The sequence below is a fragment of the Poecile atricapillus genome, chromosome 6 (genome assembly GCF_030490865.1).
Source record: "Poecile atricapillus isolate bPoeAtr1 chromosome 6, bPoeAtr1.hap1, whole genome shotgun sequence".
Taxonomy (NCBI): Eukaryota; Metazoa; Chordata; class Aves; order Passeriformes; family Paridae; genus Poecile; species Poecile atricapillus.
In genome coordinates this window covers 14124660-14256025 of record NC_081254.1, presented here as the reverse complement: position 1 = coordinate 14256025, position 131366 = coordinate 14124660, and the positions used below count along the sequence as shown (strand labels likewise).

The 131366-nt window shown below is 40.3% G+C and overlaps 1 protein-coding gene across 2 annotated transcripts; it reads right to left on the bottom strand.

Annotated features, from left to right (window-relative positions):
• Positions 1 to 9745: 9745 nt before the first annotated feature.
• On the bottom strand, positions 9746 to 116820 carry ZCCHC24 (zinc finger CCHC-type containing 24). 2 transcript variants are annotated; one of them, XM_058840848.1, is made up of 4 exons: positions 116282 to 116811; positions 100106 to 100306; positions 24825 to 24989; positions 9746 to 16219 (listed from the first exon to the last, which is right to left on the bottom strand). In XM_058840848.1, the coding sequence occupies exons 1-4, from the start codon at positions 116519 to 116521 to the stop codon at positions 16106 to 16108; spliced, it is 720 nt and encodes a 239-aa protein (XP_058696831.1). In that variant the 5' UTR covers positions 116522 to 116811; the 3' UTR covers positions 9746 to 16105. The 2 variants fall into 2 exon arrangements, with proteins under 2 accessions (XP_058696831.1, XP_058696832.1); XM_058840849.1 differs by lacking the exons at positions 9746 to 16219; positions 24825 to 24989 and adding an exon at positions 99042 to 99450 and having other exon boundaries at positions 116282 to 116820.
• Between the last annotated feature and the right edge of the window lie 14546 nt (positions 116821 to 131366).

Here is a 131366-nt window from a genome sequence, read left to right as displayed (position 1 = left end):
GTCAGCTTTTTTACCTTCTCTGAGTAGTTTTCTCTTCCTTCATAAAGTTTTCCATGGATTTATACATTTCATTTATAGAATATTACTTGCAAACTCACAAACTTCGGTACATTTGGAAATTCTCATGGAGAAATATAAGAAAAAGGAGTGTGTTGTCCAGCTGTCTCTGGGGCAGCACGCCCTTCCCACCTTCTCTAGCTCTGGGAACTTCACACCACGTGCACTCTTCATCAGGGCCCCACAAAAGAGGCAGGGCTTTGGCAATTAGTAACAAAACTAAAACACAGCCATTCAAAAAACACATTACTAAAACCACACATACAGACTAAAAGCACTTTTCCAGTGATGAGTTCAAGATGGATAAAAACCTTTACATGTCACAGAGTTCCAAACAAGGAAGAATTTGAGGAGTCATTTCCTATCTTTCAAGTGCTGTGTTTTACTATCTAATGGCTTATTGCTGTCAACTCTTGATTGTCTGGTGCAGCAAAGGATCGGGATGACCAAGACAAAGTAAAAACAAAGATAATACAAAGCATATGGCAATTAAATGGTAGCAAAGTAAAATAAGACCAGTGTGGAAGACTGAGTAGCACTGACCTGGGCAAGGCTTGATGTGGAGAACCATGTGATGGAAAAAGGGTGCAGCTGATCCAAGCCCTTTTGTAACTCACTTTGGGTTCCCTCTGTTCCCAGAATGATTAATGCCCAGCTTTGTAAATCTGCCCGTGAGTGGTTGAGGACTGTTTTATTTATTTTTCCTACGTGGTCACATCACTCCAATCAAGTGTTTTACCCTCTGTGTGTTACTGGTGAATGTTCAAAGCAAGGTCAGCACAGGGGAATAGCGAGCAGTTTGCACTGTCAGCCACCCCTGCAGGTCCCTGCAGGAGGAGCTGGCCATCCTGGCCAGTGGTGATGCCCTCCCAGCCCTGGTCCTGGCTAGGCACTGCAGGCTGGCTTTCCTCAGCAAACCGGCTGCAAATGGAGTTCAACACAGGTGTGTGCAGGGAAGTGATTCAGGAATCGTTCACAGATGTTGTAAAATGTCTCCAGCTCCCAGCCAAGCTGCTGGGGGCTTTCAAAACAGCTTACCACTGGCTGGAAAATGTTTATAGAGAGAACCAAAAGGCCAGAACATTCATTCATGTTTGATTGCTCAGTGTGAGACTGAATCCTGTCCTTGGGCTCGGGCTGTTTGGGCAGGTAGGCTGCAAGGAGGATGTGCAAAGCCTTATCAGGCAGCTCATTCAGGAGAGCTTATGACTTTCACAGAAGTACTTTCTGGCCGGCTTTTTTCCAAAGTAACTATCCTCGCTCTCTCCCTCTGGCACCGTGACCCTGGAACAAGCGTATCACAATTTTGGCGTGTGTGGAACATGCTACCACAGTACAGCAATATTATATGGCAAGCACAACATATGTTTTGGAAGAGAGTGCAGTTTATTTTAGCTGCTCCAAATTTACTTGACCTGTTTAATCCAGCTTTCACACTACATCATTTCGATGACTGGGGACTGCTTTTAGGTCATGCCCCACAGAACATGTGCAGCCAGTTGGCCTTTCATCTGTATGCTTAATTGTCAAAAATTATTTCCATGTGATTAATATAAACCCCCAATATCCATGATAGGCCAGGCCACTCCATTATCCACGTTATGTTTGGCAGGTGCAGGGTCTGTCCCACTGAGAAAGGAATAGTGTGAACATGGTGTGCTGGGGAGTCCAGACAGCTCCCTAGCTGGGATTTATCCGATTGCTCCCTGTCTAGGCTGGGGGTGAGTTAATATTGACTCAGGCACCTACAGGACACAGGTGAGGGGCAAAGCTCGTGGCACGGACAGCCCCATCCTGCTCTGGATGCTGAGCCATGGCTGTGCTTGGCTCTTTGCTGCTCTGCATGTGGAAACAGCAGCTCAGGCTCGTTCTGGTGTGGGGGCTGCTGCCATCCCCAGTGATACCCAGACACACCTCTTGGGAGCCGCCCCTCCGAGCCCCCAGCCCAGCGCTGCGGCTGCCAGAGCTGCTGAGGTCCTGGGGCTGAGGTGAAGGTGCAGGGCCAGGTGAGTCCCAGCACTGCTGCAGGTGGTCTCTGGCACAGGCTACCCTGGATGATGGGACAGCAGAGAGTGTCCTGCTCATGGATCACACCACAGGTGTCATCAAGGGATGAACAGTGGCTACACCTCACACACAGCCTGATGCACCAGTGCTGCAGCTGGAGATGTGTCCTGTGTCTTGCAGGGACTTGTGTGCAGTACCCTGAACGGGGTCCATGCCCCGTGCAAAATGAGGTGGTTGCCGTGGCATCATTTCTTTACAAGAGAGCTGTTCTTTCCCCTCTTCTACCCTCTGACTTTTCCTGTCAATTGCAACAACCCTCACCCCTGCCTGGCAGCCACTCCCTCACCAGCCAGCTGAATCATCCTGGAGACAGGAGGCTTTTCTGGGTGCTAAAACTTTATAAGCAACGACTTACAGAATACACCCATATGCCCTGCCTGGAAACTGGCTCCCAGCTCCGCGGAAAAAGCCAGACAGTCTCAATTAGGCATTCGTGGAAAGTGGGGACAAGCTGGGGCTGGAGCCAGAAGCTGTAAAGTTTTCCACGTTTGCCAGCACCGATCCTGCAGACCCGTCTGCTCATTCCATCTCGGCCTCCTTCTCACTAGGCAACAAAATGTGCTGAAAGGAGGCATCAGGAAGATCGTTTTCATACCCAGCATTCTCTGGTTGGGATGGTTTTTGCTGTGCCCTAAGGCTGAGAGGAACAAAGTGTGTGCCCTGCCCCGAGGAGCCGTGCAGTGGCTCCACCAAAACAAGCAAAGAGGCTCCAACCAGGCCATTCACGGGGCAGAAAAATCAGATTCATCCCTGATGGGAAATCCTCCTGGAGCTCTTGCACTGAGGATTGACAGAAGGAGCTTTGGGAAGAAGAGACCAGGACTATTTGGCTGCAACCCAGCTGCAGTTGGCCACACATGGGGACTGATGGAGCAAGCAGGAACTCAGCTCACACCCCTTAGAAAGCAGTGCTGCCTGCCTCCTCTGAGACTTTTTCAGTTCTCTGCTAAGCCAGTGACTGGGACTGTGTGAGAAAGAGCAGAAATCACGATTGTGACTGGAATACAGAGACCTTGATTTGCTTCCTGTGTGGGCAGGGAGATGGCTGTGGGCACTTACACACTGTCCTTCTCAGAACAAGAAAGTTTCTAATGGGTATGACTGGCAGTGGAGAGCACCAGGGTGTTTGTCTGTGCTGCAGGTGGTGTGGGGCAAGGGCTGTGGAGATGTGTGTGGCAACACAATTAAGGATGTTTGGAGAGGACAGCATGTTAACATAATCCCAAATACATTTTTGAAAAGACAGGGGCAGAATATAATACAACTTCAGATTTAAAATGAGCAACAACTGTAAAATACAGGCAGTGGGGAGGAGTTGGGAGAGGTAAAAGAAAGTGGGGAGCTATGAGGCATAGAGGGACTTAAAATTTACAGTTCCAGTTATTTTAGGCACAATCACTTACAAACTAAATCTATAAGTGAAGGAGCCTCTGATGAATTCAGCAGCTTTAAATATTCATGTCTCATTCCAGTCACTGAACAGACTTCACCCAGCTGAATTTTTAGGAAATGAGTTGGGGGGGTTTTTTGTTTGTTTTCTTGCTTGTCCTAGGTAACAGGACACAGCCTTGGAGTGAATTAGTGGCAGATTTCTTTTTCTTTGTTTCTTAGGTATCCCTGAAAGAGATTGGTTACATGCTGGAGATTAGACAGTATCTGCACTAAGGAAAAAGTGTCATTTTTAACTCTTAAGAAAACCAGAATATGCGCTGGTGGTGAAAGTGAGGTTTATATGCCCATCACTACCTGCTGTGTTGTCTATCTTTGCAAAAATTACCCAGGTGACAAATTTCTCCTACTTATCATATTTAGAAAGCTCTTTGAAATCTGCCAGATTTACTGGTAAGGTGTTGAAGGAAAGATAATGTTTATGAAGTGTATTAAATTCTTATTAAAAAAAGAAATATCTGAGATTTACTGCACACATACAGTCCTAGAGAGAGCAAATCACACAAACCTCAGGCTGAACTTCCCCTTTTCTGGGACTGTAAATCCTTCTTCGAGACCCTATTGCTTCTCCTGTTGTGCTAAATTCTTGCAAAGAGATGCACAGGGTTCAGTGTAGGAAGCAAATCAGGGGAGAAAAAGGTCACTTTCTTCTCTTGGCTCTGTTTATTTTACAAAAGCCTCCTGATGTATCTTCTTTGGTCTGAATATTTCTGTCTGCCTCAGCCTGGCATTTCCTCCACACAGAGAGATGGGCAGAGGTATTTATGGCAGAAAAGATAAAGCTTTTCTCAATACAGACATGCTCATCTCACCCCTTTCCTGCAGCTCCTGGGTGTGAAGCTGCACCCTTGGAATAAAAGGCATGACTTAAAAATCGGCAGATGGGGAAACATGGGTGCAGGCTCACCAACCTCCTTGTTAATTCAGGGTGTCCTGAGGTGTGGCTCAGTGCTGGCCAGGAGGGTTTAGCACAGTGTGGCTGGAGCCACTGCAGGAGCCCAGCACGGCTTGGCTGCCTCCCATTGTGACATGGTGCGTGGCTCAGCCAGAGCCCATAACCTCATTGTTATGAGCTCCATTTACTGGACCTCTTGGAGCTAAGAGGTGCTTAAACACCTCTTAGAAATTTTCCTTGGCGCAGTAAATTCTTTTGTGACCCCAGAAAACCATATGGTAAGGCTAATCAAGGGCTAAACCCTGTCCTTGCCACTTGGAGAGCAAGAGTGGGTGGTGTGGCCCAGCAAGCAGGAATGCAGTGTATAGGTGCATTTAAAATAGCTTCAAACACAGCTAATTTGGAACAGCTTTAAAAAAACCCCCAAAACTATATGCAAGAAATTTAAAATAATTAAACACAAACAAACAAACAAAAATTGCTACAGTGGTGCAGTTCTGTGTTGGAGACTACAAATTATGGTGGTGTTTCAGTTAGTTTCCTGCCAATTAGCCCAACCAAGTGTGAGCATAGGTGAGTTGCAAGGTCTTCTTCCAGAGCATGAATGCTGGGGAACTGAAGGGTGTTTCCCTGGGCATGTCTGAGTCTTCCCCAGCAGCTGTCAGGTGCCTGTTGGGTGCTGTGTACTTCCTTGAGTACAGGGCTGAGGTAATGTTTACATTCACATACTGCAGCTCCTAATGTCACACAAGAAATAGTCCTTGGGCCAGGGCAACCATCACACTAGCATCTACTCAGGTATCCTCTTTCCTAAAGCAGTTTGGTGAGGGAAAAATGCGAACCACAGGCAGTAAACCTTCTGTTGGTGCCATCTCTTGCTGCTGGTGGCTTCTGTGCTTTGGGACCTCCTGAGCAGGGTTACAGCTTCATGGTTAATAACCCCTGCAGAGTTTTGGGGTTTTTTAATGCGGTTTTGTAGTTGGTTGTGATCTCATTTATTCTTTTGACAGCTAGAATATCCCATGACTATGCATTTCAGTCTGCTGTGTGAAATTTTTGTTTTAATTATATTACCTCAGATGTTTGTATCAAAAATTCCCTTCTTCTAGGAGAGTTGTAGAAGCAATTAATATTTCTTCCCTTATTTGTGCAATTTTTTTATATTGTGGGATACTAATACATCTGCCCTTTATGAACGCTTTTCCAGAAGATGGAGGCCCAGTGCACAGCTGCCTTTCACAGGGAAATAATTTCTTTCATTTCATAATTCCTGATTTTTTTTATTTCTGTTTTGTCCTTTTAAAGTGATAAGGATCATATAATGATGTTTTCTCTTTAGTTTCCTGTTCCTGCTTACAAATCCTGTTTGTCTCTTTTTTTAAACTACTATGACTTTGAGTTAAACAATCCAAAATAACACAATGCACTTATTCCTGACTATTACTAGATAATTTAAAATCTGTTATTCAGTATGTACTATTTGGAGTGTTCATTTTCACTGAGCATCAGGGACTCTGTCAGCTGCTACTTGTGCTTGATTTTGCTTTTGCTACTCTGAATCAGTGCATTACTCTTCACCTCCCAACTTGATAAACCTGGTTTCATTCCAGGAATGAATCCTGGAACATATTGGTGCAAGTGGTTGTCTTTATTTAACTCAGTCACTTTCACTTCAGTTTAATTAAAGAAAGGCAAAAACTTGTGGTAGCCAAGTATCCAAAGAAGTAACCACTCCTTAGTAGCTGGGCAAGGTATTAGTCACTGTGTGTAATTTACAAATCGTCCAAGACATTCAGAAACTTTAGCAGGGTATGTTGGAAAGCACTTTTAATTGGTTGATTTCAAGCTATTCAAGCTTCTGTCTAGTGAAGCTCACTTGTGTATATTCCTTAGTGAAATCTCTACAGCTGCAGAAGATTTAACTGTGTTGACCTTTCAATTCCTGTGAACATTATAATGAGATTTGTCTCTCCTAGATGTGAACTGAGCTATCCTTCGCCTCCCAGCAGCCTGTGAAGATTCCTGTTGGTGGCACTGATGTCTGTGCTCTTTTTTCCTGTTGGAGAGGGCTCCTGGGTTTGTGCAGCAGCAGGCACAGGCAGGCAGGAAGCCCTTGCACCTGTGGCGGAGCTGTGCCCACCCCCATTCCCCTCCATCCCTTTCCCACCCCCCACACAGCTGGCCAGCACAGATGGAGCCCTCAGCAGTCAGGGCCAGTAGCCAATTTAAGTGAAGCAGAGAAAAAGGAGGCCCTTTCCAGGGGCTGTGGGTTTCAACTCTGAATTTTGACCTGAGGGTATTCAGCAGAGGTTTCCTCTGTGCTAGTGGTATTTGTCTATTTATCATTGTTTTATTTGCAAGCAGGGAGTTTCGAGGTCTTGCTTCCTGTTACTTCTGCAGTATTTCGCTGCATTATTCCCTCAAGCTTTGCTGGGTGAAATCAAGTGAGGCATACTATGTCTGGCTCCTTGGAAATCCTTTGAGTTGTACCTCCTTATGTTGCAAAATTTTAAGGAAACTTAATGGAAAGCTGGCTAGTGTTAGATTTCCCATACCTGCTGCTATGATGTGTTCAGAAATTGTGTAAGAGAAAGCTTTCTTATGTGGTGTTCTGGTATTCTCTTCTCTGGTGAACAGGAGACTAGAGTATTGATTAAAAGATCTTTGGTTTATGCCCTATTCCCCTTGAAGTGTACATAAAGCATTTGGCTATGATTTGCTTTCTCTGCAGGCACGGAGCTTGGTTGGGTAAGCTGGGCATGCAAGGTCCATTTTCCTCTCCCACTACAAAAAAACAAAAAAGGAAAAAAATTAATGATGACTGTATTTTTTTTTAATCTAAGTTCATGGCATGGAAATAAAGCCTTCAAAGAATGCCCAGGGTGACTGCTGCTCCTGGTCTCCTCATGGGCCCCAGAGCCGTGTGCCTGGGCTGTGCTTCACCCAGGGCTGTCTCACAGGGCTCTGCTCTCTTGCACAGCAGCGCTGGCTGTCTCTGCTACCCTGGGCTGCACATCAGGGATGCTCTAACACCTCACAGCTCCAGTTGCCTCTGCTTCAGCCTTGGCCCTTTGGATGAGGACCCCATAAAGGCTGACCAAGTTAGGTGTTTCTCAGCATGCTCATTTGCAAAATGTCTTACAAAGCTTGCAAAAGGATTGTGAGAGTTATTAATCTAAGTTGTTTGAATGAGGTCTTGCAGTTTTGGTATCATGACCGGTTTTCTGGGTTTGGTTATCTGAAATGTGTTTGAGATACAGATGGCAAGGAAGAGCAATTGCATTACTTTCAGTAAAACAAAAGGGTTTGATGAGTAGGAGCGCTGGTTGTCCCCACACAGGAGTTGACAAATGAGCTGCTTCTCTAACTCCGGAATTTGAACACGAGAGAAAAACAAACCTGAATGTTGCGTTCTGTTTTTCAGGATCACAAACTACATATGCTTATCAAGAGGAAGAATTTTATGTTCCAGTTAAGAGGTTTCTTTAGTTCTTGGAGGAAAGACCTTGCTGTCAGCATACAGCCCTTGGTGTTTTAGGTTCCTTTTTCCTGGCCAATGTCTCTTGAGTACAGACTTTTGTAGAGGCGTATGGAGACAGGAGCAGCCTTTTAAACATTTGACTGTTATATGGCAGTCAGTATTCTGTGTCTGTGGGCCCTGAGTGAGATTACACAAGACTGTTTCCTCTCCCTAGCTGGGATTTCAGGTCTAGTCTGTACAGCTGCTATGCTGTGGGGAGATCTGAGGAGCTTTTGGTGACTAATTTGAGGAGTAGTAGCCTTAGTGTGCTGTTAAAATGGGTTTTCATTTAAGAATAATGAAACAGCTTTTTATTTCGAAGTGTCAGTGTTATATGAAATCCCCGTTAATCAAAGCCCTATTGTTTTTCCTATAGTGGGAATCATTTGCCCTTCCATTACAAGCAGGTTGGTGCATTGTCTCTTGACCTCACTCATAGAACAGGAAGGTGAAACGTTTGGCAATGAAAAATGAAGGAATAGTAGTTTGATTGTTTTTGTTGATGCCATATTGTTTGTGTTAATCTACTTTTGTTTCAAATATGAAAAGGTTATTTCTTTGAGGACTCATAGAAAATGTGGTAATAGGGAGCTAAGACTTCGCAGTTCTGCTCAGCATGTTTTCTCAGTTGAGTGCTAAATCTGAGGTGTTTGTGGGTTTTTCAGGAAGCCCCAGGTCTTCTCTAAAAAGAAAGATGTATTTCAGTTCTGAGCTTGGCTTTGTGGCTTGTATTTGCTATGGGAAAACTGCTGTAGCCAAATTTAAAGTGAAGAGCAGTATGCTTTATTTTTCAAACAAAAATTTACCAACAAGTCCTGAGTATGTGCTATCCCTTTCCATGAGGCTCAGCTGGGGATGTTGTTCACCACTTGATGAAACAGTCACTGTTTTCAAGGCTTCAGAACTGTACAATTCCTTGTCAACCTATTCTTCCACCATTGCATACCAGTGCACAAACGTGTGGATGTGTTCTTGCTCTCTCTCATGTGGACTGAATGAGGACACAAATCCAGAAATCAGGCTTGCTATGTGATAGAAATGGTCTCAATGTGGTGAAGATCTCCAAGCGGCAAATGCACTGTATTTGTAGGGATGATCAGGCATAGAAAAATGTGTGCTGGCGTGTCTAATAAAAATTTTCTGCTTGTTTTAAATGAAGGAGATCTCTTGTGTTAGAGGCCGGATATCTAAAATCCAAAGTTAATTTCTTGACACCCTTATTTTAACTTCCAGTCACTACAGTATTCTCAGTCTCAGGAGAAAAATACTTGCCACTGAACTTTGCCTGGGATTGTGGTAAGAGCCTTGCTAATACACAACAAGCATTTAGTAGATCTAGTTCTTGCTAACTTCTTGTGTGTGCAAAGAATGATGATTGTTATTTTTCATTAAAGCAGCTTGCTGGCACATAAGCTCTCCTATCCCACCAAAGGCTACAAGTTAATTGAAGTTTGATTATAGGTTTTCCTTGAGAAGGAATGTTAGACAACACCAGGCAGTTAAAAGCAAGGAGCTGGCACTGTGAACTCGAGGTGTCCCACTAGCAGTGAAGAGCTGTGGCCCTGGCTGTGACCCTTGCAGCACAGGGACTCACTGCAGAGGAGAAAGTCGTCATCATCTTCCCATGGTCTGGCTGTGGTAGGTTTGCTCCACAGGCACCAGACCAAGGCTGGCCAGGCCATAACCAGGAACCCACTGCAGCTGGGAGTAAATTGTCAAAGGAAGGAATGTTCAAGAAAACCATGCCACACTCTTGCTGGTTTTTTTGCAATACTTTAATACAGCATTAAAATGCTAGAATACTAGAGGAAAGCTGTATACTATCCAGCAAATAAGGCACATGTCGGAATGCCATTTTATGGACAATCCACAACAGAGGTTTTACAGTCTTGTTAGCAACACAGTCACCAGATGAGCAAGCTGTCATCTTGATTGCTGAAACAGAACTGGTACCTCTGAGGCCTTTGTCCATAGGTTTTGTTTGTTTTAGCTGTACAAGTTTATTAACAGTTACAGAAAAAGAAATTACACAATTTGCCAACTGAATCTGACAAGGTCAGTGGGTACAGCTAAACAAATGTAATAATCATTAGGTTAATTTTTTTTAAAGCTGAAGAAATTTATAAAATAGTGTTAGTTTTAGCACTATTACACAATGCAGTGAGTGCTGTACTAAATAACCTTTTAAAGGAAACAAGAATCCAGTACAGGCCTGGGCAGACCTCCCATTTTAGCATGGTAAAATATCAAACTAAAAACTCAATCCTTCATAATATAATCAAACTACATGAAATGTAAAGTGTAAAATGCTTCGAATACGTGCACATGCATATTCTATATTGCTATGAGTTCTAATTAAAATAAATGTAAACCCCTACAATAATCTACTTCAATCCTTTTCTCTTACATCCTTTGATTGATATTATTGCTGTAGATGATACTGCATAGCTGAGCTCACAGTCTGCAAAGAGTTGTGAAAGTCAAGTTAAACAGCGTCCCAACCAACTTTCTTCCCCCCAGTTATGGGGAAGGGAAGAGGCACCACTTGGAACCCACCACTTGTGCTTCAGAGTTTCTGAAAGCCGAGTCTCCACGGTGCTTTCAACATCTTTTGTGTCTCTCACAAGGCCATAAAGTGACAGTATACTGTTATTTGCTCCTCACTTGCTACATGTCTAGTGATAGCTTTTCTAGCACTCCTTCCCCAAATACACATAAATAAACTGTATAAGCATTTTCATATAAGTCAAAGCACTTGAATAATACATTGGTTACTTAATACTGATATTTTCATCCAAGGATAACAAAAACAATATGGCTTAAAGAATTGCAAGGTTTTTTGTCAGAATTATGTACCAACTTTCATATAATATTTTATGTAGACAATATTTCCTTCTTAATGTAGTTCTGTTGCATACTTTATACAGACAAAAGCATTGTAAAAAAAAAAAAGTAAATTATTTCCATAAATATTTTCTTGAGGATACATCCTTAGTTCTGCAAAATACTGCAAAATACTTAAGAAAACTCTTACCTCTGTTAGTATCCTAGTTGAGAGGAAGGCCCTTCTGAAAGCTTCCCAATTGTAAAAACTTTGCCCAAAAAAACAAACAATACTTTTTTAAAAAGGCCCTCAAATATATACAAAAAAGTTACTGCAAAGAGTTTCCAGATAACAATTCAGTACTATAAGAAATATTTGTAACCATTCAAAAATTTTAACATCTAAAAAGTTTTCCAAAATACACACATAGTATTAAAAAAAAAAAATTGAAAGAAACTCTATGTCAAGTATAACTCAAGATAAATACACATCTGCAAGTAAAACTGTAAAATACTTCATACAGGGGTAAACATTTATATCAATCATCTATAGCTAGTAACTGCACACGATTGTCCCTTTGAAATTCATCCTAGAAACACAATCCATCATCCCTATATCTAAGATCTCAAACAGCCCTCTGAGCACTTGAGCGATATAGCAAACTCAATGGACAGCACTGGTTTTGCAGATAAGAAAGAGATATGGGGTGAAGCCCAGTTGGGAGTGGAGCGATATCTGAGAGAATGATTTTTCTATGGGGATAGTTCCATCGCATTTTAAAATATGTTGGCAAAGGCAAGTGGAAAATATATGTCTATCTACTTAACTTGAAAAACACGTGTTGATGATTTATTGCTTACTGTTCAGTGGACAACTCTTAGGATCCAGAATAGGAAAAAAAAAAATCTGTGACTGCAAGACAAAGAGCACTAATCTATGAATTCTGACATTTCCAAAAGCTCTAAACTTTTCATCTTTTAAGGTGGTTTATTTTTTTAAAAAAATGCTAGAGTGTCACAAGTATACGATCCGTGCATAATCTAAATTTCGTGTTATACAAAAAGGTAAAATGTAGATAATACTTCTAGGTATAAGGCTTCTCTCAGACATATGTAACTTCACATTTTTAGTTTAAAAACTAAGTCCCATATAATGGGGAACTTCAAAATACACCTATTTTCAGAAATAATATATACTCTTGTGTATTTATCTGAAATTAAATAGCAACTTTGAGACAAAAAGGCCTCAAACTTTGCTTGTGTGGCATCGTTTTACATCTGTGGTAGCAGCAGTAGAAACTGGCTAAAATGGGGCCATCCTTTAAACTACTAGGATTTTTCTTCATCACCCTTAAATGAAGTATTTGTAATAACTTCATTGTAGCATCATTAAGTTAAAGCAGCTAAAAACCTACAACACACATTTCAAATTACTCAACCATTTTTCCAGAGGAGTGCCAATGCCAAATTTGATATGAAATGTTATGACCAACTCATGAAACAAATTGTGGGATATTTTTTTTTGTTCAGTTGTTTTTTTGTTGTTGTTTTTAAATAAATAAATTAAAGTTCAAAAAGATCTCCAAAAGGGTGAAAATTAAAGAAAAATAGAGTGTGCTGGATATTACTGGGCTGTCAACAGTGAGCATCTGAGTTTGAAAATCCAGTTTGCCAAATAAATGCACAGAGCCAAACTGCTCTCAGGTACACCCCTAAAGAATACTCAGTTTAGGGAGGAATACTAAGTTTAGGGAGGCCTGTACTGATTTAAAACTTTTTATTGATGCTTGCTTCACTTCTGCCAATACTGTCTACTAATGCCTTCAAGGATTGCTAGCTGATGCTCTAAGTGCAGAGCTAGTTAGAGAACATCAGAAAGCAGTCACTAAAATTTAAAAGAGAAATCAATTCTTCATTTTTCCAGTAAAAAATCTGCACATTTACCTTTTTATTTCTGTTTTGTAAAGAGCTGGTTACATCTATAGGTGAATTACCTTTGCGTAGGGAGGGAGGGAATAGAAGAAATCTACGTTTTGTAATCTTTCTTTGCTTTGAAATGAAAATTCAGAAATGTCCCTTCTGTGCCACTAACTAAAAGCCAATGGTCATAAGCTGTTACACACAATTACTTATGCGGATGTGTTTTTCCAGCAACTCCAACTGCACGGACTCGAGTGCGGAGCGAGTGCCTCGGGCCCAACGCTCCAATCCTACGAGCAAAGTCCTGCAGGGAGGGACGGAGGAATCCTCCCTTGGGCTGAGCTTGGTGCTCCTGCCTTCCCCAGCCTCAGCTTTGGGGAGGCAGTTGAGCCCTGTGCAGGGAAGGGGTGCCCCATGCCGATGATGCATCCTGCGCCGGCCGCGTCTGCGCCTCTGGCTTAGCACAACCTACGGCAGTGTCGCTTCTTGCTTTTCCACACGCTGTGCCCTTCATCTGCTCTTCCCCGACACGAGTGCAGGGGGAAATCTGCTCTCCTCTTCATTACAAATACGCTAAGTATTACTTAAATACTTTATATGTCTTCTGCCTAGGAACACATCAATAATATAAATACTGAACTCTCATAAGTATGCTCTTAAGAATTATTATGCTACACCTATAGACATTAATTGTGTTAAAGTAGATCATGTGTGTTTTTAGTACAATCTAAAAATCCATAAGCTAAAGGCATTGCCTTGCAGTGTTGAATCTGGATAAACAATTCTTAATAGGGCACTGTCATGAAAATAACAATGCTTATAATGGTATATTTTAGTCAGCTTTTTGTCAGAACCTGGTGGTGTGTGATATAGTGATGCAGCTATATCAAGAGTTGTGCTATTTTACTGGATTTAGTGGTTATCGTAACATGGAGCTTATTTCAATACTGAACAAAATGTTTGATAGCAACATCTTAGTTTCAGGGAGAAAATAAAATAACATTTTCCCTTATCTTCATCCAAGGGAGTTTCTCTACATGTTCTTTAGCTAGATGTAAACCATTGAGGTGTTTTTTTGTTCATGTACTATTAAGTGCTCAAGGGGAAAAACTAGATCTGTTTAAAATGCTGCTCTTTCAAAATTACTCATGCTTGAAACAAACTATTGAGATTAATCCTAGAGGTCAAGCTTAGAAAATCCACCCCTAGATTTGCCTGTGTATTTTCTTATTTGTATAGACAGATTAGTATCTTTGTTGAGAGAATTTGTCTCTAAGTTAATTTGTGAATCTGTGCAAAAGAATGTGTTTGCATTTGAAAATGCTAAAACTGCATATCTTCACTGAGGCAACTGAACTGTTTATTAGTGTTACTTTCAATAATATTATTTTCAGCTATTTTAGTTGCAGTTGCCAACTGGGCAAAAGTAGTTTCCAAGTGATTAATTCAGTTAATTCTATTTTAGCATTACATAGCACTTTTCATCCAGTGATGCCAAAACACTTAAGAGATATTAAGTAAACCTCACAACTCTCCTGTGAGGTAGGTATGCAAAAGTATTATTACCCCCATTTTGCAGTTGGGGAAACTGAGGTCCAGAAGGATGATGTGACTTGCCCAAAATCAGGGAGCTACGGAAGAGCTGTGGTCAGAAGGCAGGAGTCAGGCTGCTCATGCACTGCTGTGACCAGCAGGCTGGGTCACCTGGGCTGCCCAAAAGTAATGGAGATTGCAAGATGTGTACATGCCACTCCCACCGAACAAGCAGATACAATTTTGCCCTGCTTATAGCAAAGCAGGGAAATGGCAACAGTTTCACCCAGGAGCAAATTTGTCAGGAGCATCACCTTCCCTAGGTGAATGCTCATGGTAAGTTTTCTACTTGCTTTGTAAGAGCTTGTCTTGACGTACTGGTAACATCCTGCTATCACTTGGCATAAACCCCCTGCTGTCTTTGCATTAGGGAACTTCAAAATAAATTTAGTTCACATCAAGCTATTTAGGATTTAAAGTATTTTCTCTAAGTATCATTCACAGAAATCAATCTGCCTAAAGGAAGCCTCATAAAAATATAAACTGCTGATGTAAACCCGCCCCAACCTCAAACATTATCCCTCTTAAGTTTTTAGTGAATGCTACAAATTGCTTGTTGTGTCCTTTTGCCAATGTACTCTCACGTAGACAAACAAACAGGATACTGTCTCGAGGTACTTTCAGTTTATATTTGCCAATCCCTGATGAGATGTTCTTTGCAGCAGGCCATTCCTGTGCAAAGTTCTACCTGAAATGGGACAGTGAAACAGAATTCCTAAATTTCTCCCCAGGTATGTAGGTGCTACAGGAAGACAAAGAAAGAGGGTTACATAGAATGTTCTCCATGCCTCAAAACACCCCTATGGCTAACAAGTTGCATATTATAACAAATTTCTATAGTAGAAAACAGGACATAAAAATATTTCCAGAAAGTGGCTTTAAAACTGCTATAAATAGTAAGTTTGGCTAATCTTTCAGTTAAGGGTTTTAGGGTCAGTTTTAAATATTCTTATCCCCTTATTCATAGTAAATTTAGTGTGCTTGGGGCCTAATGAACATGACATGCACATAGCAGGGGCCATGTCAGTGGGATTATATGACAAGAGAAGGATCTGGTAGCATAAGCAAGCCAATTTTGTCTCCTCCAAAAACCTCTTGGAATCTTATGGCATTCCCTTTCTACCCAACCCACACCCTCAAACAATTATTCACTTTTTTTTCCATGTCCTGCAAAAATTATTTTGCCTAAGCCCTGCCCAAGAGATGGTAACAAATAGAAGTCCAAGAAATCAGCAGCACAAAACTTAAGACTTTCTAAAACTGGGAAAGCAGTAATTCTCCTTTTATGCTGTGGCTTGTTTCATCTTCCTTTGTCTTGTCATATAATAAGAACAGTGTTGTGGGTGAGTGCTTGCAATTAGTGGCCCCACAGTTACTGAACCTCTGCAAAAGCCATACATGTAACAAATATTCCTTGTGAATATTATCCCTTGCCTTATGAAAAGTACTTCATTTCACCTGGCTGTGATATAGGGTCTGTGTAAACAATCAACAGAACCTGTAACTGTAGTTCTGTTGTGAACACCTCAGTAACACTTTATGTGTGTACATATATAAATTTACATATATATGTATACAAATCATAGTCCTGTAAATACCTATTGCATGCATGCACATGCACAGGAGAAATGTTACATTCTATTAATGGTAAGGCATATTATTAGATAGGCAATATTGGCAATTATTTCAGCTTTTATCTTGATCTGTTGTGCTGCTGTTGATCGTATGCTGCCAGAGAATCTTTAAGGATGACGGGGATGGGAAGAGGCCACTTGGAAGGTTTATTGCACACGGCGGCAGTAGTAGCCCAAAACTTTGCACTTCTCACACAGATGCTGAGGATGTTCTTTGCTCTGGTCTGAAACATCCAGGCCGTCCGGCTTTTCCAGGGGTCTCTGCAGTGGCAGGAAGGAAATCAGATTAGATCCAAGGTTTTGTCTTTGTTACTCTTTATTAAGCATGTGAAGTCTACTTTTATGTCCCAACTGAGCTTTCTACTGGTAATTTAAAAGGTACTATGTTTCTTTCCTGAAGGTATGGAGTGGTTTTTTCAGCCCTTCAGCTCTACATTGGTTCAGAGTGGCCTCACAATTTAATGTTGTTCTTCATAAAGGTGGTGTTAGCGTTGTTGTAGACAAATTACAAAAATACTGAATTGAGGACTTCATTTATAAAAGCAGTAACAAAAGAGTTCATTTGCTTAGCCCCAGTAACTTAGGTGTCCCAAAGGCATTAACACCTAAAGCATGGGAATCCCATTACCCAGCAATGCAGAGCAGGGATTACCAAATTTAGGACTACCTGCTACATGAAGAAAACTGTCTTAACTATGCACAGATACTACATAGCTAAATTGTGTTTTCCCAATAGCTAGTCCCATCTTTTTAAGGCTGAAAGTTTTGAAGCAGAGCAGCTGCAAAGCTATTAATAATAGTTAAAAAAAAATCCAAACTAATAGAAAACCAAAACAAAATCCAGCCTTGTGACACAATCCTTTGCACTGAACCTGAGTAGTAAATTATGTATTTTTAATAATATTCATGAAATCACAGTGTTGCAGGAAATAAAGCTGATTCATTGTTAGTACATATTTGTGCTTTCATTTCCCATGGCATGTAAAAGGCTTCACAGTCATTCTGAAAATAAAATACTCATGTTAAATATTGTGACAAAGTTAAATGTTTGGGAAGTGTAATAGGTAGGGAAGTGATAGAGATGAGAGGCAGAACTTAAAAAAAGTGCACCATTTGCTTGGAAAAACCCCCAAGTTCCCTAACTGATAATTGATCTGTTTTCAGAAAATGTATCCAAAAGACTGTTTCATTCCACAGTGCCATGAAGGCAGCAGTTCTTCCGTGGGACTGTGGTAGACACAGCATGTGGTGTGAAATCTGAAAACTAGCCATAAGCTTCTCACTGTTTTTACAGGGATATTAGACCCTTGCTTATATCTTCAAAATGTGATTCTTGGAGCAGTGGGTGGGTAAATATAAATTACACTATCTTGGCCATTTATCTCTTAACACCTTTCTTAAAGATTTTCCTTTATCTGTAAGGTCTGAAAGTACACCTGATCATCTAAGACTTAATTTAAAAGTTCTTCTTCAAGCCACCTACCTGAAACTCTGGGGACAGGAAAAGAGATATTTAAAGCTTTTTTTTGGCTATGTAATATTGCAAGAACTGCTCATAAATCAGGGAGTAGAAGGGTTTCTCAACTCTCTGAATAGCTAAAATACACAAAACACATTCTACCATCTTGAACAAGGGATGTCTGTAAATTCTTGCTTGATTGTACTGGATTATAAGTGCCACACTCTTATTATGTTGCACAACAAGTCAAAACAAGATATAGGAGTAATTCAGTAGCGATTGTCAATGGTTTGTTTCTGATTCAGTGTTTTGAGCCGTGATAATGTCCTGTACCAGGTCTTCGAGTCTAACTTCATTTACATTTCAACTGCAAATTGGATTTCCTGTGTCAGATGAGGAAGGTAGATGGATTCTTTATCTCCAAATGCCCTGCAACCCTACTGAGCTTTAAATGACTTGTTCGATGTCACTATGTTGAGATCTCAGATCAGAACCAGGAATTCTGTTTCTAGGCTTGCAGTCTAAGCACTGGTGCAGATACTGCTTATTCCACAAGACAGGCAAGTTGAGTGTGTTTGGTCAAAAAAACAGCCCTTCTACCTCATCTACCACTTATTCCACCAACATCTGCACACACATATTCTTCAAGAATTTGCATTACATAAATATACAAGATGAAGTGCAGATTCTGGAGTCCCAGGGGTTAATTTACACTCTTCAACAGCGAATGAGAGTTTTGAAATGCTACACTTGAAACAGGCTATTTGACTCAGCTCTGATTGCTTCTACATGCTAGTGGTGCTCTGATTAAAGAGAAAAATACAGCAGTTATCATGTTTATTGATATAAGCCAGATTTTTTTTTTTTTTTTTTAATATGCAAGGCCTTGGGAATCATTTTTCCTGGAAATAGTGCAAAGGACATTGGGAATGCCTTGAAGCGCCAAGAGTTTTTGGATGGTTTTCAGAAACAATAGCTCTCCGTGGTTTGCTTTCCCCCTGTGTTGATTGAGCTCAGCTTTTTGGCCTGCAGAGCATTTTGATTTCAGAACTGTTATTGTTACCAGTATGTTACAACACAGGTTGGGGAGAGAGGGGTTACAAATGCAGGAAAGCAGGTTGCCAAGGGCCAGCTGGAAGGAATGAAGCCATGCAGAGCCCAGACTGCATTTCTGGTGAGGTGGTGGAGGGCTGAGGCTTTGAAATTGGTAGTGTAGTTGTGTGGTTTGTGTCTCAAAACCAATTCAACCCAACTTTTGCATAAAATGAAGTCCCAGCTTATCTCCATTTGCCATTTTCTCTTCATTGGTTTCTTGTGAAGACAAAAAAGGACCCTTTAATCACCCTGAGCAGCAAGTGTTGTCCTGCTGCTGTCTGTTACTAGTTGAGGAGAACCTAGAAGTAATAACCTTATACTCTTGGAACCCTTCTTGCACCATGCTAGAAGTGTAGGATGCTAGTGGAAGAGCTGAGTGTCCATCAGGGCTGGGCAATTCTCCCGACTCTGGTGTGGTGGAAGCAGAGGGGCAGGCGAGGACAGTGGCACCAGAGGGGTGCAGCAGGGCCTGGCTGTTTCACACTGCTGTGTCAGCTCTGGGGACTGCCTGAACTCTGCAGGAGACACCAGTAACTGAGGAGGCTGCAGGAGCTCTGCACTGCTGCTGGGGACTCAGCCACGCACTCGGACAGGCTGTGGAGAAGGGAACAGGCTATTTAGCTGAAAAGTTAACTCCTTTCCTTAGAAAGTGGTGAAACGGGGCTTGTAGAACAACAATAAATCCTGTTATGTTCCTCAGGGGAAAGGTATCCTTTTTTTTTCATTAGATGGGGAGTTTAACTGTAAAAGTTAAATTTTTCTATATATATTTTTTTTTTCCCTTTAAATGCAAGCATTCACAGTTGTATTCTTCCGGACTTCATTTTTGTGCATCTTTCTTTAATTTTCTCCTAGTAGTTGCAGGGTGGAAATAATCTTGTGCACTCCACCAGGAAAGCATTTGGTGGTGGTGAATAAAGATACTGCCTCAGGGGAATGAAGCTGAAACAAATTTAGATTTATATATCAATTCCTGACCTGCAAATTAACTTCTGATTGTGAATTATTGCTGTCCCAATCTACATGTACTGCATGACCTCTGCATTCCCCAACAGTCAGATGAAACCCCAAACCCCTCAAACAAAAAATTCACCCTGATGAAGTGTTAGATGTTAAAGAAAGCATCACCAGGACATCTTGAGGGAAATAGCTTCCACTAAGATGTAGAATGGAATAATGTGTCTGCTTCTGTTTGTATTTAGAAGACTGACATTTTTTCTGCTGTAGAATGGAACAATTTAATTGCACCACTGATGGATAGAAGATCACATGAGAATTCAAATGAGAGAAAATACTTAAAAATAATTTTCTGAACTCATTTACATCATGTCTTAATGCAGCAAATGAGATGATTAAATGTCAGATTAGGAATGTGAATAGAGAGATTCTGCAGCTATTGCTGGTAGTATAATTGTTAAGTTAAAGTCTTAAGGAGTCATACTTCCCTGAAGAAACACATGCTATCACAAATTTGTGAATTTAGTCCAATAAAAAAAATTGGGCACTGGGGAAGGAAAGATTAAATGCAATGTACATTCTTGAGCAGCAGACCCTCTGCTTTTCTATCTGCCTTGGGGAAGAGGGACATTACCAAGGCCCTGGGCTGTCGCCGTGAATCCAAGAGGCAGTGATAAGAAGGCTGCAGATCAGAGGCAGGATGCATAGAGAGACCAAGCAGCCCCTGTCAGCAGCATGCCTCTGGGACAGGCCAGCTAGGAATGAATGATAACAGCATGAGGTAAATGGTGAAAATCTCATTTTAGAGTTCAGAAAAGCAGCAGTCTCCGATGAACTGTATTCCCATAGCTGGAGTACACAAGTGTGGGCATGCTGGGAAGGGCTTATTAAATCTAAAGAGTCAAAAGATCATATTTGTAGGCTTGAATCTGTTGAAAAGTTTATTGGACTTGAGTGATCATACCCACCCCTCCCCATACTGAGGGAAGCGAGGTGGCTGTGATTGCACTCAGATATGGGAATTATGATGAGACCACTGAATTGCCCATGAAAGTAATAACTTGAGTATCATGAGGTATGTATTTACATACCAAATTATTTCCAGTCCAACAGTAAATTCCTGACAGCTGGAAGAAAATAGTGTCCAAGAGGACAAGTCAGTCACCAGATGGCTGGTTCTGCACCAGTGCAACAGCTGTCATCACAAACAGCACTGGCCTTAGCCACAAAGTCGGAGAAGAAGCCTTGATAAGAGGCCAGCCAGGAAGTAACCATGGGTGCAGATGTTGCTGCTATAGTAGGCAGGGGAAGAAAATGAGAATTCAGAGCTTGGCATCTGGGCTGTTACACTGCCAAGAATGCTGGTGAATGACTATAAGGACTGGCTCCGTTGCTGAAGCAGGGTAAGAAGAAGCATAAACAACCACAAAATCCAAATTCCTTGGAAGAATAGAGAGGTTCAGCTCTTGTCTGAGATTCCTGTTTATGTTTAGAGTAGCTAAAGTGACTACCTGGGAAACAACTTTTGAAATTGCCATAGAGCAGATTTGTCTGGGTAGTTCTTTAGCCTTCAGTAAGGCTTGAGTTCAATGGGCCTATGTTTTTTGCCCCATGTTCTGTGCATTCCTGTAAGCACTCCTGTGGGAAGGTTTGTCACTTGAGGGAGTGGTGAAAATGCAGAAGGAGGAACACAGTGGAATAATTTAGCAAAGCTTGCTTGAGGAGCAGTTTTTCAGCTCAGGTGTGACAGCCACCTGACTGCCTACTCAGATGAGCTGGGGAATGAATGGCAGAAGGCCTCCTGTCAGCCCCTTGTGTTACTTCTTGTAATACATGCTCCACCATCTCTTTAAAATACAGAGTTTTAGAGCTGTATTTATAGAGCACTCTGAAGTATATACACAGCTGTAAAAGCGCTGAGAAGACTTTTCCTGCCCTAGAGAGATTAAAAGCTCATTCTCACAGCTAGGCCATGTGGACTAAGAGCTTAGGGCTGAATTGAGACATTCCTTGTGGGGAACTGGCCTGGAATAGTTTCCTGGAGTGAAATGAGCCTCCAGGAACAATGAGCAGGTGGCAGGAAAATGTGGCTGCTCTCCCCTCCAGGGACTCACTAATGAAAGGTATGCATAGGAAATCGAGATTTGAGCATAGCTGCACAAGCCATTCACAGAACCAACATGTGTGCTTGAATGGCTACCCCAGAGCTATCCAGAGTGGAGATTACTATCTTCAGTACTCTGATATTCTTGCCTAAGCCAGTTACATGGGAGTGCTTCAGCACCAAACCATCTTTTGTGAGACATGAACAAACCTTACAGTACTGGGAAGTCCATGGATTTGGGAAAGTGGCTGGGGAAGATGAAATACAGCTATGAAGATGAGGATAGGAGAAAAGGGCAGGCCTGGCAATTGAGAAGAAACTCCTAATTCACTGCAATGAATATCGAGCAATCCTTAAAGAAGGTTTTCAAATTTTTGTCCTAAATTGGGCACAAGCATCCTACTCTCCAACAGTGATAGTGACGCAGCAAAGCTTGTGGTTGGATTTCAGCTATTTAATAGACTCTGCAAGGTTTGATCTGTTTGGTGACAAACTGGGAGAATGCTGAGATATTCACTAGGCTGGGAAAGTATCCCCAGAGGTGATTGTTGTGTCTTGCCTGTACACACACACACCTTTCTGTAAGTGTCCACCACTGCTTAGGACCAGGTGTGGAATGGGGGTGTTGATTTAATCTGGTGTGAGTTTTCCTGATGAATATACTACAGTGAATGGAAACCTCCTATCATAGGCCCTCACCAGGGAAATGTGGTCCCTGACTGTTTTAGATATGGGCTGAGATGTTTACAGTTTTTATAGTTTTGGAAGCTCTTGTAAATTGACAAAAGGTTACCTCATACTGAGGGACCAGCAGTGATTTTCATCTGATGATAAAAATGACCATTATTTTTTGAAATAATGTTTCAAGATATCTCTTTTCCTGTTAGGTTGCAATTATATGCTTACCAAGGAGTAAGAATAGGAGATGATGAATTCCCGCACACTGTTGAAGAGAAATATTGACAAGATTGCTTGAAAGTAGAAATAATTTATTTCACTAGAAGTAAATACTGTGTGATCTTGAAAAGAGGTCAGACTTCTCCAGTTCATCTGGTTTTTGTTGAACTGAAGAAAAATGTCCATTTATTGATTTTTTTGTACTATGATCAATCACATCACATATTGTAGTGACTTTGCTGTTTTTGTAGTGTCTGTCTGCTGTTTTCTTTAACTGCAACACTTTATTTTTTTTCAAACTGAGTTAAAATGACACAAGAGAATCATGGTGTGCAGGGGGAGGCAAGATATTTTCTTAGGTAAATAATTTAAGTTGGAAAACCTCTGCAAGATTCAGATGAGAATGCAAATAATCTGATCCCATATAATAAATGCAGAAGGAGCACATAATTGACTGAGGACATCCATTGAGAGGGAAGTCTGGGCTTAAAAACTTCTGGAAGTGCATAGGAAATCAAACATGAATGAGGCCTCTGCTATGGTAGGTACCAACAAAATAATCAAAATCTAAAGAATAAATAGGAAATATATCTAGAAAATGTTAGTGGCGTAGCAGTGCTATTTAAGAAAAATAATAAAACCACATTATGTGCACAAGACTTTTTTGTGCTTTAATTCTCAAACTAGAAATATTGGACTTTTAACCAAATCTTTCACTGTGCTTTTACAACAGCTCTTAGTATAAGAGTACCAGTGACTGGGTATAACATATTTTCCAAAATGGGGCAGAATAGCTCCCCACTGACAAATGTTGATAAATGTGTAGAGAGTGGTGTGTCACTGGATGCTTTTATAAAAGCCACGTTTGGGACAGCAGACAGGAAACTGTGTCAAGAAGCACCACAGACCTCTGTTAGCTCAGAATCTGTCAGCTCTCTGATGCTGCTGGCTCTGTGCATGGGTTGACGCTGCTCCCTCCACTGTCTGCCTCTTGCTGTTAGGGTTAACCAGGGGCAGCACCTCTGGAAGAATGAAAAGGACTAGAAAGGATGACAATGGTAACACTGAAATAGAAGCAGATGGAGGTGAGGCAGTGACAACAGGATGTAGAATCTTTCAGCTCGAGGTTCAAAGTTCACATTTTGGGGAAGAGCACCAGTGACTGTTTGCAAGTTATTTATATTGGGAAGCCTAGCTGAAATGCAGGCTTAAGAACATGTCTTAAAAATCTCATATAACTGCAATACCTTCTGCTGGGACATGAACACATGGATAGACACGTGCTCTTCCACATCCATGAGTTATGGTATCCTGAGGAAACAGCAGGGAAGCAGTGATGGGGTGCCCTGTGGGAAGCTGCCCTGCCCATGCTGTGATGATTCCCCAGAAAGTGCCGTGTACGTGGCTCGGTGGCAAGCACAACTTACAGAAGCACTGTAGAGTGCAGCCCTCCCACAGTGTGTGTCTCACTTTTGCACTGCTGTGCAGATTGGACTCTTCCAGCCCTACCATGAGGGGCAACTCTGCAGAGTGGACTACTTGCAAAACTTTACTACAAAAATGTACACATCTAAGTCTATAATGACTCCTCTACAGTGTGGATGGGATACCCCTTGAATGATTTCCTGGCACTTTCAACTTCAGCATAAATGATGGAAAGAATTTTGAAGAATGAGGTAAATAAACTTATGCTATAAATGGTCCTGTAATTTCCCTCACCCTCAAGACTGTACTTCCATGCATGTGTTAAGTGACTCAGCCTGGATTTTGGACTTTATAGACAAGCTGTCTAAACAGAGGTAAGGAACAAGAGACTTTGGAAGCTTTGAGATTCTTATGTGAAGTTGGTGCCATTAACCAAGGAATTTTGTAGGCAGGAGTCATCTTAGTATTGTTCTCCTTTATCACTACTCTTTGTAAGCAGAGATAGCCCCATGACCAAATCCAACAAGTGAAAAAAGCTATACTCATGGGAAATAACTTTGCTGACAGCAGTGGAATGAAACAGTAAATTGGTATAAATATGAAGAGAATCAGAAGAAGCAGGAGGTAAATTTCTATTGCTGAACTTTTCTTACTCTATCTAAGATTAAAAACTCCCACAGTCTCTTTCTATAAGAAAGGCATGTAAAGATTTGGGGTTTGAGGTGTTTGTACTGAAAGAAAGAACATTCAAATGTTGCAACTCTTATGACACCTGTCCAGATTTCCAGGACTGAGACAGCTCATCTGGGAAACATTCTCTGTCATGTGTTGTAGTCCATGTCAAGTTCTGTTTGTCTTACCCACTATTTACAAAGTCAACAGCATTCCTAGTTCCAAGTCTGTTGCCATCAGGTCTGCATTTCTCCTACCTGTTTGTGAGGATAAACATTAATGTGGCACTTGATACATTCTTGTCCCATGTTAGCCCAGGAGTTTCCACTCATCCATTTTCTCTTGCATTTGGGGCACTTATATTCACCAAAGCAGCGTTTCTTGCCCTGGTACGGTGTCAGGCCTTCTCCTTTTGGACGAGCCTACAAGACAAAGGGAAGTAGTAATGAATGACTGAAAACGAGTGTCTCTGTGTGTGTGTGTCCACAGTAGAAAAATGAAGATTTTTTTTTTAATTAGGAACCTTTGGGCAGAAGACATTGTGGACAAGCATAAAAGACATATCCTGTTAATAAAGAGTTCATATGTTGAAGCCAGAGCTTAACAGTTCTGGGAGTGGTTTCTTGTAAGGAGCATTCAAAAGTTCAAGAAAACATAATACTTGTTAGTGAAACTGAGTACTTAGAAATATGGTTTTTTATTCAAAAACATTTTTTGAATAAATAGATTTAATATTAGTTTCATTATGATAAAATCATCTCTATCGAGTATATATTGCTAGCAATATATACAGCATCAGGAGGAGTAGCTCGTTAGTAATAAAGGATGACTTTTTAAGTAGAAATTCCAGTTTAGAAATCTAGTTTATTTTCCACTAAAAGCCTGTAGTTAAGAGGAAGTTAATAATTCTGCTTTTCACAGACTATATATTATCATATGGGAGTGCACAAACTAGGATTGAGTATGACAGAAAGACATTCTGACCAGTGGAAATAATAACTTTTATTAACTTTGACTGGCTTCTTGCTTTTGGTAAATGGTTTCACTATTTCTGCCTTTTGGAGGAAACAGGAAAGGATACTCAAATGGTGTATTGTGATGTCTGAATGTTAAATGTCCCTTAAAGACAGCCTTTTTATCTAGGGAAGCCAGTAGAGCTGACACTGACTGTACGCAAATACCAGGTTTATTTGTAATGTATTTGTACATACATTCACTCCCTAAAACTGTGTGTTGTACTTAACAAAATATGGTGAGGTATGTGAAGATGAGGGTGTTGCATCCAGCTGTGCTAGGATAGCTGTAAAGCTGAAGCCATTTTCCCAGAGTCCCTAGCAGGTGTTGAAACACTGTCCATGTATTCACTGTGTTTAGTTTGTTGTTGCCTAAAGGGAGATACTTTGCCTGTATAGTGACAGGATACTATGATCACCTATCAAAGGGTTCTTTGTCACTTACACATCAGGCCTAAGCAGCTTTTCTTTTTTAAGGCTTCCAGATAAAGTTTACAAAAGTGAAATGAGCCATCATGCTGGGAAGGCATTTGTTTTTGTTTTGGGAGCTTGTGTGATTTCTCAGTGTGTAGGTCCAAATTGCTTCCTATGTGAAAACACGGGTTGCACAAGCAGGTGGTTGGCAGCAGACCTGAGCTTGGCAGGAGCTCTGAGACTCAGGCTCCAGTGGCCAGTGGAGATGGTGGACACTGTGTTACCTCCTGGGTCGCATGTGGGAGCAGGAGGGAAAGGAACATCGAGTGCGTTCTCCCCCGCATGCTGTGGGTGGAAGAGCAGGGGACACCAAACCCACTCCAGCCTTTCTTTTCCCTCTGTAGTGTCACTAAACAACATTCTCTGGTTTTTTTATGCTTACTCCTCAGCATAGCAATATTCTTTAGAAGATTGGATCAGTAGCAACCTCCATTACAAACAGGCAAACATCTATAATAATTTGCTCCTGACAAGCCACTGTAAATATTTTGGCTAATAACAAAGATGAAGCTGACCAGGACACACATATTTACAATAGTATAGCACAGAAGAAAAGAAAGTGCATTGGTATAGTGAGAAACATTCAGACTTCCATAACTAACTGAGTGCTGGCAGGCACCCAGAGTGTAGCTCTCCAGCCCATGGCGTCCCTGATAAGGATGAGATTGCAACTGAATGTAGTGCAGGAAAAGGTCAATTTATGGAGACATCCTTATTCTGGATACTTAATTTGGTTCTGCCTCTGAGTAGCACAACTCAGTGTAAGAAGCTACATGCTCTCTTCATTTAGAAATTCTCATGGAATTGAATAGAAATCCTGTGTCCAGAGAGCTCCTGTGTTTGAGAGATCTTCCCTCTCCTCTTGAGACATCACAGATTGTTTTAATTGCAGTTTCAGTTGGGGGGATGTTATTGAATGGAAGACAAATTATTTTTGATTCTCTGATTAAGTCACCAGCTACTTAAATTCCTCCTGAAGCCAGACTTGAAAATGCAGCTCAGTGCCCCTACCAAGCAGTGGTCCTTTTAGAAAACGTGCAGGTCACAGGGTTCATTATTTCCAAAAGTAATAGCACTGACTTTGGAGACAGAGTGTGTCTTGGAAGTCTTGTAAATGTTTACAAGGAGTATTTGAACATAACACTCCCACAGCAATATGTTATGTCAGCCATAAAGAGCATTGAAACATCAGACTCCCACAGCAATATGTTGTGCCAGCCACAAATCCCAGATGGGAAACTTTCAGAGACGGCCACTTGGGCGGGCCAGTGACTGTGGGTTTGTCCAGGTCACATGGGTGACTTCAGAGACACCAATGCCCTGAAATGCTCTGCCCTGACACATGCACAGAGAGCACTGAAGATACTGGTCTGTGGAGTCCTCTGTGTGTACAGCTAGGCATCAGAAATGGAGGCTTCCCAAATTAGAAGCTACTTCTAAAATCTGGCTTCTTCAACTTTCTCAGTAAATCGGAAGCAGAACCAGGAAAAGAATGTAGGAGCCCTGACTGTTGGTAATTTCCTGTTATAATTGCTAGACTAAACTTTTGATTTATTTTTATTTTAACTTTTTGACTGTCACAGCTCCTTCCTCAGTCAGTGACTCTAATTAGTTTGCTGGCAAAGTTACAACATTCTCTGTAGGTGTTTTGCTATTCTGCTTTATGGATGTTTATGCATTGCCCTAACAGATATTATTTTCCTTCCCATATCTTCAGTTTCCCAAACTGTGCCCCACAGGGAATTTGGATTCACAAACAAGCAAGCTCATTTTCTCTAGTGGGAAACATCATTAGGAACCACTGACAGCAGTGAAGGCAACCCTCCAACTCCCTCCACCCTGCAGAACCAAACAAAACAGGTATTTGACAGCATTTGGTAGAAGGTGAAACCTGAGTGAGATACACTAATGGCCTGAGAGATCTGAGGCTGGGTGTTTTGGTTTGTTTGTTGTTAGGTTTTTTGTTGTTGTCTTTTGGTTTTTTTTAAAGTGTCTGGCTCCAGCAGGAGCACAGCTGAATTGCATAAACATTTCCAAGAAACAGCCTGCTCCTTGGCACAGAAGCAGCCAGCCCTGCCCACAGGGTGCTCGAGCACCCGGTCACTGCAACTGAGGTATCTCAATTCTCATCCAGCTGGAGGGCAAGAACTATTTTCACCAGAGGTTTTTCCTTAACTAAGTGCCAAAAGAGAGCAAGAAGACACATTTTATTATTTGATATTAACCTAAAACCCCCTACTTTCCAGAATGTAGGATTTACCTTGTTTAAACCATTAGCCTACTCTTCTCTCCCCACCCCAGCTCCATTTGAATGGTGGTTAATAATTGGCTTTGGTTGGTGTTGAGGTCCTGTAATTCCTGTACTGAACATTCTCTTCTTACTCTTTCTGCAGATAGGATTTATTTATGTCCAGAGTTAATCTGGCAAAGTTATTCTCCTATTCAAAATGGCACAATATTTTGTTGTTACCATATTAACATAGACTGTCCCATTGCCTGTAGGCCCAGGTAAGTCTTTGGCCTCATTTCTATCCTTGGCTGCAAAAACTTGGTGTGTCTTCAGTCAGATGTTTCAAGGATTTACTGCATCCTGGACAGGTAGGCCTTTGGGGAGAATCAAAACCAAACAGATTTTTCTACAAGAACCAGAAACTCACCATTTCTTGAAGTATGTCAGTGTCAAGGTCTAGGTATTAGGGAATATTGTGATGTTTTGACTTTGGACAAGCACTGACACATTGCCTTTGCAGGTGTACCTAGTCAGTGTGTGTGTGTTTGCCTTAGCTGGATACAAGGAATGTACAAAGCCAGTGAATTTTGTGTGGCACAGTAACAAAAATTACCTCAATATTCCATCCCTCACTGACACCCAGCTGTCTCTATTTTTCATCTTCTTTCTTTCTTGAGCCAAAACCACAAATTGGCCATCATAAGATTTTTAAAGTATTTGAGTTGAGCTTTTCTGCTGGTAACTGGCCAGTCCAGCTCTCTGTCAACCTATCAGAGAGTGCATCTCATGGAGGGATCTGCCAAATCACTTGGCAATGACGTACATAATAAAGGACGCTTCTTTCCCTAAACAATTCCCTCAAAGTATCAGTTTGCAGAGTCAGCAAAAACAAAACATGCCCCCCCTCCCCCAACAGGCCCTGCTGAAAACTAGATTCATTATAAACAACATAAGGCAGAGTTTCCTCAAAGCAAAATGAAGAGACATGATTTAATGCTTTTCTTCTCCTCATCATCCCCCAAGTTTGTTTTACAGCGCTGAAAGGGCTCTGTACAGCAAAGGGAAAGATGAAATCAGCCTAACATTGGCTGGTGGACCCCCTTCATAGAAGAACCCTGAGGGTCTGCTTGTTAGCATGCTTGATCAAATGAAAAGGGTAGCAGCAAACAGCTTGATGCACTGACCATCTCCAGAGGGGTTTGTGGGAGTGGGAGGGTCAGAGCTGTATTTTGAAATGTGAACTCTCCAACACCAGCACAACTGGGAGATGGCATTAAAAATGCCCTAGCACGCTTACTGTGTACTACTGTTAGTGCATAGTTTTAATAAAGATATGATAACACATCCTCAAAAGGTTCAATTAGAAAATTAAAAAGAAAGTATAGGGACTGACTGGGTGTACTGAGTGTGGAGGCAATCTAGTCCTGATGCTGCAGCAAGTTGTACAGCATTGGGAAAGTCACAGAAGTGCTCTCCTTTCTCAGCTCTGTGCGTACTGTGAAGAGAATGAGGGCACATTTATGCCAAAATGGAATATAAAAGAGAATCTTTGGATTGGTCAACTTTTTTTTTCTCACTTTCGTGCTCATATAAATCTTGATTATCAACAGAAGACGTACGCAGATAGGTGATGTGTTTAGGAATGACACTGCTGATGTCTGACACTGAAGACTTCTGAGGTATTGATTTAAACCAGCAGTCAATACATCTTTAATTAGTATGTGCAATATATAAAGAGCATCTAGGGGAGACAGAAACTAAACTAATGTTTTTTTTCAGCTTTATCTCTAGTTTAATTTGTGTATTAGTGATATGATGAGAAGTCTTGATACAGGCCTGTTAAGGGAAAAAATGGATAATGGTCAGAAAATAGGTTCTTCACTATGGATTTACTATTTAAATAGAACATTCTATTTGTTTTGCTGAACAATAGGAATTATGGAATTTCTAGTTGTATTGGATATTTCAGATTAAAGATTTATGATAGATAAAATTATATCTGAGCAAGACATGCCTGAAAAATAAAGAAAACTTAGACTTGTTTGTATAGCTTAAAAGAGGAGGCCAGTATGTGTTTTATTTGACTGGGATTTTCTTAGGAGACTTGTCTGTGGCATGGCTTAAGGCTACTTCAGCCTCTGACTGGGGAGCCTACTGTGTGGTTTTCTCACCTCTGCATCCATAGAAACTGACATGTTTTTCTTTGGCATCAGTTGTTGCTGATCTGAAACCTTTTATCACGTGTGCCACTGCCACTCTTACAGCACGATCAAGGTAGAAGCTGGCTTTGTACTGAGCTCCCAAATAATGAAGCTGTTACAGACAAGTAAAGCATATTTTACTCAATTTCCCAGGAGCAGAGTGTTAAACAAAACATGCAAGTTTGTGCAGTATGCAGTATAAACCAGCATTGTTTCTTGTATTGTTCTTGAAGAAATACCCTAACTGTGCTGTTACAAACTTTTTCACTCCCCAAGTCTTAATGTTTGGGAAGGTTTAAAAGCGTATTGATTAAGCTGTGTCAATGAAATTTCACAGGTACATTTTTATATGGCAGAAGCCAAATTTTATGTGTGTCATTTTGAGTATATACTTCTTGGCTGCTTTGAAAAACCAACGTTGTCAATTGTGTTGTGTATCTTAACTGTGATTTTGATCTAGTTTCCACAGAGGTAAACCAAGAGAAAGGTTTAGCAGTTTGTTACTAATATGCATATGGTTTCTGGTGATGATTAAGTCAATAGGCATAGTTGTCAGGGACATGTCCCTCAAAGTCTAGAAATCCAAGAAGCTGTCTTGGCAAACATTTCAACAGTTAAATCAATATCTGGTTTCTCAGATTTTTCAGAGTCCTTGCCATGCTGTTAGGAGCAAAGGCTTTTGTTCTGCTACAAAATGCCTATTTGAGCTGATCATTAGAACCACCTCTGCGTCAAAGATATGGTATCATTACTATGCTAAGTTAGTTTGAAGCAGAATAGTTGTTAATTGGCAATTCTGCAATTATCTGATGTGATAATTACCCAGCACTGAATGGTCTGAGAAGTTGATAGCATGGATTTTCTTTGCCAGTCCTACTCATCATTCCACAGGTAGTATAGAGATAGGAAACATGTAGCTCAGTAAAATCCAATCTGAGTAAACAAATCTGTTCATGAATAGCATGCTGCTTTCACAGGCCTCTGTCCAGATAAACAAGGCCTTGGACATACTGGTGCAAGCAAAGAGTAGAAGACAAAAGTATTTGGTAGAATGGTAACATAAGACTGGTGTTAGACTTCCAACACCTGGATTGAGTATAGAGCCCTAAGAGATTCTCTCTGTTAATAGTCAGATTGTACCTCAGCTCCTCATTTGCAGTGGGGAAAGGTCCTTTAGCTCTTTCTTGTTACTTCTGCAGTTCTTGTGGCATTGTATAAATCATTTTGGGCTACCTATGGTAATGTAGCTTGTGTACCATAGTGGAACCTTGACCTTCATCTCACTTAGATAAGTGCTATTATCAAAAAAACAAGCAAACAACAACTCTTTTTTTTTTTTTTTTTTTTTTTTCAGTTAATCCTTTTCATAGAAGAATATTTGAGTGCATACTGTATTGCACAGAATCCTGTTCTCCCTGTAGTGGAGCCTTAATAGAAGGGTAAACTCCCCTTGCATTTACAATTCTAACTAATCTCAGGTATACTTCTGCATTTCCTGAATGTTCACAAGAATCTTCCAAGTATGCTTATATATTTAGTACCTCATGTGTTATACACAAGGCAACAGGAAGTGATCAAACATTTAATGTGTTTGGTAGATTTTCAGAGCCACAGAACTCTGCCAACTCTACACAAATCTTCTGTTAAGGAAAGCTGCAAATAATTATCTTGGTTGACTGTACTTCAAGGATTTATTTTACCTGCACATGCTACTCTTTGCTTGTTGAATGACCACGAAAGAGCTCCCACATGGGCTGTCTATGTTTGCAGCCAATCACAGCTTTATTATGCTTGTTCCTGTAGGACCTTGGAAACAATGAAATTACTTGAGCATATAAATAGCTGCCTAATGAAGCTTCTTTTGAAAGTATTGCATAACTCTGTCTAACCCAGAACCTAAAGTTTCAAGAACAGGTCCTTATGTGTGTGAAGGTAACCATTAAAATTTGAACTTAATGTTAAATTGTGCAATAATGCAAGGAAACTGAAAAAAAATCACTTAGGAAATTGCATAGTGAAAACTGTTTTCAAGGTATTGTTTAATGCAGTACAAAGTAAAAAAGCATTTGGCTAGAAAGTGAGGATGTGCCTAAGCAAACCTGGGTCTTTGCTATGTAATTTAAGAATTGTATGTCAAACAAAAAATAGGGATTTGCATATCAAATTAGGCATGTGGAAGAGTTAAAATTACACTCGCCTGCTGGGATGCAGTGAGGCACTTCTTTTCAGCATTACAAGATCGTATTCTTCCAAACAGCTTGAGATAAAAGGAAGTGGTCAAAATCTTTCCTTTCCCTTCTCTGATACAAAATTGGACATGCTGAATTAATTATGAAGAAACTAGGAATGTATTCATTTTAATAGTTTCCTGATGTTTGGACTCTTTTGTGCCTCTTCATCCGCTGCTTGAGAACATACAATGGCAATACTCTCCTCCTCTCCCTCCCCCTCTGGTGGCACACTATATTTAATATGTTCATATTTATTTAGTAGCTGGAATCAGGGTTTTGGAGAAGGGAGGGTCAAACCCTTGCTATAATCAAGCATTACCTCTTCCAAGCCGAGGGCAAGACTCATATTTTTGGACTTGTTTAACTGGTTCACCTCAGATGCCTTCATGTGGATTTCACAATTCTCCTAGGGCTAATGTGGCACAGCTGGGGCACTGATCTAGTGAGAAACTGACAGGTCTAAGGATTATGATCTGTTCTTTAAAAAGCAGTGGGGTAGTTCTGATAGACCCCTTGCCTCCCCATAGGTCATGAGACTGTTCAGAACAGATGGGAAGGCAGACAGATGTCATTGAAGGCAATTCTGTTCCAAATCTAAGTGAGTAGCAGGTGCTTTTGGAGCCAAATTCAACAACTGGGATGCTGCTTTCTGCTTCACTGCTGTTCTGAGATGTGTTAATGCAAAGTTTCTACCTGAAGAAAAGATGTGGATTAAATTATGATGATGAGATAGAGCTACAGATCTCCAGTTGATTCTGTGATGGTATTCCTTTCCTTATTCAGTGTCCAGGTAAAGGAGCTGCATGGGAAGACTAAGGTCCAGACAGGGACATAGACATATCCAGGCTAGACCGGGTACACCACTATTTGATCAAAGCATATTTTCAAGAGTACTTGGATCAGAGAATTTTCCAGTTTATGGGGTGATCATAGAACTTGTATTGTTTTTTGGTGTGTTACAGCTGAGAATCTGAGGCTTTTCTCTCTTCCAACTATATGCAAAATAATAGTGTTGTCCTTAATATTTTAACTGTTTGAAAGCTACATTGGAAATTTAATTGCAGACGTGGCAATTTGCAAAACATTTAGTACTTGCTTTTCATGAACTACTGTAGCTTAATCTTATATCGGGTGCAGCTTGATCTAATTTTGGTGTCAATTTACAGAGAGGAGTAGAGAAAACACCTGTATTAAAGAGGTTTGTAGATGGTGAGGGGAGAGAGGTTTCTCTGCTGCTTGAGTGGCAGCATGCTGTATGACAAAGTGCTGTATGACAAAGCATAGCTTTTGGTGCCTTTATCTTTTTGTAAATCTAGACCTGTTGTGACTTTCCTCCAAGCCAAATATCTGCTGTGCTGCACTTGCTGAAAGTACTTGGGGAAGGACTTTAGTATATCAGTGATCTTAAGAAATGTCAACTTGGGAATCTGCTACTTTCACTTGTTCGTTAGAAACATGGTGTGTTGATGTCCTAGGACGTCAGGGGAGACAACTACTTTATGTTAAGGTACTTCTTCATTTGATGTATAGTTGTTTTAGGGCTTGGATGACATTAACAAGGATATTACAGTGAATAAGAATTTTATTCCAATTAGTGTCTTTGATCTTCGTGTGTCTAAAAATAAATTAATTTCTTGCCTATTTTTTAAATGAAACTGTGTCATCACAAAATATTGTTTTTCCCATACTCGCAGTTTGTAGCCCACAACTTTAAACTCATACAACAGATACTTTTATATCCTTAATTAATAAAAAAAAAAAAAGTAAAATTAAGAACTAGGTCCAGTTGGTATGCAGTTTCCTGCATAGTTATTGTCCTCAGCTCTGACAGTGACCAAAGGATGAGTGCTTTGTACTCTACAGGCTGGGAAAAAGGTGTGCAGGGGAAAGTGTTGCACTAGGAGGTGGCAAATCAGAGAATATTTTAATGCAATGCAATAGGAAATGCAACTTCAGCAATTTACCACTCAGGAAATTACTTGTTTTGCTCTGATTTTTTTATGTTGATTCTTGCACCCTCTGGACTGACACTTTTTTTTTGTTCCATTCATATGTGTATGAATTATTATAATGCTGGATTTCTTTTAGCCTGAATTAGAAATGCTCTTGCTCATGGAAAGGTTTTATCTCTTCAAAACAACTCTTGGAAAGTAAAGGAAATACTGTTAAGATGATAAGGGCAAGTTTCAGGGGAAAGGATGTTTCTAGGAGAACTCAGCCTTCTTCCTTCCTTCTTTTCTGAAAGGGACAGGATTTCTTTCAACTACCCGCTAAATCCTTAAGGATTTGAGACCTGGTTCATGGCATATCCCACACACAGCATGAGAATAGGTGTAACTACAGTAAGAAAATTCCAGCAGGAGAGTGCCAGATCATGAGTAATGTGATCTTGTGGTTAAGGCACACGACTGGACCTCTGCAAGCCCAGGGTTTCATTCCGGGATTGACTACAGGCTCTTTCTGTTGGTTTGTTGGACAAGTTACTTGATCTCTCCATGTTTGAGTTTTCATCTGGAGTATGGGCAGTGCTAGTGTACCTCACATTCTGGGAATTTAATCAGTGTTTGTTACTACAATAGTGAGCAGTATGCATGGATCTTGTTATACAATTCTCAGGCAGGAGTTTTGAGCAAGGACTGTTATAGGCCTGTCTCTGGTGACCCCTTTGGCCTCACCCCTTTGAGCCATTTTTTATAAAGTCTCTGTTTATGGATGTATTTGTTCAGTTTGTTTTCTCTACAACCTAATTGGTGAAACCAGTCAGAACGGTCACTTCCAATTATTTGCTGGTGCCATCTCCATTGATACATCATTAAAAAAAAACAACAGAAGGTATGGCAAGTACCTACACAGTTGTAAGGATTTCCAGCTAGGAAATTCTTTATGCAGAAGATGAAGCTTGGGCCCTCTTAGAAAGCTTCTCCCTGTACCAAATGCAGCGTAAGGACAACGTGCCCCCTGTAACCTCCCCGACTCCACAGCAGCACAGTGGTACAGGCTCTTGGGACACCAGCACACAGGACAAGCTGTGGCCTGTCCTCCTCCAAGATGAAATACCACAGCCAGAGTGTCATTGCTTCTGGCTGGAATGGGCCATTTGCCTGAACTATTAAGAAACAGGGAAAGGAAATAAAGACCAGATGAGCAACCGCCCTCCTTTTCTCCACCTCGGCCTCCTTCCCTCCACCTTCCCCCCTGTCATGCTATGAGATGACATACAAAAACACCAGTTGAGTCAGCCTGCTTCAAATTACAGCATTCTTTTTGAGCCTGGAAAAAGAAATGCTATGCATAGCCCAAAAATGAAGTATGACTTCAGATGCTGATACTCAAACTGCATAAATGTGAAGGGGAGTTTTTCCTTGTCCCAGTATTCTTTCCTTTAGAAATATTGGGAAATAATGAGCCTATTGCATAGAAAAAAGCCTTAGAACCCCACCCTTTCTGCCCAGAGCAGTCATGTGTTTGTTCATCTACCCCAAGAGCCACCAAATCCCAGCTACCTGACTTGGTCCATGTGCATGACACTGCTTGAGTGCTCCTTGCTTGCTCTGGCCATCTCTGCATGTAGAGGTGCCTGGGAGGAAACCCCAAATAGTTTTCTTCTACAGTAGGCTTGTTCTCCCAGGGATGGAAGAGCTAGCTTTTAACATCTTAATTGAAATGCATCAGAAAGTCTCAGTACTTTAAATATAGCCATGGGATTGCAGTGAAAGCTTATAGGCATATACACCCATACTTTCAGATGACCCAAAGGCAACCATCATTTGCTGTGCAGTTTGTGATAATACAGTAGGAATCTGAACCTCTAATCTCTTCCATCCTTCCCTTCTCAGTGCCTCCTGTTCCTGCAGTTGTATTTGTATTTTCCACTGGGCTCCTTGACTGTTTTTTTTTCCACTCTGTGCAAAGCTAACTTGAATCATCTAAAGAATCACTTGTCATTCCCCAAGAACAGCATCAGCAGCTGCCAGACCTCATCAACCATTCTGTGAGATTCATAGTTCATGTTTGTAGTGTTACAAGAACATCGAGCATTTTACTGAGATTCTCATGAAAACAAGCTGAAGCAAACCTGTTCCCTCTGTAACATCTTTCTTAATCACATGCAGAAATATGTAGTACCTTGAAGGTGAGGAAGGATGGAGTGCAACCAGTAAGTACAGAGTGAGAATACTCATAGGTATCTGAAGGGTAAGAGAACAACACAGGCAGTGTTGGGTGAAGATCACTTCTCACATCAGAGTTCTGGCTAAAATGAATGGAGAAAAGTGGCGTCCAGGAGGTGACACTCACACAACAAAGAGGAATAAAATTTATAGCCTTTTCAATTGTTCAGACTCTGCCTTCTGTTAGTTAACTGACTCTTTGTCTTTTCATAACTAATTATTTTGTTGTTCTATTCAGTCATAAAATAAGCCAGGAGGAAGTTTATCTGAAACTTCCTGGGAAACAAAAAGGTCATAGGTTGACTCAGGCCATGGATGTTGTTTGAGCTTTTGAAAGAAATAACATCTTTTCTGTGTTGAAATAAGAAACTCATATTTGACTCATCAGGCTGACTGGCTATACTGTAAGTCTTTTGAACACCTATGTTTAAGGCCCATTCCGTATAAGATAGTCATGGCTGTAAAAATTTTGGATGGAAACTGTTTTGACCAGAATATAGTCAGAAAACTGAATCAAAATGGGAACTCTCTAAACAAGTGAGCTGTAATCACCATTTCCTTTCATGCAAGTAGATGACATTTCTATTCCATTTTTTTTTATTATCACTTTGTCTGGTCTTTCTTTAAAAAGCAAAATGAATAAACCATTTGCAATTCTCACAATATGACTGTCCAGTGGCACCAATGGTATTTCCTACATTTAAGAATTTATTGTCAGAGACACTCACCCACAGCATTTCCTTATCACAAATACCTAAAGTCTCACTTCCTGAAAGTCAACACTTTCTTGCCTGTGTACACAGCAGTAGCTGTCACCATAGGACATATTTCACCATCATCTCACACTGGACAGCTTGCACCATAAAATGTTGGCAATACCCCAGACCTGTTGCTAGCAGCTGAAGCAAAATAGGAGAGTGGCCTGAGGCCAACTGGTAGCTCCATATTCTTCAACATGGATTGGCATATGAACACACCTTGCAGAGTAAATCTTTCTACCCAAAGGAAGAATTTTTTTCCAAGGAAAAACAAGCCAAAACCAGACCTCACTACCAAGTAAGGTATCTCTTTTATTAGTGAATAGCACACTGCAGCAAAAAAGCACATGGGAAGAACTGCTGTTCACCTACTCTACATGACTATGAACAGTTTTTTCCTAAGGTTCTAGCTCTATTTTAGAAATTCATCACCCTGTTCAAAATATCTGATCCCACTTTTGTACTTTTGTAACAGATAGTTTCAATATCCACAGGCCAGTGAAGTGAAAAGCTCATTATTAAACAATAGAAAGGAAGAATACATGTTCTAATTGAAATCTCCTGGGAGCAGAGGATCCACCAAAGGGCTGTAGGGCACAGAAGGCATGGTAAGGCTTTGTGCTGTGTTCAGTTCTTGTCATGGGAACATATTTGGGACCAAGACCATCTTCAGTGTTTCTTAAGTCTAAGGCTTGACACAGTGAACAGCCCACAGGAAAATATCTTTACTACATGCTGTCTCACTGTTTGCTCAAGGCTAGAAACTATTCATTTTTAAAAAGGTATTGTGCAAGAAACATCTGGTGTAAAATACTTGTCATGGTCCTCACTGCAGATGATTGGAGAGGTTGGATAAAGATTTGAGGAAGGGAGATGTGCAGTTCTTTATCCCTTTTGCTATTGTTTCCCCTTTCCTGTTTCATCCTGATACTCTTTCCATTGACAGATGCTAGTCTAAGGATAGATTTATGCCTGCTATGCTTCCAGGGATGCAGTACAAGTGAATTTGCCTTGATCTTGGAGGGGAAAATCTTTAAACCATTGAGAAAACCTTACCAGGAGTCCTTGATTTTGTTTTTCATATTAAGGTACTCCTCTCTGTTATATGGGATTATTTCAGCAGTGTTACTGATTTAAGGAAAAAAAAAAAATCAATGTGGAATGTTAAAATAGAATATGAACAGAAACAAGTCAGAAACACCTGATGTATAATAAGGTCTCCGAGTGTTATTTTTCCAAATCAAGGAGAATTGTTTAAGGCTGTGCTGTTCTGGTAAGCCGTGGATTCAGGCTCGTGTGAGGAGATTGGCACAACAGCAAAAGTCTTCCCCTTGATTTATTTTTTTCAGTCTTTCCAAGGACCAGTTAATTTTATCCGCTCTGCATTTTGGGGGGATGTGCAGTTCAGTGTGTGCCTGGTGAGAAGCTCATTATCCTCCTCAGGCTCAAAACAAACCCTTGATTTTGAAAAGGCAACAAAAGAGGTGGCTGGTCCTGGTTTCCGGTGGCCCGGGCAGGCCAGCACGGCGGGCTGCCGGCCCCGGCGCAGCTGGCTCTTTGTGCAGCCGGGCATAAAGAGGAGGGCTCGGGAGGAAGCTGCCCCAGGTGTGCCACGAGGCCGGGACTTGGCTGGGGACACTGGCCCGGCTGTGCGCGCACGTCTCCCCACACACAGGTCTTGTGTTCGGCCTTCAAGGGCCTCCTTGTCACGGCACAAACAACGGCGTCGCGCATCCTCCCTTGTGCGCTGCATCCTGGCCCCAACTGCCCGGAATAATCCCCTTTCTCAGCCCCAATACCACAGCAGAAATGTCATCCTTATTCTGCAGTGCTGGCATTTGTCAACGTGGTGGGGACAAAGACGGCATTCATTGAGCAGGAGACAGGCGCAGGGCCCCAGGAAAAGCCCTGCGAGGGGACAGAAAATGGTCTTCTGTCAAACCTTGAACTCTACAGGAGCTGCTGTTTGTCCTCAGGTCTGGCAGAAGTGGAGAAAGGGCTGTCTTATGTTGACCACTTCAGCTAGGGCTGTGGGGCAAGTTCAGGTTTAGTTTTTAGGACAGCTGACTAGCAACAAATGGCCTTTTTTCTGGGGCAGTGTCACCTTCAGCAGTTGCACAATCCACTCTGCTCAGCTCTGTTCACTCTTGGACAGAAATAAACCTACAAGAAATGGATTTATCTTCACACTTACTTTACACATAGATGCAGCTGTTCTAATATCAAATACTTTTATCTCCTGTGCAACACTTAGAAATAAAAGATTCTTTCCAGCCCTAGGAGGACAGCTTGAGCTCTCCAAAAGGTACCAGTGAGAGGCCGAAATACGAAGGAGGGGAAGCCTGCTCTTCCTTGGACAGCCTAATAAGCCTCAAGTATGCTGAGGGACAGTAGACATTTCCATTGATGACAAATACATCAACAACAACCAACAGAAGAGATAGAACCCTTTAGAGGGCTTGCTCAATGAGACAGCAGACTCCTCACAAACAGCATTGGTTCCTCTTGCCCTTGCTGTTGAGTTAAAGTAGTTGGCTCAGGATAGCATGATGTAACCAAAAATATTCCACTTTATTGAAAACAGATCCACTGGTTTTATAAATATTGTATTACCCTATCTGAACACGAGCACTGAGCTCACTTAAAACTCTCTATACTCGGAGCAATGTACAGAGGTGATTAACCCTAGGGTATTTGTGTTATGAAGACAGCTGCAATGTAGGTCTTGGAGGGCTTGATTTCACACAATCTTATTCTTCTATTTTAAATTGTCTTCTAATGAGACTATTAAAACATACCTCACTAAAGAAGTTGCTGTGTTTTAGTGAAAAGTTAAACTAATTTTGTGGGCCATTAAAAACATGCCCTGGGCTATTTCCCACTTGCTCCCATTACAGAGCACTCTAAAATTATACAGTATTTCTGCTGGTATGGAAATACACCTTTGGGGTTGAGACCAGTACCAGCCTGTGCTTTGCATTTTGCTAACTCTTCACAGTAATAAATCATCTGTGTGAAAGTTCTGGGGTACACTCAGTAGGTCTTCAGGAAAAGAAGCTTCCAATATGTGAGGTATTGGAAAAGACAATGGGGTTTGAATCACTTTTAAGAAACTGAAACAATTTAATCATAATACATAATTACCCTAAAGTGGGGTTAATAACAGCAGCAACAAGGAAAGGATACAGAAAGAGAATATTCATTAAGCATTTAATTTCCATGGGTAAACAGAAACAAAAGAGTATGTGTCGTGTATTTAGCATGAGGCATACAATTCACTCAGCAAATATAGGTCATTTTCCTTATAATGGTGAATGTTACAGTTCACTTTGATATAATATTGTTAGAGGGCTCATCTGTAAAGCTCTGTACTAAATACCGAGAGCTAATGGAAACTGACAAAGACTGGGGCAGTAGGATAGTGCCTCAAGTGACCCCTTCCTAAATGCTGGAGTAGCCAAGCCAGCTTGGAGGAGGAACTGTGTTCTAAGGCACCTCAGCTCCTCTTTGAAAATAAAAGGAATAAATATATGTCAAGCAAGTGACTGTTAGTCCATTCTGATGGTTGTGGGGGGTGCTTAGGTTGTACAAGGTGCTACAGCTGTTGGACTGGGCTGTGGGCAGCACGTTCTGTGCTGCCAGGATGCAATCAGGGAAATATGTGCAAGAAATCTTTTTAGAGACTGCCCACCACACACTTCTTTTTAAGGATGTGGTTCTGCACATGAAATTGGGATATAAACAGGAAAGGCCTCCTTATTCTTCTTGTTATCTGAATAAGCAGTATAAAAGGAATTCCTCTAAATTATCTGTGGATAAGTGCCTTATTCTTAAATCATCTCACAGGACTTGGTTTGAACAGCATGAACTAAAGTCATGCTAAAGTTAACATCAGCTAAAGGAGTATTTAAAAATCCCTTACCTTGCCTGTCCTTTATTCCCTACTGGGTGTAAGACAGTGCAGCAGATATATTTCTGCATATAAAATACATCAAGAATGGGATAAAAAAAACTCTTCAGAGTGTGTGGACAGACAATTTAAAGACTGTAAACATAATCTGTAATAAACATAACCTGTAGTGGAGTGGTACTTGGCAAGAAGGTTGCGATGGCAGTATATTTTTGAAGGAACCGTGAAACAAAGAAATGTTCCCAAAAAGGAGATATGCACAACAAATTCCATGGCAGAACAACAGCTGCAAAAATCTTTTCTGCCTTTGAACTCTGCTTTTAAACTGAACTGTTTTGTTTCACAGTGCCTGCAAACAACTGGAGCACTTCCAATGTCAGTATTCATACCTGTTAGTAGAAAAGTTGCTGCTTTTTGCAGCCATCTTGGGGTGTAGTTGGATCTGCATTTAACAGCACTTTTTTAACCAAGGAGGAGAGCTATTTAAAATTATTGGTTCAGATTTTACAAGTGTGATCTCTGTCAGTGGGCAGCACTGCTCTGCAGGCAGCAGGACTCACCAGACTGGCTTGGTGCATCAGAGTAGCGTGGAGGACACAAGTCTGGGGTGCAGCTGTTAGGTGTCCGTGCACATCTGTCACTGGGTTAACTTGCAGGTATCTGTCTGCCTAGACTGCAGGTCCTGATATGACCCTGGATATGCCCCCATCACCCCTGGGAAGCAGAGAGAGGCCCTGCTTGCTGGGTGCTGTTGTGCTGCAGGCAGCCAGGCAGGAGCACAGTGCTGGTGACACGTCTGTGTCTGCTCAGGTGGCTGCTGTGGGCTGTGGCAGTCCTCAAGTGATCTCATAAAAGCTGGGTGGTCTGCCCCGGCTAGCGCAATCATAACTTTGCAGCTTTTTGCTTAGGATGTTGCTTTGGAAAACATTCTCACTGTCTGTATTCACTGGAAGCTGTTTTGGGATTCTGTTCAAGCATATATTTAACACTGCATATGGAGAGCTATGCTGAAAATGTAAGGCAGTGCTGTTACAGCAAAATCAGGTTTGTAAACTTGCAGAAGCAATTGCTTTCAACCACAACTTAGCAATAGTCTGCTGAAGTGTGTGGGGCCAGTTTAGGATTTGCATTTCCCTCTTTCAAACAATTAATTCAGCTAAAAGTAGATTATGCTACAAGTGTTTAACCAAAAGAAAACATGTAATGCCTCTTCTGTTAACCAGCATTATGGATGAACAAAGAACAGAAGTAGAATGGTACATGAAGGTCCTGCTTGGCAGTGAGTTTTTCAAACTACAGCTCAAAACTTCTCCCGAGAAAAGCAGTGATCAAGATTGCCTGGATTTGATCCTGCAGTGCCTGTGTTGTGCACAGTAACAGCTGTCCGCTCCTGGCAGGGGGAAGGGGAGAGTGTGAGGCTTCAACAGCTGGGAGCAGGTTGTTTTAGTATTTGCACTAGTAAATAGGAAGGACAAAAGGAAAAAGCTGAATCTTGCCAGTAAAAGGGCATATAAATAATGGAGAACTTTTCTTTTGTCCAAGAAATAGAGACTATTCACAAACCTGTTTGCTGCAATAAATAAATAAAAGCCTTAGACTACTGAGTTTTGCACTAATTTGAATATGGTAATTCTCTTCAGACCATTCAGATAGAGACTAATAGCCCCACAAGCGAAGGACATTTTCATTCCCTTAGATGGAGAGAGCCAAACAGCCCCTTAGACTGAAAACAAGGTAGAGTTTGCAGAAGAAAGTAAGAGCCTGAGTCATACTGATGTCCATCCTATGGCTGGCTTAAAATTCCTGGACTAGTGGTGCACTACCATAGAAAGATTTAGAGCAGGAGGAAAGGGCCTGCAACCTTTTTGTCCAGTGTGAAGATGAACTTCCCTTTGCAGCATCTGTACTGTCTGAACATTTGCTTTCCCTGAGCCAAGTTCTCAGTCATGTAAACAGGTATTTGAAAACAAACAAGCCCAGGTGTTAGCTGGCCCAGGTGTTAGCTGAACCGGTTACCAGGTGGCACTGTCTAAACTAAGACTCAAAATCCCAGTATGTTGTGGTACCTAACTAAAGAAGCAGCAAACTGAAAGCCATTTCCTCCCATATCACATACAATGCCTTCCTTTGGTCCTTTCCTAATAGGAATTTCAATGTGCACCATCAGATTTTGAAAGGAATACTCTGAAAACTTGTATTGCAGACCTGATGTCACAAAATAGACACAAAATGTTCACTTGTAGATGGCTGGAAATTTGATCAGTTAAATGGAAGTAAAAAAGTTTGTGTATTACATCTGAATGAGTCAGCTTCCAACTGATTAGTGCTGAAGGCAGGTACAACTTTGGTGCCCCATTTTGCCTCAGCAGAAATGGTGTGAGCAATACAATCAGTTCTTCCAGCCTTGCCTACATGCACATCCTTCTTGATCATCAGCTGCCTGAAGTCAGTTCTCTTTCAGAACACAGGAGACTAAATGAGGTGAAATGACCATCACAGAGTCTGAATTCACTGGTAGTTAACAGATTTTCTGTTTTTTTCTTTTCACCGGTATCTTTCATGCTCTTCTCTATTATTTTCTTCTTTTTTTCTTTATTTCTCTTAGATCAATGTTCTTAATGCTTAAAAACTTGAACAGTGGAGGAAAAACAGGATGTGCAAAATCTTCTCCAAGTCATTCATCTCTGTAGAAAAGCAGTGCTCTGTCATCTACAAATGAAGCTTTCTTTCCAGTTACACCTCTCCCTCCTCAGCACTCTTCTCCACCCTGACTACTCGCTCTTTTTAGTCACATTATAATAAACAGACTCATCTCTGTGAAGCTCGGTGGTTAGTAATAACTCAGCCCCATGAGGCAGAAATACAACTTTATAGTCTGTGATCTGTCAGAAGTGGTGATATGTAGGATTGTACTGTAAGGAGTTTCAGGAAATGCGGCTTATGGACCTATTTATTAAAATCTATTGTAGAAACAGATGCACAAGCTGTAGCAATTAATGAAAAAAGTCACAGAAATCTGACTGTATACAACTTGAAAATTATTTTTAAACACAAAATTGCACTAGTAAACTGTTTTCAATTAATGATTTACCAGTTCCATTTAGAAATGAGCAGGAGATCACAACAGAGTGTAGAAACTGCAAGAGATGGAACAATATTGCACATTGGCTTGGGCTTTTCTGTACTTCAAACCAAAAATGAACATAGATTATATTTTTTGCTTTAATTCTAACAACTTTCTGGGAATTTGAAAATTTGCCTTTTTATCTCTGGTACAACATCAGAATTGCAATTGCTTTCCCACACTTGACTGGAAATAAAAATACTCTTGACCTGTGGAAAAAGAGGTTCCTTTAAGCAGGGAGCAACCACAGACAAACATTGACTTATTTTAAACATGCTACTTAATACATTGAAAGAGATCACAAGAGTTGAAGTGTTCTGCATGTTGTGCTGGTTCAAAACTGGCAATAAGATATGCATCCTTTAGATTCACAGAAAGATGGAAGAAAGTATCCCAGAAAGTTTTTTTATTCCAGTATAATCAGCTTTAAGACCAAATCACTTCCGGTAGTACATCTCTCCCCCCCTCCTTTAGTGCAGTGGAAATCTTGTTCCAAACAGGACTTCTAGTTTTTAAATATATTGTAAACATATATATTTCAGTACATGTTTACTTGAACATAAGCTTAAAATGTGCACACCGTGTACTTGGAGAGGCTTGTGGGAATCCTCAATTCTTGAGTTGCCCTTGTTCCTGAAGATAAAGGAAACTTTCCATTGAAAAGGCTTTTGCCCTTGGTGACAAGTGCTCGTGGAATTCTTGGTGATACCATTAGGTGACTACCCTCAGATAACATGGCCCAGTTCCTGAAAGAACTCGAAGATGAGGATTTTGTGGACCAAATAATCAAAGATGTTTAGAATATCCCATGAACTCAGTGCAAACGTCTGTAGGATCACAGCATGTGATTCAGCCTGTACTTCTGTGGAAAGCTACAGAACACAAGGTGACTCCTGAATTGCTGGAGATACACGCTGCACTGTACTTGACTGTCTTTAGCTTCCTAAGAGGTGTAGGCATCAGTCAGGGACACAGGATTGCACTCGAGCAGTAAAGCAGCCTCAGCAAAGAGTGGATAACTGCAGCACTTTGGAGAGACAGAAAAACATTCCTTGACAATTAGGACAAGTTAGATTTGGGGAGTAATACCACAATAGCCACAAAAGAGTGACTAAAATCAATCAATCTCCAGATTGCACTAGTCCTAAAACATTTCCAAAAGCTCTGTCCTCTGGCTGCCAGTGTCACCTCTTGTTCTTGTTCACCTTCAAGCAGCTGTTTTTCATCCCTGAATTCAATTAGCCCGACTGAACACAGGCTCACTACATAGGAGTGGTACAGCTGCAGGCAGTGAAAACCAGCTTGTGCTCTGTGTGTCACACAGATATATTGCTGCCATTTAAATGCAGCTTTCCTACCTAGTAAATGCAAACACACAAATTCTGTAAGAGACCAGAGGGCAACTGATTCTTTTGGAATGTCACAAAACTGAGCTGGGGAAAGGGAACAAATATTGGAAGTGCTGTTCTTGTTGAAAAAGACTGAAACCATCTTAACACATCGCTCTGGCTGTCTGTTACCTCTTCCTGATGGAACAGCTATATCTCATGGACAGTTGTGTCAAATGCTAAAGAGGTGCAGGTTGAAGAGAATAGATGTGTTCTCTCCTCATTACTGGAATGAGGTCATCCATCAGTGCCATTATAGTGGTTTCATTTGGGTCCTGGCTTGCACCCAAGTTGTTCTGGGACTGCTTCAGTTAGTTAAGGTAGGCTCCCTTAACTCTTGTATGACATATATTTCTTGCTACAGGCAGAACCTTCTTTAAAGAACTGGATCTGTACTTGTGAATATCTGTCAGCCAGACAAGAAGCTGTGCAAGATGCTCACAAAGGGAAGTAGTCAATTGATTAGGACTTTTGCCATACATTTAACCAACTCTTTCATAATAAGAAAACTTTGAGCATGTACTGTGCTGTTTAAGTTGCTACTGCATAGTCCTAATTTTCCCCTTCCCCCTACCACTTCTACCTCTTCAGTATCATGTTAATCAATTCTGCAGGCATTTGGAATCAAAAAGTACCATTAGAAAAGGGGAAAAATCTTCCCCAGTATTACTGCTGAGCTATAGGCTGGACCTGGGATTAAAAAGAAAAACCATATTAATACCACTGGATACAAAATGGCTCTAAATTCTTAGATCCTGCAGTAGAAATTCCTTCAGCAAATACATTTAATGATTCATCTTCATCTCTTTAAAAAAAAAATATAACTAAAAAGTGTACATAAAATATATATTGCACTTCATGGAAAGGGGAGGAAAAAGATTCCACCAATTCCAGGCATCCATCTCAGTAGTTTTAGGCTCAGCAGCATATCTTTAACAAGCTTGCAGGTAAGGTTTTAAAGCATTCCTTGCTTAATCAGTCTATCCGAGCTGCCACCTAGTTTGTCTGCCTTTTAAGTTTAATATTGTCAGCTTTCATGATTATTGTTGGTGTCTGCAGATCACAGCAGATACATACATATATATTATTATTCTGTTTCATTTTGTTTGTGTTAGTTGGGTTGTGTTTTACTATGAGGCCATTACAGTGAAAACGTTTTATATATAAATCCAAAGAGACTAAAAAAAATTATAAAGGAACTCCACTGCTTGCTCTAAATGGAAATAAATTGACAGGGTCCTAAGTTTCTACAAATTTCTGTAACCTTAATGAAAATTAGGCAGTAGAGTTCCATAGAGCACCTAGAAATGAATAAGGTGCGTAGTGCTCAGTGTATGACCAGGATGTCAGGACTTGACCAGTGAAGCCCTAGAAAAGCCCTCCTGTATCCAGAGGCAAGGCCAGCCTCACCAAGCAGCCTGTGGAGAAAGGCTGGTCCCAGTCAGGGTGACTGCCCTTTCATTTTGGGATACAGATCTGATGGAAATAGCTGCCACTGTGAATCTGGTTACCCTGCACAAGGCTCCTGATTCCACTGGTGCCAGCTCCCTGACCTTTACAAACTAACAGAGCTGCCTCTGCACAGCAGATAAGCAATCACCTGAGGTCAGAGGTGATGAAGCTGAGTCCCAGAATACAGGTAAAGCCACATCTCTGAGTGGACTTCCAGCTGTGAAGATCCAACTGCATGGCACATCCTTGTTTTTTCCTATCTTTTAGGCACAGCATTGCATATGTACCTATTGTTCTCCCAGAAATCAAACTGCCAATCTAGGAGCATGTATGACTGATTATTTATACATGAAATGTCAGCTGCTTTTCTTTAGTGTGTGCTAGGGATGTTCAGCAGTTTCAAGATGACTTAAAGGTGAAGTCCTAACTCTCTCGCACAAGCCAATTCCATTCAACATCCTCATTCATTGAAGAAAGTTAATGAAAATAAACCACATGTGTAAGCTGATGCATCTAAATATAGTATAGAAGTCTTGGCTTGTGTGTGGTCAGTAAGACTGCACTGTTTCCCACAGCTCAAAGATCATCTTTTGAAACAGAAGGCTGGGAAGAACAAGAACCCATCAGTCTCTGCTTTGGGACCACCAGATTTAGTGCTGGAGTGAGTATGGCTAATCCAGAGCAAAGTTTATTTCACAGCACTAGAAGGGGGTGGCCCCCTCAACAGCCTTTGGCTTTGAGATGACTTTAGCTCTTTGCAATTGCCAACATAGCACCTGCATTAGGAGCAAATTTTAAAAAGTAGGTCACAACTGCACATGAAGTTACTGATTGCACAAAACAGGCAGGCTATAAAAGTGTCCTGGTGTATCTGCTTTAAGTGCTGGCATGCAATGTTAGGAAACCCAGAAAACACAGGACCACCTGTGGAGTCCTCACTGCAGTATGATCCTGTTAAGTTAATACTCTCAAGCCTCTCTGCTGACTAATACAGGCAAACATTACAGCCAGCCAGGATTTTAATAAGCGGGACACTTCTACCTAGGGTACGTGCCAACCCTAAGCTTGCTGCAGAAAGCAAGCACAAAAGTAAGCAAGAGGTTAAAAAAGAAAACGTCTGGCTTTTTCAACAGCTGGGTTCCATTGTGAAAGGGTCATGTGGTGCCAAGGAAAACAGAAAATAGGAAAGCACACAGATTTGTTAGTTTGAAGTAATTGACCACATGGTGTCCAATGGTTTGTGTTCTCATGTTCTCCAGAGTGAAGTCCCATGGGAGCTGAGGCAGGGGTTCCAGTTCCTAGCACTCTATTGTTTACCCTGATGGTTTCCAGATGCTGGAGACAAGGACAGTGAAATCTTTGGGATGCTGCCAAAGAATGAAAAAGACTAAAGAAAACACTGAAGGTATTTTTTTAATTTTATTTTTAAAGAGACAGTACTTAGTGAAAAGACCACCTTCTTTTACATTTCCTTGCTCCCTCAAATACACATGGCCACACTGCTTCTCTCTTTTTCTGCCCCTTCTGCCCAACTTGATTTTTCTTTTCTTTTCTTTTTTTTTCTTTTTTTTTTTTTTTTTTGTTTCCTCATTTAAACAGCTTTTTAACTAACCAAGGGAAAGCAACGTAGGGATTTTGTTGTTTTTTTTTTTTTCACTTGGTATCCATAACTCATTTAGCTGTTACACAGTGGATGTGCAAAAATGGTCAGAAAACCCCAGCAAAAACTCCATAGCAGGCAGATCACCAAGAGAGTGTCAGCAGTGATGGGAAAGCCTCAGAAGGATATGAGTTCAAGTTTGCTTTGGCATAGCTGGAAGAAGCTTGCTGAATTCTACAAAGTGTTTTCAAACATCTGAACGATGGAAATCAGGGAAGGGAAACAAGAATGGGAAAGCAGTACAGATTTTCACCAGCAAAGCCAGAAAGCAGAGAAGAGCAAGGGAATGTAAAATAAGGAAAAAAAGTCCCAAACCCCTCCTAGTAATTAATTCTTCCAGAGGGATGAGGTCCAAAAGCAGGGCTTCAGTGTTTGGAGGCCTATATTTTAGTGGAGTTTGGCTGCCAGCACTCTGAGTTAGAGCAAGTTTCTACATTACACCTACGTGTATGTATGTACTTGGGGTTAGACAGAGACTGTGGAAATCTACAAAGGAGTTCCTGTTGTCATCAAAAGGTGGTAGATGAGATAGTTCTCCTGTTCACACATGAGAAATACCAGGTTGTGCCTTGCCTTTTCTTTTATTGAAGGCTATCTGCTGTAGTAATTTCTTTGCTACAGTCTCCATGTCTCCTGAGAGGGGTGAATGGATGTTTTGTAGACAAAAATCCTCCTCTAAAGTAGTCTTGGTGGAGTTTAATTTGCTACAATAAAACTTTAGCAAAATCTGCTGTTCAAGAAGAAGCAAACAACAAGCTTGATTCTAGATTCACACAAAGTGTAAAGTCTACTCATATCATAGTTCAAAATTCATCTATACTTGGTACCTTAGGCAACCTGTTGGCCAAATTTCAGACCCTCTGATATGGCCTTCTTCTGCTTATTCACTGGCTTTGAAGGAGACTCTTACCAAACCCGGTGATGCTGAAACCTGATGTTTTAAGGAACAATTAAAGGGCAAAAGAGCCTGCCTTTTCTCCTTCCTGTCTCCTGGACAGGCTCAAAGAGCTCTCATGTCTCTTCCCTTTGTAATTTAGTAGTCTGTGTGTGTAGGACTGATAAAAATGCACCACTCAGACAGGAGCATTGGTTTGTTTCCACTGCACATTTAAAAGATGTTTAATGCTAAATTATTCCTATCTTTTTCTTACTGTACATATTAACATTAACACAGAAGAGCTGAGTTTAGACAGCATTGAAATTAAAAAGAGCTTAAGAAAGACTTATCAGATGCTGTAAACAGGACTTTCAGCATGAGCCAATCCTTCAGAAAGTGAGTGCAGGGTGTGTTTGTACATTGACCTGTACATGCCCAGACATTCTGTGTGTTGGACAAATAAAGGACAGTGCTGACACCTGGTAAATCCAGTTAGAAATAAAACGAGGCACAAGATGTTTAAGTTTACATATCTGTTTGGTGACATGCTAAAAATATTAACTGCGTTATTTTGATGCAGAATTGTGCTGCTTTCCAGCTCCAAAACCAGATCAGACCATGCTGAACACTAAAACAATACAACATTTTTATCACCCTTAAAGTGACGAAGCACAAACTCAACCTTAATTTTTTACCTCTTAAAAAAACCCAATAAAATCTAATCTGTGTTTGAAACTAAGACTCTCTGTGATTTCTTAATTCACCTCTTTCCTTGTTCCCAAAGAATATGTAATAAACAAGTTGCAACCTATTTCCCTCTCCACAAACTGAAAAAAATTTCTAAGGCTATTACTACCTACTACTCGAATCACATCCTGAATGGTGCCTGACATCAGCAGTCAGGTGGTTCTATGTCAAAATTTGGTTTTATTGTATAGCATGCCTAATACTTTATTTTTTTGTAAATGAAGATCTAATAGTAGCTGTGATAACTATATTGCTGTCTCTGAAGTTGGGCCTTTTTTATTTTTATTATAACTAAACGAGGTTATTTCCTTCACTGAGAACTATCATTTCATACAGGCACGTGCATGCCAGAATGGCTGTACTGGACCAGACCAAATGCTAGTCCAGTCCTTGGTAGGTCCAGCCATGGATGCCAGAGGAGACTACAAAACCAAGCTAAGCATGAAATAGTTTTACTCAGTAAGCTCCTCCAGACGCCACCAATCTGCAGCTGAGGGATGCCCTGAGCCAGGGGTGGTATCTTTATCCAAACTCTGTTCTGATCTTGCTGCCCAGAAGTATAATCTGAGAATACAGTATCTGCTAGAGCACAGCTGATTAAAGAATGAGTTAATAGCCCTGTCATGAATGTGCAAACCAAGTGGCAGTGTTGGATCAGAATTCCCTTCCACTGAAGAAATCACAAGAGACTAAATGTTCCATATTTCTTATTTTGAGTGGAGATGATGAACAATGGTACTGTCAAATAGCACAGAAACTGTCAAATGCTCTATGTTCCCCACACTTTGCTTCCAACTTGAAAGACACAGAATCAATATTACTTACAGTCAGTATATGAAAGATGTTTTCTTTCAGAATGGCACTTTTTGGAGGCTCAAATGGTATCAAGTAGATTAGCAAGAATGTTTTTATAAAAGGCTCTGTTTTCCTTGTTGAAGTGTCTTGGTTCAAACCCGGTGCTTGTTTTGGACTTACCAAGACATGTTTTTCAGTCTAGTTCCTGAAAGACAAAACTCCTGCAGACCAAAGCCATTACCCCACGCTCTTCCTGTGTGCTGATCTTACAAGGGCAGAGAGAGGACTGCACACAAGGCTGACAGTTTGCACTGGCTCTCCTGCACCTGTGCTCAGCAGGGATTGAATGGTCTCTGCAGGCCAGCAGAAGAGCCTTCCCCAGGGGCTGTCCTATGAAAATTTAAATCTCATCCAATTTTTGATCTTGTTACTATGATGTAAACAGATAAAATATGGGGGAAATACTTTGAGATGGAAAATATAACTGCTATTGCACTACATTTGTTCATTGCAGTATTCTTACTTTTCTTCCAAGACTTTGTTTACTGCAAAAGACAGAGTCCTGTAGAGAGCCTGCATCAATCTCTGAGTATACATTGCCTCCTTCGTGTTTTCTGTTAGCAGACTTGAAAAGAATAGGTGCAAAACTGAAATTAGTTCTTGATATGCATGGAAAGAATAAAGTGTATTGGATGACAGAGGGTAAAGTGGACGGAGCTTAAAAGAGCCCTTAATAGATGATGATTTTTCCTACTTATTTTCATAACACTAGATTTGGTGGAGATGAGCAGAGACTGAACCTTAGCTAAACAGATACCAATATATGAATAAATGTTGCTTGGTGGCTTTAGAGTGGCTGTGAATCCAGCTCCTAGCAATTCCATCCTAAAGTCTGTTAAAGAGATGAGCTGTACAGAAGGATTTTTACTGCAATTCCCTAAATACAGGTCCAGCAATTTTGACTGGCTTTTAGGTACTCCCTGAGGGGTATGTTACCAATTTCTTTGTACCTTCTGCTTTTCCAGGCACCTGAATGAGAGTTTCAAAAGCTTTGTAGAAATTAGTGCACTTGGAGGTGCAGGTCTGTGCCACAGCACTGTGAATATCTAATATGCTGTGTTAAAGCTTAGCAGAGAGATGGAAACTTTTCAATTCCATTGCACTTTCAACTGCTGCCAACCTGGCACTCCAGTGTGCAAGTTTTGAATCAAGCCTGGTGTATCTTTTTTCCAGGCAGATTTTTTTTTTTCCTTACTGTAAACTGGCTGTTCTATTTCCGAATAACACTTCATTTAGGCCAGAAAAGGTGGCTTGAAGGAGCTCTAGGACAAGCCTTTGCTAACTTAAAAAGAAATAATTCCTTACTAACTACATTCTTCCTGTATATACATTTTTGATACTGGAGAGATGAACACAAATACTGGATATTTATTTGCCTTTTTCTTACATCTGTTACTGAAAGAACTGAAATGTTTTAAACAATGAATATAAGACAGGACACCAAGTGCTTCATAAGGAGCTAATGCTTTAGAGAGTCTCTGGATTTGAATGTTGAATTTCAGACATCAAGAGGCATTTTGTTTTCACAAGTACAGTTAATCAATCTATTTTTCAGATATCCAACACAGTAAATTAGGGGCTTTTTTCTCTTCTGTGATTTTTCAGAAAGTTAGGAGTACCATACAGGGCAAACTCAATACCTGGCATCAGAAGTGAAGAGAGTATTTTGTTTTGTAATTTTTTTCTTGTAATTATTCTAGCTGATTATTCAAACATTTAAGAGCCCAAACTCTTTATTTAATGCTCTGTGTTGGCACTGGAGATAGATCTCTTATCAAGACAAGAAAATTTAAATACAATATGTGGATATATGTGATACTCTGTTTGTTAGAGAGATGGAAAAAGAGAAAGAGAGACCCTCAGCATTTGTCTGGGACTCAGTGTGCTAACAGTGTGCTGGCTGCAAGCAGCTGATTCTCTTCAACTATGTCTGACCTAGCAGATGTCTTGCAGTTAGGGAGCTATGACCTCAAGCACTGGCTCATGGAGAGGTTGGCTCCCAAAGAGGAGCTCCCAATGAGGCAGTCAGAGAGAGAAAATAAGAAAGAAAAATGGTTTTATTTGTTGCATCCGGTTAACCGGTAACAAAACAAGCAGAAAAAACATACACAATTATATCCTGAGTTTCAAGAGCTTCAGTTCCAAACTTTGTTTGACCTGGTTACTCTGGGCTGGCTTTAGAAAATGAAATGCTGTCTTTCCTCCTTAGACTTGAAGACTGTTTCCTGCCTGGGATTTATGGCTAGTGGTGGACCTCAGAGCACTGCACAATGTTCAGTATCAGAGGAAGTGAAGTAGATTTAGCTGCGAACACAGACTGAAAAGGGGATTATCAGCAGATTTCTGCAGCACTTGTGTGTATCACGTGTAGCAGGCGCCAAGGAGTTTTCTCCCTTCTTCTTCTGGCTTGTTTATACTCAGTAAATTGCATATCTGGGGATTGCATGCTGTGGTCAAAATGTTATCAATTCAATTAAAACTTGCGTGGCTTTAAGCTGGTTACATTGCTCTAAAATATTCCACATTGATACTATCTTGTTCCTGTACAAAATATGGGTATTGGTATTTTCTGCCTCAACTGTTTAGTGTTTTGGGGATTTTGCTGTTTGGTTTGGTTTAGGTTTTTTTCTTAGATTTGGGCCTAAAGTAGTGCTTTCTGTTATAGGCATTTTGAGCTTGCATTTTCTTGTCAGAATGTGTGAACAGATTATGGTACAGGAAAAACCTACTGCTCATAATCCACAGGAAAATCAGATAGCAGAGCACTGAAAGATCTGTGTGGTCTCAAATTTGGCGTAACCAATGGCAGCAGAAGTTGTGCTGAAGAAGCCGCTGGGAATAAGACACAGCTACCAGTGGGATTAATGTAAATAGAGGAGTGGTAACATTTTTTTCTCTTGCAATTGGTGTCTGACTTGAGAACTGAATATAAAGTGCTAAAAGATTATGCCTTTTAAAATTTCTTTTAGTGAGAGCCTCACAACTGATGCAGAACTTCTGACAACCAGTAACATTTTGCATTTGTTGTTATTGTTCTTTCCTTGAAGTACTATACGGATATCACTTTGAATTCCAAATTCTCCTGTGCACACTGGAATAAGCCTGCATGCCACTGCCTTCCCTCCCAGCTACCCTGCTTTCACCCCCACAACAAGCCTGATTATTTTTTAAAAATCACTGAGCACCCTTCCCCAGGCCACCTTAAACCTGTGTACAGCAGGTCACTTCGCAATAATCAGTGGGAAATGTTGGTCCCTATACATTTTGAAGATGCTGGCTGCTGCCAGGAGGGACAATACACAGCTGATGCACTGCAGTTGCTCGGGCAGAACCCCACAGAGGAGTTCAAGCCTTTTACACCCTCCAGAAAAGTTGTGTTTATCGTCTTGTTACATCTTGAGTGCTTTGGCTGCCTCTTTAATTTTTTGTATATTCCATAGGAATAGGAAGCCACTATTGTTTCTCAGGTTATATCACAAAACAAAAGCCAAACTTGTAGCAAGAAAATACTTACACAAAATGCTGAGTAGGCATACTTTTCTGGTTCTCACAGTAAGCATCTGCCTACTGTAGTTTTTGGATATAAAGCACAAAATATGGCTGAAGGAAAACCTGTGTTAAGGGGAAAAAACTTTTCCAGATCTAGAACAAGACCTCAAGGGGAAGAGGATTTACTTCCAAATGCCACCTAGGACATGTCATTGCTCTTCTTATTCCTCACACTTCCCCATGGATTACTAGACACTCTTGCCTTAAAAGGAACGTGACACGGCAAAGTGAATAATTTTAGACTCTTCTTATTATAGCAATGTGGGTCAAACAGAATAAAAAGAGTGTAAGAGGGAAAAAGGATCAGGTTTTATTACTGATGAAGAAAAGCTCTCTTTGAACTTAAGGGTTGCAGAATATGGTAAAATATATGAGAATGTAAAGGTTGTGTCTCTGGCACTTAATACCTAAAGCTCTCAGCATGAGAACTGAGATCATAGAATCCCCAAATTTAGGTGTTTGCATAAATCTTCTGTCACAAGCCTAATCACCTAAGCAAGCAAGTTCTTAAATATATATTTAACTTCAAAAGTACATAGAAAATTATACTGAAATCAGGTAAATTTTGCTGGATTATGATCTTATGGTTCCAATAACAAACCTAATTTGAAGGAACCTGAGCTTTACCTGATTTTTTCCTTAGAGAGGAAAAAAAAGTAGTCTTATCTCAACCCACTTTCATTCCTCTGTGTGAGTAATGTATGTGGGGAAAAGTTCAGTACTTGTTACTCTTCCTAACACTCAAAAATAGGACTATTTTAGAGCAGACAAAAAAAAGAAAAGAACCAGTGCTGAATGAGACTCTGTGTCTGTTGCTTAGGATGGCTCTCCTCTTGCTGTGGAAATACGTGTCAAAGCAAAAGGGACATCTGCACCAAAGAGTCCAGTAACCCAGAAATTTCCTGTCCCTTTCTTTCCTATGGAGAATGCAGGGATTTGGGAGCTCTCAGGACAAATATGCATCTATATTCCCATGTAAGACAACTGTACAGCTGCCAGGATCGCAAGATGCCACAGAGTGTGATTTTTTTTTTTGCTCAAATGATGCTAGGAATGGATAATCCTGTCTTTTATTTAGACATTAAAAATATATTTGAAAAAAATCCATTAAGATATCTATTAAAGTCAGATAGATGTAAACAAACATGTAGTAAATAAACACAGAAATGGCTAATTCTGGGCTTTATGATTGCTTCATTGAAACAAAGAACTTGTGACAGTTTTTGCTGTAGTGCTTTTTAATGGCTGCTCACGTGCACCACAAACACTATGAGAAAAGACTGATCGGTGAGGGTGGGTGTTGTCTTTTTCTTCTGGTGATGATAAAAGGTTACATAAAACTGGAAGAAAACAGTTGTCTATCACTCAGGAGAAAGACGCTTTTCTGCTGAGTTCACTTCAGATGCAATTAAAGCCAGAGCTGTGATACAGACCGGGGTGAATGGTTGTAGGAGACCTATGGAATTACTGATGTAACCCAGACTTTCCTGGCAGCTGTGGAAGTTAGAGACTGTATACCTATGGCTGTGCTCCCACTCGGTTTGAGAACTGGCAGACATCCCATTTGTGTCCTGCACAGCACCCTGATGCCAACTGTGGGTTGTCCTCTAGTGCAGCCACTGCTCTTCCTTGGGAGCATTGCTCTCTGGAAACAGTGCCTGTGCAAAAACTGACCAATTCACTTTCTACTTTATCTTATTTCTTCAGCTGTGAAGAAATAACAGCAAGTACAGAAAGACTGCACCAAGTGACATTTACCCTTTTACTGGGAGCACAAGGACGTTTCTTTCTGAGGTAACTAGAAGGTAACTAGAGGTAAAATCTTATATGCACAGCTGGCCAGAAGAACTCTTAGAATGCACCTTGTTTGACTAGCCAAGGAAATGCACTCCTCCTTTCCTTTTCTTCCTCCCCCTGCACCTCTTTCATTGTATGGCAATGGTGGAAGGAAGGAAAGTGAAAGACAGGAATAAAAATAAAAGACCAAGAAAGTTGATATGATCAGGCTAAACAAATAATTTTTCCCATTGTATTTAAAATCCATGCATTAAAAAAAAAAGTTTAAAGTGTAGGTGTGCAAACGAATCTGGCTGAGTGGATGTGAACTGAGCTACTCTGCTGGGACCTGCTTCCAGTGTCTACATGAGAACACTCCATCACTAGGGCCAGATCAGTAACTAGTTCTGAGAAAACTGTTTTAAATAGCACCTTATTAATACCTTGTACTTATCTTCATAGTTTGGTCTTTTCTTTTCTTGGCAATAGATCTGCACATATTTTTGTTAAAGAGTCTTTAGATTTTGTGATGGAACTGAACCCTCTTACGGAAGTTAAAATCGGGCAGCTAGAGTTTTTGTGTGGGGAAAAATAATCATTTTAGGTTCCAGTCTTACAACTGGATTCATGCAGGATGACCTGTGGCACAGTTGAAAACTGCCAGAAGTTTAAGGAAGATCTTTATGCAAACAAGCATCTGACTGAAAATTCAAGACAATGTATGTTTTGTTACTTACTCTAAGACCAGAGCTGTACTCAAATGTCTTACTATTTGAAAAGGAGCATATTAAAAATTCAGTCATTTAACCTTAATAGAATATCTCTTTTTTCTTTTTTTTAATTAAAATTAAGTATTAGCCTTTCCCCAGCAAACACATATGTTCAGAAAGACAAAAATAGGATAAAGAAATTTTCTGTATATTGGCTTGGGATCATTTGCATCAGTTGAAGTACAAGAAAAAAGATTTAATTTGCCATGTCTCCGAGAAGCAGGCATGAATCCGATAGAAACATCTGTGACTGGAAAATGTGCTATGCTCTGGCCAAGCTGTCACTGCAGAGTGAAATATGGGGTAAGTGAAAGTACTGCCCGGAAAAGCGAGTGGTAGTAAAGCTGTACAGATGTGAGAGAGAGGCTTCTCTTCTGCTCAGTGATACCTCCTGCCAGGGTAGGCCAGAGAAAGAGAGGAGAGGACAATAAAGGCTCAGGGCTGAGAGGAAAATAAGGAGGAAAGAGAAGGAAATCAAGTGGCAAGTGAGGGACTGCAAAAAACACTGGAAAAAAAGACAACATTGTTTTGTCAGCATTCAGGTTTTTTTCTTACATTTCTCACAACACATTTCTAACTCACCCTGATATGTCAGCCAGCCAGCTGGCACCCTGTCCTGCAGTATGCTAGCTGACAAAATGAGGAGAGCAATGCATTTTAGGAATGGCTGAACCAAGCATGGTGTCTGTATGCAAAACTGTAAGGTTACCTCCCAGAGCTCATTTATGAGCTGAACAAATGTAACCAATGCTCCTTCAGATGTATGACTGAGTTGTCCAGCACAGATTTCCTTCTAATCTGACAATATATTTCTGGCCAATTCATTTGAACTGAGAGGGCTAAAATCTGCATTGGTTATTCTGCTTGTGTAGATAAGATCCTGCAAAGACCCTGCCACCTGTTTAGACTTGGGCTGTGAGGTCAGAAGGGTGGTCTGTGAAAATAAAGGCTGGTCAGCCTCTCTTCACAAAATCCCCCTGTTTTTACACAGTAAGTGAATGAGCACAAGTAGAAGTGCAGAGTGAGTAAACTGGAAGTTCTCCAAGCTCTCTCAGAGATTAAAATATTAAACTGAATTAGAAAATAACACACTGAAAAAATTTAAAGGAATTATGCATTATACAATGCATCATTCCAATCTTTGGCACTCACTGAGACTGGGAACTGAACTGCATTCAAAACCAGAATCAAGGATTTATAAAGAGTGAGAACAATGAGTTAGGCATGGTAAAAACTCATCTGCAATTAATAAGAAAACAGTATTCAGCAGGACATGTGGCAACTGCAATTCCTAAAACAATGTGACAAAGACACACTTCAAGATTTTACATTCATTTGAAGATTTTTTAAATTTTCTTGAAGTATCTGTTTAGTCATTGCTCTTTACCAAGAGTGATCTGTCCTTTGAGGCTGTTTCTGTCTGAGAAAAGGTGCTGGGTATCTCAGAGTAGTCTCTCAGACTCTCAGCAGTATTGGCAGAACTTACACAGCCATTGTTACTGTGATGGTGGAAGATGCTGACTATGGAGAAGGCTGGAAACATGAATCAGTAGTGCAGGATTCCATGGGAGCATGGAAGCAGGCAAAGATGAGCTAGTGAAGGGCTTGGTGAAAACCAAGATGCTCACAGGAAGAGGACACTGACAATTATGCTAGTGTTGGGGGAGAGACAGAAGAGGATAGAACCAGAATAAGGGAGAGATCTGAACTTAAGTGGCATTGTGCTGCAGGCGTGTTGCTATTTTAGTCAGTCTCCTGGAACTGCAGGGTTATTTACTGGAAATCTAGCCTGAAAATGCATTCTTTGTGTAATGCTCCGAGTAGGAAGCCACCCCAAGGGATGTGAATTACCAAATCCTGTGACATGATGGTGTAGAAGATAAACCCAAACAAACCATTACTCTCAAAGGCATATAGCTAAATATTTATTTCAGAGTCAATTGTAAAAAAAGGGATTTTTATCCAACAAGAGCACACAGTATAACTGCAGGTCTAACTTGGCTCTGCTGTCTGCCCATGCTCTATTCCAAAACAGGACAGATTCAATGTTTGTAGACTTGGGGTCTGCAGTGGGGTCAGTCCTGCCTGAGTCAGGTAACAGAAAGGGCACTTCCCACAGGACTTTACTGTGCAACACTTATTCAACACACATTATGGAAATCCTAACCCAAGTTTATTAAAAAATTATGTGGAACAGACAGGACTTATAATTTGCACTAGATTCACACAGACGTTTAATATTTAAAATACCATTTAATTCTTCAAGTGGTCTCAAATTAAGGTTTCCTGGAATTCTTCCAGTAGTTATGTGGCAAACTTGCCTTTCATGAATTAGAGGGTTTCCACAAATCAATCTGTTACTGACAAGCAAATTTTTGAACATTTGGATTTCTTCAGGGAAGTTTTGTGAACATTTATTCTTCTCACTGAATATTTTCATTCATTAATAACCACAAAGATGCAAATGCAGTTATTTTTTGAGCATGTGGTCCTCCTGAATGAATAAATGTCTCAGCATTTATCTTCATCTAGATAACTGGTCTCTCCATTTTATTTTTTATACCTCCCAGAAACTTTGTGTGTTAGATAACAGGCTATGATAGCCTAATAGATGAATTAAAATTCTTTGCTACAGAAGGAACAGTAGTGCAAATTTCTATTTGTACAACTTGCTATTTACACATATAGAATTCTTTCTATTAAAGGCTGATTTTTTTGGCATAGCAGTTCAAAGATGAGCAGATTTTATGAATTTAACCATGGAAGCCTGTTACCAATTTTCTACACATAAAAATAAAAGGATCAGAGTCAGTTCCCCAACATTGGCTATGACTTTTTGGTCACAAAATGTGTTTAACTGGCTGCCAAGGCAAGTCAGCTGTAAGCAGCAGTTACCAAGTTTCAATAATTTTGATTCTGAAGCAAAGATTTACAAAGGTATGGCTGAGGGGATGGTGCATGGAAAAGGTTTTTTGATTAGTGTTGTGAGTATACAGAGACCTACAGGCTTTAGAGAGGTGAATGTCATGATCCCCACTTTCCAGATGAGAAACAAGTTGCTGCTTTTATATATGTTGTCATTATTAATGCAACCCCAAGGCATGACAACTTAGTGAAAAAAGGATATTTCTCCAAGTGTCCTAGGATTGGGGCCTGATTAATTTGCTATGAAGCAATCCCTTCTGTCCTCCTGTTCGGACTGCTGCCATAGAGCCCCTGATGCTGCTGAATCAATCATCCCCTCATGCTCATACACACTGGTAATATTTATTAAATGAGACACTTATGTCAACAGTCATTGCTTGGCAGTGGAGAATACATGGCAGGAGATATCTTTAGTATCAGAAGGGTTGTTACCCAGCAGGATACATCACTGCTTGAAAACAGGAGTTTATGGCTGTTGGGCTGGCTGTTTACTGATCGGCATCTAGAGAAAAAACCTGGATTACTGATAAGGGGCCAATTGGTGTGTTAACATCCCACTCTGCCCTACTTCTTCAAAGTTCTGCAGTTTGTTGCAATACTATCTAGAACTACAAGGTTCTGATATAAAATCAGAAGCAACTGCAAAACTACACGTACTGTTTTGGTTGCTAATAGGAATAGAGCAGTACTAGAAAATGAAGTATTGGTGAACACAAAGAATAAGACACAGATGTGGTGTGCCTGTAAACCAAAAGAACTGCAAGCTGAAAGCAAGACAGGCTTTGTCAGAAACAGTGTGACTCATCCAATTTCCTAAGGTTCCTTTGAATTTTAGTGAAGAATGGAATGTTTATTGCATTCATGTACTCATTCTGAGACCTAGCATCTCTTAGAGACTTTGTGGGGAATAAGGAGTGCTCAGGTGTCTAAAAACCAAGAGCTATGGGATTTGGATCAGGATCTGTTTTTCAGTCTTGTTGTCTAGGGAAAAAGAAAGGGCCACAAAACACATCATTATCAACATTATAAATGGCTGTAGGTGAAGTTTCCTCTGGAAGCTCTGCCCTGTGCCATCAACCAACATGACTTCCTGCTCAAAATTCCTTCTTTTCAAGAAGCCAAGAGGCAGAGACTGACTGGAGAGAGAGAAAAGGCTATTTTAGCTACTTTAGGGCTTGGATTCCTATGAGGGAATTAGACTTCACTAGAAGTAAAGAAATGCTTTGTTTGAAGGGGAAAAAAAAATTGCCACAACTGTCTTGGAATCTCCCTCCTTGAATATGAAACTTTTCTGTTCCTGTCATAATAAGCTTCAGTCTCTGTTTTACAGTCCTTGAGTCACCAAGTGACCAGAGTCCAAGCTCTTCCACACACACTCACATACTCTTCTGCTCTGTTTGCCTCCCACTTTGCTCTGCTGGGATAAAGAACTGCTATTTTGCTGGGAGGGAAGAATATCAATGATTATGCGCAAGATGAATTCAGAACTTGCTTTACTGGAGATGCATGCTTGAAATATAAGCATTCCCTAATTGTAAGTCCCAGAACTGCGTTTTTTAAAATTTTTATCTTGCACTTGAAATTTGTGGAGGGAATCTCTGGGAACTCTAATCCAGGCTCACTACTCAGAGCTTTGCTTAGTAAGATATTTAGTAGCATCCTTGCATTATAAGTAAGGGCATGTGAGAAAAAAACTCAACCAAACTAACCAAAATATTCAGAGATGTCTTGTATAAATAACTAGGAGAGAGTTCAGGATGAAAAAAAAAAAAACAAAACCAACCCCAAAAAACAAAAACGAAACAAATCAGAAATACAGAATGTTCAGGAGCTTATGAGCATCCAGGTCCATGGTTTGGATTCTGTCTGTTTCGTAGCTGCAAATCCAATGTTGGGCTGTGCTCAGACACTGAACAGCTTGCTCAGGCAGGTTCTCTGGTCTGGACCTGGGATCCAAATTACTTCCAAGAATAACTTAAATTTACATTTTTTCCCCTTGTCTGCCAAGGCCCTAACTATTTTGCTCTTGGCTTATGAAATTGAACGGACATCAAAGGGGATCTTCTATATTAAGACAATGTGTATGAGACCCTACACAAAAACAGAGAAGAAAAAAGTCTTTTGTATGTTTTGCAATGATGATCTAACCTTTAAAGCAAGTTCTCTGGATGTCACAGGTTGGTGCTGCTTACTGCTCCATGTAGCAATGAGAAATGAATGACTATCGTGTTATGTTTTCTCTGTCCTTATGTACCATAATTCATGGTTTCAAACACTATTTCCTGAAGCTAGAAACCTAGCAGAATAGATGGGAAAAAATCCAGAAACAACATACCAGCCATTATGAGCCATAGCTTTCTCTCAACACACTTATATTTCTTTGGTCATTATTCTAATTTTTAGCTTAGCCAGGCTGAGGTGATAGTGGTGAAGTGTTGTGAGACCACAGAATTCTTTTTCTTAGCTGCTAAGATATGGTGAATATGTGTTAGGCAGAACATATATTCTTCCAGGCATGTCTCAAAGGGCCTGGTTTTAGAAATGTTTACATGGAAACCACAACTCCCTGAGGAAAACAAAATTAGGGAGGAAAATTTCTGTCCACTTGCTAGAATTTACTATAACCTCTGCCACCAGCTTAGGTTCCAGAGAGAGCTTGATTATTATTTTTTTTAATGATATATTACAAGCTAGAGAAAGGTGTGCATTGAAAGTACATAATCCTGTGCTAACCAGGGTTTCAGATAGATTGCAGAAGGAGAATGTTCTTCTGTTGGAATATATCCAACAGATCTGCACTCCTTTGGAGTATAGCTAACTTAAAGAAGATAAATAATGAAGGCAGGAAAAAAGAATACTCCAGTGAAGATGCATTTTAGCTGAAGATGCCAGCCATCCTGCTGACATAAGTCAGGGCTATGCAGCTGCCCGAAGGACAGTTGGCTTAGGTGTCTTTGCACAAGGGAGGCCTCATAACTTAGCCATCCCAGTTGGTTTTTTCCATGCTGTGGAAAGAAAGGAAGAGAGGGAGGAAATCTCTTCCTTTTTCCTTCTCTCTCTGGATGATGTGTGTGGGATGAAACAATTCTCTCGGGAACTAGTAGGAAAACACAGGTAGGAGCAGATGTTCCTGAAAAGGTCCTGGATTTTAGGGAAGAGAATGGTGAAGTGTAGTTCAGGGACATCTAATTCCTCCCCATCCCTCTGGGTGCAACAGAAGAAGAAATAAAAAGGTTGAACAAAGCTGTGCACTGGTAGAACAATAATGGCACAATGGCAGTGCCAGTACTTCAAATAGTGAGCAGCAAGAAGCTTGATTGCAGTTACAGGAGGGTTACACACTTCAAATTTCACTTGGGCATTTGTGTGTTCTGTACCCATAGCACGTTGTTTGCTGTCTCCCACTTTCCCCTCTGCCACAAAAAGAGAGCCCAATTCAGTTTACCTTTGTAATAAATTTAGATACTTCTACATCCAAAGTGATGGGAAAAGGCTCAAAGCCTATTACAAAAAGAGAACTAAACTCAGATTCCTCTCCCAAGAGCCCAAGCAACATGCTGTGTCGAGCACACCTCACCAAGCTTAGCCTGCTGATCTTCCAGGGCTCTGAAACCTGAGCCTGGGTGACCTGCAGTGAGATTTAGAACCTGTGTGCTGAACAAGGACCTGCTCTCCTGAAGCTCTTTCTTTCTCTCCTGGTTTTAATTCATTTTCAGTTCTAGTTATAATTACAGCCCTCTTTTTCTTCCTGTCAGATTCTGCCCCTCTATACATACAGATTAGTTTTACTTCTTAATGCCGGGGAATGCACAGTCATATCTGTATCTTTAGATAGACAGGAAAGAAAAGGCAAAAATAATAAAGCCCAAATTTTGGTTGAAAGCTCAATTACAACCAAATTAGTGGTTTAGCCATTAATAATAAGATTCTTAAGTTAGAAAATTTATATCAAAATGAGAGCTATTGTTCTTATTTTGTAAGAACTCATATGAATAATTTGAGTGGAGGTTACATGCTTACAGAAAGTTTTTAAAAAATTCAGAACAGTTTATTTCTTCATGACAAGGTACAAAAGATAATTTTTTCCAACTAAAATATCAAAAGGAGAAAAATCTTTGGAGTGGAAAGTATAAAATTGGTCTCAACATGCAGAGCTCGGGGTTCCAATTCATTATCAGAGTGCTATAATCATAATGATAAAACAGAATTCAGAAAAGTCCTCGTTATATGAAAGAAACATTGTAGAATGCCGTTTCCTGGAGCTGGCTTTAAACCAGAATCTCTTGTGTGGGTGAGACTTTAAGGTTTCTTTTAAACATGACTTGGATTGCAAAGCATCTGCAGAGCATTGCTGCTCAGATCCCTGGACCACCACTTCTGCATATGGATAGCTTCAATACATCTATTGGCTTTTTGAGGGTTTTCTTTTCCACTGATTTAATGTTGTACCATCTTCTCTTCACCAAGGGAGTGGTTTCCTCATTTGTGATGTGGTAGCTTTTGCTAGTTTTGGAATTCCATCTTGGAAAAAAACCACATCAGCGTCTACAACATGTTGTTATAATTATGTCTGAACCAAAATCATTTGCATTATCTAGTCAGAGTGCAGTTAACTACTCTGATCTTTGACTGAACTTTACAACTTGACTGGCCTGCTTTTTTATGCTACTTTCTTATGCTAAGGGCTTCTAGGAGAAATAAAAGTTACCTGACATGGGATAAAAGCTGATGGAGCTGACTGTATGTAAATTGGTATTGGCAATTTATTTAAATGCACTTTTGGTCTTGACTCGGCCCCAGAAAAACGAGGCATTCAGCTGCCCACACCACCACATTCAGCTGCACATTTGCAAGCAGGCTTCCCTTCCTAGGGTGTCTGTACAAGCCATGGAAAGAATTCCCTGGCTGGCAGCAGCCTTGGAAGGCAGCAGAAAAGCCCAGGCCAGAGGCGCTCTCAGCTGCACAGCCCATGCAAGGGCTGGCTGTTCATCACAGAGTTAAAGTTCAGAGCCACGAGGTTTCGCAACTGGGTTCACAGTGGGGACTGCTGTTGTTTACTTTAGGGGAAGATGGAGGCATGCAAGGGAGGAGGGAGTCGCTCCCCCATGTGCTCCCAACTGCTCGACACCCCGCTGCAGTCCTGTTCCCAATGATTTATGCAGCTGCTGGATGGAGTCTGGTTTCAGGGGATGTGAGCTGCAGGAGCAGGTGGGACTCCCAGGCAGAGACTCCAGACCCGGGACAAAACAGAAAGAGAAATCCATCCTCTTCCCAGGGTGGTGAGGGATCTGACAAGGAAGTACTTTGTGAGCTTAACTTTCCCCTATGTCACCAGCCCCAAGGATCCCTGCAAAGCCACCTGCCACTTCCAAGGTAATAGGAGCCTGTGTAAAAATTCAGGACAACTAGTCCAAAGTATAAGAGCAAATGTTGCTGCGCTGCTCGACATCCAAGGCCATTAAGTGCAGTAATTTTTCTGTGTGTTAGAAGTTCTTTGTTTGGGTCTGTGTACATGCACATCCTTTCAACTCATCAACTCTGACATGCAGCACTTGCCAAGACAGGATTTTAAACTACCTCCCACATTAGCCGTGGCATAAAGAGGGACAGGATGCTCTTTATTTACTGCCATTTTGGGGATTCTGCTCCAGGGCTTGCAATGGATGTTTTTACAATTTCAAGTAATTTGTAATTTAAAGCCACAATACCCAAGCCAATGATAACAACAGTTTTTCTTTTGAGCTCTGTGGAAGTTCACATCCTCTGCTTTGTATTCCCCTTCTCCCTTGCCTGCACTTGATGTGTTCTGCCAGTAGGCTGACATCAGATGTAATTTTCAAAGAACAGAAACTTCTGAGATACTAATTTCAAATGCTGTTTTTTTACACTGAAGTGTGTACACAGGAAGATCATTCAGGGGCAAAATCTGTGTGGTTGAGGACAGGCCTGGGAAGAGCTGCCTGGGACTGAATCTAGCTTTTCTCAGTTCATGCCTTACTCCTCTGTGTGCCATTTAAGAGTCTGTGGGCAGGGACAATGTGCTGCCCACCTCAGGCAGGGGCTGTGATGAAGGTCAACACAGGTGGAAAGTCCTGTGCCTCAGTTTGGTTGGGGTTGTGGGACCCTCACTCATTCCAGGCTTATGAAAAGTTCTGTTGGTATCAGTTTCATCCCTTTAGAAGAAATATGTCATTATCCATTTTCCAACTGGGTTATAACCTTTATGGATGATATATTCCTTTAAAGATGGAGGTTGCGACTGTTTCTCATGGAAGATGAAAAGTTATTGGAAAGAAGTCTGGACTCAGAAGAGGAGAAAGGGAGAGGGGAGAAGGTTTTAGACCACAATTTCAAAGCAATCTCATTAGCCCCTCTAAGTGAGCAGCTCTCCAAGTCATGGCAGTGACAGACCATAAAGCACTACTGAACATCAGGCCTTCCTGGCCTCCTGCATACTTGGATATGGTTTTCCCATGGCCTTCTTTGCACTCTTGCCAGGCCAAGATTTGTGTCTGTGAAAAGTTGTCAGGACAATTGGAGTCTCCTTTAGTCCAGCTCTGAGCTCCTCTCTGCTCTGTTAGTTTTGCTGATGCAGATGCTGGAGAAAAGCTGGTGTGAAGTTACTGAATGAACCTTGAGAGAGGAGAGGGGGACAATGAGCAATCTTCACCTGTGCATGAACAGGAGGTGTAGCTCCTTTGGCTGCACTTCATACTGAGGACATAGAGAAAACTGTCAGCTTTATGTGTTCATTTTTCTCAACTATATGCACAGGTACAGGTTGGTTTCTTACTCTAAACCACTTCAAAGAACTGAAATTCTTTTGTCTCATGGGTGATGCATACTTGGTAACTGGTATGTCTTGGTGTTTAAGAACTACAATAGAGTTTTGAAAACTCTGTTTTGAAAACCATGTGTACATGTTATTCTGTTTTATCACTCCCTGCTGGCATGCTGCTCTCTAGCAAAAGGGACACGTTTGTAGCAGAGCCTGCAGAGCTGTGCTCAGCCCCAAGCTGTCTGCAGGAATCTACATACCTACGTGCTCACATTTCTCTGTTCAAATGGGGGAATAACTGGGATATGGAGGACACAAAATCTCTGCCTCCAAATAGCCCACATTTGCATCCTGTCAGCTCTTGAGGAATAAAAATCTAACCTGTTATTATCACAGCATATACCTATTTTCAAGACTGCAACCTAAAGGTTGCACTTTTTTGTACAAGAGAACTAAACTCCTGTCTCTTCTTGACAATACCTCAAAGAACCTAGTGCCAAAGAAGACCTGAAGGGGATGTGTGTGGGCTTTGTTTTCCAAAATAAGAAATACTTTTTGGAAACTTAAGTTTGTGCTTGCATGCTGTCCACGTCATGTTTTTTCCCTTTGTCATCCTTCCAAAGTCAGGCAATTCCACAAAAAGTAGAAGTTATTTGCAGGCAACTTCTGTGGGATAGGTGACTGGGTTGAATCAGTTCTTTGCATGCATCTAGATTTCCTAGTTGAACCTTAATTTTTAGGTTATGTATCTTGGGAAGGGAATATATAGCAACAGTCAATTAATAGTTATTTCAATGAACTAAGCACCTACCTTAAATTTTCAGTACTTAGTTACATCATGTGTAAGTAAACACTTTTGAGATTATATTTCTAAACAGGTTCAGCAGTGTATAAGCCTGTTTGCTGAAATTGTTCTTAGTTTAGTTCAATGACCGTCAACAGCAGTTTTTATTATTCTGGTCTGTATGGTGATTATATTTTTCTACTAACTTTAGAGTCCTTAGCATCCAGTTTGAAGAGGATAGAAATTTCTCTTTAAAAGACAATCTCATCAAAAACAGATGAAAGAAAATAGGAAAGAGTGATGATTATCTGAAGACTTTACATACTTGGGCCTTTGCCATGATGTGTCTGATTCCTATTTCTATATATACACTGGCAGAAACACCATTTGAAAATTTAAAAATGTTACTACTTGGGAATTTCAAAGATAGTATCTTCATTGAGCACCCTAGAAAATGAGGGCTTGCTTTACAGCTTAATTCCATTTTAGTTTTGCTGGCAAGAAATACACAAATCTACTTTGCCTGGAAGAAAACAAGTCTCTAACATCACCTTTATAGTAAATCCCTTACTACTCATCTCCTTCCATGTAACACAAGCCATCTGAACTCCTCTGATCAGTAATATAAAAATAGTGCTTGATTCATCTCAAAAGCATCTTTCCCTGGATCAATGCCTACTTTTCCCTCAGTGCCCATCCACCTGCTGGCCAGCCTGCTGCCTCCCTGTCTGCCCTGCTCATCAAATGGTGCAGAGCCCCACTGGTGGCTGGCTGGTGTCAGCTTGGCACAGCACTGATCTGGGCTGGCAGGGAGGACACTACTGCTGGAGGACAAAGCTATATGTTGTTTTTTAACTTGTTTTTTAGAACACTGAAAGCTAGGATTGATAAGGGTTTAATTCTCCCCCTTGTTATATTCTGCACAGAGCCAATGACCTTGTACTTTTCTGGTGATTTTTGCTACCTCTTGACATATACATGATCTCAGCAGTCGATTACCTTCACATCTTCTCTTGAGGCCTCATCATGCTAACTCTGTATTTCAGGATTTTCTTCAAGAAAAACACAAAAAGCAGGTCTTATCTCCTGCTGCCTTCATGTATTTTAGTTCTGCAATTAAACTTGTTCTCTCATTACTTGCTTAGACCAAGATGAACAGCACAACCAATACTTTCAGCTGTAGCTGAAGCCAAAGTATAAACAGCATGAATATTTCCAAGGTTCCTAAGATTATGGGATAAACAATATGACCAATCAGGTTATTTTGAAATTAGCTATTTCCCATTTTTATTGCTTTTCAGAATTTTTCTTCCTTAACACAACAGAAATCTTGCTCTTGTTTGCTAGCCCAAGGTTCAAACAAATGCAGTGGTAGATTGACCTAAATGTTTTTAAAGCAACTCTTGTTAGTGTTAGCAGAGAATTCCAGCCATGATGAATAGACTGTGCTCCAGGAATAGCAGGAGGAGCACAACAGCAGTGTTTAAAGGCAGGTGCTCATCAGCTTTGGCTGGCAACCAACACCATAGTTCTGCTTACAGCTTCCTTTGAAATTCAGGGATCAGGTGTGCTGAGACACACAAACAGCATGAACATGAGTAATACTGATAGCAGTAAACACAAAGCATTTTAGTCGAGGACACGTGCCAAACACAGCCTCAGAAGCATAGCCCAGGATAACAGTAATAATATCTCAACCTGTATAAAACATCTCTTCATTCAGATCCAATTCTGAATTGAAAACATTTAGGTCTTATATTTATACATGAACCATGAGGCTGACACAAGTCAAGAGAGAAAGCTCATAAGGTTGCTTTCCAGTATGCTGCCAAAAGACTATTTCATTCTGGATCACTGAGACCCACAGTCTTCCGTAAGTGGTTCCAGGAAACGTGGGCTGTGGATCTTTCAGCTCACCAGAAGTGCACAAGCAGTTTAGTGTGCATTCAGGGGGAGAAAAGGGAGTGAGGCATACCTAGAGAATCACTGTTACGAAGGCAGTTTCCACTTTATCTGCAGCCATTTTTGTTTTATGCTAATTGATTTTATTTAATAAATAGACACAGAGATGATATCACAATTATGCTATTCAAAGACAAAGAAAATACTTCTAACCCACATCAAGGTCCTTAAGTTCTCTTGACAACAGCAGCATAACCCTGCATTTATCTAACATCATTCAGACAGCATAGCTTTTAAATAATCTACAACTTAACATTAGGAGGTAAACTCTTTCTAAATTTTTGTGATGAAGATGAAACACTTTATTTATAGGAAGGTAATTTCTCACTTTTTTTTTAGTGGTTTTTCTGTGATACCTGATCTGAACCTTTATAGCATCCAAGCCTTAAGAATATTGATTATTTTTTTAATGTGGCTAAAACAATAGATTTGTAAGGGTAAACATGATGAATAGAAGTAACTTATTTTATGTACTTAGCTTAGAGTATTTTAACATAATATTTTACATCTTGCAACACTGTTCACTGAAGTATGACTGTATTATAACAAAGACACATGCAAAAATTCTGCGTGTCTGACTCACTTAGGCTCATTTCAAAGCTTGGTGAAAGACAATGGAATTTCCATTGCCCTCAGTTAGACTTGGGCTTATTCATTACTGGTCATTTAGTGGAGTATGTGACTATGTTTGTACACATGGTAAGAAGCAAACTCCATGGGTGCTGCTTTATAATGACAAACCAACACATTTCGGATAACAGGGATTTGGATTACATCCTTTCTGGTAAATCAACAATACTGATCCTGATTTATGTGTTCCCTTAGAGTGCGCCTTTGGCTAAAAACATAAATAGTCTCAATTCTTCTAGGTGGCACAAGATAATTAAGTGCAATTTTCCTCTCTTCCAAGAAAGCCTGATAGTTAACTCTTTCCTGCCTAAATTCAAATTGACTATTGTATTCCTGAGCTCCAAATGGGGCTGCTGCATAGCTGACAACCTGTGCAATGCTGTCAGGGTGAGCTGGGATGGTTTCTGCAGACATGGCTTGTAATAAACCCTGAGGGTCTGTCCTGTAGCAGTGTCCCCCCATATAGACATCTCCTGATGGGCTCTTGCACACACAGAGCCAGCAAAGCCTGGTGCTCAGCCAGACCTCTTCTGTTTGTAGCAAAAGGGGAAGCCTCTACACGTGCTTTCCTGTTACTTCTTTATAACTTCCCAGATTACTATTACAGCCAAGGAAACAGTGGCCAGATCCATGACCCAGGGAGGGATCTCATACACTACTAAAACACACCTTGAAGCAGGATTACAGCTCAGGTGGAGATGGGTGGAAACAAACACGCTCCAAAATGATGGGCCATCTTGCAACTGCAAGTTTCTCACAGGTGCTGGTTTTAACTTGTGGTTTGCTCCTTATACAAATGAAAGAAGAAATATCTGTACACAATGCTGAGGCTTGCAGTGCCTGTATTCAAGATCCAAAGATTTGTTTGCCTGCTCATCCCTAAGGGAGGAAGTTCTCTCCTACTCCCAGCCTTGATGTCACAAGTCACATCACTTGATTTAGAAGACAGTCTGTTGAGCTATATGCAGGAAAGCACTATGATATAAGAACACAAGTGGCTTTGGGTTTCATGGTCTTGGGGACCCTGCAGTTTTGTGTGACAGTGCTACAGAGCCCATTCAGTTTGCTGACAACAGTGCTCTCAGCAGAAGTAGCTGTTACCCAGACCTCTGCAAATTGAAAGGCCAGACTTAGCCATGCTGTTTCTTAAAAGTGACATAGCCACAGGAATGGATTTGTGACAAGATGGCAAAAGAACAAATCCCACCATAAAAGAACAACAATGAAAGGCCATAAGGGGGGAAAAAGATGAATTCCAGAGTGGGCTGATGTGCTTACGCAAGACAATTTACACAATTGCAGCATTGTACAAAGAAACAAAGATATGGCCTTGGGGAAGCCACTGCCATTTTGTAAGTAATAGTTAAAAAATGCTTGCCCTGACTGTACCAAGAAATGCCTGTAGAGGCAGGGGCCCTAATAAGGAGCAGCAGGCAGCACCCCAGTGGGTAAAGAAAAAGACATGGCTCCCTGAGCAAGAGACTGGCCCCTCATAAACACAAAGGGCTTTATGCAGAGTTGCATGTGCTGGCTGTACCTCCAAGCTGGGCAGCCTCACACCCGTCTTCATGTAAGTTCTTCTGGGCTGGACATATTCTGAGAGATGCACGAGAACAAGAGGTTTCACAGCAAGAGCTTCCATCCTCACTTTACATCATTGTTTGCGTCTCCGGTGTGTTGGGAACTCAGCATGCTCAGCTGTGTTTTTAGAGCAAGCTTGGCTTCTTTGTTCCTGTTCTGCTCCAGTCTGCTTCTATTTAGGCTTCCCCGGCAGGGTGGGAAAACTCCACAAGTGTCAGTAAAAATTAGGTTTTGTTTTTGTCTTTTGAGCTAAGAATCTAACAAATGCTAAAAAGTGCTTTGGCAATCAAATGTTGTGGGAAGCAGGTGCTTTTGCAGCTAGAAATATAAATTATTGGTGACTGATTTGGTAGCTGACATTTAAAACTAGCAGTACCTCCCCAAGGTCATCAAAGCAGAGTGCCTGGATGAGGTGGTTTTTAAGTTCTGACTGAGTTTCCAAAATGTTGGAGATGAGGATTTCAAATCATGGGAATTCTAGTTTGCTGAGGTGACTTATGTTTCTGTAAGCATAGATTAAATGCAAGCAAAAAAGTTATTTTTATAAAGTAACAAATAAAACTTAGGAAAATAATCCACAAGGGAAAAAACAAACGTATCAAGTTTTCTAAAGGAGCCTTCATATATCAAGTACTCAGCTTCATAAAACTGCAGTAAGATTTGGTGGTGAAATCCCAATCCAGATGATATTTTGCTGGCAAGTAAGCAAATGTCCTATAGATTTCAGAAGCAGAATGACACTTCTGTAGATACATCAAACACAAGTTCCAAGGGGGTAAAGAATTACTGTGAGCAGTTTTAAGTGAAGATTGTCAGGCTGTTATAAAATAAGTGGCCCGAGGTGCTGCTACTCATCTTCTTCCTACTATTAGATGTGAGACTTCAGTTTAAATGTCTAAGAAGAAAATTTCTCACAGTAAGGTATAGCTGTCAGGTTAGGAAATGGCAGACACGCAACTCTTTTGGCTATTTGAAGTCAGACTGCAGAGAACACTTGAGAATATACAGACTGAAATGCAGCAGCAGCAGCTGAGGAAATGGCGAGGCTGTTCCATTTTGGGCTGTGATTGTTGCTTCCTCCAAGCTTCCAACACTATCCTTCCTCTCCATTCTGCTCAGATTTTCACCCATGTCTAGAACTGTGTAAATATCTACAACAGTCAACTAGTGTGTAAAATTCCATATGTCTCTACTTTCTGATTTCTTCATTTTCTACTCAGAATAGACAAAGAATTGCCGAAGATGACACAACAGTCCTCCTCATGTCCCTAGCTGGACAAGCTGTATTTCAGTTTCCAAGTCAGCATCAGAGAGGAGCAAACCATGGTGGCACAGATGTGCAGGTGATTTAGGTCTGTGGCAATGCAAAAGGGACCATTACTTTAACACTATCTACAGCACTTCAGATAGGTATGCTCATGGATTCTAAGGTGCCTATGCAGTTTTCCAACAGCTCTCTATTTAGAAAGTGTCTCAGTTTAAGCCACCACAGAGTCATCTTCAGGAAAGAATTTGCTGGCACAGTGCATTACATGAGGAAGACCACTGCTCTCCTGGTGCTTTGATGTCCATTATCTTTAGATTCTTCTGTACTAATAGGATATCACTCTCTTTCAAACAGATTTAGCATTTTGTTTCTTCTCCTCCACTGTGTTTTTTTAAAATAATATGGTAGACAGATATTCCTGTATGTGTGTCTGAGAGGTTATGCCAGTTTGTTGTTAGCCTGCCTGATAAGATACTCCAAATTGTACTAGTGATCAGTGATTACAAATGGCTGTTTTGTCTCAGTTTTTGTTTCAGCTGACTGTAAATCTTCCAGGATCAAAGTGCTCTATAATCAGAAAGATTTTATGAAAGAAATGTTTCCATCTCCTCCTGCCATGCGCCTTAAGGCTACAAAAGCAGTTGTCTTCCAACCCTGAAAAGAAATAGCCATAAAAAACCAAACAAACAATTAGAATAGAATGTGGAATTGTCCTCAATGTGAAACTCCACCGCTGAGTCATGTAAAATGGGACAGCAAGAGTGGGAAAACAGTGCTTTAGGAAAAGACTGTGCTAATCTAGATGACTGAGGTGCTCTCTGGCAGAATTTCTAGGGGTCTGCTGCACACAGCAGACCAGCAGTAAATCCAGGAGGCTGTTGCACCAGCTGAACCATGAATATGTTGAAACAGATTATGTCCTCTGAAATGAATGTTTTTTGGGGTTGCAATTGTTTGTAATTTTGTAATGAAAATTTCAGGTTTGTGTATAAATAGTAGGAAAAGTGAACTAATCAATGCAAACCCGTATTTTACTTACTTTTGAGAATTCTTTTGTAAAACTTGATGTTTACATGACAGTTAGCACTGTCCTCCTGCCAGAAGATATTGAAAAGGAAGGAAATGAACTGTGCAGTCATTTACACCCCATGAAAAGACATTTGATAGCTTAGAAAGCTATGTTTCTTGGTTTCTTGTTAAGCTTGGTTTCTCTAACTTGTTTCTAATGTAAGCTTGCTGTCTTTATATTCTGGTCATGTACAGAGTCAAGCAAAAGCAGCACTGGGAAAAAAAAGAAAAATATAAACTGTAGGGCCAAATCCATTCTAATGTAGCTTCACCAGTCAGTTGAGTTAAGCCAGGAGATAATTTGTCCCAAAGATTTTGGAGCAATGAAGTATTAAACTGAAGCTTCATAGAGCATTAGAGCTGACAGGAGTAGCAAGAATTTATTTGCAATTAATTTTCACTCAGAATATAAAGAAAAATGGTAAAAGAAAAATTTTCCAAAGCTGTAATGAGTATGCACAACCTCTATCTTCTCTGAAAAGGAAGCTGGCCTTTCCCATAGGTTTCCATAAACATATCTCCCTATAAATATCCACTGTTATCTCCTAGTTTTGATCTGCTCACTTGTCCAGTTAGGTCCACACAACAGCTAACTTTTAAAGCTGAGTCCTTGCCAAAGCTGTCAGTGCTCTCAAAGTAAAACAAAACATTGCACGTATAAAGAAAAAAAAAAAAAGCGTGTTGCTGATGAAGACGATGATAGGAATGACCTACTAGGACAGATGCACACCACATCACATAATAAATACATTGTTACTGCATGTGGTATGACATCACAGATGTGCCTGAGCACACTTGATGATTTAGCACCTCTTGCTGTGAGATAAAGCTGTGCCAGATTATGGCAGAGAACAATCCAGGCAGCTGAACTATGAAATGCTTTCACAAAGACCATAAGTAAATAATTTAACAGAATGTTCTGCTCTTTTCAATATTGCATGTTTGATTCTAAAGGACAACAGGTGCTCCATGATCAAAGATCTCCAATAACAAAGATGTGTAGGACAGAGAAGCAATGCTCTGGGGTGGTGTCAGTTCTGTGAATTTTTCTCTAATTTTCTTTTTTCTGTAATATCCTATCAAGGGGCTCAGGGTACTTAGTATAACTCCTTTCCACACAGTCCAACCCATTTTCTTTCCTGGAGTAAGGATCCAAGAAACTTTTGGTTAAGCCCATTCCAGGCTAGTAGTTAACCTGATATTCTTCATTTTGATCTGGGGTACATTATTTCTCTTTTCTAATCCTCTTTGATAATGGCAGGATTCTCAGTTTCAGACAAACTTTCCCAGGTTTGGATTCCTATTAAAAACATTCTAGGCCTGCTAAAGTGAATTGGATGTATTTAGATGAAAGACCAATGACCTCTAAAGGGAGTAACAACTGTACTAGCTAGAGATATTTGAGATCAAGTAGAGTTCTGCTCGTAGAACTAAAAGCCATCTGAAATCTTAGTTTCAACATCTTCTTTTGAAGGTATTAATAATGCAACGTTTCTAAAATTGTATAGAAAGGTTTATAAAGATACTTCTTGTGTAAACAAAATTCATGAGTACTGAACTAAGAAGGCACAATGAAGAGTATTTGTCTCTGCTCTGAGGGTAGATGGTGTTATGTACCCTTCAGACTAGGTTCATCACCATCTGTCCAGACTTAACACTCTTGTTACAGTGCAGTACCAAACTATGGAATTTCCATCCTATCCCTTCCCAGTTCTGTCCATTATGAACCTGGCTCTGAATGTGAGGAAGTTCTTTTGCTCTTGCTTGGTACAGTAATTTGAGAGAAGCACAGACTTTGAGACCACCAACAGCATCAGTGAAAGCGACTGCTTTGGTGAGTGCATCTGAAACCCAACACAGTGATCACTTTTCTGGTAACTGCTGCCCAGACCTGATTCCAGCCCTTAATTCCTCCTCTGGCATGCTGACAGAGATCAAGAACTATGCAGAACTTGTCACAGAAACAAGCAAGGATCAGCTGTTGACTTCACCTGGGGTAATAGTTTAATCATGGCAAGTACCTTTCTTCTACTAATATGTATGCAACAACCTGAGGTGCTATGAAAAATGCAGCGATGTGTTCCTACCCAGTGCAATTTGCAAACTCTAGGAAAGGCTCTGAAAGGACCTAAATGGGAATTAGTTGTCTGGCTTTCACTTGTTCATTTTCCTCTCCCTTTTCCCAAAACTGCTAGAAAGAAAACTTTGTTTCACCCTTCCCTTATTCTGGATCATATGGATCAGAGCAGGATCATGTTGCACATCTTGTTTTAATCAAAATAGGCAGCGATAGCACTACCACAGGAGCCTATTTTTATCATCTGAGAAAGAGCTGTAGTTGAATCAAGAAATAAATTGCAGCCTACATGAAATTTCAGTGGTCCAGAGAATGGTTATCACCTGACCCCAGAACACAGCTCAAGAACACCTGCAATAGGTCCTAATACACATAGACGTCTGAGGGGAGATTGATTAGGTGAGGGCAATGCTCTGAGCCACACTGAAGAAAGACTGAAATGCTCAGTTCATCCACCTCCTATTCTCTCCTATTCCCTACTCTAGAAAAAAACACAAGGTGTCTTACTACAAATCCTCCAAATTTCAGCTTTTGGTTTTGGCAGGTGGTTGCATTGAAAAAGTGTTTGCAGATAAACAGGGTGAGAGAGAAACCAGGCAGGCATGCTGGCACAAATGACCCTGTATTTAGAGTAATGCTGCAATTAGCCAGAAACAGGTTAGCTAAGTTCATTGGAATACTGTCATCTGAAAAATATAGGAGAGGGGCAAGTTTGAGTTTAACTTTTTTCCTGATTGCTACCGAGAGTCAAGATCATTTCCTTTGTCAGAGAGGCTGCAGAGACCCTCTGTTCATTTGAGTAGAAGCAAAGCTTCCTAGTAAGAGGGCTAAAGAGATTCTTTCCTATTAACCCCTGTATGTTCTATGATTCACTACATTATATGGAGGATAAATGCTCTAAAGAAGAAAGGGCTGGTATCAATAGTATCATTTGCTATTTGTGGGAAGCTGTCTGTCGCAACAGACCTGGTAGAAATTCACGGAGAGAGTCAGTCTCTGCCCCAATGAGTTTGCCCTTAGGTGATGACATAGACTGAGGACTGGAAAACACCATAGCATTACTTTTGAGTTGAGGGTATGTGGAGGACATTCTACCAGCTCTTGTAGCTTTGTCAGTGACTACAGTGGCTCCATCAAGTCCCCACTCAAGTGAGCCACAATGTTCTGACATCAAGTGGGTAAGTTCTGGGGTAAAGTAGACAGTGGTGACAAGGTAGTTTGAAGGTTGGCTTCAAGGACAGCACATTCTTCTCCTTAATTCAAAGTCATCTCTTTTAAGAATGAGACTTCATTTTATGCTTTCAGTTTCTTCTGATGAAGAAGGATTAAGCTGTATGTGAGGCTGCAAGTTTGCAACAGCAAAAGAAGGAGGCATGAGTTTAAAAACATTTAAACCTGAAAGTAACAGCTGGACATAGATAAAATATGAGAACATGAATCTTTCAGGCTGTAGCTGAAGATCAAACACACTGAGAAAACTTGCTTTTTCCATCAGTATTTTCACATGGCTCTGCCTCCAGGCTTCAGGCAAGACCAGAAGCAAAAGTGCCAAAATATCATGAGAAAAGCGGCTGTTGCAAAATTTCTGGCCTGACCAGAAGTAGGAAAATCTCATGAAACACTGTTCTGCTTTCCAGCCCTGCTTGGCACATCCAGGAGGCTAAACCAGGTCCCCCTTGGTTTTGAACTATATTTGAATTCTTCTTTGGTTTCTCATGTCTTTTGTAAATAGTACTCTGTAAACCTGTGGTATGTCAGCTGTGCTGACTTGACACATTGATCCCCAGGCCAGCAGACCAGCAGTGATTAAGTGTTTTTCAAACTTGTCTAAAAATTATTTATCATTTACTACTAAGCAGAGATCCTGAGTTGAATGCAGTGGGAGCTATACAAAATGACAGGAAAATACTTTAGCCAAAAGAGCTGACTCTAGTAGGCAAGAGGGGATTTTGCCACATCTGTAAAACATGGACATATAGTATTGCTAATATCGCTAATACAACTGTATATAACTAGTCAGCATCCAACTTACAGGATTTTGAATCTTAGTCCAGATCTTAAAACACAAAACCATTCTCTCACTCCCAAATTAATGTGTTACACATTACAATAAGTCTAAATGCAAACAAAAATATCTGAAAAGCATGCTGTGCAGGAACCTGGCTGGGACTCAGTCTGTTGCCTCAGTGAGTTCAGTCAGCCTGACTCTGACCATGTAAGCTGGCATGTTCTGTTGTTGTGCCTGTGGTAGACAGTAAGCAGAACTGATTTTAAGGTCAATATGCACAACATCTGTGCTTACTGAAAGAAAAAAAAAAATCTAACTCCCACATTCTGAAACTAGTAAAACTAATGATGACCTACAGAAGAAAAAGATATATTTTTAAAATACATGCTTTAGATAATACATTACTGTAAAGTTGAGTACTGTAACTACCAAAGGAAAGAAAGTTGGGAGAGCTTGCTGACTCAGCAAGCTTCTATGGAATCAAGTTCTCTAGGAATTTTTCCATCAATTTAGTGTCAGTTGCTAAAAGCCATATACTTTTGCTCACTTTAGAGATTGCTATTTTAGTTGCTACAATGTAATTGAAGTAAGAATGTACTTCTCATTAAACAATCCCCTTCCTCCATGAAATGAGCAATACGATTGATTTCAATGAACTACAGGCACACAGTCCAGTTTATATTAACGAAATGAGACAAAACTCCCACGCTGTTTTCAACCTATGTTTTACAGTTATGACATGTAGCCAATGGCAACATGCTGCACTGAAGGTCTGGGGACACACACATTCACCAAAGAGGACCTGGCTAGGATTTTGAAAAGCATGAATTCCCTGGGGAGAATCTGTGGGGTACTGCAGTGCCTCAGGGCAAACTGGTACAGCCAAAGAATATATTTCTGACTGTGCTAGAAAGATGCCCCATGCAAAGTCCATCAGGCAGAACAAACACAGTTCTGTTTTACATGATACGAATGGATTCTAAGGGCACATTACCGCCTTCTTGTAAAAAAGGATCTTCTTTGTGACTGAAATTCCTGAGCATAGTGCACACTGCAGCTAAACTGGGGAGGTCTGCACACAGTCTCTCTGTTGTATTTCTGCCATGAGTGAGTATGTGGTACTGCAGAAGACAATAGCAGATGGGAAAGTTCAGTCCTCACTGAACAGGGCATGGGATTTTATTTTGACTTATAATGTTTTTATAATTTAGCAGAATTGTACTGTCTAGGATTTAATACATGAAGCAGTATCAAAGAGCAGCTTCTGGATCAGAAGTGTTTAGAAGTAGTCCATTATTTGGCCTAAAGATGCCGTGATGCAGAGCTTCACACTGATACAGCACAAAGACAAAGCTTTACTAGTGGATTTTGTATGCGAGTTGCCGTAAGAAAGGCCATAGTCTGTCATAGAAAACCTGATATATTTTAGGGAGGTTTCCAACTTTTATTTTCTGTATTTATTTTGCATAAAGTAGTTGTCTCTTCCACTACTAATATTAGTTATTAAATAGTAGTTGAGAAAACTCACTTTCTAGTTTTGCCATCCCTGTGGGACCAGGCACCTCTATGACTATGTAGGAGAACAATGACTAGCAGAGTGAATCCAAGACAAGTGACCATACTGTAAATGACTAATAGTATTGCTCCACTTTAGATAAAAGAGGACAGTGGCTGCAACTTGTTTAAAAAAAAAAAGTGATTAGATTTTGCTAGCTGACCAATACATTCCCTAGGGCACCACTACATTTCTCATTTCATCTAGTGCCTGAGAATTACAACTTTCCTCCAAAGAAGTAACAAATTAAGATTTAACTTTGATTGCAAAACAACAAACCATTGCCTCCCAAAATTTCTCTTCTCTGTTGGTTAGCTATCCCCAAGTGCTTTAAGCACATATTCTCTGAACTAGCAGAGTTTTACTAGATTGAGGAATATTTTCCATAGACCCATCATGGTTATCTGCCAGCAGTGCTGGTTTTCTTTACAGAAGTACACTATTAACTAAAACTACACGTTTGCTGCTAAAACAAATTACTAGTTGCTATATGTTTAACTTATCTTTCTTGAGTAACCTTCTCCAGAGTGAAACAGTTAGTTAAAGGTGAGAAAAAGATAAAGACATAAATACTGTCACAAATGGCTCTAGAAGGAATCAGCGCCATGGTACAACTCTCTCACTGAAATGATGAGCCAAAAGCATGCACGTCCAGTGTAACTAGTTCTTACCCTTTTCTAGTCCTTAGCTCCTATCTTGACTAGCTTAAGCCACAGCTCTGAAAATATTAAGTTGAAAGGGAAATCAATGCTGGGTTGATTTAATTGTGAGACAGAAATTAGAACAGTGACAACAACTTATGCTGGCATTTAGGAACCATTGGTTTGAGTTATGTATATTTATGCATGTAGAAGGTGTTCAGGATTGATTTGTAGGCCTTAAAAATGAGTTACTTGCCTTAGAGCAAGCCCACAAAGAGTAATTGAAAGTGTAATAAGCAAATGGGGGGGAGAAAAAATATTTCAGAGAAACTTCCATACCAGAATAACACAACAACTAGCATCACAAATTCAAACATCCTTGGGAAATTATGAAATCCAGTTAAATAACTTTTCTCCAAAATTATATGGATTTTCAAAAAGTTCAGAAAATAATACTTGAGTTTCTTTTTAAGCTTCTATCAGTTTGATTAAACAGGAGTTATGCTGTTTCAGCTGGGTTTTTTTAATGTTTTGCAATTTTCATCAGCACACAAAAAGTTTGTAGTTTTTCATCAAATATAACATTGAAGTGCTGTTGCTCTAAAACCTTTTTTTGCAGGGTTTTTCTAGGATTTTTATCCATTCCTCTTCATAGATAAACATTTAAGATGTGATATTACCTGCTTGTAATTATACAATATTCCTGTAGAGCAAGGGACCATAAGTAGAATTATAATTACACCAATACAAAACAATTATACAGGTAGGGTCAAAGCCAAACATTCAAAATTAGGAAGGCTTTTATATTTTGGGAAAATATTAGAACAGCATTGACTCCTACTCATAGTGATGACTTAGTAATTCAGTGTCACAAATTTATCATTCCCTGAATCAGCCCCAGAGTTGAATTGGTTGTGATGAGTGTTTTTCAGTACACAAGCAGTTTAAGGATGAGTTGAATTGGAAAATAAAAATTCATTATTCTTAGTATGTGGATGCTGAAGTAAACCTGTCTTTTGTTTCACTTTGATATTATTATATGAAGATGTAGCCAAAAAGAGGAACATAGGTAATACAGAATAATAGTCTGTGGAGTGCCTGGGATGTGGTAAATAATGAAGAGATTAGCTAACTGATACAGTGACCTCAATCACTGCATAACGGCACAGGACCATGTTTTACTGTAGGCAAAGGAAAAACTGAAGGGCTACAACTTGTTACTTTAAGTAGAGGTTTCTCTCGGGAGAATGATTCAGAATCAGCTAAACTTGAGTTTCCAGTATGACACTATGAAGAAAATTAACCTTTTTCTTCATCACTGATGATCTTGTGTGCTACAGCAGTTTTGATTTGGTTTTTATTTTGGTTTTTTGGGCTTTTTTTTTGGTTTGGTTGTTTTTCATCAAGGCTAGTCATTAAAAAGAAAAAGAAAAGCCTACTCTAATTTAGTTCTCTGAGCAATTAGGTCAGCTGTGCAGAAACAAGCAGAAAGTTTACTACTTCCAAGGATCTAAGTGGATAGTAAAATATTGGGAACAGCGTGTGCATCTGCCACAGGCCAGCTCTGCAGCACTGCCCAGCATCCAAGCCAAGGGTCTTGGTGTCAGCTGAGATGCAGAGATTCAAAACTTGTATCACGAGCCTTGGATCAGGAAGAAGCAGATAGGTTTCTAGGGAGTGGCACTGGACAAAAGCAGAAATGTTTGGTTTATGTGGAAATGCATGGAAAAGTACAAGGTACAGTAATTGTTCAAGGAAGTTGCCTTGCCTCTCCTGACAACTCAAGACTGGCATAATCATTGTGATTTTGAGTTCCTTCCATCACATGAACATGCCAGCTATATCAAATCAGAGTGCCACGCCAACTGAAAGTCTCAGCTAACAGTATCTTCTGGCTTTTCCTGTTTGATACTGTGGACCAGATAATCCAATGTTACAAACAGATGCATCCTAACAGACTTGAACAGAATCATGCTCATTTGTCTTTGAGGGCTGACCACGTTGGGCTTGCCTGCCTTGAGCTTTAAAGCCTAACACACAAAACACTGCTGCAAGTTTAGGAGAGGTGCTGAGGTAAAACACAGCAAAGATAGAGAAGAAAGAGTGAAGATCTTGAAAATCCTGGTCCTGTAGTTATGTTTAAACTGGAGAACTAACAGCAAACTCTCTCACTGCAACACAAAATCTGCCGTGCAAAGAACATTCTCAGTCAAGAAGTTGATGAAAATACTAAAGACAGTGCAGATATTCTGACTTAAAATGGAGTTCTGTTTTAGTTCCTCTCTTTCCACTCTCATTAAATTGTAACATTGGAAAATGGTACTTGAGGCAGTCAAATTGTGTACTTTATATCATTGCTTCTGCATGTGTTAACCCAATGCATTCAGAGATTCGTTGCCCCCAGCATCTGAAATGCATTGCCTGTCTCAACAGAAGTTTCCATGTCAACTACTTAGATGGGCAAAATTCTCTCAATTTGTTGACTTGACTGTTTTGTTTTGTTTTGTTTTTCCCCCAGAGTGTATTTGAGGGGAAAAAAGCTGTTTATCATAGTCATGATTATCTGTCATGACTATACCTCTTACTTTGTATTTTATGGGACTGGTAGGATGGTAGCCCTGAAGAAGCTGCTTCCAGAAGTGGAAATTGCATGCTGCAATGCAGGCAAGCCTAAGTCTCTCCATGACAATGCATTGTGGCATGGAAAGTGCAACTGTTTTAAGCACAGCCAGACTTTAGGTCCAAGTGATTTCTAATATCCTATGAATCACATATTTTGGCATCCACCTTGTTAGATTTTGCATCTCAGACAGCTAAAAGGTGGCCACCCCATCTTCCCTCACAGTGAAATTCTGTTCAGTATGACCAATATTTAATTCAAAAGGCTCCCCAGATTTTGTTTTGTGCAGCTGATATGTACCACAGGAAACATTAAAGAAGACAGAGATACTTTTCACTGGTATCCAGTGGCAGAGGAGATCTGATCCAAAGGCAGTGGGCACAAATTGAAATACCAGAAATTCCCATTAAATATAAGAAGAGCTGTTTCAGGGTGAGGGTGACTGAGCACCAACACAGGATGCTCAAGGGGGTTGTGGTGACTTTATCCTTGGAGATACTCAACACCTGAGTAGTACTGGGCAGGGGGTTGGATTAGCTGATCTCTCCAGACCCCTGCCAGCCCCAGCAGGTTTGGTGTTTTTGTGATTTAATATTCTGGACTCATGTGGAAGGTCTCCTGTAAAGTACCTGTTTTGAAGAGTAACAGAGAGAATAAAAGTGGTATTTAGTATGAAAAGTATGGGGATGTTTGCAAACACCAGGGGGTTTTCAGCTTTAGAAGTTTAATATGGATGTGTTGAGCACTTCATTTCTTGATTTATATATGAATGCAAAAGTACATTAGATTAGATTTTGAAGAGGACTGAGTGCATGACAACTTCTTTAAAGACCTACAGATCTTTAGTGGATTGTTTTCAGCTGTCTTCACTTTATGCAAAAATTTGAGTAAACATATTTCCCACACTTCTGGAAAACTAAAAATGCTGTTTTATTGTATCATAGGAATTTAGTAACCAGACATAGTTATGCAAAAAACCTGAGTATCAGAATACTGGCAAGCCAACTGCAGGTTAAAACTGTACCAGACTGTTCAGACCAACTAAAACCAGACTCCTTTCCCATAAATTGATCATAAATGAAATGAAAATAGAAAATTTTGTTCTATAGGCTAGAGGTTTAGCTCTACCTGTGTGAAGTCACACTACATTAGCAGAAAAGCTAAGCTTATATGTGGTGGAACATCAGTTCTTCCAGTTCTGTATTCTGTTGGATGTTTATCTGATCAATCCACATAATTTTCTCCAATAGTAAATCAAGGAGTCAGAGAGGGCTTAAAAGAAAAATCAGCTGGCAGATGATCTGTCTCCTGGACATGTACAGTATGGTGCTTTTTACAGTATCCAAATTCAGTTATTTATCACTACCATAAGGAAGAAGGCATCAGGATTTTTTGTTTTTTATTTTTTTTAAGAATCAGGATGGAATAAATCAACTTTACAAGAAGGCAGTGAATATTTACTGCTGATTATTCAACTGCTAGCTAAGTCTGACCTGGAGTCCTACTGAAACGTAGTCTGGGCTTTTTCAAGAACTTCAAGCTTTTTCACAGATCTGAATCTATACATTTAACTAGTTATGCTCACAGCACTTTGGCTATGCTCCTTGCTGTAACATAACCACCCAAGGTAGGTTAAAATATCCAGAGAAGAAACCACTGTGTCTTAACTTGCAAGATGTGATAAATAGATAAACAACATCTTTTCTAGAATGATTAATAAAATGGCAGTGATGAATGACAAAACAGCCACTGGAGATTAAAAGGGAAAATAATGGGAAAAAGGTTGAGTTTGGAAAGCTAGATAAGGCTTGTGTTTCTGGGAAATGCATACAAGGAATATGAGAGATGTGCTTTCCATTCCCCATCTGTTTTAGTGCGCTAAATATCCATTCTTCAGCCTTAATTCTCTCCCACCAATGGAAGGCACCTTGGAAAGGAGACTGAATGGGTCAAAATATTGATCTTAGATACTCTGGAAAATAAATGAGGGATTTACCTTTAGCAAGTGGATAAGGAGAGGAATTGATTGGGAAAGAATCTCAAGAATGGAGGTGAGATAAAGAGAAGGTATGACATGATGCAGAATGTGGGGTCAGCAGGGTCAGACCCTCTGTATGTGCTCCAATAACTCTGCTGCAGTGAGACAGCAGCCTGTATCTGAAGGCTGACCATCCAATGTTGTTTCTATCTGTCTTCAGTTCCTACGGAAACAAGTAGGTTTTTTTGCATAGAGATTGGAGCTGAAGTCTTTATTTAAGTAACCTTAGGGTGACGCTGTATAGTGCCCTCTGATTGTTTTTCAACAGCTGGTAGTCTTCAGGCAACAGCTGGCTTCTCACTTCTCTCACTTCCCTGGCTCTTATCTCTATAAGCTTCTGCTTTTGGCCCTTATCAGACATCAAATGTATCAGGGGCTTGTAACAGAGATGACTATGAGGCAGAAAGAAAAGATATGGTAAGAAATGTTTATGAAGAGTGATGCTTTCATAAGATACTGCTCTTCCACATGCAAAAGAATGGCAAGGTCCAAGGGATTGTGCTGAGGTGGTTTGCATCCTTCATGAAAGGATCGTTTAGCCTGCCCCCCTCAAGAGCAGTGACTGCCACTGGTCCCCACTGTGATTTCATCCTGCTGAATCCCTGTGTACAACTACCAGAGGAACTGGTTAAAATAACACAGGCTCTAATGCAAAGTCTGCACACTGGACCCAGCTCTTAACCATCCATCATCACAAGCTATGACCACTGTGAATCACAGTTCAGATAAGAGCAGCTCATGAATAATGAGCAACTTGATAACCTGGGCCAAATGCATAGTAGTGAATGTGTACTTTGAAGGGCCTGTAGTTACAGAGCAGTTCCTTTTGTAAGAGCCACAAACTTCAATAGCTCTGTTCAGTCTGACAGCAGAGAGCTCTGGAGCCTGTGCAGATGCTAAACTACAACTAAGCAGCATCTGTGAGTAACTGTGCCATTTGACAGCTGCAAGATTCACCTCTATCATAACAGTTCTAATCACAGTGTTCCACAGAAAAGAGTGCAATACTGAAAGATGTGAAGCTGTGGCATTTAAAAATCCTAAATTAGCAGATAACACCTCAACAAGTAGGGTTACAGGACTTCTGCATCAGAAGTAGCCTGGCCAGTGGCCTGCAGCAGAACGTGCCCAGGTCTGCAAGCACCATGGTCAGACAGATCTGGGAGAGGTGCAGCCACTGAGAGGAGGCCACTTCTGTTGACCACTCTGCTTTCAGTCACGAAGGAAACTTCTTGTAGCAAAGCAGCACTTTGTGACTTGGCTTAAGTCAAATATAGTTGAAATGAGGAAAGCTTGCAATGCCTCACATGTGCCCACGGAAAGACGCCTCTCAGAATCAAAACAACCCCTAACGCATCCTACTGTTATTGGAAGTGTAGAAGACACCACTTTTAATTATTTGTACTCAATTATTTAATTATTCAGTAATTCTTCAGTAGTAGCACTGACTTTGGGATACACTAGGTCTGTTTAAGGCTCAGAGTAACTGATAACATAATCACTCAATTTCTTCTCACTTTCGCACCAAGAATCTTGACTTGCTATCAATTTTACCTTCAAACCATCCCCCTGCTGCCCTCTGCTCTCTGAACACACACTGAAATCTAAAGTTTCAGACATTCTAGGAATCTTTCCTGATTCTTTTTTTTTTCCATTCTCTGCGAAACCCGATCCACCAGAAGGGTGGGAGAGCTTATTGTTTTTTCGTCTGACATCTGGATTTCATTAGCAGACTCATGCGTGCTGAATCAGGAATGGGAGCTCAGAAGAAAGCAGATGAGAGTTAAAATTACGTTAATGTAAAAAAAAAAAAAAAAAAAAAAAAGCCCCCTTCTCCAACTTTGCAAACAAACACGACATGTGAGTCACATTGTGAGCTCAGCACTACAGGCATATTATCTGTACCCACTCATATTGGATATATTCTACATCAAGCACCTATAGAAGAGAACATTGTATTATTTTTATATATGTCTGTATGTAAAAAGACCAAGCCTTTCCAGTAGCTTCATGTTAATACCACTACTTTGTAGGTTTGTAGTAGGTCTTACCTCCTATTTAAATCAATTCAACAGAGTATGAAAGGAAATAATTTATCACAAACCAACCATAAAATTACAGTTGCGACTTGCTGCTTAGGAGATTTCTGTAAACAACAGCAGCAAGAGAGACCACTTTAAAAGGAGTGTTAGCAGTGACTGAAAAGTCAGACTGTTATTAACAAGCACAGCTTTCACTGCAGAACAGCAGAAATAGTAATAGAAGCAGTAACTCTGTCAATGCTGTACACAGTGCTATGCCAACAACCTCTGGGTGACTGAAAGAGCTCATCTTATTTGCTAAGGCTGATAGTTGCTGGCATACAATATCCACCTTTACAACCTCCTTTATCCCTCTTCTCCCTCCCAGAGCAGGACATCTGGCTCCCAGACCTCGAGTGCCACGCTATTTAGCCAGACAGCCCTGACTTCTATGGGCTCTAAGAAAATTAGGAGACTCTTAAGTATCATTTGTGTTTGGGTCACACAGAGAAAGGGGGATTTTGGTCATGTTTTAGAAGATCAGATGAGTCTGATAGGATAAGGAATCTGGCAAAATTACAAAATGGTAAAAAAGCTGAGAGTGCTTACAGATACTGGAGAAAAGCTGAAGGAAAAAGAGCTGGAGAAAAACATGTAAGTCAGGCTTTGACACTCATCTGCAAGTCACTTAAAGAAAACTTCATACAGCATTGAATATCCATTCCCTCTTGAGGCTTCACCTACACATTTGAGGACCACGTGACATCACACAGGATGCAACTGTAATATACTTAAATTAGCTAAACATTGATAGAAATTTTGAGTCACTAATGCAAAAATGTCTAGCATGCTGTAAAACCACAGTATGGTTAGTTTCACATGTGTAACAGCACTCTATGCTACCTCAGGAGATATGGATACCACCTTTCCTGAGAAAGGTACATGTGGCAGGTGATGTACAGGTAAATATGTATATCCCATCACACACCTCTGGATAGGGATGAGACCCTTTATTAATACAAGTAATTATTTTCAAGGAAACTGGACAATTCATGGGCTTGATTTGATTTCCCTCTTTCTCATGTTTTGTGCAAACATTTTGACCAGTATCAAGTGCAGCACAAAAGCCACTGCAACCATTTTGGTGCTGGTTTGTGCTCACATAAAGTGACACAGAGAATCTGGCCTTGGGACAGCTGGCATAACAGGAGGATTTTTTTTCATTACTTTTGAGAAAACTTATGAAGACAGCAGTGAGGCTTGTGTTTTTATTCTAATCTATTAAATCTCCTTAACTAGAGTTTACAGAAGTCTGTTTTAAGTAGCAGAGCTCCTATTTGCTATAGAAGAAATAGAAAAAAGAAGAAATAAAAAAGGCAGGTCTGCATAATAACTAGTATTATATTTTGGTTTTTTAAACTATTTAAACTAAAGCCACCTTTCTACTTAAATGATGAATCTCCTTTGATCTTCTAGGAAAGCCTTCTTTGCCATTTATTTGAAAGAAGCCTTTCTCTTCCTCACTTTCTGCTCTTCTAATTTTTCCAACTGTGTAATCAGGAGTTTGGGAATAAGAGAAACATGACTTCTATATAAAATCATCTCAGAAGCTGTTTCTGCTCTCATGAAGCCTTCTGAGGGTCTCCTTTCCTTAAACTGTAAGCGTGGCAGGGCAGTGTTTGGGAGGGCTGAGGGTGCACCTGGGCTGGTTCTTGGCTGTCAGGTGGTGTGGGCAGCCTGGCTCAGGTGCAAGTATTCGTTTGCCTGGGCTGTTGCAGAGTTTTAACTTAAGTTGCACACCTGCAGTGTGGTTTAAAATTAGAGATGGACTCGAAACCGGTATTTTGTATGTGAAAACTTTGAGCCTGGGAAATGTTCAGGGTTACTCTGAACTCATTTCCACAATTACAGCTTGAGACTGTGTCGAAGACTAGCTGAAATGTGTAATTTCTTTCCAAAATGAAAAGAAATTTACAGGGCTCAATAATACAAAAGATCTCAGAAGGTGCTGCTGTAGTCCTGTGCACACTTCTGCACAGTCAGGGAATGAGTTAGAAACAAAGAGTAGCAAGTTTCATGTGGAAAATCAGTCAGAAATCTGAGGATAAACTAGTTATCAAGATTATGTCATTTCCAAAATGTCTGCTGTGCTGCTAAAATCCCCAAATGTTTCAACTTAAGTACCTGTATATGGACTTTATTGCTTTAGCTAATAATTTGGCACTGAACAGACTCTGAAATAAAAGGCTTATTCTCTTTTTCTCTAATTACTATACAAACATTTTAGCTTTCCTGCCAAATAAAGGGCATTTGGGGGAAAAAAAAAAATTTAAAACCTTTTTTCTCAATTTTTTTGGCTTAAAAGAAAGCTGCTACAAATCTTCTACAAAAAAAAAAATTAAAGAAGTGAAACACTTATTTAAATAACAATGTCCTATCAGTAACACGAATGATAAATTATAGTATAAAATATAAAATGTTAAGGAATGAAGTTTATACTAAGTTTACCCTCATGTCTGTGAAGTTGACATTCCCTGAACCAGCACAGCAGTCTTGTGCTCCTGATCCATTCAGTGGATTCTTCTCTCCTGCTTCTACCTCTCTCTCCCAGGCAGTCTGAAGGATAGCTACAATCCTACCAAGCACAGATGACAATAGCTACCTGAGAAACTCTGTTCACATCTCATAATAGGCCTCTCTACAGCTATGAAAGGAGACATATCCAAATTTATATGGGTCCTTCTACATTTATTGATATAAGCCAGACACAGTAGAATACCAGCAGGACTTGTGCTATACCAGGGAAATGGAATAGGGATTGACTTCCATTTAGTATCTTAATGTCTTGAGGGAAGTGATTCAATGGGAGGGACAGACAGGACTGCCTGGTACATGCTGACAGCAGGAAAATGAGAGGGGCCCCTGGCTTGGATTTGTGCCCTCACAATCTACTGCCTGTCCTGGGACAACCAGGAGAGCAGGAGGGGCTGAGCTGCCATTCCCTCTGCTGCTGCCAGCAGAAACTGCTGATCTGCCTTCAGCCATTTGCTCCTGCTCACTGCTTTTGCTGTTTGCCAGCTTCCTCCTCCGGACAGTCACTTAAAAGGAAAAGGGAGGGAGAGACACAGCAGTTCACACCCCTGACAGTCACTTTCTCCTCAACAGCCAGTTTCCCATTTCCATGACACCATCCCAGCCTCTGCTCAGACCTTGAAGGTCTTTTGTAACTGGGCATGTGGTTCATCAGAAAACACATTTTCATTTTTGAGAAACAGGGAAACAAGGTCCTGTTAAAACTGGGAAAGGAAGTTGAAATGTTTACACATTTGGCAGATGGGAAAATTTTTGGAATTTCAACCAGAAGCACCAAGATACAAATGTTCATTTTGGGTAAATTAAGCTTTTGAAACATTTCCAAACAAATTCTTGCAAAACAAATTCAAGCCATTGCAAAGTGAAAAGCTCCCACTTCAGGTGTTTGCTTCAACTTTTGCTTTTTCAGCTGAACAACTTGTTGAAATGTATTTTCCTAGAGAAAACTCTTCTGGAATAAAAAGTTATTTGATTTGATTTTTAAATATAGATTAAATGAATCTGCCTTTTTACAGAAAATGTTTATGCATGGACATTTGAACAGGTGGTAAGTTTAAGGGGGGCTTCTTCTTGTATTTGATGTAATCAATGCCTGTTTGCTTCTACTTTTATGCTTTAGCAGTACTGGACTTTGCAAGAGTATTTTATTTAAAAGCACAGTGTGGAACAATCATGGTAGATATTAGAGCTGGGATCTAATAGTAGATGGTAGATAGTAGAGCTTAGATCTTGAAGAACAGTGATCTTTTATGGCAGAGCATGAAAATTTAGTTAATTTTCATAAATCACCCTGTGATTAAATTTGAAGCATTGGGAAGTCACCAAGTTCAACCTCCTGCTCAAAGAAGGACCAACACTGAGTTCAGGTCAGGTTTACTATAACTTTGTCCAGTCAGATCTTGAACACTTCCAAGCATGAATGGAAATTCCACAACCTATATTTCACATTAAACCAAAATACTTTTATGAAGTGAGAAAGAATTACTCACTTAATTTTCCATTATTCTCTTCTTATCAGTGTGAATGAGGAATTGATAAACTAGTGTGGTTTGACCTGGTTCTCTCTTTACCTTATCTATAAATCAGTTTGTGGAGGGCTGGAAGCCAGACCTTACCTTCCCCCTCAAGAGGAATGCTCTCAGTACTAATTTCAAAGCTAGACACCTAATTATGGTTTATCAGGAGTTTTACTGCAAACCAAGCAAATACTGACTTGTTAGTAAACAGTAAATATTTCGACCAGTGCAATAGATAGCTGTGTTCAGTCTACTTCAAAGGAGTTTATAAAAGTTTCTCAGTGACTCGCACAGGACTTGGATCTGGTTTATTGTGCGTGGATTTTAAATATAAATTATGTATGTTTAAGATAGTGAATTGTAGCATTAGCATGCAGATATGCAATAGCAGAAACACAAGGCTGGGAGGTGCTTTGGGATGTTCTCCTCACTTGTCCCTGGACAGGATCACCAAAGCAAATCTTGATTTATGTTTACCTACACTGTTCTTAAAGTCCTCCAATGACCGAGAGTGCTCTTCTTCAGGGCCTCAGAGTTGGAGCAGCCTAGCTGAAGTCCAGTAGCTGTGAAATCATTAGCTGTGGCAAACAATCTGTGTCCTTCATGTGAGGCTTTCTACATTTTCACAGATTTTTAATGTGACTTTTTGTGGGAACAAACAACACTGGTTCTTCAGCCTTTCAACACAAGTCATGTCTCAGAGACCTCAAACTGATTTTTCTCCTTTCCAGTTTACCCTGAGTTTCTGTGCCCAACCGGGTGTCAGAGGAGGCTTTATCAGTGCTGAAACCTTATTCAGTTTAAATGCTGGGTATCCTTATGGTTTTGCATGTAAACAGTATTCTTTTCATGATATCCACCTTGCTGCTAGTTGCCAGTTGGCTTGAAATTATCTAGATAGTGAATATGTAAATGATATTCAAAGGTGAATAAAAAATAGTTGGAAAACCTCGATGAAATGAAACCCTATTTTGTGGTGGATGATCCAACACCTGTCACACAGCCCATTGCTAATTATCACACAGGACCTGGGGCTCCACTCCAAGGCCACTGCAAAGACCAAGCAAGCATTGCTCCCTTAGAGCATTTGCCTTTATCACCTGTTGGTGCTGCATTTCCCACAGGGATAGAAACAGCCCATCTGGACTTGTAGCAGTGTATAAAGACTGAGCCACAGTAATAACAGCTTAGTCATGGGCCTGCAGGAGGAGCTTGGGCTTGGCTGGATTTCCAGACTTTTGGGAATGTAATGTCATGTACTGTGCTGGACGGGAAAGGGGCACAGACAGAGTTTACTAGGTATTTTCTGTTTTCTTTTTCACTATCCAACTGTTCTTACTTTGGTATGTTAGGGTTCAGTATCTTCTTTCCAAGCACACGGTTTATCAAAATACTGGACATAAATGCCACGTGCTACAGACACAGCTTTAAAACAAGAACTTTGGGAACATGCTCCCAAACAGGGCTCTTTGGATCCCCTCTATTCATGTACAGCTGCCTCAGTTATTTGCCTCTGATAAATTATTTGAATCCATGCACTGATTATTGAGAATTTGCAAAACAGTGCACAGTGGGTATTTTTTGATCTTTCAGACTCTTAAACAGCTTACATTTTCAGAGGTTAGATGGATGTGACCAATTTATAGCCCAATTTACTTTGGTTGCAGGTTTTCTGCATATCTTCATAATAAAAGTAGAAATTATCTGAAAAAATATATTCAGCTAATCTCAGAAATGCTGAGAAAAGTTGGCAGAGCTAAGTTCAAGCATATGAGAACAAAAAATAACAGCCTGCAATAAATTTTGTAGTATATTTAATATCATGGAATTGTCAAAGTGGCTCCACGTGACAAAAAGAAAAATAAATTAAAAAGTCTTAGCCAAGTCCAAATCATCTACAATAGTTTAATGCAGGTTCTCAACGAAAAAAAATAGGAATAAATTAAATGAGCATGTTGTGTATAAAAAGGACTCTGCAGAGCCTCACATTTGTCCAGTATCTCATAATGTGGAATTTTAGTATGTGTATAAGTATTTGCAGAATGAACACCTAAAAGCTACAATTTCTTATAGAACTATATGTAGGTGAAGAAATGTGCACTATATAAAATGGAGTAATGTACCTAAATGTATTTCAAAGCTAGAGAATGAAGGGGCTAGATACACAGACTTTTTTCCTGGAGTGCCACACATGGTTTGAAAATAATTACATATAGCAGAGATTTACCACCTTTTTCCTCCTTGTAATACAGGCTAACAGGTTCTCTCTCAGCACTGATCTTGCTACCAGTGCTACTGCACCAGCTACAAGTTTAGTTGTTGTTAAATTATGCATCCCATATTTTCATCTTTACCTCTGCAAGAAGAATACTAATTTTGGAGATTCAAATACTGCTTTATTCCTATCTATATTATTTATATCTATTTATTTATATTTTTTCTAATAAAAATTAGATTTTTATATCTAATTATAAAAATATAAATTTTATAATTCATTATTTATCTCTATTTATTTATATTTATTTATATTATTTATATCTACTTAGTAACTCTCTAGGCCAACAGAACTGGAGCATGAACAGGAGAGGCCTGTACAGCACCAGAATAAATGCCACCAAGTACACTCTGATCAAAAACTATTGTGGAACCTGAACAATTGAGCTCATACAGGGTGTCAGATTCCTCCAAAAATGGGGAGATTAACCTCTCATCCTGTGACTGAGTAACAATAATGATATTTCTCAAAGTTCAATAGAGAAAAGACACATTTATTTGGAGGCTGTCACACAATATCCAAAAACCTACTATAAAATATAAAATGTAGCAACTGTCAAAAACATCTTCAGAGTGAATGCTGGGATTTTCTAAGGTCTGTGCTCTCCTTTAATTCCAGAGCTCTTTGAAATATCACCTTCACTTTAAAAGGAAGATAAGTTCCAAGAAGTTTGTGTTTGTTTTGCCTTTTAAAAAAAATTAATATTTCTGAGCTAAAAACCAGAAAGTTAATTTTTTTCCAACTTTGTAGAGATGCTAGTTTGTTCCTCATTTCCATCTTAGTCACCCTTTGGTACCTGGAGAAATGACAGCTGTGAATTCCTTAGGTGTTGTGCACCTTTGAGATCCTTGCACAACCATAAGGCACAAGACAAATCAGATGAATGTTTCAGGCATGAGAATTGCTCCGATCTTGCAGCCAAATTGCTGCCTGCTGAGACAGCTCTACTGCCAAAGATCCACTATATCTGACCACAGGGAGGGACAGCTTCAGGGCAGCGTGATCTGGCAGACCAAGCTATGGACTAAGAAGAAAGGACTGAACTCAGCTTGACACTGATTTCTTCCACATCCTGCATGAAACCACAAAAGAAAATCTATGCAAACTCAAGCAGCCACAGCAATTACCTACTGCTCCCATTGACTTGAATTTGTGTTCTCAAGGCACTTCAGTTTTACAGGATCTGCTTCAAAGATCACCGTTGGCAGTGACTCCCACTGTTGGCCACATTAATATGGACCACACCGTGTATTTCAGCCACAGATTTAAATACGCAGTGCAAAAAGAGACTAATAATTTCCCATTACATATATGTCTGCATCAGTGTGTCTGTACTCCGGTGAGCAAGCACATGCCACTTTCCTCTATAAGTACAATGTAAAAGTGGGAAACACACTGTGCAACACTTCTCCCTGAAACTGGGATAAATCGTGGCAGTGCATGGGAATTTGACTGCAGAACATTGATATTTTCCCATTTTATTTCCACCACATCACCAGAAGGCAAGGGTTCCTTGCCTGTGCAGAAATTTATAGGAATTGTCAGAAAGGTTTTTCCAATGAGCTTGGCACTGGCATAGTATTTGAATACAGTTAGGACAGAGACACCAGGAGATTGGAACTGGTGCTTGGCAGAAACACCAGGTAGAGCAGTTTGAAAATTCTGAATACAGAGATGCTTTGCTGGAGCTCCAAGCTTGGACTTCTGTTGCTGCTTACTAAATTAACAACTGGAATAACATAAGCAATAAATGAGGTCCAGGATTTGTGCATTTACTTTCCTAAGCAGAGTTTTGAAAAATGGCAAAGGTTCAATCACTCAGTGACATCTCAGAATGTGAACTAAGTGATTTATTGACAAATGTCCACATAGACTGTATCTAATGCCATAACCCATTATCCTATACTTTTTGCATAATAAACTTTATATGATAGGTCTGAGTTTAGGTTGATGACATCGTGGAAGAGTAGTCATGTCAATAACATTCTTACAATTTAAAGGAGCAAGATTAATTTTGTAGAGGCCACACCTGATACAAAGGAACTCACTGATTATATTTTATAGGATTTAAAAATAAAGATATAATAATAATGGGTAAAAAGAGAAAATGTAACTTTTTTTTAAAAGGCCTTCTAATAATTTCTACACCTGCTATATAAAAAAAATATCATAAAGAATCATATATCTTTAATATTACTGACCCAGAACTCTTTGGTTTTTGTCATGGTAAGAGGAAAAAACCCCTATAGTCACCAGGTATAAGTACAGTACCTTTGGGTACACAAAAAAGTTTTACAGATATCTCTCTCTCTCTCACTCTCTCTTTCTCTCTTTATATATATACATATATTTATATATCATGCAGTCAACCACGAGTAAACCAGATAGGAAAAGTACTCTCATTCCTTACCATCCTTGCTATTTAAAGAGAAAGATCTTGTTTATTTTTTATGGCACTGTCAATGATAATTTAAGAGCAATGCTATATTAAGAACACTGCTTTTAACCTTTATTCTCTACACATTTTTCAATTCATCCAAGTTAATGAGAATTCTCTACATGCAAGAATATCAGAGAGGTGTAAGTTAGATGTTATTGTCTTGGCCACTTAAACTCACAAATTAGTTTTTGAAAAAATGTAGGTATGATATAAAGATGATACTAAAGATAAATGCTGGGTATTTTATAGACATAATTATTGTAACAAACAGCTTTTTGCAAATGTAGGCAAATTGGAAATGATGAATTGCAATCATAACATTGCTCTTATTTCTGGCAGTTTCTTAAACAGAAAAAACCCACTTTCTATCACTATGTATAACACAAAGTACATGGTAAAATAATAGAAATCTGTTAAATCCCATTTCAATTTTCAAACAGATAGTTTGAACACAATATTAGACAAATTGAAGATACCTGAGGTATTAAATACAAAAGCTGGCAATTTTTGTTTATAATTATTTAGCCTCCTGGAATAGGATCATCTCTTAAGATAAAAATCTGAACTGATACATGCATTTTCATCAACTTTTACAACAAAAGAAAAAGAATGTATCTTTTCATTGGTAGTAACAGGCAGAATTAAGGGAGAATATGAAGTCCTACAGCTGTTACACAATTTCTTTGCTATGCAGAAAAAAGTTCATAAAACACCCCATTTCAAAATGTGTTTCTTATTAGGCAGTTTCATAAAAACAAAATAAAAATACTGTATGATTTACTGATATGCATTTTGTCCAGATCAGATCAGTTTATCTCTTTTCTCTATCCAGGTTTAAGTACTTTAAAAACACACAGCTATAGCTCTTGTTTTGGTAGGATTTGCTAAACAACTTTTATTTTTGACACCACTAGCAAAACTAAGATATTAAGCAGTGCATATAATGTTCAAATTAAGAAATCAATTATTGTCAAAAGCAGTGGTAACAAATGGGGACTTTAGGACAAAAGCCTGATCCTGCCATTGGTGCTCCCTTCCTGAGCACAGTGTTTTCAAGGTTTTGAGCATAACTTGTGTACACAGGGTCATCCCCTTTAGAACTGTCCTCAAACTCAGATAACTTAAGGAAAGTGTGTGTGTTTCTGTGAATGCTTAACTCTGCTTTTTCTCAAGAAAGCAGTTGCTGATTAAACCAGAAAGGACTTGCCTGTGTTAGAAGAAATCTCCAGTTAAGCAGAATCAATTTCATATCACCTGTCCCTTAAGTAAAGTGAACAGAAACGTGCACGCACAGCAGAAGGCACTGACCTGCTCTGCTCTGGGATGCCACACGTACGTGCAGTTGTGCACGTGCAAGGAGATGAAAAGCACAAGAGAACATGAGAAGGACAGGGGGATAGAAGGTATCTATACTTTTTGTGAAGAAACTGAGAAAACCTGGCTCGGTTAGTCCTACAGAATGAATACTGAGAGAGGATATGATTGAATGCTGAGAGAGGATATGATTGCAGTCTATTAATACATCCCGAGATAAACACCAGGGAGGGATAAGAGCTATTTCAGTGGAGGACAATGTTGGCAGCAGAACAAATGACTATAAAGTGGCCATGAGTTACACTCATCCTAGAAATTGGAAGTTTCTAGTTAGGGGAGGACTGAGGTTCTGGAGCAGCTTCCCACACCAGCAGTAGCAAGGGAAAAATACTGAAATGCTTCCCAAGTAAAACCTGATCAGTTTTCTAAAGGGGCTATAGGATATGGCTGCCTGTAACCATAGCCCGCATGTGGTGAGCGAGCAGATGTTTCCCTGTCCTGTGCTCCTTTACTCATTCCTCCCAAACACTCAGGATAGTCACAGAGTGTGCCAGTAGGAAGCCTTTCCACTTCCTGGTTCACAGAGAAATTGAAGACTTTATGAATTAAATCTGAAAAAAAAAAACTTATATAGGATGTGCAATTTAAGAGAATTAGTGTTCCTACGCAATCCTTAATTGTTCATATCTCCTGGGCTTCTGTGTGTGTGTCTTCAATTTTCAGTAACATGTTTAATCCCTAGTGCCTCAAAATAAAAATACCTATGAAATAAACAATGCATTACTGCTCCAACACTGACACATTCACTTGGGACCATCTGTGTGAGCTGCAGCTTGAACATACTGATTGTTAAGAGACTTTCTTAGTTGCATTCATTTGGTTTCTCCCACAGCATGGCAAAGCACAGCCATCCACCCCCAAGTCCATCAGTTTCTCACTCCACCACATATTTACTAGTTGGACTTTCAATCCTCTTGTTAAATAATGTTTGCTATTACATGTTTCTATCTTTACATTCTTCAGTAACATGCTAAATTAAGTAGACTAAACATTGAAGTATATAAACCAGAATACTTTTGATCTCCTAGCAAAGAAAATTTCACAGTTTTTTCCTGAAGAAAATTCTTACTCAACCTAGACCAAAATAAGAACAAGTAAAAAGATTTGCAAGTGCCACACCCAAGACTGCAAACATATTTTAATTCCAGAGCTTTCTTTACAATTAATGGAGGAGATACAATGAAAATGATAAAGTTAGTCTATGCATAACAGCAAGAGGAAGACACTCAAAGCTCATCTGATGTTACTCTTGATTTCACGCTGACCTTGCTCTGCTGACAGATGTTTTTCTGCCTGTATTTTGGTTTATAAATGCCTGACATCCTCAATAGCAAATAACTGTAGTTAATTTTATGCAGATTAATTCTGCTGAAAGTCACACAATAAGAGGCTAGAAGGTTAAAATCATAATGAAGTGGATGCCGGTAAGGTCCACATCTGTGTTTTTAGAATATTGGCAGCATTTTAATTTCCTTGGGACTTTACATAGGATGTTGCTGAAATTGTGGAAGTTTAGGCCAGCAACACAACTGCATCCAGCTGAAACCTGAGAAAATTAAGAAACTTGGTACAGTGTGCTTGGGAGCCTCAGGAAAAGAAAAAAAAATGTAGATTAGTGAGTGGTTTTAGTGCACACTGGTTTATACCTCTTCTTGAAGGAAATAAATATTGCCAGCTTTGCCACTACAGAAAAGTTCTAGGAGTCAAAGATCGTCACATTTTGCTCAGTACAGCAAACCTCTTCTGCAGGACAAAAAAGATTTTGCACTCAAAATACCTGGAGCCTGCGTTACTGCAACACTGATTCAAAGTTCTCCTCAAATGTAACAATTTCTTTTCCTTTAGCATATGTAACTTGTTATATTAAGTGCCATTGCCAAACTGAGTACACAGAGTGCTGCCTGATAGAAAATTACAGAGTAGCCATTTTTAAAGTTACCAGAATCTATTTAGTCTTGTGCCTAGATTAATGTCTTCTGTAACACTTACAAGTGAAATAGCACACATGAAATAGTGTACTTTGTCCATCAGCATCGTGATAAAGAATAGATTAAAACGACACATGGCTAGCTTGGCACTTTGTCATGATACTTCTTCAGTGTTACTCACTCTGAAGTATTTCAGTCAAATTCTGTGTTGCTAAATCAAGGAATGAAGAAAATCCTGATGCAGATTTCTTCAGAATATTATGTATTACTCACCTGGGGGCAGTCTTTGATGTAGTGTCCCTTGTTAAAGCAGAGGTGGCACAGGTAGTTAGGAGGTGGCCTCTTGCTGGGTTTTCTGGCTTCTGAAGAAAGGGATAGGTCAGAGAAATGCTCGGTGAGGGAGCTTAACCCATCCACGATGTTATTAAGGGAGCCATAAGGTGATGCACTCTTGTAGAGACTGCTGCTCAGAGCCTGAAGAAGAAAACAAATAAGTCACATGCACACAGTACTATACTAGGGATTGTTCTGAGGGAGATGTGAATAGGAGATAGATAAAAACAGCAGGGAAATAAAAGTGATTCTTTTTTTCTTAGGAACATGGCTGCACATTTGAGAGGAACAATATACAGGCTGTTAATAAAGAGGTTTCACAACGGCAGTGATATGGACATGGTCACCCCACTGTTGAGGAAACTAATGAGCTTGCCATGGTTCTTTTAGTCCAACCTTTCCACTAAGCAATGATTGCTTTCCTGTGTTTGACCATAATGCACTCATAGTACAGTTAGATTATGCAGGCAAAAAGCTGAAAGAACAACTCACACAACAGAACCCTTTTGTGTCCAAAACTACTTACGCAAAGAATACTGGAGTCAGGGAAAGGAAAAGAACGCCAAGAAAAATGCAAAGTAATTTCCAATTTCCAATCTGGTTAATCAGACAGTCAACAGAGTCCCATGTTCAAATAATAACAAGAAGCATTCAGATGTACATCTGGTTTGGATTTTCTGAGGGGGAACCTGCTGTGATTTAAACATTTCCTGATAAACAGTAAATACCTAGGTTTTGTACTTCACCTTAATAGGATCTTCACTTTCTCAATTTGCAAATCAAAATCAGTAGCTCCTAATTTGCTATTCAGTAGTTTTAGAACAGCAGGAAACCCATCAACACCTAAATAGGTATTCTCCCTAGTGGAGATAATATGGATTAATTCACTGTAACCACTTAAGGTCCAAAAGAAACTGCATAGTGGAGTTCAAAAAGAAAATTAAAACTCTTTAAAAAATTAACATCATAATGAATCACTGTAGAAATAGGACCAACTATTGACTATCCTTTCCATCCTCACATGATGGGACACCTTGCACATGGTGTTTCCACCTTAGGTCTGCAATGTTATGCTCATGTAATTTTCCTGGCATCAGAGAATTACTGCTGGGAATTACTCTTACGGGAAAATGAGGTAAGAAGAGGTCCAATCTGCGCCTCTTTGCTTTAATTCTACTGAATTCAAATATTTCAATGGTGTCTTTATATGTGTTTTCATATGTTTATACATGTTTTATATATTTTGAAGGCATGCACTGAAATTGATTTAGAGTTTGTGAAATAAATCTGAAATTGAAATTAAATTAATTTCAGAGATCTCAAACTTTCAGGGTGCCTGCACAGTGAGTGTTTTCTGGGTGACAGTTGCATACCAAAAAAAACCATATTAAAACTCTAGGCACAAGCACCGGGGAATATCCCTGAATTCCATCCCACCACAGATGGTGTACACTGCACAGAAAAGGTCAGCCTAATGCTCTGCTTCACCCACTTGTTCTGTAGTCAAACACAACATGCTGAACTCCACTGACCCCTCTTGCAAAGCTGAAGCTGGTGCACAGCAGCAGGATCAATTCAAGAGGTCTCAGAGCAGAATCGGATTTCACATGGGACTTCACGTATGTCCTGGGACAACAACATCCTGTGTAGCATAGTTCTGTGCTGTGCAAGATGATGTGGCTGAGAGGAGAATCAGCCACTTTGTTTCAGGGGTTAAAGTCACAGATTTTAAAAGGAAAAGGTATTTCAAAAATGAATAAAAATATTATAGCTGCTTTAGCCATCAAGCAATCCAAGATACCTCCAATGGTCACTGGAATTTATTTCTAGGATTTATTGGCTGCTATTGGAATGAGAAATTCTTGGCATCAAATTTTGAAAAGGAAGAGGAAGTGCTGTGGACGCCAAAGTAGTATTAATTAAGGGTCTTCAAGAAGTTCTTGTCTCCCTAGGAGCCACTTTCTCTTATATATGCTTGGAAAAATATAAAATCTTTCTTTTTAAGAGATCTTCTTGCCAAGAAGTTCTTGAAGTACTTCACCTGCACTACACACATTAGTAACTTCGCAAATTCCTTATTATCTGATTTTATAGAAGGGTGAAGGCATGAACGTAGAACATGTACAGTCGCAAATTTTTTACCTATTGCCAAAATCTGGAATATCTCCTGGGGATGAAGAATAACTTCTGCCCATCAGGAGGTTGCAATTTTTACGCCGAGGGCCAACTCAGTATCAAACCAAAACATATCTATCTGCTGCCTACAGTGGACTTTGAATTGGACATATGGCATGCAGTGAGGACTGTTTTCTTTCCTACACATCCTTTACACTGAGCTATTGCCCTCATTAAAAGGGAGCAATTTGGAACCACAGCTGGGTATTATGTAACTCACTTCTCCAACCCTTCCTGGCACGTTTCAGGTCAATACTGAAAAACAAGGTGGCTCACTCTGGCAGCAAACCTTCACAAACTTTTGTTTCAACCGTGGCAGCCAGAAGCTGCCAGAGGCTCGGATCCCATCGGACTATGGGCTGCACTGATACTAAATCACACCCTCACCCATACCATAACCATACCAATGGTTCTGTGGCCAAAGAGTGGCACATGGCTCTAAAAGTGGCCACCTGGCTCAGCTGGCAGGGCACTTGTGCAATGCATGCCACAGCTGGACACAGCAAAACATTCAGTCCACACACCGCACTGTGAAACGCTTCCCTGTAATCATCTTGAGGCCCAGTGTTAAAAAAGGAAGAAACAAATATAACATCCCAGAACATGACAGTAAAGGAGAAGATGGACACTGCTGATGTCACTGGTACTTTAAAGAACAATGCATTCCTCTGCAAAATGCCTAGACAATCCCAAGGTGCAGCCTATCCCTCTGGGTATAGTCAGGCAAACCAGTTCAGCAGTTCCTGCCAATCCGACCTGGAAAATGGTCTTAAATCTGTTTGACTCCAAGTCAATGTGAAAAACACATCAATCTGGCACTTGAAAGTTGCTATAAAGAGCACCAGCACAAATGGTGCTACATCCTGTTTCTAGCTCTGGAAATCTCTAGCTCTTCAGAAAGAGATGAGGAAATAAGCCATTCCCAAAAGCCAAGTTATATAATAAGGGTGGTAATGGGAAAGTTCATCCCGGCCCCTGGAATCAAATAGTGAAAACTTAGGGCTTGTAATGAATGTGATGAAATGGTGATTGACTCCATTTTGTCATTGTAAAAGACAAGGGATGAATGAATATTGCTGAGATACATAAAACAGTTTTGGTTTGGTTTTTTTTTTTTTTTCTTTCTGGGGCACTCAATTGAGCAGAACAGCAATTCAGCCCTTACTAAGTGTTTGCACTGCTGCAAAGAGGATTTTAAAGAAGGGTTTTGAATAAAAGTTTGAATTAGCTTCAAACCAAAAGAGGATGTCTGAGGGGGGAGGAAAGGGTGATTAGAGTGCCAGGGAGAGTGTTGATGGCCTCAGACAGAAAAGAGAGAGGAAGAAAGAAATGCATTCCGACTCACTCTAGTCTCAAGTATATTAGTACTCATCTGGGAGGTGGTAGGGAGACTGCTCCTCTCATGAATTCCACCAAAATCAATGACTGCTCTGTGTTCACAATGCAACACTAGCAAAGCCAACCTATTTCTTTAAATGGTAGACAATAGTACCTCTCAAACAGAGTCTCATTTTGAGCTTGAACAGGAGAAAAAGGATTTGGGAGTGAAAGGGTTAGTGCTCTCAAGGCGCCCAAAAGACCACAGGCATGTCCTAATTACAAGGCTCATCAGCCCAGCTGCAATGAATTCAGGATTTCCTTATCTTGCCATACTGGGGGGATGGGGAACCTGATGGTAAAACTTAGAAACTGCCTTGGTGGGAGGTTTGAGCTGATAATGTAAGTTTGTCTGTTTGTTTTTTCCTTCCTATTAAACTTGTTGATTTAATTGAATGTGAACCAAACTGAAACTCTTGTATTGCATTTTCCAAAGGTAACCTCTCTGCTGGGTAGATCTTTAAACTGTATCTGTTGGTGGTGTTGGGAAGCAAAGTTCCCTTTGTTATTTGTTTGCTCAGTGTTTCCAGTTAAAGGGCACGTAATCTGCAACGTTGCATTGTGGTCCTTTGTGAAAGAGGCAGCTATTGTCTTCCATAGCTTCCTCACTCTGATTTCCAGTTGGGTAACATACGTGAGTGACTCAAGAGTTCCAGTATCTAATTCACCTCTAAGATATTCCTAGTTACATGAATGATTGGCTAATGCTCTTGACTCCTTGGCTGAGTCCCTGCCTTTCAGAAATATCTTCTGGGGCTGATGTGTCAAGAGGCAGAAAAAGAAACCCCAAAACACTGGCTTTATCTCTTCAGTTTCTGAGACCAGCTGTTATTAATAAACAATGTCAGCTTGTTTATATGGGAATGATATCTTCTTATTAGGCATGGACTTGAAAAGTAGAGGCAGACCTGGAAAAACCAGTTTCTGCCCCAAGTTCATTTGTGGTTGCTGGACCCTTAAGGCAGCGATAAAGATGAACGTATCGACCAGTTACATAAGGCTAGAATTGACTTGTGCTGGTTGATCTAGCCAGAGTATCTGTTTGATGCTCTAGAAGCCAGTATGATTTGTGCTTTGGTTCCCTTCACATTTGAAGTAATTGCACACACTGAAGTGAGGTCCTGTAGCACTTCAGTGTTCCTACAACCTAGTCCAGTCATCAATGCTTCCACAACATGAAATAGTCTGTAACTGAAAAGCGATAAGCAAAGAATTTTGATGGCTTATTTTTGCATTAGTATGCTGCTGACCAAATAAAGCAGTCTTAATGGACAGAGCAATGTTTAAGTCAACAGACACCTTGGCTGTTTGAAGCTTGTAGGAAAAGGGAGTTGGATTTTCCTGTCATCAGTATGGAAAAAGTAAGGGTTTAATACACAGTAAATTGTAAATATATGACAGCAACCAGACAAGGCATGCTAATCATTAGCCCTGCACCGAAATATCAAAAGGTGCTGAAGTTATCAGCTTGGATTTTCACAAAGATAAGAACTGAGTGGTCCCTGTGCTGTGTCATGGATAAAACAGTAGGATAGACAAGCCATTGCCCTCACTCAATTGCTACTTTCATGTCGGAGGAGACAGAAATCTGAGCTACCCAAACAGTAATTCAGTGACTTGAATTAGCTCAAGGGTCTATAGATGTCTTATTTGCTAGTGTCCTAAGGTTTGCTTTCGATGTGGGCTTTATCCACAACCGTGTTTGGAGAAGAGCACTTAAAACCTGTGACTTCTCTGTGCTGCAGTTCTTCGTAAGTGGTTCAAACTGTTCCTTGTTTTTGTCCCCAAAGAAAACACCCAATTCAGAATCACAGAATAGAATCATGGAATTGTTTGGATTGGAAAAGACCTTTAAGATCATCATCAATGTTTATGGCCAACCCCAAAGCCTTCTGAAAACAGAGGGATTAAACAAAAATACAGTAATAAATTTAGTTGTACTAATTTGAGCCAGAAGAAATAGGGAAGTTTAATTACCAAGGCTGAACTGGAAAACCTCAAACTGCTCCTGTATGGCTTGTGTCTGCTTTAGCTCCTCTGATAAATTAGATACTTTTACAAAAAAACAGCTTAAGAGTTTGTTCAGTAACATTTTATAATTGGAACACTGAGAGCCAGGCTCATCACTCAGTGAAGAAAATGTTTGCATGGAGCAAGGAAAAAAAAAAACACCTCAGGTTTCTGTTTCCTTCTGAAGTCAACTTTTAAGTCAGCTGTCAAAAAAATCTGGTCTTTGGCCTCACTTTTAGTAAAATCTGAATTACTCCAGTTCTCGTATAAAACCACAGATAAATGTAGATTAGCCAAGCAAACCTTAATGCATTCGTAGTTAGTTAGACTAGCCAAGTATACTTTAATTCATCCTTCTTACATGGGGGGTTTTAGACAAATACATGACTATGTTAAACTGCTAACACTGAAGTACTTCTAAATATTTCCAGGTAGGTGGCACTTGGCCTTACCTTCTGCAGAAACAATATCTTAAGGAGACAGCTACAAATGCAGTGGTTGTGAAGCAAATTATTGAAGGGCAATGAATCTTTAATCCAGCATATAGATCTCTCTAATCTAGTTATTCCAAATCTGACAGCTCAGCTGGCTGTGGTGTCTCAGGTTGTAATTGCTGAGACCGTGCAGAACAGCAAGTGGCTACAACACCCTCCTCTGTGCATGACTGGTGTGTACCTTCAATCACAGCAAGGCTGGAGAGCAACACACACCACCACCCTGCCTTGCTTTACATCAGCTGGCCTTCGACACTTGGATCCAAAGCTTTTGATGAGTTTCTCAGACCTTAAAAAAATCCTGTTCCCTATGTACAGTGGTAAAGTTATGCTGACAGTTCAGGAATTGGTCTGCCACCGTCTCCAGGCTTGCTGGAGCTGAGGTGCCTACTTTTGGCCTTCTGCTAGTGGTGTGATTCCCCCTTATTTCAGCCTGAGGGAAAGGTTTGCTGTGGCTATCAGCAAGAACATTCATTTTACACTATATACAGGGACCTCACAAAAGGCCTCTAAAGGCAGATGTGGGAGAGGACAGATATTTGCTCTGGTCAGAGCCATGCAGTCTTGAAGGAATTTTCTAAATCTTGCACCAAGTTCTGCAGGGTTCCCTTTTATCTGCTGAATGCCCAACAACTGCCCACTTATTTTAAAGAGAAGCTCTAACATGTGAACACTGTATTAGGGACAAGGGAGACCATTCACGTTGCAAATTACTTTAACACATCCCCCCAGGAGCTGGGGAATTCCTGGGCTGTCCCACAGCTGCCAACCCCCCTGACCTATGGGGAGGGCCCCTGCCAGGCCCCTCTGCCCCACTGCTGCCCAGAAACAAGTCCTTTTGGTTGAGACAAGGTTCTCACTGCTGCCCAGAAACAAGTCCTTTTGGTTGAGACAAGGTTCTCTGTGCCCAGAAACAAGTCCTTTTGGTTGAGACAAGGTTCTCTGTGCCCATAAACAAGTCCTTTTGGTCGAGACAGGGTTCTCTGGTGAGGAGGTTAGGAAGGCTGTATAGCATGAAGTGAGGGGAGAAACGGATGGACATGTTTTGATCCCTGCACTTTCTGTTAACATCTCTGCTTCCTGCAGGAAATCTTGTCTCAATCTGACCTGCAGTCTGAAAAACAAGAGTCGAGTTTCCTCTCATTTGGTAGGTCTTTTGACACTCCAAATGCAAGAAAAATAGCACCCGGAAATAGATATGTGCCTGTTCAACACACACTTAGGAAAGCATTTACCTCCTGCACAGCTCTTGCATGATGAAAGCTTTCGCTAAGAAATGTCCATTTTGGGTTAAACAGAACTCTAAGTCTGAGACAGTTTTGTTTATATCATTTACATTCAGTAATGCCTTCTTGGCACAGAAACTTCTGCGATAGCTGCCAAAGTTTAAAAGAGGCAAAGCTGAGGTCGCTGTCAGAGGTAGAAACAATACATCATCTGCCCAGAATGGGCCCCTCACAGCATGCTGAGGGCCCCAGTTCCTGCACTCATGGGAAGACAAAAACTTTTATTAAATTGAATATAGTGAGGAAAATAAATTATTTCTATGTACTAAATGACAGGCTGGAATTTCATTTTGTGACTCTGGCTTTTTAGATAGTTTTATCTATGTTTAAAGCTACCCTCTTAATCAACTGTGATACAGCACAGCTTGAAGTGTAACAAGCAAACCTAAAACATCACAGTCTGCTTCAGATAAATTATAAAATAACAACTGAGAAATCTGGTTTCAAAGTGGATTTGAGGCTTTTTTTTCTTCCCATGCTGTGACTGTTAGAAGAATGAATCTCTTATTCTACTACATTCAGTTGCAATGTATGTTGGAGAAAGATGGTTATAGAACATCTCTGTATTTCAAGGATCACTGATACTCAAACCCTCTTAAAAACTCTTGCTAGTCCTCTATTTTCAGGATGCAATGACTGTACAATAGATCCTTCACTTTCATTTCAATCACAAGAATCCACAGCCCTAATGACTACTTACAAAATAGTTGCCTAGCAGGCTCCCTTAGTGTAAAGAAATATAGGCTGCAACTCAAAAATCACTGAGATACCTGGAGCTCCTAGAAGCAAGAGAAATCTCTGAGAGCAAGCTGATCCCCTTAAAGTGCTTGCTTGGCTGGCAGTTAGCTGGATGAGATGTAAATACAGATTTCTAGCTACCCACAATCTATGTAAGGAATTGCACTTGAGTTCATTGAAAAGAAACACCAAACCCTGCCACATGCAGGGAGTAGGTGTGGGTGGCCAGTTAATATAGCAGGAATTTATCTCTGCTTTGCATATGAGCTCAAGTCCTGGATCATGAGGGCATTTGCTGATATTCAAACTAAATTTGTCGAAACACAAATTATTGTGTATATAAAAAAGTATTTCTTAAGAAACAGGTTTGGAAGACCAGGCAGCAGTTCTCCCACCAGCAGCATTTGATAGAGCTAAGAAAAAGGGTCAATATGAGGCTCGTTAAAACTCCTCTTAAGTCAAAGCACTGGACTTGTTACTATTTGCTTAGACCAAAACATAAGATAGAAAGTAAGGGGCTAGGCTTGTGATATGTTAAAACCCACCAAAACTCCCCACAGCTGTGCTGGCCTGGCTAGACAATGAGGGACATGGAGAAAGCCCAGGACTTGTAACCCTGCATTTATTCTGCTTTCCTCAAGTGAATCTGTCTATAATTTTAGATTCTACTTTTATTAGATCACAAAATGTTTGCTGTGGTTCTGATAATAAGATCCAACCTGCAGGAAAAATGAGGCAATCCAAGTTGTTACACTTATAAAATACTGTCTGCCTGAATTGTGTCAGCATTACTGTAAGATTTGAATAGCTTTGTAAAATTTAATTAGTTGCTTTGATCTATTATAATTATTCTGGAGCCCACACAAAACCTAAGTAAACCATGAGGAAAAGACATTCTCTCCATTTAATTTAATAATTTCATTGTGGCTTTCTAAAACAGGAGGAGCAATTCTAGAGGGTTGCAAAATAGGCATCAGGTTGTTGGCAACTTTTCTGGGGAAAAGAAACTGGGGAGAGGTACAGGTATTAATTGTGACATTTCATTAATCTGTTCAGAAAATGGAAGGAGACACCCAGTATCACTTTTTAGGTAGCATTTATATGTATGCATCTAATTTGGTTAACAGGATACAGTTGCTTTTGTTTCTATGCAAATACATATTATCCGAATTGTATGATTTGGCTTTGTAATATCTGTGCCTGCAGCTTTTGGCAACTGCACTGCATCATTATTTTTCATGCTTCTTAAAGCAGCATGGAAAAGATTCTCTGGTCTTAGATTTAAATTTCACTTAAATCATGTTTCAAAGTCCTTTTATGGTGCACTTAATAGAAGTGATCTAGAAGACTTTCCTTAGCGTTAATCCTCACCTAGCATCTATCAGTAAAATGAAATATTTTCTTCTAGTTATCAGTTACCAAAGCAACAGGAGCGCTGCTATAAGTTGTTTGTTATCTATCTTATACAAGTACACAAAATCCCCCAAACAAAACAACAAAACCAAAAAGGCCTGGGTGGAGGGGAAGAGGAGGATTGGCTTTGGGATAAAAACAATTTAGTACACATCTTGCTTATCTAATTCATTTCATATACTTCATAAATTAATACATTGGTTCAAGTCAGACTTGGTTGCCTGATCATTTGTGCAGTTCACTGGAGAAGGATCTTCCTTTTCTGCTCTGAATAACTGAGTCTGTGTCTGCAGAGCAAAAGAGGAGTGGATGAAAAATCATTACCCAACACACAGTTACATCACCCCTTTGTTTGGGTGCTTTGGCATGGAAGACACTGTAAATGCATAAAATAACTGTAAATGAAAGCTCTGTGTATAAAATATAATTGTAACAAGAATTCTACATCCTTTTGCCTCCCAATATAGGTTGGTGTGTTTTTCTTTTCTATATACTGCCTGACAGGTTTTTTCAAGATGTGAATGTATTTGTGAGGCAGAAAAATCATGCCAGTGCTTCTGTCAATGAGGAGTTTGCACAGATACAAAATCCCAAGTGATTTAAAAGCCTTGGCAATGATCTTCAGCTAATCAGGAGTAAGAAATACAATTGGTTTATCTTCTGTTGGTTGATTTTATTTTTCTTTTCAAGCTATCAAAAAGAAATCAATAGTAAAGCAGAAAGTGCATATTCCTCTTCTTGAAGACCTGATTTACTTTCAGCAATTAACATTTTAGTTCTTGCCAGCTTTCCAAGCATGTTTCTGATTGTGATGGAAAAGCAAGTACCTGCAGATGACTATGGTGGATAATACTTTCACTGTAAATAAACTAAAGCCCAGGTGAAAGTCATGTTTGAATTAGTTAAAGCTCGAGGTAGGGCGGGTGTACTGCAGAGCTACAGCAGCATTTGCTGGGGGCAGGGCCAGTTTTTGGGTAAGGACGCAACACAAGAGGCTCTGGCTGTGGGAGTAAATTCAAGACATTTTCTTCTTACTTCTGGGAACTTTCGGCTGTCCTTAATCGGGTAAGGAAGCCAGAGTAAAAGCAACATAATTGTATTTAGAACACTGGTGAGCCAAATTTGGCTGTTGTGCATTTCTTCCTGCAATCAAATTGCTATTAGGTAATTTAGCCTAAGTGTCAAGAGTAAGCAGAGTATCTGCTACATGTAGTACTGTCCACTTACAAAAACACACACAAAGAAAACACTTAATCCTGGACAATAGAGAAGCCTAAAGCCATACCTACTAGGTGATACAAATGGAAGAGTGTAATTTGGATAACAATTTGAGATAATAATATAGATCTTATTTTCAGACTCCACTTCTTATAGTACATTCACACGTGGGGTTTTTATTTCCCTGGCAAACATGGGTGCTTTCCAAAGACGACACAGCAAAGCAGGAGGCCATGGCTGCAAAGATAAGAACAGGGAGCAGAAGAGAATGCTGATAGACATAAACCCCTGTATTTTTGAATTTTAAAGCATATATCCAACTGGAATTAGGAACAGAATAGCTATTAGCTCAAATACCTGTAACAGGATCTAAGATTTTGAGACCAGTGTACAGTGGGCTGTGAAAGCTGCCCTTTGTGTGCTCAGACAGTATGATCAAAAGGGCTCTGGAGCTGGCTGTGTTGGGAGGACAGAGGCTGGTGTTGCCAAGATCTCCAAATGCGTGTTGTCCTCTGATGAACGTAAGAGATTCAGCTCCCTGGAATCTCTTATGAGGATTGATGTGAGAATTGACATTTAACTTCCTGAAAACCATTTTGGTACTACTTGTCTGGCACTTAAGTAGCCACAAGATATTATGAGTGTACAGCCATCCTGAGGCAGAGAGCACAATTCCTGCAGCACAGGAATTGTTATGCTAGTGCCCTTTCACTAGAATTTGGAGAAGGTTAAGGGCATTCCAATGTTGGCACTTACACAAAGAATAGTGAGAAAAAAATAAAATTGGGAAATAAATAATAATTGTTATTATTAAAGCACACTTTCAGGTACTGTAGACTGTGCTACTGTCAGTCTGACAGTCTGTGCTAGTCTGTCAGCTTTCTCAGCAGCTGAGAAAGCATGAAGTCCTCACTTGAGTGCCTAGCACATTAAGCACCCTGTGGATCAAAAACATGCTCTGTGTTAGAATAACTAATAATGTTACACAAAATTAAACAAATTGGACATGGTTTGGAGCATATGGCAATTTCTGATAACCTGCATCTCTGCTGAGTTTGCCTTCAGACCATGCTGGTTGTGAGCAGCCCCTTAAAAGGCATTACGTTTTCCCTTTCAGATTTTTTAATCATGGTTGTTCTCAAAGATATTGCATTTAATTTAGGGGGACAATGGTCTAAAAATCTGGTATAGCAATCCTTGTATTCTTATGATACTAAGAGAATGGAGATTTTTTAAAAAACCTTATAATTATCCTCTACATTTTATTTCATGTAGGCCAAATAAGAGATCTTTCTTCATCAAGTATCAGCCTAGTGTGTACCCTCCTAATTCTATGACAGATAGACAAGTCTGTCTGATAAAATAGATTTTCTGTAGAACTGTCAATTTCCTTCCCTACATTTTTGTTCTTCCAGTGTTTCATCAGTTTTTGTTGTTAGCTTATGAATGTCACTGTCTTCTTTGGGAAGTTACCTAATCTATCCCATTGCTTTAGACCTGCTTCTGATTCACAGGGATTTGAATGTTATTTTCTGCAGCACACTAAACTTTTTTTAACTCCATACGTTTTTCTTTCCAAGCAAGTGTTCCAAACTTTACTGCAGCAAACTGAACTAGCTTTGGTGTGTTCTCATTCCGGCTTAGTTCCCCGCTTGCCTATAAGGACTGGATCTGGGAGTCTCCAAGTCAGAAACATGAAAATGGTAATTATTTTCTCATCTAGTATGTGCAGTTATTTGTGCTTAAATAAAATCTGTTTTAGATCCAGAAAGCGGCTGCCATAGAGGCTTCTAGAAGGAATTTTACTCTTGAAAGACAGAGAGTAGAGAAAAAAGTTTAACTATTATATTATGATAATTTCTAGTTACTGCTTGCTGTCTCTTCTTGACCAAAGACAGCATTGACCAGGTTGGATGCCTCCTGTTAGCATAGAAAAATACCTTATGAGTCTCTTGCCTCCTTACTCTAGGTTTTTCAGTTATACCCCTCAATGACAAAGCCACAGATACCTGGCTGTGTCTCAAAGGCATTAAATTCCATATAACCAGCCTCACAACAAAGCCTCAAATACTTGGCTCTGATGGATGGTGTTATAATGAGGGTGGAGCTCAGTTCAATGGCCAATTTATTGCATCTTAATGGTCTAACATGCTTTTATTTAATATCTAGGACAACAAATGCTGCCATAAAGTTTGGTTTAAAGCAGGTCTGTTTTGCAAAATGAGTCTTGCATACGGAACAAAACACTCATTGTTGCTTTACTGTTTAAACCTTTATTATTGCTTTTTTTTTGTGGTACAATGGGCTTTTATGCACCAAACAGCTGTGTTCATCATGTTTATTTAGAAGGCATCCATTGTAGTGGAAAAAGTCTGGAGGACAAAAATCTTGAAGTACAAGACTACTCTGTGGGTGCTGGCACTTCTATTTTTTTTTTTCTGTCCTGTTCCTTTGGTCAGTATGCAAGTCACATACACAGGCACTGCCATGCAGACTTGCAAACCCTGTATAATAGCGACTTTTCACAAGTGCTGTCTCTTATTCCAAGTGTTCTCCTCCAGAAATTTTCAATTGCAAGGCAACATACAGGACACACAACTATTTTACACCCTATGATCCTATCATTTCTCAATCTGTTGCTATTTTGGACCCTCATTAGATCACTTTCCAAATATTGTGTACAGCTATGTGTCAATCATTGTCACAGCTCGGCTCCAGGCAAAGCCAACCCAGGACAAAACCGTGAGGGAAAAAAAATGCCAACCAAAGCAAGCACTGTGTAGAAAACAGTCAACAGTTTAACTGTGGAAAGCTATGTGTTGTTCCAAAGATAGCATAAGCCCACTTGCTGCAAAAACAGCATACAGTACTAAGGCTCTCCAAAATAATTTTACGCAGTTGAAATATGTAGTGTATACCCAGTGGCATCTGCAAATAAACAGATGTTAGAATCTCAAGAATTAAGTGCATGACATTGTCGGAAACTCTTGGGTGACTCCTGCCAAAAAAGCAGTCTAGTTTCCAGTTTCTGGAAAGAACAGAGCATCTAACATATTGACAGAACTTCTTTTGAGAAACAGTATCTCTAGCACCTTCTAAACCCTTGAATGAAAGCTGCTGTATAAGCAGGCAGTGTTAGCCTGGGAAATTAAAGGGTTCCCTACTTCCTTCAGGGTATATCCAGCCGGGCAGATGCACTCCCATGCACAGGAGATAGCTGTGCTCCCTTCCCTCTTTTCAGGTTACCATGTAGTAAGACATAGCTCAGGTAAGTACTGGAAACATAGACGTGTCTCCATCAGCCACATAGTCAATGCTATGGTCACAGGCTGGAAAATGAATGGCAACAAACTAACACGCTTTATCTTTTAAAAATCATAAAACATCTGTATAGAATGAGATGGCTTCTTATTTCCTGAATGGTGAATGCTCTTGGCTCTCTATAGAGCTGGCATTCTCAGTTTCTGCTGCTGTTCATGTGCCTCAGGAAACTGTAATGAGGTTAAAAAGAGCAGAATAAAGCTACAGCTTGTGGGTGATAGGGATCCACACAGAAGGTGACTTCTGGGATCTGAATGCAGCACAGCTGGGGGAACACTGCACAGGGACTGACTGCTTGGAGCCAGGACAGAGACAGGGGCCTGAGGAAGGCCTGGAATAGCAGGGAAATTATTTTTCAGAAGAAAGATTAGAGGGGAAAAAAATGGAAAGAACTATGAGCCAAGTGGAAAGGGAGTGTGACAAAAGGATTAGCCCCCACTTGCACAGAGTATAGTAGAAGCCGAAAATGAACTCAGGGAACTGTCGGGAAGAGAAAACTGTTTCTCAGAGACTGTTTCAAAAGCTTCCTGAATGTAGACTCCATTTACTTGTTTCTTCCTTTTTCTCCCAAAAAATAAAGGACCTGCTGTGAGTAGAATGTATCCCAACTTCAACAAACACGGGCCTGAATAGAGCCCAAATCTGGAATCCATGCTGGCCAAACTCCTGGAGTCTTGCTGCTACTTGGGTACTGTAAAGCTAACAAGCCAAGCAGGAAGGAGCAAAATCTACAATTTGTCATCAACACGTAGATGTAGGTAGCAAATAGTGTAAATTGCACTGCCTGCTAATCTTTTTGCAAAATCAATGTGCTTGTTAGGTCTATATGTTGTTAAACTGCCTATATCATGTCATGCTTAATTAGACTTAATCAGGTTGAACGAATTTCGAACTACATACTCTTAAAAATAGTGCCTATTTTGAGACTGGATGTGCTTTATTAAATTCTTAAAGATGAAAGAATTTCTAATTAAAGGAAAAAGTGTCTATATAACTCTGGCTCTCAACTATTAGCTGTTGTATTACAAGACCAGTTGGGGAATTTGATTTGGTTTTAATTAATAACTCCGTAACTTTTCTGACAGAACAGGAGGGTGTATTTTGACTGAGAATACGTTTTAAGTTGATGTTTAGCATAAAAGGTGCTGGAAGGACTTTGAAATGTCATTCTGTGGGAAGTGCCAGAGCAGGATGGGATGTATAGTCCATCTGAGCATGTCAAACAGAGCCGCTGTTGAATGCCTCCGGCAAGAGTCCCACAGCAGGGTGCCAAAGTGTAGCTGGATCTTTTCTGGAGAGGCTGGGAGCTGTGGTGTGTGAGGTGCCACCTTGCAGTATCTCCACACATGTGAAATCCCTCCAATGCAGAAGTGCTAAACCTCAACAACTTCCTGTGACAGGGAGCTTCACAGCGAATTGTCTTTGCATACCCCAGCTTTTTAGCTTCCTTCCCTTTGCTTGCATTTAGTCTTGTTTTGCGTTATGAAATGTGCACAAAACTTTTTTCGCTGTTTTTATCACGTTCCTGTTTACATCTCTTCCTTTCAAATAGTGCCTACCTTTGATCTCTCTCGTAAGCCATATGTATTCTTGTATCAAGCTTTTTAAGTAAAACCATAGGGGGAAAAGAAATAAAAGGCGGGGGGTGGGGGGAGTAGCGGCGGCGGTATTTTTGCAAGTTATGACGGATGTAGCACTTTTTGCGCGTCCTGCCCGCCGTCCCTCCGGCCGCGCACGGGAAATCCGTGTAACCATTGACCAGACTGTCAACACGGGCGGCCCGCGCCGCTGGCGGGCGGCGGGAGGAGGCGGCGGCCGCGCCAATGCAGCGGCGGCGGCGGCGCCTCGCCCCGGCCCGTTAGCGGCACGGGCAGCGAGGGAGCGCCGGGCGGGAAGGGGCCGGCCGGCCAGGAGGACAAGGAGCCTGCGCGGGCGGCAGAGCCGTCCCGGCGTGCGCGGCGGGGAGCGGGGCTGCCCCGCTTCGGGTCCCGGCCCGGGGAAGGGGGCAGGAGGCAGCGAGGCATCATGGCGGTTGTGGCCCGGGGGGGCCGGGGGCTCCGCGCCGGGCGGCGCCGCGGACTCACCTCGCTCCGCTGGAGCTGGAAGAAGCTGTTGAGATAGCTGGAGCTGAGCGAGGAGCCCAGCTCCGGGGTGCTCTTGGTGTAGCCGAGGTCGGGGTGCTGGGACGAGGAGGGCTCGGGTCGGAAGGCGTCGAAGGCGCTGGCCTGGTGCGTGTCTTGCAGCGACAGATAGACCCAGTTGAGGAGCTGGGCGGGCTGGTATACGGACGCGGCGCTGGTGTCGATGGTTGACAACAAGCTCATCTTTCCCCCCGGCTCTGCCCGCGCGGCTGGCCCCGCGGTGCCGGTCCCTCTCCCCGCGCTCCGGCAGTGCCGCTCTCCCGTCCGTGCCCGGGGCGCTTCCTCCTGGCCGCCCGGAGGAGAGGACGGGCCGGGGGCTCGCTGCCGCGCCCCGCGCCGCTCTCGCTCCCCTAAGGCCGGCGGCGCCCGCGCAGCCCCAGCGCTCCGCGCAGCACGGGCATCGCTGCCGCCGCCCGCGGGCTCCGCAGGAAACTTTGTGCGCGCTCCGTCCCGCCCGCCCGGCCGGTGCCTGCCCCGCTATCTGTCTTTATTCCCACTCCCGCAGGCAGCGGCGGGGAGGGGCTGCCGGCTCTCCGGCGGCGGCGCCGCGCCCCCATAGGCCTCCCGGCCGCCGCGGGGGTGCAGGGGCGTCCCGGCGCCGCTCCGCCCCCGCCCGGCCCGCCCGAGCGCGGCCAGGGGAGCCAGTGCGGCCCAGGACCTCGCTGGCCCCGCACCGCTGGCCGCTCGCCCCCCTGGGTACCAGCGGTTCCCTCGCTCGCTCCCCGGCCTTCCTTTTCCTCCTTCCTGAAGATTTTTTGCGCCAAACACGCGCAAAGCCCTCCCGAGGGCTCCTCTCTGGGCTCTTTTGGGCTTGTTTTTAACTCGACAAATTTCGCTCGGCTCTTGTCAGCCCGCCCTCTCTTTTTGCTCTCATTTCTGTTTCTTGCCGGTGCTGGGAGTTCGTTGCAATCTGAGGTTCCTTCTCGTTAAATCTCTGTCAGAGCTCCAGGTTTACGAAGCCCTGCGCGGCCGCTGAGGTTGTGCCAAGCCGTGCAGAGTTAAGGTTTTCCAAATAAGGCAGGCAAGCGGCGCGATGCTCCCTCTGAAATCCATCTAGGTAGCCCTGGCGTGGGCTCCTGGGGAGCCTGGCTGTGGTGGGATACCCGGGAGTTAAAGCTGAGTAGGCCTTTTAAGGAGTCGGTAGCACAAAAGAGGATGATGAATGATTCCTGTTTTAGGAGGGAGCCTGAGTGGGTAAGCTGGTAATTACAGTTCATAAACTCTTCCCTGCTGCCTTCCCTGCGATGAGTGGAACAGGGCAGCTATTTCTCACGTTGGTACAAACACCACAGTAATCAAACTAGGAGATTTCAAAGGAACTCCCAAGAGGTAACTTAAAAACTTGATCTTAGCTCCTTGTGCTCTTTGCCGAGTGACAAAAGGGTAAAAATTAATGTGCCTTCCCAGTATGGTTTTGGAAAAGAAAAGTCTTCCTTACTTAGATAACAGAAAAAAATCTGACCTTTGAAATACCAAAGTTGGCATCTTGGTTTGCTGTAATAATCCATATGTCTCTGCCAAGATAGGATAGAAGTCACTTTTCTGAAAAGGCATGGTTACAAGCGACAGAAAATGAGGGTCAGTGTACACACAGTAGAAAATGCTGTTCAATTTTCAGCTGCAAACACCCAAGATGGATGCATTCAACTTTTGGGAGCTGCTAGTTAGGGCAGCAGAGCTATCTGCTTGCAGGAATTTAAATGCAGGTGAAGATTCTAACTTTCCAAAACTGCAAGGTCAAGCTTAGAACAGCTGAATCAAACTGAATTCCTTTAGTGAGGCTACTTTTTTTTTAGTGACAAAGTCCTTGCAGCACAAATGCAGTTCACTCTTTTGTACACTCTTAGTTTAGAAGCCCTTTGGGGCACATTTAAATATGTGTGCATCAGCATGAGAAGGAACAAACTTCTACCAGTGTAAAGGGTCTTTCTTTATACTTTGTCCACAACAGAGCTCATAACAGAAGAATTCAATCAAGTTGTATGCCATACTCAAACAGTTGCATAGTGTTTTAAAGAAGGAAAAGGTAGATGAGGGTTAGTGATTTAATAAATTGTGGAGGAGGACTGTCCATGATTTTCTGGTAAATGAAGAAAAACCCCGAGAAACAGATATCACATCTGAGGAACTTGACTTTCTGGCAGATGGTGTTTAAAAACTCAGGATATGGTAGAAAATCTAGAAGGGGGAACTAGGCTGAAGCTACTTGTTTTGTTGTTGTGGAGTTGTTTAGATTTTTTTTGTAGGCATGCTAATTCCTTCCTTAAAGACAATTTCTATTCTTATCACTTCCCTCTTTTACTTGCTAAGTTAAATATGTGTATTTTTATTTGGCAGCTCCACTGTTCACTCTGTTTAGTAAGATACTGTGAAGGAAATGGGAATTCTGAACAGGCAGAAAAGATAACACAATAGGGTTCTTGTAGCAATAGAGGTCAAAAGCAGAGATCAAAGGAAAGAGTGGTCAAGGTGATGCAATGTTTTGGATGAAGAGTTTTTTGTATATTTTCATACTTTTTCCCCCCAAAATTGAATATGGCTGTCATTGTAGGTGGTTGGATTGCTTTATTTAGACTACACAGTAGAGATTGCTGCAGAGTGAAGGAAGGTGGAGTAAGGGTGCATTTATTGCAGCAGCTGCATTCATGAATGCAGCAACCCCTTATGATGTGAGGGGCACACAGATTTGAACACTGAGAGCTTTTGGCTGTCATTGCCCCTTGACAGTAGCCCTGCTGGCTTCTAGTAACCGTGCAGGGGAATGAGTAAATTGAATAGGTGCTTTGTTTGGCATATCAGGAAAGGGAAAGGCTGCAAATGCATGCATTATGAGGAGCTTAGCTGAAGCACCCACTCTTTGAGGTTCAGTTGTTATCCTGGTCTCCTGTGCAGTTTCTTCAGGAAAACAGTTTCAGACAAAAAGGTGTTAAGGTCTATTCTTCTCAGAAATACTTGAGACAAAAGTGTCCAACAAGGTAGTCTGATGGCTTTGAAATATCTTCCAGACATGCACAAAACCTTCCTATTGATTATTTTGGAATGGAGTATGTGACATCAGCTACATGGGCTTTACATCAGCCTTATGTTGCCAAAACATCTACAAATCCTCTTGGTCTTACATATGAGTACTGCTAATGAAGTAAAAAAGTAATTGGAACTTTAACATTAAATTTTGAATAAATGGAATGGCTTAAATGACTTGGAAAATAGAATGCTTGAAACAAGTCAATGGCCAACACAGGCAGGATTCAGCTGCTTCAGTCCTTTTGTTTAAGTAGTGGGTGATCATGTAATTTATCCAAAATCCCCTTATAACTGCTCACTCAGCCTGTCCCCTTAGTGATCTGGACATCTTGTGGCTGCACCCTTCCCACAGCATCTTTGCAAGAGTGAGGAACGTAATTTTCCACTTCTCGCCAGGACTTGTTTCATAATTTAATGTATTTATGTTCTTGCTTGCAACATTCATACCTTTAGATGATGTCAGCCTTTAAACTATATATATATGATTTAAAAATTTTTTTTAAGAAAATTTTTATGGTCCTCCATATTTTAAAAATGAATGTGCCCTACTACAAATATCCTGGATTCCTGTGTTTTTAAATGTGTCTTGGTCTGAATTGCTGTCTTCTTAGTCATCTTCTAGATTAGATGGGGCTCCAGTAGGAAAACAGAACGAATTCCCAAAACTGCCAGTAAGACTAGAGAACACAGGTAACTTGAACCCACTGTATTCTCCAGTTTCTGTAATCAGGATATAATAATAATAATAATGCAATAGGCCATTCATCTGCAGTGTAGCTGGAATATTCCAAACAAATGTTTTTCATCTGCTGCAGCAGAGATTCTTATCTTATTATGAAATAATTTTGCTATGCGGTGGAAATTGTGTAAGCGCTCTTCGAATTATGAGAAGGCATTTCAGCAGGGTTGTAAACTGTGAAAGCACATCTGCATGTGGCATTTGTGAGTTATGGATGTTAAAACTCCTTGTGCTCTCTGTGTAGGTACAACAGTTCCACTGCCAGCAATGAAACATAGCATAAACCAAAGTTAGTCAAAGTGAGTCTGGGAAATGCATGTGCTTGGGTATGTAACTATGGATATTTTGCACTTATCTAAAGGATCAGCTGCAACCCAGTGCTTAGGAACAAAAGTAAAAATTCCTGTTTTCTTCCTCCTGTAGCTTTGACATAGAAAACCCTGGAAATATATGGATATGAAGGTATAGTTCATCCATATGTAGAATGGTAGTAAATATATACCATATGCAGTAGTGATTTGCTGTGGATAGTGTGTGAAGCACAATTCCTGCAAGACTGTCTTAAACCACCAAGTAGGTAATTGGTGTAACAGATCCTCTTGGAGCACACAGATTCTGCACCTGGCCAGTTTGTGGTTTCAAGTCTTGGGGCCTCCTTGCTCGCTCTCTCTTAAGATGTCAGTGCATTGCTGAGTAATTGCCTAAAATAAGCCCTAGATCTGAGTATCTGTGTGAAAAATAGTGGTTTAATCTTTCTGTATTGTTTTACAAAGCTTCCTGTACCTTCTTCAGCTGCAGCATAGTCATCCAAACTGTTCCATTATTTCAGTTTTGAAAGGCGGTATCTCCTTGTTTCTAGTACTGATCTAAGTTCAGCATCCATGTCCAAAACAGTAGCTGGAGTATCTTGTTCCTTCTCCTTAGCCCATCCTAACCCCTTTCACTTGCTTGACCTGGGAATCCAAGAGAGGGAGTCCAAGGAAAGGAGCAGAGCAGATGAGAAGAGCAGTAGCACTTAGGGAGAAGTGGGTGCAGGGGAGCCCATCTGCCTTACCTGGAAGTGTCTGCGTTGGATCAGCTGCTGATGCTTGCTTCTGCAGCCAGAGAAATAGCAGGCAAGCGGGAAGGCCCAGGGATTTTGTCACCTGGGGATCCCTCTAACCTGCCTTAGGCTGCAGGAAGCCCTTTCCTGAGGGTTAAATGGCCTCAGTGCTATGTAACTGGTTCCCAGCTGAAGAGTAAGTTAGGTGCTATTTACAGAGCCCCTTAAATACCTTGGTGTTAAAGAATGCCATAACAGTCCTCAAGCAACTACTCAAGAAGGGAAAGAAGAATCTTTTTCAAAATACATACAGGGTTTCATTTGCATTTTTTGTGTGTCCCTTTACTGCATATAGTATCTTTGCCCATCTACTTCTTTCACCAAATCCATGGTACAGCAAGCTCCAGGAGCCAGAGTAATAGAGATAATGCCTAATTGTTTGCCACTTCTCTGTTTTTCCCTCGGAGCACTACCAGATTTTTTTCTTCCAATAACTAAACCCTGCTTGCTGAGGTAGAACAAGGCTTTGAGTTAGAGCAACTGCAAGAGACAAAAAAGAATGCCAGAGAGAAAGGTACATGAAATGGTGGTTAGTGGATGGCACAGGCCATAGTGGTAAGTAGGAGATCAAAATGACAAGAGGGAACCATTGGGACCTGCAAACTGAGTGGCTGTGGTGGGATTGGAAGCTGGGATTGTATCTACAATTATCTTTTGATTAACGGAGTATTTGACTGCTTTCTGGGATTATCCTTAAGTCAAATCAGGTCTGGAAGCAGTTATTTTATTCACAGTATAGGAATCTGCTGGCACCCCAGCCATGGCAGAGCATACCGCTACCACCTGTGTCAGTGTTGCACTGTCACTAATTTCTTCTTAACACTTTCTTTACATACCCAGGATTGTCTGTGGGTTTGCTTTTTCTGTTTTATCCCCTCTTTCCATTCAGCTGGATAACAGAATGACTTATTTATTCATGAGTATGTATATCTTATCCATGCTGAGCTGCCATGTTAATTCTAGAGTACCCTAGAATTAGTTGCCAATCCTAATTGGCACTAACCCTGTTGCAGGGAAGTTTGTTTCCTAGGTACTTTGAGTCAGCACAATATTTATATCACACTTGGAAACACTCCAAGCAGGTTTCAGGCAATTCTTTAAATAAAAAGAATGAACTGCAGGTGACTGAAGACACAAGGTTTTTATTTTCTGAAACTTGGACCTCTGTCTCACACAAGGGCTCAGTTCTTGCCTCAGTCAGCACACCTCACACACCTACAGAATTTGCCAGGACCATCTGCTTTTGAGCTGTCTGATGCAGGCAGTGGAATGACAGTAAATACTGATCCTTTTATAGCTCTGTGCAGGAAGAAGCTGTTCCCTGCTACCATTCCACCAAGGGGCTAAAAGTCATCAGCTTTTGTAACACATATGAGCTGTGCAGGTTTTGGATTAGATTCACTACATCAGTTTTGGTGTATGGTTTTATGAGAACAATGATATTGGTGCAGACATAAATATGGACTAAACAATTCTAGTAAAAAAACCCTTTCCATATATATACATCTGTCAATCATAGATAAAAATCACAGTGTCATTACATAAGGTAGCACTGCTAATGGAACACTAGAACTACTTTAAAACATTAAAAACTGTCCTCTTCCTTTTAAATCCAGGGGTTTTTTTCACCTCAATTAATATGATTGACAGACATCATTCTCTCTCGCATGTATGTCTTCTCTGGTAGAAGCCCCACATTCCACTCACTCACCAAGAAAAAGGAAATATTCACAAGGAAAAAAGTACTCTTTTAAAGCCTGTGTAAAAACAATTCTTGGTATAAAGTTGCTTGTCCCTGCTCAAGTCCCTATTCATGCTAGCCCAGTTTAATTCAACAGAAGGAAAAACATTAATTTCTAGCAAGACATTTTCTTTGTTTCTTCAATGCAATCCTAAATAAGAAAAATGAAGTTATAGGGAAGATTACAGTAAATAAATGAACCAAAAGGTATAGGCATGCATGCCTTAGGGTAAAATGTACCACACTTCTTGGCATAAAACTGGAATATTTTGAACCATATCATTCTTACGGAAATTTTTCTTGCCTGCTAACCTGAAACTTTATTTTTACTCTCTGTGTTGGCCTAAACACTACTGCAGACCCTTACAATGAACCTCTTAAGCTAAGACTGGTGCCAGCCCATGAGTACTGACCTGACCCTGTCCGATGCAGTGAGACAAGTAACTTCTTCTCCTATAAAGGGCTGAACAAGCCTACCAGTGTCTCTATCTGAAACATAGCTGTTAATTTGGAAGTGTTAACATGTACCACCTGGTCCTGTGAGGATGGGATTAGCCAAGGGTATCATTAACACTAATAACTTGTTGAATGAAAAATAAAAATGAAAACTGAGGAAGTCTGCAAGGGTGTAATTGCTCCAAAATTAACTTTCCAGTATTTCTACCTTATGGAATGCCATATTTGCTCAGAAATGTAGACAGCCAATGAACAGATAATATGTTTATTGATGAACAAGTGAAAAAAGCGTAGCATTTATTTTCCCACCTTTAATATTGATTTCACCTTGTTTTCTTTCACTTGTCTCAGCCCAAGCTGTAGGCCAGGGCCAGCTACAGACTGTGTAGCTACAGAAACACATTCTCCAGCTGATGTGTGTCCACCTTCTGTTTCTGCCATAGCACTGTCATTCCTTAAAAGTGTCAAAAGTGAATTGCTAGGTAAATAAAGACATGAAGAAATGTGTAGATGTCCCACTGTAATATTAGTTCTCACAAACCCTAGCAAAAGGTCTTGCACATTTTTACCCTGGAAAATATAAAGGGTAAGTATAGAAAATCATAGTTTAAATATTTTCTTGATGGCTTACTACTATGCTGGTTACCTTTCATGCCTTCAGGTGAAGCATCTTTCAGGAAAGTGGCTGCAGCTCACTAGCACAAACACCAGTGCTGTCAAAGGTACTGTTCCTGCCATTGCCAAGTTTCAGCTTTGCTAAAGGCCCAGTTATGTATTGCATTCACAGTAAATATTTTCCCCATCTCTGCATGTTTTAGTTAAAAAATTGCTACAATAAAATTGTATTCAGCATGAATGTATCCAGTTCTCCAGAGAAATGGGACACCACTTGATCTGAGATGATTTTGTTACATTCTTTTTGAGTTGGTGAAATTTCTACTAAAAACACTTTGTTCATTGTTAATATTTTCACAGATGAAAACCTGAATTTCAAGCATGCATGTTGAGTCTGTGGGTCCCCAAACCAGGTATATTCTCCAAAAAAAAAAAAAAAAAGTTGAAATTTTAGATAGTAATTATGCATTTATTTTACATTTATGGAATATGCAGTTTGTTTGCTACCACTTCTAGTGGTACAGATTATTGAACATATGATATTGTTGAACCTTTTTTTCTGTGGGTCTAGCTTGTTTTTGCTTAGTTGCTAATGTATTTTGAATAAAGGACATGGCAGTTCAGCTGCTAGTCTGTGTTCATCTTTGCTGTCTTAGGTTCAAAGGAAAAGAGAATTAATTTTAAAAACCCTTGAAATGTAAGAAACAGGTTATTGTCTACAATTTTAAGAATTATAACACTGTCATGTACACATTACTTTCAAAGGAACAGATGCAGATTGGATTCTATTGGTTTGAAAGTTGTGATGCAGGGTATTGCCCTTCATTAATGAGAACCAGAGGGGTCCAGAGCATGACTGAAGGCTCTGCAGAAAAAAAATTCATGTTCTGCTTTATCACTGGTGTAATGTTCTGTATTCTTGTCATTTTGCCTCTGGCATAAGCATGTGTGCTTTGACTGTATCTATATGAAAATATAGCAAAGTGGGGATGACAAATAGTAACATCCCCACGGAGGCACAGCACAAGAAAGGATCATGCTTTTCAGCCCGTTTCTTTCTAGGTCATGAATGACTTGCATGAAGATGTCAGTATTCTGCATCTGTTTCTCTATTTTGCCAGATGTCTTGAGGTAAAATAAGAGGATTCATGCAGCTAGGAAGAAAACCCTACAATCACTTATCTGTGTTGTGGTTTTTATTGAGTTAGGAGAAAAATATCAGGCATCCCTTGGCAAATTGAGTGTTACCAAAATGTTTCACTTATCTTAAGCTTACCTAAATTTAGTAGAGAATTCAACAATGTATTAGAAATAAAATCATTTATTTAACATCTTTTAAAACTTTCCCCTTGATGAACTGAAAATATGACTGTGCTACAATTATTGCCAAAATCATGATTCTCTTTAAAAAGTCTTTTGAGAAGAACTGACAGTGACAACTAATATCCCCAGTAAAATGTTGTGGTTTGGCTTTGATTTGTGGTTAACTGTGGCTGGGGTGTCAGCTGCAGTAGCAATTTGCAGAAGTACTTCCAAAATCATAATTAATTTTCAGCTGTAGTTGGACAGTTTGAACGGGGTTCAGATTTGGTCCTATTCTCTGTTTTAAAATACCTTTATCTTATCCTGTTTGTACACTCCAAAGATTGTCTTTTCCCTCCCACCATCCTAGCTATGTGACTGTAATTCTTTTATAAAGAATGGCTCTTGAAGACCAGTAAATAAATAATTCATGCTATAACCCCTGAAGATCTGCTTTCTGGATGGCTTGCTGGCTGTATGGTAGCAGGAGACTTGGGTTACATTGGGACAATTTTAAATTAACAGTCACACTTTTAACATGAATAATTGCTTTTAATCATCATAGCAGCCAGTCTGCAAGGACTAATAAATTCAACTGAGTTACCAGAGACAGAGCTTAGTCTCCTTGGGTTCTGTAATACATTTTTAATCGGACTACTATGGCTCTGTGGCACTTGCATATTCCATTGAAAGCTTGAAAATCACTCAGTTATAACTCAGTAGAAATTGAAAGAGTCATATATCCTGCCAGGTGTCTTGAATTTTTGGATTCTGGTAATTCTCAAGGTTTGGGGAAAAAGCCTAACTGTTTTCAATCTGCTTCTCTAATCATTCACTTTTCCTTACTGAGTTATTCTTTATCAGTAAATTCTTTGTTCCTTTTTTTTGGCCTGTAATAGTTTGGGTGCTTATTGTTTTGAATATCTGTTTGGAGAAATAACAGTCCAGCCCAAGGGGTAGATAGCAAATAGGGTTGTATCTGTGTTAGTTATTTAGTTTTTTTTAAAAGGATCATTGGATCTGGCATCCCCATCCTACACATTTTTGTGGGTTTTTTCTCCTTAAGGCAAGATGATGGTCTTGCCATCTAGACCAGCAGTCAGAGCACAGATTTGTTTAGCACATGCTATGGGTGCTCTGAGATGTGAATAAAAGCAAGTGAGAACAGCCCCAACAATATTTATGACAGGAACTGATCCTCGTCAGAACTAAAACATTGGCATAATGTTCTCAAGGTGAGCCTACCTGAGACCAGAGCATCAGCTCCACTGTTCCTCTGGCTTTCATCCTTGCCCTTAAGAGAAGATGAAGTATATTTCTGTTACTCTGTGCTGGTCCTGGGGCTAAATGCAAATTCCTGCCTTTCCCCTTCCCATCCATTTAGGATATATTATAGTAGCTCTCCCCCTTGTGTGGATTTTATTGTTGCTGGGTTTCTTTGTTTTGGCTCTCTCTTTGAGGGGGGTTTGTTTGTTTCTGGGGGTTTTGTTTGGGTTTTTGTTGTTGATTTCCTCACCCATTTATACAGATTTTTATGCTTTCTCTTCTGTGGAGGCATGAAAGACAACTCTCAAACAAGCATTTTTGTTAGCAAGGGTTTCAAAACAGTTAATGACCCCCCTCTATGTTTTTGAAGAGCACAGAATATTACATGAAAGCTTGAATACTGGCATTTCAGGAATCACAAGATGTTTTTGTGCTGTGATACCTTGAATAGTTTGTCTGTATTTGTACTATTTTTATGTTTATTTCATTATGGAGGCTATTTATCCTTTCTGTGTGGCTTTATGGCCCAATGCAGTACTGATGATTACTTATTTGCTTGGAATGGAATCAACAGTATATATTATTTGTCATAGGACACTAAACACCCATTAACTTAGGATTTTATCCGTGGTGTGAGACAAGTTTCAGCCATCGAGGGAGAAAGAAAATGCCCCTGTATAATTATTTTCATGCTCTAAAATAATGTTTTTCTTTGGTTACCCTCAACTTAATGATACTCTTGAATTGCTAAGTCTTTTATCAATATTAAATAAGGGTTAGTTTATCCATTTGCTAGGTGTTATTAAAACAAAATCTGTAGGTATGAACTTGGACCAAGGAGCTGATTTGAATGTGTATAAATGTGAACATCAGCAGAAAGAGGCAGCCAAAGCTCTGACATCTAACTCCAATCACTAACCCACATAGCAGGAACTTAATAAGTGTGCTTTAACAGTGGATATTCCTGAAATACATCCGCTTCCTTGAAAAAATGGTCTACACTTGGGATGCAAAGTCTTATCCTGCCTTTATCTCTGAAATGTAAAAAAAAATTCCTGGTCAGCTAGTCTGCTTCCAGAATTTTTGTATCGTTGAATTCTAGTCCTCTCTAAAGGGCTGACTAAAATCTGGATGCATTTAGAATATATCTCTTTTATTTCATCATTCTGTTTACCTTTGAACTAGTTTTCTGCCTTTTCTAATGAGCTGACTTGACTACTAAAGCTGCTGGCATCCCCCAGGACCTGTGAGCAAGGAGGTCATCTGAACCCTTCACTTTCGGCTGCCTTGCTGCATGAATTTCAGGAGAATGGTTTCCACTGTTTATTGGAACTGGGATTAAGAGTGGCTGTGTTTTGAGTGACAGAAGCTACTGGGGAAGTCTAAAAGCTTTCATTTAACTTATTCCTTTCTTTTCACAGCAGTCAGACAGTGTTGTAAAGTTGCACCACTGTTAAGGCAAACAACCGCACTGCGAAGCAGTGAATTTAAAGCGCCTGTCTGCCTTTTGGCACCTTGGCATTTGGGCTGGGAAAGCCACCCACTGCCTGTGAAATACTTGTGGGGAACAAAAATAAGATTTTTCTTGTTCTTCTCATGATCAGTTATGTCTGCTGCAGACACTTCACTGCACAATGTCAGCTAATGCTGATATCCCTTCAAGCTAAACAGATCGTCAAGAGAAGGCAGCGAAACCCCAAACATTCAGCGGTGGCTTTGGATCCCTGCAGCAGCCAGGGTTTGTTTGGCCACCTGTGTGTTTGTGGCTTTTAAGTGCCTGCCCAGGCCCTGAAGTTTCAAGAGTAAGCTAAGAATTTATTATGGGCTTTGCACTTGAAACATTTTTTTCACTTGAAGTTCTTCTGTTACTGCTCAACTTCTGCTCATGCAGCAATATAGGTACAAGCTAAACTGGGATATTGGTGTTTTTGGAGGACATTGTTAGAATTGATACAAACCAAAACCCAACAAAAACCCCCTAGCCTGCAGTTAAAAAACCACTTCTGCTGTACCTTACCTGGAATATCTCCAGCTCCCTCTTTTTCCACTGTCTGGTTGTCACAGATTCCCAGAAGTAATAAACCACCCTCTTCTAACAAGAGGAAGGCTCTGGATCTGCCATGATCACCCCTGGCATCCTGGCTCTATGTGGAATGCTTCCATGTCCTGGGACAAGTCCCACATCTACTCTGCAAACCACAGTGCATAGTTTTGAATGTTATAAATACTTTCTCAAAGATTTACTTTCTCAAATATACCTGTATAAATGTTCATGACTTAACAGTTCTTACTAGCATATAAAGCAAAGTTACTTGGTTTTGACTTTACACTTGATGCCCACTAGTATTTTTCTTGAAAAATCATATTTTAAAATAATTTATTAAATAATACTAGGCTCTGCCTTTCTGCATAAAAAAAATAAGTATTGATAGTGTATTTTAATATAAGGCAACACAGAATGTACTTTTTCTCCTGATTTCCCCTTATTCCTCTACTTCTCTTTAAAGAATAGTTCCTTTGCCTATTTATTCAGAGCACCTTCATTTCCTGACTCTTTTCTGCTTTCCAATCTCTAATAAATATATCAATAATAGAACTAATAAATACAGATTGGGTTATTCCAGTATTATTTTTTCTTCCTCTGTTTAAGAATAAATTTATACAATTTCTTCCCTAGCAGCAAGAGAATGGATGTTTCTGGCTACATGCATGTGTGCTCACATCTATTTATTTTCCTTGTTAATATTTGTGGGACAGCTCTTCACAATGCCTTGTGAAAAAGCACATAAAATCATATTATTGGCTATTCTGTTAACTTATTAGTGTAGTCAAATTGTTGAAGGAGGGAACAGATCCTCTGTAAAGAAACCACACTGCTTTGACTGAGCAGCTATTGCTTTTTATCTCAATGGTGGACTATGCTGTCTTCAACAATTTTTCATTAGTTTCCCAGTAAAATGTTTATGATTACTAAAAAGGAATTATTTATTATAGATTATGGTTAGCTAGAACTTCTCAAGTATTGTACACTATAAGACTTTGAGTTGACTGAAGCTGTAGCTCTGACAAACTTTCCCCAAGTAGACTTCCTACCTCTATCTTTTATTTATTTTCTTCTTTTTTTCCCCAACGCAGAAGGAATATGAAGAAAAGAGTGCTTGATGTGGGGTAAATATTTCAATTGCCACTTGATAAAAACTGATTTTGGTTATTCGAAATTTAACAAATGAAACATACAGGATGCCAGCATTTACCTCATGACACTTTGTGAAAAAATTTACAAATTAAAAATTTTAAGCTGCCACTAAATTTTAACTAGTATTGTTAGCATAGTTTTGGGGTTTTTAAAACTGTTCTTTGCTTACTTAAAAATCCTACAAATCCTTCTGCTTTGAAGAAGTATATTTTGAAATACCTGAATTTGCTGCCTCCTAGCTGAGGCTGTACCTGGCTTAAGAATGAAGCAATTATCACTCAGACTTTTTCCAGCAGCAGTTATTGTAATTATCAATTTATTTGTTTTCAGGCTTTAAAAGTGGCTATTGGAATGGTGATTCCCAGTTGTTTATTTTAACCTCTGGTTAATCAAGACCCGTTGATTCTGTTGCTTGTTCTACATGGATAGTAAGTTCATTTCCTGGAAGGCTTTTGATGATCTGTTAGCAGATAACACAGCTATTCCTTTTCACCTTTCACCTGAAAGATAATGTGGTAAAAGTGTAAAGGGATGTGGTTCTTTTTCATCTTTTCAATTGCTTCTGATTGCATCAGATTCTGTGGGGAAATGATGTACAAATATGACTAGAAAAAAAGTTTCTAATTTTTAAGAGAAAAACAGTATCTTGCCAAGGGCAAATTACTAAAATAATATTTTTCTTCCTGTCCAATATCTGATACCTCTAATATTTTTGAGATTTAGCTTAAGCTAGATTGTCTTGCAGAATTTGCTCAAAACCCCTTGCATTAACAGTTAACCTGGGGATCTCTACAGATACATAAGGGAATTCATTATTCACATGACTGTGCATGAACTAACTTTTTTTTTTCTGTGCAGGTCTTGCTCTACTGTCTTGAAAATAATCACCATAAAGCTCCTCAGTGGTACACAAAAGCCTGGAATTTTGGCCATAGATTTGAGATGTTGCTAAATTGCATAGCTGTTGAGATGAAGTGGGTTAGTTTACTTTAGCTTTTCAAGTGCACATGTCACTGGAGGCTATGTCTTGGCAGAATAGGAAACCATATATATTTATCCTTTGGCCAAGGGTTGGCCACAATGCAGTGTATATAGACAGCGACACAGCAGATCATTCCAATCAGTAAACCACAAACCTTAGTCTTACTCTGTAGGATCACACTTTTCCATATTACATATCATGTAATTCTGGCACTGTTAGTCACACAGCATCTGTACAGCCTACAGTATGACTGAGCCAGATGAATGCATGAGCACTTGCCTTTTGGAGTTCTGGCCACTTTCCTTAAAATACCTGCTTTTAACCTTAGCTACAGAAGATGATAGTCAACAAATTTCTACATTTAATTAGTTTGACTGCATGTTATCTATACACCTATTAAGCACACTGTAAAATATTTCTTGATGCAGAGTAACCTTTTGTAATTACCTATTATGACTTGCTGATGTGTTCTTTACCTAAGAAAGAAGAAATTTCTCTTACTTTTTACTTTGCTGTAGGAAGTACAAACTACTTAGGTTCATAAGCAAAACCAGGGTGAGTAAAAATCAGTAGTTATATGTAGAGAACTGAATTTTGCTGTCAGT

Coding starts and splice junctions, on each gene's coding strand:
- ZCCHC24 (XM_058840848.1), bottom strand. CDS start 116,521: ATGAGCTTGTTGTCAACCATCGACACCAGCGCCGCGTCCGTATACCAG. Junction 100,307..116,281: donor TCCAGCTCCAGCGGAGCGAG/GTGAGTCCGCGG, acceptor TTTCTTCTTCAG/GCTCTGAGCAGCAGTCTCTA. Junction 16,220..24,824: donor ATGTTTATCCTCACAAACAG/GTAGGAGAAATG, acceptor CTGCCACTGCAG/AGACCCCTGGAAAAGCCGGA.